Raw genomic sequence first — 144,179 nt, 5'->3', positions numbered from 1 at the left:
TGAGCAGTGAATTTGTATGATATCTTGATGAGTACTTAATTTGATTTGATAATATGTGCTTGTATGATATCTTGATTATGTGTTTTATCAAATGTGATATTGTTAGGATCTATTAGACTATGCATTATGTGAAGTCTACCTGTTTTAATGATGTCATTGATGATTTGAATATGTTTCACTTGTGATTGTGTCAAAATGTGTTTTTGTGTCAAAATATATTCTCAAATTGAAGAATTTTAAGAAGCTTTTGTTCAAAACAATTTTGATAAACCAGAGCAAGTTGTTTAATGGTGCTGAGACATGATAATACTATTCAGTGAATGTTCCAAGATAAATCTCTCCAAACGATAGGCGGAAAAGTGATTATCCAGTCATACACAAGCCCGTTGGTATTTGGTCTCCTAAATGAAATATTTACAAAAGAATGACAATGAACAAGTGCGAACTACCTTATTTCAAATATTTTGTCAATCAAAAGTTGATAAATGTTCACAATTTTTTATAAAGAAAATGCAAACATGAGGGTTAATTCTCGAACTACAAGGGTGGAGGCAATTATATAAGTCCTTTAAACATTCCGAATGAAAGGCCAGTAAGTCCGACTTGCGTGGCCTGTAAGTCCAACGTTCAAGCTCACATATGTTTGTTAAATTTGAAAAGAAATATCTAAATTTTTAAATGTTCTGTCATTAAAAGTTTTTAACCAAATCCAGGGGGTTAAAGTCAAGTTGGGGTGATCTGGAAAAAACTAAATAAGCCTTGAAACTTAATCATTTAACTTTATGCATATTAATTGAAACTTAATCATATCACCAAAGAGATGAAATTCATGCTAAGTCTAGACCTGCTGTTAACTTGTCTATGTTGTCATAATAATGCTGAGAATGAAGTATTGAGAAAGCTACTTAGTCAATATGACCCCATACTTGAGATCTTTTCAGCAAAAGAAAGAAACTGTTTTGAAAAGAAACATGACTGAAATTTGATCTCTTAATGCACCATTTGCTCTTAAACAATGATTTCTATTGATAAATATAACTGATATTGTGTTTAAGTCAAAATGTGTTGCATTTTACCCTCAAAAAAGGTGAATATGTATTTTCAGGTAAGGTTTGATGTTTTATAACCTTTCCGAGCAAACTTAGATGGTTTGTCTAAGTTTATTAATTTCGAGCATGCTTTGAAGTATTTAACATTTTTTGAGTAGAGTTCCCTATTTCACTTGAAATTTAACTTTCCGATCAAGCTTGATATTTGTTTATATATGAATATGATGATTACTAGCAAGTTTTTATATAGTTACGACTTTTGAGTATACTTTCGTGTTTTGTTTGAAAGTACATCTGTTTCTAGCAAACTAGTTGATATGATTGATTGTACTGTTCACTAGCAAGCTTTGTTGATTTCTAAACTTTCTAGCAAACTTAACTATTTTATAGGTTGTTTATGTCAGTCTAGCAAGCTTTGTGATTAGATGTGATATTCTAGCAAGCTATGTATTACTTGTGATTATGATTCTTTGAAATTACAAGTGTTTCGGGCAAACCTAGTTTCCCGAGCACACTTTATATTTCGGGCGCATATTGAAAATTTCAAATGTTCCCTTAATATACTTGGTAATTTCAAAACTTGACTTTCCGAGTACACTTTGTGTTTAGAATCCAGATCTAGCACACTTTGTATTCTTGTAGTCTTTCGAGCATACTTTACATAAAAGCATAATTTATTGAATACTTGTGAACTATTTTACATTTACGGGTAAAGTTTGTGATAAGTTGAGCTATTCGTGTAAGGTTTGTAATTAGAAGTATATCTGAGAAATTTATTTGGGTATCTTAATTGATTCCTAGCAAGGTTGCCTACTTGATATTTTATACTTGATTATCTGACTTGTGATTCAATTCTCGAGCAATCTTGTATTTCGAGAAAGCTTTCTTCATTTTACTTAGATCTATTTTTAATATTTTTAATTGTTGAAACAAGCAAGCTTTGAAAAAGTGGAAGGTTCCGAGAAAACCTTGCTAATCAAAAATGAACTTTTCCGAGCAAGGTTTGGTAAATGAACTTTATCGAGCAAGGTTTTATGGGTGAATATTTTAAATGGTTAATAGTACTGTTTGACAGCTATTAACTCACTACACGACAAAATGCATTTAAACCCCACTTTCGAAAGGTATAAGAGGAGATATTTTTCACACTTCACTTCTCTCTCTCCTCCCACTTTCCCTCTCGTTTCAGAAAACAAAACCGACTTATCGCCTTCATCTAATAAACCAAACCTTAATTTATCAGCCCACTTATTCCGACTCGGTAAGCTTCAACTAAATGTTTTCCGATGACGATTGAGTAATAATGGGCTTGGATTATTAATTTTTACTAAACTCTCTGTTTATTGTGTAGTTTATAAATTTGTCGAAGATCAGGTTCTTAATGAAATTTCTTCAAATTATAACTTGAAATTACTTAAAGCTGTGATCTTTAGGACTAATTTCTGCTTTGAATATGTTTGTTTGTGTGTTTAGATATGGCTAATCAAAAAATCTGAGATATCCATTTGAACAAAAGTACAACATGTGTGCCTTGTTGCAAATTACTCCTGATAATTCAGAAGTGGCTTTGATGATAAGGTGGCTGATTAGATCAAATATTCGTTTTGCCTTGACATAGTGTCCAGTCATTTATAGAAATCATTTGCTAGATTTCTGGCGCTCAGCTAGATTGTATGATGATGTGAACGATAGGCGGATAGAGGCTACCATGGCAAGGCATGAAATTCATATAACAAAACGACTGATCAGAAGATGCTTGCAACTACACGATGACGACCACAATCCAATCAACTTCAACACTAATCATTTTTCTGAGAATATTTGTGCAAACAATGGGATATCAAGGGACAGTGCATGAATGTCAATTTCAAAAGGGCATGTTCCCTAATTTATACAGATTTTTTATACATCATTTAATCCAGGGCTTTGCCACTGTTGCTATTGTCTATGATCTACCATTCAATTTCTACAAGATTATTTTTGATGGGATGGTAGGCATTTTGAAGAAGGCTGAAAAAGACGGATTCTTAGCTTATCCAAGATTTCTGCAAATAATTTTCAACAGTGAGCTACAAGATCTATCCACATTGGGTACAACTCATGTCCTGCAGATTCCCAACACCTACAAACGAATTGCTAATCTGGGAAGTACCAGCAGATTTAATCCAAACACTCCGTTTGAGATTTTGCCATGGTTAAAAAACCATGACTTGGAAATTATGCTTGTACCTGGGCTAAGCTCAGAGGAGGAGGATGATGAGATGGTGGATGATGAAAGTGATGATGATAATGATGGAGGAGATTCAAGAGATGACGATGAAGGAAGAGATGGAGGAGGTTTAATTGATGACGTACTCGTTCAGGGGGAGAACCAACCCATCCAAACACCACCATCCACACCTATAGCCACACAATCTCACTTACCACTCCTAACCCCAAACCATACCCCGCCTGATAACCTAAGCCTAAGCCCGTCCCACACCATCACCCAACCGCTAACCCAAACCCATGACCATGAACCATACATTCCTGAAAACACCCCCACAAACTTACAAAACCAAACCCATACCCAAACCTCACACCAACCCATTCAACCCGCATAAGAAAATATCATTAAAGACCTAAGCCCTCCCCCTAACCCAATCTCTCCACCCCAGACCCAAACCACATACCCTATACCAGAACCTTTTCCTACCACACCACCTACTACCCCACCCCATATTTCCAATCTTTACAGAAGAAACTTTTATTTAATAATAGAAGCTGTAAAGTTGAGGGGAGAAAATGCCGAGTTAAAACAGGAGAATGATGATTTGAAGGCTCAGTTGGCCCAAGCACTTTCAAGAATTCAATCCCTGGAGCAGGAGGTTGAGAAGACCTCAGCTGCCCCAAAACAGGCGGAGAATATTCCAACTGTTATGGCAACTGGTGCTGCTGATGAAGAAATGGTAGATACATGAGTGAAAGCAGTTGATGGCAATGGTTTGGAAAGTATATTAAATGCTTATGCTGATAGTGATGATGTGGAAGATAGCGGTGGAAGGATGATTTTTGATGAGGATTATGAAGGTGATAGATCTGAAGTTGATGAACAAAACTATGATGTAAACAATGAAATAATGAATACTGTTGAAAGAGATGTTGATGATAACTTGTTAACAAAGGAGAAAGATATGGAGGATGATGTGGAGAATTTGAATACTGATCAAGTGGCTACAACATATATTGCTACTGATGTTATAACAGATGTACCAACTGATGTTGTGACTGAAGCTATGACTGCTACTGATGTGCAGACGGATGCTGTGATGAATGAACGAGCTGCTACTGAGGAACTTGTACTTACAGAACCAGAAAAAATTGAAGTAAGTTCCAAGAGAGTAGAGCATGATGAGGAGAAGGATAATTGGGAGAAAGAAATTGATGAGTTTCCCTCAGAAACATAAAGTAATAAGAAGAGAAGATTAGCCAAAGGAAATGTTGTTGCTGATAGAGCTGATGTAGAGGATGAGCCTATAAGGGCAAGTGATGATGAAGAAGAGGAAGAAGATGAAAGTGTTGTTGCTGCCAAAAGGATGGAACAAGTTTTAAACGAAACAAGGGAGAGAGAATTTATTGCCCGAACCATGACTAGAGAAGAGCTGGCAGAACTGGAAACACTTATTAAGCAAACCAATATTGCAAAAATCTTCGATGAAGAAGGAGTTGATGATCAGGAGGTGATTGAGACCCTGATTAATATGAAAAAGGCTGAAGAAATTGATAATTCATTGGCTATAGTTGTGAGTATGTTCACTGAACCAGAGAATCAACCTAAAAAGGAACCTCAAAAGGAACCAGAGAGAGAAACTGGTGAAACAATTGATCAAATGAAGGAAAAACTCTCCAAGTTGCATGAGGAGTTTGCAGAAAAAGTCAACAGATTTGCAAAGATTTATATGAGAAAATGGAAGGCCAGTGAACAGGCTGAGAAAGAACAGTCTTCTAAGAAGGGAAAATGGGATGACAAGAATAAATACTTTGTTGAAACCCCAGAACAACAAGAAAGCCCTCTAAGGCCCATTCTAATTTAGATGGCTCGGCCTAAGGACGTACCAAATCCTGATGATGAAAAGATTGATGCTGTCAATGAGTCAATAGAAAAGGATGATACAACTGAAGATGACAATGATGATGATAACCAGGATAACACAGCTGAGAAGGTTGATGTTGTATCCCCACAAGTAGAAATGATAGAAGAACAAAGGGAAAAATTCAACAAAGCTTGACTCAGGCTAAAAGGAAAAATCCTTTGGTTATAAAGCTAATCAGTCATGGATTCAAATTTGAAGATCTTGCCTCACTAACTGAAGATGAGTTAAAGAGAAAACTGGATAGCGAGAGGGATACTATAAAGAGAATGATGGATAAGAAGAACATGGATAGTCTAAAGTTCATAGAATATCTAAGAAAACATAATTTTTCTGAAAAAGACCTAACCCATTTCAAATTTGAAGATCTTGAAAAATCCTACAATACAACAAGAGAAGATGTTGCAAGAAAAGAGAAAGACAAATTTGCAAGAGAAGCAGTTTTGGCTGAGAAGATTGAGGCTTTGAGAAAGAAATTTGCTGGGAAGTGTGGATATTTAGTGGATAGAGGTATGGCACCAGAATTGGTGAACAACTTGTCTAAAGTTGTTGTTGAATCTCACTATAACAGACTGCAAAATAAAGATAAATCAAAGAGAGATCGACCTGAACCTTCTGTTAGACAATCAAGGGAAGATCAACCTGAACCACCTACAAAGAAAAGAAGAATCATAACTTTGAGAGGGAAACAAAAGGCTGAAAATGATTCAAAAAGGGCTGAAACACAAGAAGTTCCTATCCCAGTGGAAGTGAAGCCAGAACTGGATGAACCCACTGATCCATGGGATAATGAGGAAATGATTCGGATTTTGAGAGATGTGATGATAAAACAGAAAGTGATGAATGAGAAAGTTTTTGACAATTTGGGTAAAGCACAATTGAAAGAATTATTCTATATGCAGAAAGCAGAATGGGAGAAAGTTCTGTTAGAAGGTGCGAACCCAAGAAGTTTTATTGGAGGTAGATTTGTTCCAACTGGATAGTTGAAGGATAAAAGGATTTTAGAGATGATTGCAAGATTACACAGAGATGCTTGTGAAAATCTGGCTGATCTTGTTAAATTTCCTGCTGAGTTGATTGATGCAATGTACAAAAAGACATTTGCAGTATCAGGGCCTACTAAACCTATGAAGTCAATTCCAACTAGGCCTTCTGCTTCAACGCAATACCCATCAACAACCAGGGGAGAGTCAAGTAGAGCAGGATCTCAAAAGGGAGAAAGGCCTCAAACTGATATTGATCTGCCTATGACACTCTACTCTGACTCAGTCTTTCAAACTCGGAAAGTAATCATGCAAAGTAGACAATTAAGGGAAATAATCTTCAAAGATGACTTTGCTGTATTCAAAAAAGAGCAGTTGGAGAAAATGGCCAGTCTTGAATTGTATGACTATCATGATACCAGAAAGTTGGCCGAGAGACAACATAATGAGTTGTCAAAATACCTAAAAGGTGAAGCTGAGAAGGGATTTCCTCTGCTGAATCAAAAGAAGAAATGGGAACTGACCAAGCATGAGAGGACCAGAAGATTGACACGTATGAGGAGGATAAGGGATGCAGAATATGGTTATCTTTCAAAAGTCAGAAACAATAATCCCTTGTCCAACATGAATACATGTATAAGTATGAGGAGGAGAATGACACGCCCAAACCATGAAGTCAAGAAGAATGGCCATATTGATGAAATTAAATACAAAGAAATTGATGGCCACTACATTCTTCGAAACTCAGATGGACTTATATTGGGAATAATTAGAAATGATGAAGACCTGACCTTTTTGCATAGAGAAGATGTGAGGGTTATAATGGAAATAACGATTCTTGAGAATCACCCTCATTATCGAATTCTATCTATCTTTCAGCAAAGGGCAGGAACTATACTAGTTGATCGAAGACAAGAGGCCTACAACGGAAGAAGAAGATGATTATTAGAATCGGGTTTGCTTTGCAATGTCTACGGACCGAATTTGAATATGTAATATGTTGACTTTTTTATTATGTAATTTGATTTTGATGTGATTTGTATCTTTACTAAGTGTATGTAACCTTAGAGGTGTTTTAGGACAGCTGAGGTGTTCCAATCTAGGGGGAGATTGTTGACTCAAAGATTTGACTTAAAATGACTTAAGAATGATTAAGGGAGATTGGAATCTTCTCAACACTCCCCAGAAATGGCTAACTATGGAATCCGAGCACACTTGGACTCCCGAGCAAGGTTTACTTATCCTAGCAAGGTATTTTGTCCTTCAGGCAGGGTTATCTTTTAGAAGTCTTCTTTGGTGTCAATCCGAGCAGGGTTCACTATGTCTAACAAGGTTGTTCTTCATAGCCTAGCAAGGTTTACTTCCGAGTAGGCTCTTGGTTCACCAAGCATTTGAAGCCAAGTATTTGGAAGATCTAGCAAGGTATTCTTTAATAAAACAGTGGTCCGAGCATGCTTGATGGAAGTTGATAAAGAATAATCCTAAGGACTTTGTCGGGTAAGGTTCAGCTCCGAGCAAGCTGCAGTGTTACCAACACATTTTGCTTTTGCTAATAAGTTATTCACTAGCAAAGAGTTGAAAGGATCTCTGAAGAACAAGTTTGCTCGTTAGATTATATCGGTCAAAGTTTGATATGATCAAGAAGATTGGAGTTTGCTAGGTGAGTACTTTCTTAGGAAAATACTCTAAGTAAAGTCTACTCGGAGAACTGTTCTCTAGCACAATTCAAGATTACAAGGTCTACTCGTAAAAGACTAAAGGCACAATGCCTACCCGGAGAAGACAACTGATACAAATTCTACCCAGAAGACCTGTTTTTATACTTAGTATAATTCTGAATATGTAATTTGATTATGTACCTATTATTAGGGTTTCTAGAAGATAGGACAGCTGTTAGGTGGTGGCAGGCCTATAACTAGAATAATTTAGGGCACGCCTACGAGGGATTTTAGCCTTTAAACTTTTTCATGCCTAATCGAATATTCTTGATTGAGTGTGACGGCTGTCCTAGGATTGTACGGATAAACTTTCCAAACAAGAAACCCTAATTGATTTTGCATTTGTATGAACCTTTATATAAATGGTAATCTTTTGAGTGATTTTTTGTGTTTGTTACATTTAAGATCCTCAAGCAACAACTCTGTTTGTTTCTGATTCCACCGTTTACAAACAGATAATCTTACTAAAAATAGCAACGTCACCAACCTTCTTGTCGACACATTTATTGTGTGGTTTGTGACATTTACTGTGAGTTTGTGCGATTATTCGGGACCAACAAATATGATCAAATATTTAGAAATTGTGAAGGAATTAGCAAAATCTTTCGAATTGTTTAGTATCATACAGGTACAAAGAGAAGAAAATGCCCGGGCAGATGCCTTAGCAAACTTAGCATCACATTGAAGTTCCCAGATGATGTAAAGATACCTATCATTCATATATTGTCTCCAGCAATTGGAAAACATGAAGCTGTGGAGAAAACAGTAGATTGCACAAAAAAAGCTAAGGATCCTTTGTAGTTTCCCAGCCGGATTTACACAGGAGTATCTCATAACATGAGGGTGCGGAATCCCCACGTATACGATACGAGTGTTGAGATGATTAACAAGTAAATCACACGCAAAGAACACGAGTAAGTATGATAATACTTGTTATATTGCAAAGATAAACCAAGCACGTAACACTAAGGTGTTACAGAATAGCCGTCTAAAATCTGTCTACATATGCCGAAGTTATGATTTATATAACACGATAACTTCGCCCAACAGGCTAGGCGAAGTTATCATAACTTCGCTCAACAAGTTCGCTAAACATCAAGATAAACAAAACACGTTTAACAAGAACAAATTAACGATTACAGACACAAATAAACACGAGATACTGAACTACTGGCATCATGCACTAACAGACTCCCCCTTGGCAGTAGCTTCATATCTCTATCTTCTTTGTTGAGTCAAGATTTAACACAAAACTGATCAGATGGAAGATTGGAATCTTCTCAACCTCCTCAGAATTCGCTAAGTATGGATCCGGGTACACCTCAGACCTCCGAGCATCCTTTTACTTAGCCGGGTACAATATTTTGTCTCTCGGGCAGAGTTATCTTCACTAAGTCTCCTTTAGTGAATATCCGAGCAGGGTTTGCAAACTAGTGCATTACCGGGTATGGTTCACTAAGTATATGCAAGTCTGGGCAAGGATCACTTTATCAAGAAGGATTTTTCTTCTTAGCCAAGTAAAGTTCACTTCCGAGTAAGCTTTAGGCTAACCAAGCTCATGAAGCCAACAAAATTGGAAGACCGGGCAAGGTATTCATTAATAAGTATGGTCCAGGTAGACTTGATGATCTAATGATATATCTCAAGTATCATCGGGCAAGGTTCAACTTAAGCAAGGACTAGTGCAACCGAGCACACTTTGCTAATAAGTTATTTTCTAACAAAGGGCTGAAGGGACCATTGAAGAACAAGGTTGCTCGTAAGGTTTTGTCGGGAAAAGTCTGGCAAAGTCAAGAAGATTGAAGTCTACCCGGTGAGTATTTTACTTGGTAAAATACTCTTCAAGTAAAGTCTACCCGGAAACTGATCCCGAGCATACTTCTATGTTACCAAGTTATGAAGGATGGCCGAGCATACTCGGAAAGACAATATTGATGCAAAGCCTACCCGGAAAACTTGTTTTACACTTAGAAAATTTCTGAATATGTAAATTTGAATATGTATTTTCGGATAGGGTTTCTAGAAGGAATGACAGCTGTCCACAGGTGTCAGGCCTATAAATAGAATAATTTAGGGCACACCTAGAGGACACACAAAAAGGGAGACAATCACATTTAATAAGAAAGAAAATTATGTGTGGCGGCTGAAACCTTCCTTATCAAGAAACCCTAAAACGATTATCCACTTTGTATGATTCATTTATATAAATGAAAATCTTTTGAGTAAATCTTGTTTGTGTTGATTACCTTTGAATACTGTTTAAGCAACCATATGTTTGTTATTGATTCCGTCTTTAACAAACGGTGAACTTTCTAAATATAGCAACCCGTCATTAACTCCTTTGTCGACACATTTATTTGTGTGAGTTATGACTTGATTTGAGTGAGATCCAGCTGAAATCGGGGACTTGAAAAGTGGTATCAGAGCTGATTGCTGCTATTTTGGAAAGATTCTTGTTGCTGATTGAAGATTTGAAGAAAGATGACGTAGGCAGACCACTGTTTCATTGATTTGTGACGTCAGCAGCTCTGTTTCTCATTTTTCTTCCAGATCTACAATATACCGGTGTTTTCTCTTCCTTATTTCAATTAAAGCTTTAATCTTTATATCTAAATCTTGCTCTAATCATATCAGACACATCAGATCTGAACAACCTGTTTTCAGATCTGATTATGTTTGAAACTTTGATTTTTACTAAGAAACTGATTTTTTTTTTGTCTTTGAAAATGTCTGGATATGAGGAACAAGAGGTGTCTACTAACACCAAGATTGTATGAACAGGAAAACTTTACCAAGTGGAAAGTTCCTTTTGAAGCAACAGTGTGCTACAATGATGTTGATATGTGGAACTCCATCAAGAATGGTCCACAAGCTGCAGCTGAAGAAGGTGCAAATACAGCTGGAACTGCAGCTCTAAGAGAAAGAATGAGAAAGGTGGATGACAGAGCCTTAGCTATGATTAAGCTAGGACTGTCTTGGGAAATTTTAACCAAGGTGGCACATCACACAACTGCCAAGCAAATGTATGATGCCATCCTTGAGATGTATGAAGAAAATACTGAGCTGAAGAACATAAAGAAGCAAAGATTGAAGCAACAGTTGGAAAGGTTCAAGTATAAGGAAGGAGAAAGGTTGAAATAAATATTAGAACGCTTTCTAGGTATTGTGAATGAGTTGAGGACAATTGATTATGTCATGATGGATTTTGATTTAAACACAAAGTTACTCAATCAATGCCAAAAGAATGGTATACTGCTTGCAAGTTCATCCTTCAGAAGCATAATTTCAATGACTTGAAATTGGATGATGTGATATGCTTCCTTCAGGCTGCAGAACTGGAGATGATAGAGAATGAAATGATTAAAGAATAAAGACCCTGCTTCAATGTTTCAAATGCATTGATTGCATCCATGGGAAATTTGACTACCAAGAATCAACAACAAATTCCTATTATTGAAGAACCAGTTGAGCACAATGTTGATACTCCAAAGCCTTTTATTGGTGGTAGCACAAGTAATCAAGGAAATCAGCAGAGATTCAATGTGCAACTGATTGATGACACTGATCCTACCTCAATGGCAAGTGGGAATGTACCTCATTCTAGTGGTGGAAATGGTCAAAGCAATGAAACACATGAATTGTTGTCTATGTTTACTGATTCTTATAATGCATTTGTTACAAAGAATCTAATTCACACAAGTGTGGTACAAGATGATTTAGGGCAAATTGATGCAGATGATTTAGAAGACATGGATTTGAAGTGGCAAGCTGCCATGTTTGCTTTGAGAAGTAAGAGGTTGTATAATAGAACTGGTAGATCTCTGGTTTCTGGCCCTAATGAGAGGATTGGATTTGACAAGTCAAAGGCAATCTGCTACAATTGCCAACAGCCAGGACATTTTGCAAGAGAATGCAACTTGCCAAGGAATTATCAGATGAATCAATTCCAAAATCAACAACCAAGAGGACAGCAGCAATACCAGCAGAATCAACAAAGAAACAACAACCAAAACTCCAACAACAACTTCAATCCCAACAACAATTACAATCCCAACTTCAACAACTTTCAGCCTCAAATGAATAATCTTAATCAAGGGGTGCATCAGAATCAAGGTTTTCAAATGAACAATAATCAGAACCTTCAAGCAGTTCAAAATGTTCCAAACAACACTGTTCCAGCTAACCAAAATCAACCAAGAAACCAAGGAAATGTGTCAGTTACTACACAACATGAAGGTAACTTTGATTGGAGCAATCATGAAGAAGACATTGCAAATGATATCAAGAGAGAAAATGTGGCATTCATGGCTATAATTGAGAAAGAAACTACATCTTCATCTCAGGTACTATCTGCTCCTACTGTTGATTTAAATGTACTTATCAATAAATTGAAAACAAAAGTAGGAAAGCTGGAAAGTGAGTGTTTTAGGAAACAAAGTATCATCAATACATATGAGGCAAGTGAACTGATAAGTGAGGAAAGAATGAAAAGTTTGGAAGAGGACTGTATAAACAGCTACAGAGCTCAGAAAAGGTTCACAACTGAAATAGATGGATTGAAGAAAATGGTTATAGAAGAAAAGGTACAGAACACAAAACTACAAGCTGATAATGAATTTTTGAAGAACTTGATCTCCACTGGAAACATCTGTGGAATTTTAAATCAAGTTAAAGAAGAAGACAAGTACAAAGCAGTACCACCACCATTCAACAACAACTTTATGCCAAAAGTTGATAAAGAGAAAAAAAATGCATATCTACAACAATTCATAGATGTTTTTCAAGACAAAGAAGAACTTGTAGATTTGTATAAGAATGTTGAGGTGAGTGAAGAAGGAGAGTTTGTTGTGAAGAAAGAATTAAAAGAAGAAAAGTCAATTGGAGTTCAAGTCTCAGAAGATGACCTTGATTCAATTGATTTGGATCAAGATGACTTGAGTGATTTGAGTGAACAAATTACTGAAGAGGAAATCAAAACTGCTGAAAGAGGATAAACATACAAGAAACCAGAGTCTGTTGATCAACTTCCAAAATATCCACCAGTCCCATCAAGAATGAAGAAACAAAATGATAAGATGAAAAGAGAACAGGTATCTTTTGACATTTGTGAAAAGAAGAAGATAAGCTACAATGCAGTCAGGCTACCAAGCAAGGCTGTGTTAGAAAGGATAAAGCAAAACAAAAAGGGGAGAATAACTGAAGAAGTTGAATCAGAAAACTTTATCCCAGTTTATCCAGTCTTCTCTAGTCATGAAGTACTGGATGTTAGATAAGTAGAAACTATGGAAGAATATGAAAAGAGACAGTCAAGGGTTAGAGAAAACAGTAATGAAGAACCTATGATTATGGAAAAGGTTATCTTTGTCAAAAGCAAACTTGATAGACAGGATATCAAGATTGAGGAGTTTGTGCCTTTTTCAATTGATTTTGATGGTTTAAAGAATCAGAAGACTCTAGGAGTCAAGATACCTAAGCCAAGTGAAAGGTTCAAAAAACCAAAAGAACATGAAAAATTTAAAGGCAAGGTATGGTGCAAGAAGTGTGATGAATATGGTCATCACACAGACTCATGCAATGAGGGATTGAAATTTCAACCATTTCATGTCCCAGATGGAACAAAGTATGGTCAAGACTTTGTCCTGTACAAACAGAAGTATGATGTATATCTGGGAAAAGGAAAGTTGTGTGGAAATGAAACCATGAACAGAGAAGAAAAGAAATCTGAAAAGGAGACAAGGATTGAGAAGAAAGCTGAAGTAAAAACAAAGAAGCAAGTGACAGAATCAGCAAGGAGAAGTAAATCTCCTAAGAAGCATGAGAAATTGACCAAAAAGAACTATCAGCCATTGAAAATCAAATAAGATACTCAATCAGTCAAATCTGATGAATCTCAAGAATTATCAAGCAGTGAGAAGACAAGAAGAAAAGATGCATATTCTAGAAATAGACCAACAGAACTCACTGGTGATGAGAAGTTTTTGCTAAAACATGGATATGAACCAGATGGTTTCCTTTGGAAACCCAAGACTGAAACTAAAGTTGAGATAGTTACTGATGTGAGAGACTACTCTGAAAAGAAAGATTATGTGATCAAAGAGTATAACACTGACTCAGCTGAATTACAGACCTCAACTTCACTTGTTAAAACTCCAAGAGAGTGTGGTTATGAAAATGATAATTCAGACAACTTAGAAGTCACTCATGAAGGTCCAGAACCAACAACACTCACTTCCCAAGTTGTCAAAGAAACTGAAATTGATGAGTTGCAAGCTGTAGAAGCTTGCACTTCATCACTCAACTAATCAAACTCTTTCTTTTGTGCAGGAATATTCCACTCCTCTAAATGAAATATGGTATATGGATAGTGGTTGTTCTAGGCACATGACTTGTGACAAAAGATCACTTGTTAATTATGAAGAAAAGTATGAAGGACCTGTAGCATTTGGGAGTGATGAAAATGGTGGAAAGATTGTGGGGAAAGGAATCTTAACAAATGGAAAGGTTTCTTTTGATAATGTGTTTCATGTTGAAGGCTTCAGTATAATCTACTGAGTATATCGCAAATGTGTGATAAGGGATACAAAGTCAGTTTTGATGATTCTCACTGTTTCATCTTAAAACATGAGTTTGACATTCCACCTGAAATGATTATGATGATGGCACCAAGAAATGGCAACTTGTATGAACTGAATATGAAAGAAGCTGTTTCAAGAGGGGGTGCATGTTTTGTTTCCAAAGCCACTGAAAATGAGTCCAAATTGTGGCATAAGAAACTGTGTCATGTGAACTTAAAGAACATGAATAGACTTGTCAAAGGTGAGCATGTCATAGGCCTACCTACAAGTGAGTGCAAATTGAAAGATCATTGTAATTCATGTCAAAAGGGAAAAAAGCACAAATCTACTCATAAGCCTAAGCTCATCAATTCAATTGATCAAATACTTGAATTACTTCACATGGATCTTTTTGGTCCTGTGAGTGTGCCAAGTATAGGGAAGAAAAGATACTGTCTTGTGATCATTGATGACTATTCAAGATACACTTGGGTTTATTTCCCAAGTACCAAAGATGAGACTGCAGAGTTGATTAAGGGTTGTGTTACAATGATTGAGAACAAGTTGAATAAGAAGGTTAAAATGATGAGAAGTGACAGTGGTACTGAGTTTAAGAATGGAGTTATGCAAGAATTTTGTACAGAAAAGGGAATACTTCAACAATTCTCAGCTCCTAAAACTCCTGAACAAAATGGAGTTGCAGAAAGAAGAAATAGAACTTTAACTGAGGCTGCAAGAACCATGTTAGCAGATGCTAATCTGCCTGTTACCTTTTTGGCTAAAGCAATAAACACTGCTTGCTATGTTCAGAACAGGGTGCTTGTAAACAAAAGGCATAACAAGACTCCATATGAAATATTCCACAACAGAAAGTCTTATATCAAGTTTTTCAAGCCCTTTGGATGTAAATGTTTTCTTTAAAACACTAGAGATTATTTGAACAAGTTTCAAACAAAGTCTCTAGATTGTTTCTTTGTTGGATATTCTACACACTCAAAAGCTTACAGAGTATATGTGAAAGACCATTTGTGTGTCATAGAATCATCTGACATCATTTTTAATGAGAATCAATTCAATACAGTTGATGGTGCAGCATGGCTGTTTGATCATGAAAAGTTAATAAGGTCTTTCAAGATTTATCCTGAAGACTTTGATGATTCATTCTATAAGACCAGTGTAATTGAAGAGAAAAAGAAGAAACCACTGGACTTAGAAAAATTGTGGAAAAAGGTTGCTAGAAAAGAAAAGGAATATACCTTTGTGAAGAATTCCTCAAATGATATTGTTGAACAAGCTCAAGAAGATAATCAAGATGTTCAGAATGATCAAGTTCAAAATGAGGAAGACTCAAGCAACCAAGCAAGTGAAGAAGAAGCTGCATCTACAACAAGATTTCAGCATTTACTTGAAAGGTTAAATATTGGAAACAATGGTGCATCTACTTCAGGACAACATAATGATGAAGCACCAGAATTTCATGATGCAGAGACTGATTTGATCATTGAAGAACAGGAACTCAATGAGTCAAATCTTGACACAACTGTGTCTACAGATATGATTGTTCAAACTCCTTATGTGAAAAAGAATCATCCTTCTGAAAACATCATTGGAGATTTGCATGAAAGAGTTACAAGAATTCACTAAGAATTTGCAAACATCTGTCTTTACTCCTGTTTTCTATCCCAAATAGAACCTAAGAATATTGCTCAAGCACTGAAAGTCGATAGTTGGGTGGAAGCCATGCAGGAAGAATTGGCACAGTTTAGAGATCTACATGTGTGGGATCTTGTTGATAATCCATTTGACAGATATGCAATAGGAACCAAATGGGTTTTTAGGAACAAAAGGGATGAGAGGGGTTTAGTGATTAAGAACAAAGCTAGACTTGTGGCTCTGGGATGTCTTCAAGAGGAAGGAATAGACTTTTAGGAAGTCTTTGCTCCTGTAGCAAGACTTGAAGCTATCAGGATCTTTCTTGCATATGCTGCCTCAAAGAACATTAAGGTGTTCTAGCTTGATGTTAAGCCTGCATTCCTAAATGGAAAGATAGATGAAGAGGTGTATGTAACTCAACCTCCAGGTTTTGAGGATCCTTTGTATCTAAACAGGGTGTATCAGCTAAACAAATCCCTTTATGGATTGCATCAGGCTCCTAGAGCATGGTATGATGAGCTGTCGAATCATCTTATTGAAAATGGTTTCAAAAGAGGAGCCATTGACAAGACACTCTTCTACAAAGGAAAGGGATCAGACTTGCTTCTGTTACAAGTGTATGTTGATGATATCATCTTTGGTTCCACAAATGAACAAATGTGTATGGAGTTTGAAGGGGTAATGAAGTCCAAATACAGCATGAGTTCAATGGGAGAAATGAACTTCTTTCTAGGATTACAAGTTCAACAAAAGGCTGAAGGGATCTTAATTCATCAAAATATGTATGTGCAAGACATCTTGAACAAGTTCAACTGTCATGAGTACAAAACTGCCTCAACTCCAATAGATACCAAGGAAAAGATGATTTCAGATGAAAAGGGGGAGCCTGTAGATGAACATGAATACAGAGCAAAAATTGGATCTCTGATGTATCTGACTGCTACAAGACCAGATATCATGTTTGCTGTATGTGTGTGTGCAAGATTCCAGTCAAGTCCAAGAGTCTCCCACATGAATGTTGTTAAAAGAATATTCAGATATTTGAAGGGAAGACCAGATTTGGGAATTTGGTATCCAAAGAATCAATCATTTGATCTGATTGCCTACACAGACAGTGATTATGATGGCTGCAATATGAGCAGAAAGTCAACATCAGGAGGATGTCAATTCTTAGGAGAAAGGCTAGTGTCATAGCAATGCAAGAAGCAAACAACTGTCTCAATCTCAACTGCAGAAGCTGAATATGTTGCGGCATCTGCTTGCTGTGCACAAGTTCTATGTATTCAGAACCAGATGTTGGACTATGGTTTGAATTTTTTGAACACCCCTATTCTGTTGATAATACTGCTGCATATTTTACTATTAAGAATCCAGTTCAACATTCTAAGACTAAGCACATTGAAATCAGACATCATTTCATCAGAGATTGTAGTGAAAAAGGTTTGATTGAAATGCAAAGAGTTGATACAAGTGACAATTTGGCTGACCTATTCATTAAACCACTTGATAGAACCAGGTTCAACTTTCTTTTGAAAGCCCTGGGAATGATCAACTCTGATGAAATTTGATTAAGGATGTGTTCTTGGTTGTATACCTCTATGTGCTAATTGATTACTTTGTTTAGAGGTTTCACAAATTGAATGTTATGTGAATATGCATGAGTATGATACTGAGTATGCTACTGAATATGTTGACCGTTATGTGCCTTGACTGATTATGTGTGCAAAGAATGACATGATTGATTTGATTAATATGTTTGCATGTTTTTCAGTTAATGTGTGTTTGTGATGTTAAGATAAGTAGTCTTGTTATGAATTATCTGCTAAAATGCTTATCTGACATCACTGCTTAATTGGTTGAATATGTGCTTTATCTGATCCTCTAATGTTATTAAGATAGGATAGACATTGAATGGTATTGCTGTCTGCTTGTCTTGATGGTGTTATGTTTGATTAAGATTTGACTAAGTGCTGCAACTGTTTATGTCAAAATGTGTTTTATGTCAAAATTAAATGATAAAATGAATTTTCTAATGAATTTTGCATAAATACTCTATTTTGAATCAAAACATGAGCATGTTGTTAATGGTGTTGAGACATGATAAGATTATTCAGTTCAAGCTTTAAAGAAGCTTAAAAGAAGGATTTTTTTAATGAAAAGTCTCAGGTAGTTATCTTTGCTGAAAATTATGTCATTTGCCAAGTTGGAAGGACATACACGAATGTATGTTTGGTCCTGCAAAAAGAATGAAAGGATAGCCATTAACCCTAAAACTGAAAGCATTTGGGGCAATTGTAACTTGTTATCTATTCCTTCACTTAAAACTATGTCAATAGCTCTGACTTTGAAAGGACATATACTCACAATGTATGGTTGGTCCTGTTAACCACCTGTGGTCAAACAGAATAGCCATTTACCTGAAAATTAAGAGACATTGGGGTGATTGAATATTAAACTGAATATAATGGGAAATGATAGTACATTGACTACTTAGCCAATCATATGGATTTATTAGGCTAAAAGGGCTCTTAGTACAGTCATTGACATGTATGGTTGCTTTCTCATGATATGTAAAATCTAAGGTGATATAAACTTAAAGAAAATGCTAAAATTTATGTGGAGTTACATTGCTGTCTATGCATGTTCCTAAATAAATCTTTTCAAATGATAGGCAGAAAAGTGATTATCCAGTCATACACAAGCCTGTTGGTCTTTGGTTACCTTAAATGAATCATCTTTTAAAGGAATGACAAAGAACTAATGTGAACTACTTTTTCTGTCATTAAAGATTTTAACCAAAACCAGGGGGTCAAAGTCAAATTGGGGTGATATGGAGAAAGTCAAATAAGCCTTGAGGATAGATAAGGAACATCAGAAAACAATATGTGTTATCCGTTGAATTTTCTGCAAAATTAATTGAAAATAATCATATCACCAAAGAAATGAAAATCATGTTAATTCTAGACATGCTGTTGACCTGTCTTTGTAGTCATAATAATACTGAGAATGAAGTATTGAGAAAGCTACTTAGTCAATATGATCCCATTTCTGAGATCTTGTCAGTTTACAAAAGGAAATTGTTTTGAAATAAAACATAACTGAAATTTGATCTCTAAATGCACCATTTGTTCTTAAACTATGATCTTTAAAGATAAAATTGTTCTGACAAATCTGACAAATTTGACAAGTGGTTTAAGTCAAAAAGTGTTGCATTTTGCCTAAAATAGGTTGAATATGTTAATTCGGGTAAGGTTTGATGTTATTGGACCTTACCAAGCACAAACTGTTTGTTTATGTATTTTCGAGTAAGGTGTGATGTTCTCAAAACCTCTCCGAGTACAAAACAGTTGAATATGTTTGCATATGCATTTTCGGGTAAGGTTTGATGATTCATAGCCTTTCTGAGCAAGCTTTGTCATTTTTGACTAAGTTTATGATTTTCGAGCATGTTGTGAAGTGTTTACACTTTTTGGGTAAGGTACACCATTGTACAAATTTCCCGAGCAAGCTTGAAGTCTTGAGATGATTATGTGTTCAAGCTAGCCTATTAACAAGAGAAAATTTGTTTCGGGCAAGCTTTGCATTTTGTTTATGTTGATTGTTACTCCAAGCAAACTTTGTGAACTCCTTGAGTACACCAGATAAGCTTTGTATATGTGAATATGTTTTCTTTGAAATTACAAGTGTTTTTGGGTAAACCTTGTTTTCCGAACACACTTTATATTTCGGGTACACTTTGGTATATACTTGGTAATTTTCAAAATTTGATTTTCCGAGTACACTGTCTGCTAGAAGTCCTTTCCAAGCACACTTTGTACTCTAGGAAGATTACTCAGGTATACTTTGTATAAGAAGATTGTTCGGGCACACTAACATTGTGAAGGCTGCTCGGGCACACTATGTTTTCAAGTATGCTTGATTGAATATGTGTTTAGTATGATTGATTGAATATGATTCTTATTTTTGTTAGGATTTTTACTTGATTTAGATTTAATTTAAATTTGAGAAATTTAATATGGGCATCTTAATTGATTCCTTATAAGAATGTTTATTTGATATTTTATACTTGATTAATTATCTTGTGATTAATTTATCAAGAAATCTGGTTTTTCGGGTAAGCTTTCTTCATAGTGTCTTGACTTTAAATTACATAGCTTGATCAAGCAAGGTTTGTGATTAAAAGGGTTTATTATTACTCGGGTAAGATTTGTGTAAGAGGGAGTATACCGAGTAGACTTTGCAAAGGATTACTTTTTCGAGTAAGGTTTGCTAAGTCTAAAATGATAAAAATTATTTAAGTGGATAATGTTACTATTTGACAGCTAATAATTCACAAAACGACAAAAAATATTTAAAGCCCACTTTCAAAAGGTATATAAGAGGGAGTTTGGCAAAATTTTCAACATTATATTTCCCTCTCTCTCTCTCTCTCTCTCTCTCTCTCTCTCTTTCCACTGCAACTGCTTATTCGCAAAGAAACCAAACCGACCTATCGCATTCATTATTAATCCAAACCCTAACTTGAATCAGCCCTCTAATTCCGACTCGGTAAGCATTAATCATGTGTTTTCCGACTACGATTAGACTATAATGGGCTTTGATTATGTATTTGATTACTAGTATTTTGTTTATGTGTTTAGGTTATAAACTTGTCGAAGAACAGGTTCTTGTAGATTTTTTTTTCACTCTCTTCTTCATTTTTATAATTTGAAATTGGGTAAAGTTATAAACTTTTATGCTAATTTCACTTTGAATATGTTTGATTGTGATATTCAGATATGGCAGAACAGGATCAACCCAAGTATACTTTTGAAATGAAGCATAACATGTGTGCTCTACTGCAAGTCACACCTGACAACGAGCCGGTGGCACCAATGATTAACTGGATGGCTCGATCAAACATCAGTTTTGCTTTTACTGAATGCCCTGTCATCTACAGAAATCATTCACTGGATTTCTGGAGATCTGTGAATTCGTTGAAGATGTCAATGGAAAAGAATAGAGGCAACTGTGGCAAGACAAGAAATACATATAACCGAGAGGATGATAAGAAGATGCCTACAGTTGAATGATGATAACCATTATCATATAAACTTCAATACAACACACCTGATGAAAATATTTGAAGAGACAATGGGTTATCAGGGAACTGTACATGATGGACAGTTTCAAAAGGGATGTTTCCAATGATCTACAGATTCCTCATTCATCATGTGATACGGGGGTTTGCTCCAAGAAAGGGGTCATGGACTTTGATGAGTCATGACTTAGAAAATGCCACTGTTGGGATTATGTATGACCTTCCCTTCAACTTTTCAAAGATGATATTTGATGGACTGGTTGCAAACTTGAAGAACGCAGAGAAGGATAGATTCTTGCAATACCCAAGGTTCCTGCAGATAATCTTTAACAGAGAATTAAGAGATTTACCCACTATGGGAATTACACACCTACTGCAGAATCCTAATACATACAACAGAATAAAGAATCCTGGAGTTGCGAATAGATTCAATTCTGAAGTTCCATTTGAGATCTTGCCTTGGTTGTTGAACCATGATTTGAATGTGATGCCAGTGCCTGTGTTAAGCTCAGAGGAGGAAGGAGGAGATGATGTAGAGAGTGATGATGATGGCTCTGATGATGAAGATGATAATGTTGATGGAGATGAAGGAGGAGGTGGAGTGGCCATGAATGTTGATGCACCTAATGAGGGGGAGAAACTTGAAGATCAAGAACAACCCATTCCAACACCACCACTATCAGCACCAAACATTGACCAAACCATTATACCATCACCACCACAAACTCCACCACATCAACCCACTCATTCTCCACCCCAAACCCTAACCATTAGCCAACCTGAAACATCAACCCATATATCCCCAATACCACAAACACCACCAACATCCAGCCCTATACAATCAGATCCTTTCATCCCAAGCCCACATCATACACAATCACCACAACAATCCATTTTCCAAACTTACACCACAAACCATGAACAAACTGAGTATGAACCATTTTCTACATCACCACCTACAACACCACCCACTGACATTGACCTATTGACCCTGTTAAAAGAGAATGCTGAGTTGAAGAGAAGGAATGAGGAGGTCACTATGGAGAATGTCATGTTATTAGATCAATTGGTAAGGGCAAAAGTGAGAATTCAAACCCTGGAGCAGGAGGTTGAGAAGACCTTAGCTGCACCAAAACAGGGGGAGAATGAAATAATGCCAACTGACTCGTGTGTGAATGTTGAGACTGTAACTGTAACAGGTGTAGAGACTGTAGACAGTTTGAAACTGATCTTAAATGCTTATGATGATTGTGAGGAGGATAGTGAGAAGAGAAGAGTTGAAGATGATGAATATGAAGGTGACAAATCAGAGGTGGAAGAACAAGATTATGACTTTAATAATGAAATAATGCATGTTGAATGGAGTTAAGAGATTGATGAAGGGACAGGGGATGAGATTGAAAAGACAGATGTTAAGGAGAATGTAGCTGCTACTGACTTAGCTACTGATGTTTTCAATGCAACTGACATAGCTACTGATGTCTTGACTGATGTACAGACAGAAGTAGAGACTGAAGTAATGATTGATGAAAATGCTACTACTGAGGAGCTTATAAACACTGAACCAAAAACTGATCAACAAGCAAGTTCCAAGAGAGTAGAGCATGACCCGGAACTGGAAGCACTTGAGAAAGAAATAGATGACTTTGTACAGTCTGAAGATGAAGAGGATGAGAGAAGAAGAATTGAAAAAGGTAAAGCAAAAGTCTGTGAAGAAGAGCCTATTAAGGCATATCTATAGAAAGATGTGTTGTTTACAGATGATGAAATTGCTGCTGCTGCCTTAAGAGAACAAGAGAATATTCTAAGGAAGACAAGGGATAGGGAGATATTGGCTCAAACACTGACTCCAGAAGAAATGGCAGAGCAAGAAAATTTGATCAATCAAGCCAATCTTGCTAAAGAAATTTTTTGAAGAGGTGGCTGATCAAGAAGCAATTGAAACACTGATTATGATGAACAAAACTGAGGAAGCTGACAATTCCTTGGCTATGGTGGTTAGTATGTCTCAACCACAAAGCCAACCTGAAAAGGAATCTGAAAAGGCTTGTGAATCTGAAGAAATGCCACAAAAGGAACCTGAAAGGGAACATGAAAGGCCTACTGGTGAATCTGTTGAAGAAATGTTGGCTAATATCACCAGAATCAGGACGGAAAGAGCCAAAAGGTTTGAACAAGTGTATACAAGAAAGAGGAAGTTTGATGAACAGAAAAGAACTGATGAGAGGAGAACAAAGAGAGGAAAATGGGATGAAAAGAACAAATGCTATGTTGAGACTCCTGATGATGAGGGTGATAATGATAATAGTCTAATAAGAGCAATTCCACTGCAGACACTGCAACCTGGCCAACAGATTCCAGGTGTTCCTGATGTACCTGCTCAAAATGAATCAAACCCAGAGCATCCACCCTCTGATGAACCCTAGATTGATGCTATGAACAACCTAACTGAAGAGGAGGATGAATCCGAGGATTCAGATAATGATGATAATCCTGATGATGATCAAGGAAAAGGAGGTGAAGCTGTTAATGCTGAATCTCCACAGGTTGAAATGACTAATGAACAGAGAGCCAATATTGAGTCAAGTATGAGAGAAGCTAAGAGAAATCATCCATTGGTTGTAAAATTGAGGAGGTATGGCATAAGTTTTGAAACTTTGGCTGATCTTGATAATGATCAGTTGCAAAAGAGACTTGACAAAGAGAGAGATGGTTTCAAGAAAAGGATGGAACAAAAATTAGATATTGCCAGAAATACAGAGAATATCTCAGAAGGAATAATTTTTCAGAGAAAGATCAGTCTCACTTCACAGTTGACCAACTCCAAGACCTTTACAACAATGAAAGAGAAAAGGTTATTGAAAAATGTGTAAAAGAGAATGAGAAGACTAAGAAATTGGAAACTTTGAAGAAGAAATTTGGAGGTATGTGTGGTTACTTGCTTGAGAAAAGGTTAAAGCCTAAGATGATTGAGAACCTGTCTAGAGAATCAGTATTGGATCAGTACAACAAACTGAAAGAAAAGAAAAATTGAAGAGGGTCCAAACTGAGAGCTCTACCAAACATACTGAAACATCTGTTGAACCTCAAATAAAGAAAAGAAAGATAATTAGTCTGAGGGAGAAACAGAAGATACAGGGTGAAAAGGAAGTGTCTAAGGAAGTTCCTGTTGTTGAAACCCTACTCCACAAGAAGTGGATTCTGAATCTGAAGATGAACCTTGTATACCTTGGGAAAATGAAGAGATGATCAACATTCTAAGGAATATAATGATTACTCAAAGAGGAATGGATGAAGCCTCTTTCAAGGCTTTGGAAAAGGAGGATTTGAAATATCTCTTCCATATTCAAAAAGCTGATTGGGAGAAAGCTCTAAAAGAAGGTGAGAACCCTAGATACTATGCAGATGGAAGTTTTGTACCTGCTGGTTTGTCAAGAACTCCTGGTATGGAGAAAATGTTGCTAGTTCTTAGAGATGCAGGAGCAAATGTTGTTGAGCTTGCCAACCTTCCAACTGAAATGGTGGAAGCAGTCTACATCAAATTCTTCAATTTGGGGCCCAGAAAACCCAAGAAGTTTGTTCCTTTCAGACCATCAATTTCAAGAAGATATCCACAAGGTGGAAGACGTGAAGGTGGAAGAGTTGAAAGTGGAAGAGGAGAATCAAGTAGATATGCACAACAAAGAACAACAAGACCACAGTCAGATGTGGATCTTCCTAGAGAGATTTACTATGATTCTGTGTATGAATGCATAAGAGTGATTATGGAAAGTATACAACTAAAAGATAAAGATGTGAGAAGAGATTTCTATGAATACACTCAATAGAAATTAGATAGAATGACAACACTCACTTTGTATGTTTTAGAAACAGAAACAGAGTGGCTGGAAAATAGATGAATAATATTTCTAAATTCTTAAGTGATGAAGCAGACAGAGGATTCATATTCCTAAAAAAAAGAGAAACTGAAAGACTGCCCAACTTCACAGATCAAAGAGAACTGCAAAGTTAAGAAGGATGGACATAGCTGAAACAAACTATAAGATGAGTGTCAGAGACAAGCATCCACTGTCAAATATGAACACATGCATAATTCTTGAGAGAAGAATGATACGCCCCAACTACACAGTCCAAAGAAATGGCATCATTACTGATTTGGTATACAAAGAAAAAGATGACCATTACTTGCTGAGAAATTCTGATGGAAAAAAACTGGGGATTATCAAGAAGGATGAAGACTTGAATTGCTTACATGATGAAGATCTAATGGATATTAAGGACCGGGTCATACCTGAAGGTCATACTCATTACCAAGCCCTTGATATCTTCAGAATGAGAGCTGCATCAGTGATAACAAACAGAAGGCAAGCCGCTTACAGTGCATGGAAAAGACAAAATTCCTAGACTAGGCTTTTACTTTGTAATGTCTTATGACAGCCTTTTTGAATATGTAATTTTTGTTTATGTTAATTGAATATTTAATTTGACTTTTAATTTGATGTGTATTTTGACTAAGTGTAAGTAACCTTAGAAAGGTTTTAGGTCAGCTGAGGTATTCCAATCTAGGGGGAGATTGTTGAGTCAAGATTTAACACAAAACTGATCAGATGGAAGATTGGAATCTTCTCAACCTCCTCAGAATTCGCTAAGTATGGATCTGGGTACACCTCAGACCTCCGAGCATGCTTTTACTTAGCCGGGTACAATATTTTGTCTCTCGGGCAGACTTATCTTCACTAATTCTCCTTTAGTGAATATTCGAGCAGGGTTTGCAAACTAGTGCATTACCGGGTATGGTTCACTATATGAAAGTTCGGGTAAGGATCACTTTATCAAGCAGGATTGTTCTTCTTAGCCAAGTAAAGTTCACTTCCGAGTAAGCTTTAGGCTAACCAAGCTCATGAAGCCAAGAAATTGGAAGACCGGGCAAGGTATTCATTAATAAGTATGGTCCAGGTAGGCTTGATGATCTAATGATATATCTCAAGTATCATCGGGCAAGGTTAAACTTAAGCAAGGAACAGTGCAACCGAGCACACTTTGCTAATAAGTTATTTTCTAACAAAGGGCTGAAAAGACCATTGAAGAACAAGGTTGCTCGTAAGGGTTTGTCGGGCAAAGTCTGGCAAAGTCAAGAAGATTGAAGTATACCCGGTGAGTATTTTACTTGGTAAAATAATCTTCAAGTAAAGTCTACCCGGAAACCGATCCCGAGCACACTTCTATGTTACCAAGTTATGAAGGATGGCCGAGCATACTCGGAAAGACAATATTGATGCAAAGCCTACCCGGAAGACTTGTTTTACACTTAGAATATTTCTGAATATGTATTATCGGATAGGGTTTCTAGACGGAATGACAGCTGTCCACAGGTGTCAGGCCTATAAATAGAATAATTTAGGGCACACCTAGAGGACACAAAAAAAGGGAGACAGTCACATTTATTAAGAAAGAATATTATGTGTGACGGCTGAAACCTTCCTTATCAAGAAACCCTAAAACGATTATCCATTTTGTATAATTCATTTATATAAATGGAAATCTTTTGAGTAAATCTTGTTTGTGTTGATTACCTTTGAATATTGTTTAAGCAACCATATGTTTGTTATTGATTCCGGCTTTAACAAACGGTGAACTTTCTAAATATAGCAACCCGTCATTAACTCCCTTGTCGACACATTTATTTGAGTGAGTTATGACATGATTTGAATGAGATCCAGCTGAAATCAGGGACCTGACATTCTTTCTCGTATCTTGTAATCCAAAAATCACGTAGCCACCGTCTTCAAGCATGAATGCCATGTCTCACACAGACAGAAACCACCCTCTGGTACTTCTTTGCTTCATCCTTCCACGCAGGAATATAGAAAATCTTCTTTTCATTAAGTACCTGCAAATCAGCTTGAGATAAATTAACCAAGTGCATTGGATAATACACTTTCAGGATCTCCTGTTCATCCTCATCTTCCATCACGGCTTCAGCAGTCTGGCAGTCAAAATACCACCACTTGAGATCCTTCGACACATCCTTGGGCATCAGCTTCATCGGAACCTCCTTCAAACATCGAATCGACTTGTATTTCATCACCATCCAGGGCTTACAATCAGCCCTCATGCCTCGTTCCTTGTCTTCGACCAACTTCCCTTTCTGAGGTGTCAACATCTCAAACTTTTTCTCTTTCACACTTTCCTTCCACACAATCTTTCCTACCCATCTCGCAAAGTTGTCATCACTTCGATTAATCAATCTCAAGTGTGCCAAATCTTTCACCTCACACTCAGGCAAGGTGTTGAGCGATCTCAAAGCCTTCTTAAAGTGCTGAACCCCATCATATCGCTTTATCACAAACAATTTCAGCTGTTCATCATACAACCAACAGATAATACCTTTCTTTGATTCAGCATAGCCCTTGATATTGTAACTTTTCTTGAACATTGTTGGAACTGCAGGTTTCTTAGTCTTGAAGAACCATTGCGCACAGCCTTCTTTCCATCTTGGCTGTTCTTCCCACTCAGAATCACCCGACACATTTTCACCTCATCAACACTTGGAATATCATGCTCTACACCATCATCAACTATCTCTCCTTCTTCCAACTCACTATCAATCTCTATCTGTTCCCCAATCTTTTCAATCTCATTAGCCGTCAATACATCATCAACTAAATCATCATCATCATTTCCAATCACTTCCTCATCATCTACAACCACCACATTCTCACCACCTGTACTGCCTGACGGACCAGCAGACTCCCCCTGAGATGTGGAAGTCCTGAGATTTTGATCAGTTCTTGGCAACTCACCACCTGCATCTTTCGATGCATTGGGATCATCGTCTATGTCTTGCCTCTTCTTTGTCCTCAGCTCATCACCATTGCAACTATACTCCTCCTGAGATGCTAAGAACTCTTTCAGCTTGTCAAACAACTTACCATGTTCAACCGGAAGTGCAGTCTGAAGTTGATTCTGTGCCACCAAACGATTAATAGCTTGAGTCTGAATAACATTTACCCTCGATTGTTCTGCAACTACCCTTTCAAGAGACGCAATTCTCTCATAATCAGACAGGGTAGCATCAAAGTCAAACCGCATATGAGATATATCTTGAGCATAAGGCGGTGGAATCCCCAAACTAGCTGGAATATCTGATGTAGGCTGAATAGTAACCGTGGGTGGTATAGAGACGGGTAACCCAACAGTCGCTACCAGCGTCGACTCAACAAATCTAGCGACCACCTCTGATGGAGCAAGAGTAGGAGGCAGTAACGAAACAATCTCCGGTGCTGTAAACTGGAACATGGTTAGAGGAATACCAAAGGATGATGATGGTGGAGTAAAATGAACAACCCTTGAACTTTCACCAACTTTAGAACTTTCACAAACCTTTGCCTTCTTTGATCTTCATACCAAACGATACAAATCCTCCTCAAAATCTGATTCACTATCATCTGAGTCTTTCTTTCGTTTGCCATGAATTATTTCTTGTCTAGCAAGAATTTGCTGTGCTTCGACTATATCGTCAGTGGAGGAATCAGAGACAGTTCCCTTAGAATCCGCCCCAGATGTACCGACCATGGAAACATTTACACCAGACACCTCAACCACTGAGGTTTGAACTTCAGCAGCTGGATCAAGCCTTTCCATATCAAAGAACCGTTGCCCTCCAAAGGCATTTTCAAGATCTACTTGTTCTTCTGGAGCTGCCACAGGGTCAACAAGAGGTGCTTGTTGTACCACCGGAGGTTGACCGACAGGAGGTGGTGGTTGAGCTACAGGAGGTGGTTGAGGGGATATTTGCCTGTTGTGGTGCCGGATCAAGAAACTCATCTTCCGAAGGAGCAACATATGCAGGGTTAACTAAGTAACCAAACAAGGCAGTGAGCCTCGGACGTAGCTCTTCCCTGCTACGTGCGCTCGAAGATCGACATTGAGCAAAAATTCTATTAGAAACACTCTCCACATAAGAAATATGACGTCGTTGTGTCAGATTGGGAGCTACATGATTGAGGATCATCTGTAAGAATCTCGGGTACATCAAAAATATTTCCCGAGCCACCTCGCGTCTCTGACGATCGATCTCATAGAAAATCATATGACTAAAGATGTAAGGCTTGTTGTAAGTCAACGCAGTCATCGCCGATTGCATTGTTGCACGCATACCATTTGTACCCGCTTTACGACCGGACATGCACACAATCATTACGTGCATCAGAAATCTCCACTGATTTAACAGAAACCCTTCCTTCTTTGAGAATCCGCCAATGGGCCTGAATACCCCATATGAACAAAAGCACCATTTCGGAAAGTGGCCGAAAATTCAGTAGGGTCGTCAGTATTCTCAACCCCAAACTGTAAAGCTTCCCTGATCTGATTGGCGGAGAACTGTACGACCTAATTGTTAACAGTAGCACGCATCACAGGTGGATCAACACGACAGTCATACTCAACCGTGTTCCAGAAATCTTCAATGTTCGGTAGTGAAATCGGAAGAGTAGTGGTAATGGCATGAATAATACACGAGCGAATGAGAAACGTAATGATCTCACGGAAGTCATCAGTTCCACGACCATCCGGATCCAAAGTGATATACATGTTGTGACCCGGAAAAAACTGTCTCTTATCACCTCCGCCTTCGTCACCACCAGTTCCACCAGCACCTGCCACAGCTGCCATATCTACAAAACAAAAGAGCTAAGTCAGATCAGTATGGTACCAGGTTACAACTTTGCCGTGCATAGAATAGGAGAAGTTGTAGTTTTAGCGAAGTTATGTTAACTTCGCTGAAACCCTAACTTCGCCGAATAAACAGCGCAAAATCCACACCCAGTTATGGCTAAGAATGGCCGATCAGAGAGTATCTAAAAGAAAAGACTAATGCGATTAGAGTGTTGAATAACTTATAATCACCAAAAAGGGCCTTCAAATCGAACCGACATAGTGGGAATCGGGTTTGATAAACGAGATCAAAACAGATCATTTAGAAACCAGTTAACAATATTCAATATGGATTATGAGTTACAACAATCGGACCAACCTGGATTACGGATAAAAATTGATAAACAAGAGGTGTGATTCAACTGGTAAGTTCGCCGATGGTTTAACGGTGTAGAAGTTTGACTAATTTTGACCACTGGCCCCTGTTATATAGTTTTTGAAAAACCCAGGGGCGAAGTTAACCTAACTTCGCCCTTATCCAACTTCGCCCCTATCCAACTTCGCCCCTAAGTCAACCCATAGTCAACTTCGCTGTTCATCTAACTTTGCCGAAAGCGAAGTTAATTAAAAATTATTTTTAGAAATAAAACGATCAGAAACAAGTAACCAAAAATTTAATAAGGTAAACCATAAGATAAAATGCATAACAAGAGTTAAAAAACTAAATAAACGGGATCAAATTTCAGTCTTGCAGAAACCCAGCGTGTTTTTAGAAAAGCTCCTAACAGGAATCTTACTGATTAAGTGGCCGTCATACAGATCCATGTTCAGCAGTATTAAGACATAGAGAAACAGGTTGTAGGCAGGTATAAAACTTAGTATGGTTTTCATTGCTTCTGTGATATGGATTAGGTTCAATTAAGCTCCTATCTATTCTGAGAGATTGTGAGATTGTGATGCCTCCTATCTATTCTCAAGGTGTATTCACATGTCGACCTTCCAATTCGTCTTCCCGATCTTTCTTATACTTTGAAATATTCTTTCTTGCCCCTTTCTTGATATATGTAGTCAGATAATCTTCATAACGCTCAACGATGATAACGAAAGTAAATTTTTTTTTAACAATAATACAACTGCAAGTCTAGTACCACTGCAAGTCCCGAATCCGGATCACAGCAGATACATAACACTATCTTCGCAGGAATCAGAACACTTACGGGCTCGTGTATGACTGGGTAATCACTTTCCTGCCTATCATTCGGAGAGATGTATGTGGAGACATGCACAGCTTAAAATGACTCTCCACAGTAAATCGAGAAGATTTGGTTTGTATCACTTCTACTTTTACGCATCATAGAAAGCTACCATAACATACAATACTGATCTAGAGTCTTTTAGGCCTAATTACTTCACCGGTTAAGCACAAAAAATCAGTATATCTATCACTTTCCAAGGTTGGACCAATTTTCATTTTTAACACCAATAAAGAAACTTCTTGCGAAGTTATAGACTGAAAAATTATATCATTTCCCAAAAAAAAAATTAAAATTCAAACGCCCCGATCAAGTCAAAGTCTTTAGGTAAACGGCTATCTTGAAGATCCAGTGGATCAGCCGGACCGACCAAATACGAGTATGTGTCCCTCTGACTAAGTATGAACGACTAATTTTAAGCGAAAGAATAAAAACCCATCATAAACCACCCCGGTCGCTTTCAGTCATCTGGTTAATGGCTATCCTTATAATCTACACGTAGATGTAAGGACCAAACATATCCTTGGAATATGTCCTTCAAACTTGAGCAACCGACAAAATTTTAAGCGATAGTGATGTTTTTTTTATTTATTTTTATTTTTTTTAAGATAATACAGAAAACGCGGTTACTCGGGATTGATCATCCCATTAAGCTCAACAAGATTTTGAAAACGGGATCGGTCAAACGCTTTAGTAAAAATATCGGCAAAATTATCCAGTGAATCAACCTTTTCAAGCATAATTAATTTCTTCTCTGCACAATCCCGTATGAAATGATGACGAATGTTAATGTGTTTAGTTTTACTATGTTTAACGGGATTGTTAGTTACTGAGATAGCAGCAGTGTTATCAATGCAAATAGGAGTTTGAGTGAAATTCTGACCATAATCACGCATTTGCTGTTGTATCCATAAAACCTGGGAGCAGCAATTGGACGCTGCCATGTATTCTGCTTCGCAGGTGGAAATGGCTACAGAGGTCTACTTCTTGCACTGCCACGACACCAATCTTCCTCCGAGAAACTGACATCCACCGGTTGTTGACTTCCTGTTCTGATTGCAACCTCTATAGTCCCAACTTAAGCTTTCCTTTAAGATACCGCAAGATTCTTTTCACTCCCTTCATGTGTGATTCCTTCGGGTTTTCCTGAAAACGAGCACAAAGACAAACTGCAAACATAATGTCAGGTCTAGATGCAGTTAGATACATTAAAGAACCTATGATTGCCCGATATTGAGTGGGATCCACATCTTCCTCACTGTCGGAATCAGCAACCAGTTTGTGGTTGACGCAGATTGGAGTGTCAAATGGGGTACTATCATCCATTTTAAAGCGTTTAAGCACATCATGGACATACTTCGTTTGATGAATAAACATGCCATCTTTCTTCTGATCAACCTCCAATCCCAAAAAGAAAGTTAATTCGCCCATGGCGCTCATCTCAAACCTTTTCTTCATGACTGCTTCAAACTCCTGACACATAGTAACTCTTAAGGCAGCAAAGATGATATCGTCCACATAAACCTGAACGAGTAGAAAATCACTCCCTTTCCGTTTGATAAACAAGGTACTGTCGATCTTCCCTCTCTTAAACCCATTCTCTAGAAAGTAATCTGACAAAGTTGCATACCAGGCCCGAGGTGCCTGATGTAGCCCATATAATGCTTTGCTCAGTTTGTACACATGATCAGGAAAATCTGGGTCAGGAAAACCCGGAGGTTGTTCCACATATACCACCTCGTCGACTTTTACGTTAAGAAACGCACTCTTCACATCCAACTGGAACACTTTAATCTCTTTGTGTGCAGCAAATGCCAGAAACAGTCGAATTGCCTCTAGTCTTGCCACAGGATCAAACACTTCGTTGTAATCAGTTCCTTCCTGTTGATTAAACCCTTTAACTACCAATCATGAGTTGTTGCTAATGATTACCCCCTTCTCATCTCTCTTACACTTGAATACCCACTGTGTACCGATAGCGTTCACTTCTTGTGGTTTTTCAACTAATTACCATACTTCCATCTTTTCAAACTGTGCCAGTTCTTCCTTCATGGCTTCAACCCACGAGCTATCCTTCAGTTCCATTTGATAATTCTTTGGTTCTATCTGACTGATGAAGCAGGCGTACAAGCATTCATTTATAATACCTGTATCTTCAATGCTTGCATACACACATTTGTTTTCATCCAAACTTCTTCTAGTACGAACACCATCAGAAGGATTACCAATCACATTTTCCAAAGGGTGATTCTTGTAAATTTTGGTGGTCTGTACCGGACCGACTTCCAGATCATTCTTAAGATTTGAAGAGAGTTTATCAGAATGAGGTTGAGTGTGAAATGGATTGTAGAATTCATCTTCATTCGAGACAGCCGGAGTTTCAACCGCACTTGTCGAGGTTGGTTGATTTTCATTATATTGCGGATGTTGTACAATGGCTTCCTCTTCATCATACAGCATCTGTGAGGCCATTTTCTCATCAATGTCTGCAAAATCCAAGTAAGGAACATTAATGGATTTGAATAGCTTATCATAGTCGAAAGCCTCTACTGGTCCCATGCTAGGCCTTGGTGATTTGTAACTAGTAATGTCAGAGTTACAGACCACCTCAACCTTGCTGTTTGATAGATTAAAGACTCTTCTGTTGGGTGTCCCAACAACATAGCCAACTAAGATACCTTCATCAGCTTTCTCACCAAATTTAGAGTTATTCTTTAATATCGAACATGGGGACCCGAAAGGCTCAAGACCTTTCAAATTTGGCTTTCATAACAGGTTATATTTAATCTTTTAACAGTTAAAACACGATTAAGGATATAACAGGCTGTAGCAACAGCCTCAGCCCAGAACGCCACGGGAATTTTAGCATCTGCCAGCATGGTCCTGGCGCCTTCGATTAGAGTTCTATTCTTCCTTTCAGCTACTCCATTTTGTTGCGGAGTATATGGGGCGCTGTACTGATGTTCTATTCCTTTTAGCAAACAAAACATTTCCATCTGATAGTTCTTGAACTCTGTACCATTATCACTTCTGATGTACTTAACTTTTCTCCCAACAATATTTTCCACCTTGGTAATCAAGTTAGTTACCAACTGAACTGTTTCATCTTTTTCCTTCAGAAAATAGACCCAAGAGTATCGTGAGTAGTCATCGGTTACCACCAACAGTACGAAGTTTCTCCTGGACTTTTTACATTCACAGGACCAAAGAGATCCATGTGAAGCAAGTCCAGGGTGCTGAAATTGAGTTAACCTTCTTGGAGTGATGAGGCTTCTTGTGTTGTTTTCCTTTCTTGCATGATAGACATTGGTCTTCAAAATTGAAGTTCTTCAAGGGGACCCTAAGTACCAGCCCATTCTTGACATTCTAATTCATCTTGCGAAGATGAATATGACCCATTCTTCGGTGCCACAACTCTGACTCAAATTCTGTTGCTTTTGAAAGAAGACATGACTCTTATGTTGCCATCTTGGTTGATCTCATATCCATCACATACGTATTCTTTTCTCTTGGAGCCTTCATCACGACACAGGTCTCTGGTATCTTGAAACCAGGATAAAGTACGAGTGCCTCATCTTTAGTAAAATGGACAGTGTATTCTTTGTCACAGATCTAAGAGACACTCAACAGGTTGTGCTTAAACTCTTCTACAAAATTCACTTTTTCCAACTTTATTCTTCCATTCGTCATAGTCCCAATACCAGTAATTCTTCCTTTACTTTCTCCTGCAAAACTAACCCTTCCACCTTGAACAGGCTTCCAATCACGTAAGAATTTCTTGTTACCAGTAATGTGCCGGGAACAACCACTGTCAACAACCCACATATTGTTTAAAGCCCTGTTCGACTGTTCCTGCACAATTAAAGAAATATATTAAAATCTGGGGACCCAAGACCTTCTGGTCTTGGGTTGATTAAACCTGTTCTCCGGCATCCAGCACCTTAGTTGCCCAAAGTTAGTTTGAGGAGAGTTTCTATAAGTCCTGAAAGGAAAAATTTTAGATGACTGGCTATGAGGCCATCCAAACCTTCGAGAATTTCTAGCATTAATGGAATTATAACTGTTTGTTTGGTGATTTACTGGGAAAAAACGAGACTGGTTTCTTTGAAATCTTGGATTAGTCCAATGATTGAAAGATGATGTGTTAGCATTCTTACCAACAGCATATTTAGTATTCGTTTTATTCTCAGTTTCTGTTGGCCTTATATTTCTAGATTTCCTTTGTTTCAGAGAACAATCACTGACAAAGTGTCCTATCATGTTGCATCTAAAACAACTTCTGTTCGATTTATTCTTGTTGTTTTGAGCATTCGTCTCAGGATTTGCTGTAGATGATGAGGTTGTGTTACTATCAGTTTGCCTCACATACGGTGGAACAAACAGATTTAGGGAAGATTTCTTTTCATCAAACTTATAGTCCCCCCTTGTTTTGGTAACACAACCTCTTCCTTTTTCTCACCCGATTCAGACGATTTTTCCGAATTTAACGAGACAGGACTCGAGACAGAACTTGTGACATTAGAACTTGTCTTACTCGCTTCACTCTCACTAACTTCAGTTTCTTTAGCAGAGACTTTTGTTGGAACTGTCTGACTAATTACTAGGATTATAAGTATAGTTATTATTGTATGGTGGTGGGACTTCTGAGAATCCAATTCCCCCTTTGTTAACTGGGGAACGTTGAACCCTTATAATATGATCTAGCATCGCAGAAGAATTTCTAAATTGTCCAATTTTCCTGTTCAGTTCCACCACTTTTACCTGGTAATTAGCTATCTGTTTATCCTTTTCAGCGATTAGTTTGGTCTTTTCTTCTAATACTTCATAACTAAGATCAATCACTTGTATTTTTTCAGCTAGGGTGTCTTTAAGACTTCTGATATCTTTTTCACTAGCTTTTATTTTTACCGAGTAGCTATTTTCTTTAATTTTAGAATAGTGATGTTCTTATTTAAATTTTAAAATTGAGTGTCCAAACTGACAAACTGATCAGTTAATGCTTTCAATTGATCAGACAGTTTTTCACATTGTTCACAATGAGATTCAGAACATACTTCTAAGAGTTGATCGTTCACCTCTGCCATGTATGCTTTATCTTCCCCCGTCTCTTTGTCACTTCTTCCAGTTTAGATATTTACCAGATTTTCCTGTTCGAACATCTCCTCAACTTGTATATTCCAGTTGTATCCACCGTTTTGCTGAGATACCATAGCCTTGTTTTCACTTCTACTTCCATTCTATTGAGAAGGCTTGTTCTGACTTCGTTCAACTCTCTCATTTGTACACTCTTTAGCAAAGTGACCATCTTGTAGACAGTTATAACAACGAACCTTTGACTTGTCAAACCCCGGTCTTTCTCCAACAAACTTTCTACCAGTTTTCTTCATAAATCTCTTTACCCTTCTTACTATCATATCCATTTGCCACTACAGATTCATTTCTTCCAGATCATCAGCGTCCATCTGATCATAGTCCTCTACAACGCTGGAGGGTCGACTATTTTTACTTTGATGTAATTCTCATAGGAGGCAATGAAACAGGCATAGAGAGAAAACTGTTGTTCAGCTAATTTCACACTCATAGGCATCTGTGAGTAGTTCTTTCTAGAAGCATTGGTTGAGAAATTACCAGCTGTAGTTTGAGGTTTTGTGGAACTACTACCTCCTGCTACAAAACATACGTCACCATCCATATTAAGTACCACATGACCATCTGGAGTGGCGTTTGATTCCCCCTTTTAGTAGTAGGCAGTGGATTCCGGTTTTGAACTTGAGTTTGGAGTGACTTTAGCACCATTCATTCCCGGATCCTGAACCTGATCAGTAGGTGTCTCCTTTCGAACCATAATAAGTTCAAAATTACGTAACTTATTTACCACTGTCTCCAAGTCAATCTTCTCAAAATCATTATCTTCTCTCATCAGAACTGTGTACATCTACCATTTTTGTGGAAGAGCATCAAGGAGATTTTCTACTATCTCTTCTTCCTTGTATTCAATGGAGTAGTTATTCAGCTCGGTCATCAGATGATAATATCGCGTGATGATGTCATCAAGTGATTCATTTTCAGATACTTGAATACAGAGAATTGAGTTTTCAGTAGCTTTGTCTTGGAGGTACGTATCCCAACATTTCCTTCATATCGATTCTCTAGTGCTTCCCATAGTTCTCTAGCCGTTTTGTATTTTTTGAAGGTATGAAGAATCTCTTGTGGGAGTGCCATTGTTATGGCTGCATGTGCTTTACTTTCTGCCTCATACATCTTCTTTTCTTCATCCTCCACCTTACTGTACTTCTTTATCTGTTCACGACCTTCAAACATGGATGTTGGTGGAATGTACCCATCTTGAATGCAGACCCACATCTTTGCGTCTTGATACTTCACATACTATTCAAATCTATCTTTCCATGCAACAAAATCAATACCTTTAAGCAGTTTTGGAGATTTAGTTGCTGAACCAGCTTCAACCTCCATCTTTACCAGTTCAGTGATGTTTATCGAAGTCATACTTGAACGAAACGAGACTTAGAACATTAAAAGAAAACAAGATTCTGTGGAAGTAAGCAGCGAAGTTAATACAACTTCGCTTGACAACTTCGTTAAGGACAACTTCGCTGACTATAAACTTTGCTACTTAACATCTTCGCTTGCTACACAACTTCTCTAGTCACACAACTTCGCTAGTCACACAACTTCGCTGAAACCCTATATCTTCGCTAAAACCCTAGTTTGGGTGACGGCAACTTTGCCAGAAGAACCAAGGAGTTTTGCAGGTTATACAGGTCGATTTCGAAGGTTGCGAGGGTGATTGTAAGGTGTAATTGATGAGTGTTGAGGAGTGACTGACAAAAAAGAGGTATTTCAACGTAAAATAGTTTCACGAATTGTCTAACGAAACAATCTTAACACCCGTGTGATAATCCCGAACCACACAATCATGAGCAAAATGCTCTGCTACCAATTGTAGATTCCCAGCCGGATCTACACATGAGTATCTCATAACACGAGGGTGCGGAATCCCCACGTATACGATACGAGTGTTGAGACGATTAACAAGTAAATCACACGCAAATAACATGTTTAAGTAAGATAATAGTTGTTATATTGCAAAGATAAACCAAGCACGTAACACTAAGGTGTTACTGAACAGCCGTCCAAAATCTATCTGCATATGCCGAAGTTATGATTTATATAACACGATAACTTCGCCCAACGGGCTAGGCGAAGTTATCATAACATCGCTCAACAAGTTCGCTAAACATCAAGATAAACAAAAAACGTTTAACAAGAACAAATTAACGATTACAGACACAAATAAACACGAGATACTGAACTACTGACATCATGCACCAACATCCTTCATCCTCTCAAAAAGCAGGATCTTGGATCCTTCCAATTAAGATGTTCCTTCAAGATGTAGAAATCCCTACAGGGGAAAATCCTAAAGCTTTTAGATTGAAGGTATCAAAATTCATTATTTTACAAGATATTGTATATAGAAAATCTCTTGCAGGTCCATATTTAAGATGCATTGAGGATCCTGAAATACAAGAGGTACTCCAAGACTTCCACGAAAGCGATTGCGGCAACCACACAGGGGGAAGAGCATTATTCTCCAGGATACTTAGATTTGGTACTTCTGGCCAACAATGAAGAAGGATGCAATGGACTACTCAAAGAAATGTGATGTTTGTCAAAGGCATGCAAACATCCTTCATCAGCCAGCAGAAGGCCTTTTATGAAATGGGGAATATATATTGTTGGCAAGCTACCAAAGGCACCAGGTGGAAAGGTCTTTATGCTTGCTATGACAGACTACTTCTTTAAATTGATTGAGACAGAAGCATTCGTACAAGTCCAAGAAAGGGAAGTTATATCCTTCGTTAAAGGAAACATTATAACTAGATTTGGTATCCCATCTGAAATTGTTTGTGATAATGAATCAAAGTTTATTGGTAAAAGAACTACTAACTTTTGTGACAGTTGGGGCATCAAGATTATTACTTCCACACCGGTTCATCCTCAAGCTAACGGCCAAGCAGAGTCAAGCAGCAAGATCATCATCAACAACTTGAAAAAGAAGCTAAGATCCAAGAAAGGCAAGTGGGCTGAAGAGCTACCTTATGTCCTTTGGGCTGACCGGACGACACCCAAGAATGCAATAGGCCAAACACCCTTCTCATTGGTGTTTGGATCCAAAGCAGTAATTCCTACAGAGATGGTGATTCCTACAGCCAGAACAAGCATCCGTGATCCTGAAGCCAATAGTGGAATCCTTCGTGAATATTTAGACACTATTGAAGAACTCAGAGGTCTAGCTAATATCAGGATGGCGGCATATCAACAAAGGGTAGCTGGGGCATACAAAAAAAGTATAAGGATCAGAAGATTTCAAGAGGGAGATCTGGTCTTGAGGAAACCCTTCCAAAATAAAACAAATCCGGCAGATGGGAAGCTATCACCCAAATGGGAAGGTCCTTATCTGATTGAATCGGAAGCAGGAAAGTGGGCATATCATTTGCTCACTATGGAAGGCAACAGATTACCAAGAGCATGGAATGCTATCCACCTCAAGAAGTACTTTTTCTGACAAGGATCAAGTATCCTTTGAGGATTGAGTATCCTTATAGGATCAAGGATCTTAAAATTGGTAATATCTCTCTGATCACTTTTTCATTTAAGATTTTTATTAGTTTAAGGATAACATATTCTTAACATTTGTTTTTTCCAAGTATTAAGTAACTATGCAGGGTTCTAGTTAGAGGATTAATGTCTAAGAGGTTGGCCACCTCTCCTTCATGTTTGAAGGTACTTTACTATTTCCCTTGGCCTAGCCCACGATTAAGGTATGACCCCCGATGATCATATCTTCCAAGGTTTAAAGGTTTTCACCTTTCTTATAAATTAGAGTTTCTACACACTTTCCTGGAGCACACACTATCCAACGTATTGATCGGGGAAGCAGAACCAGTACACGCTTAGAGGCTAACAATTTGGTTGTTTTCGGCTATATGGAGGATCCTACGATTTATGGTAGACGTACCATACCACCGGTTTATAACATTTTCATGTTATCTCAAGACAAAGATTTCTAACATTTTCATGTTAGCTAAGGTTTTGGCGTTTTCACGTCACTCACGTATGGGCCAAATCCCGGTTTGGGCGAGTCCCCAGTTAACATCCGTATCTTTGGGCCAGTCCCCGGTTTTTGGGTTTTTCCCCAGTTTTTGGGGCTCTCCCATGTTGGGCTTGTCCCCAGTTTGGTCTTGTCCCCAGTTGCTTGGGCTTGTCCCCATATTATTTTATGGGCTTGTCCCTAGTTTATTGGATTTAATCCCGTTTAATATCAAAAGTTATTTGCATCAGGTATACTAAGTTTAATTATGAGGATTACATAAGTAACAACATTTGTGGATTCAAGGTCCTTAAGTTAAGCTTTACAAGGATCACAGAAGAATCAATACTTATGGTAACTTAGACTTGATTAGATCTTATGATATGACTTCTACTTATTGATTTACATTTATTTGGTTTAAATCCTCACAAGTTCTTTTATGAAAGGATCCAAGATCCTTATTCTGTTTATACAAGGACATTCTGTCCTTAAAACTTTTTATTCAAAGATATTTCTTAAAACATTCAACAAGACTAAAGCTATATCAAACAAACTTTCAAAATCACAAGTAACAAGTGAATAGTCAAAAGTTTTCAATTATTATTAATCATAAGCCGCCTGGATTAAACAAAAATCCTTAACTTGGATTTCACCATAGGAAAGATGGACCATCCAGCCGTGTTAAGCAGGTGTTACTAACCGTTCATGAAGTGCGGGAAAATAAAAACAGGGGCATCAAAGGCTTCATCCCCACAAACAGATGATCCATCCACCTTTGCTACCCTCAGAAATTGTCTTAAGGATCATGGATCCTTTTAAATACTACTGTCTGTTACAAACCATAATCATGTATCCATAAAAATATCATCAAAATAAAAAGAAAACGGGCTCGGGCCTTGTCTTCAATATCCTTCGTCACCCATTCAAGCACCTTCATCACCTTCTGCTGCTGCTTTTCCTTACTCAGCCTCGACCACCTCCTTCGCATGAATATTTGTCAAAAGCTGGATTATTAGCTTCACTCACCAGCTTTATTCTGGCCTGCAGAACTAACTTGGCAGCCCAAATCTTCGCCTCATTGGTAGCCCGGTTGATCTCATCCTGCATTTGGACTGCGAGTGTGGATGCGTGATCCTCGGCTTGTTTCTTTTCCTTGGTCAATTTGGAAAAGCTCTTCAACCTTTGCAGTGGCCATGGTCCTCATCCCAGCAAGAGTCTCCTCGTATTCTCCAACGATCTTCTCATGATAACTTCAAGATGAGTTGACAGACTGTACAAGAAAATGAGACAAGATTAGAAGAATACTTGATTTATTAGTAAAGGCTAAGCAGGATAAAGGATCCTTATGGCACTAAGCATCTCGAGGAGCTGTTTCTCAGTGTCGAAGGGGTTCTCAAGTTCGGAACTTTTCAACCTTTTTTCTCCTTACTTGGCTCGGGTTGTCACTGGACGACGTTCGGGTATGGGAGTGGACTTCGGAGTCTCTTTCTTCATGAACATGCAGTCGATATCTTCAAGAGAGAACTTGGATGCGGATTTTCCTGACTTCTGAGCACCTATAAACAAGGATCTACAGATAAGTTTACAATTATTTTTTAATCAATATTTAAATTAATTATAAGGATACTTACTTGACATGTTTGATTCTGAGTTTCATTCCCGGAAAGCTTCAACAAACTTAGCTTGAAAGGTTCTGATTGTAGGATCCAGTGCCAAGAATATTTTGACTCTCTCTTCAACTCCAGGAAGCTCGGACAACAAAGCAAAATTTTCAACTATACAAGGAAAGAAAAGTGTTAGTGAAAGAATCAAGTATCCTACCATTGCGACCTAAGGATCCTAGATCTACCCTTATGTATCCACCTTTTGGGTAGATCAGGTCCACCCGAAATGGAATCCCTTTTTACGAAGAAAAATTGATTCTCCCAGAGTGTATCATTCTGAGTAACCTTGGATATAGGGATCACTTGACGAGGTTTTGATTTAAAAACAAAACGTTTGGAACCATGAGTAACCAGGGTATACAGGTACGCTAACTATGACAAGCCAAAATCGACTCCTTCTTCCTTGATTATCCTTTCTACAGCACAAAGGACTCTCCATAACATAGGCATGGTCTGGATGTAAATAATTCTGGTCAGGGTGAAGAAACTTTGGGTAGAATTGGGAAACGGGTATTTGAAGCCTATTAAGAATGGTTGGGCTGGAAAACACACCCAGTTTTTCGATACACAGTCGCTGAGAGTTGTGGAATGGAAAGGTAGAAAAATGGTGTTAGTCGGAAACAAAGGACGAATGTTTTCGATCTCCGGATCTGTAAACTTACAGATCTCAAAGGATGTGGTCTCGAGAATACCTTGAGAATGGAGTTCTTCAGGGTTAAAACTGCCGGAAGAGGAGAAGAAACATAAACCATGGACAAGACCGAGAAAAAGAACATGAACAGAAAAGAAAGAAGGATACCTGATTGACGGATGGATTGTGTGGTTATAAGAGGGTTATGATAATCGCATATATAGGCGACGGATAACCATGAGTTTATTGATAATAACTGCCTGACACACGTCTAATCATTTATCTTTTGCAAGGATTTTGAATTTCCAAATGACAGCTGTATTGCATAAACACCCGCCATTTTGGGGGCTATTGTAAGAGCATAGAATTTATGCTGAGGATCCTCTATCCTTGAGTATTTTATGGATCACTTATCCTTGTGATATGATCTAGATTATAAAGAATCAAGGATCCTTGGTATTATCTGTTTACTAATAATTGTGTTTGAGTGGTGTTGTATTTGATAGATATAACGGCTGAAAGAGTTAGTCATCCTATTCTTGCGCTACTGGACGACTACCGCACATGGTCAAAAGTGAAGGAACGGCTAGTGGGAAGAGAGGAGGATTTATAGGGATAGTTGTTACTTATTATTTTTATTTATAATGAGGTTATGATCAACTAGGTTTCACACACTTGTTAGCTCACATCCGTAGACATCAGCTGAGAATTCTCTATAAACACATGTTAGTGCACAGTTTTGGTGTCCATAGCAATCGAATATGTTATATATAGTATAGTCTGGGTATTTAATGTATATTTATTGTAAATTGCGCTTTGGCCTATAAATAGGTAGATTATGCTCATAAGTTAGGGGTGTACATAGTCTAATTTATTTTCTCTCCATAAGTTATTATTCCACACCATAATGTATTTCTCCATATTTATCATTAATGTATGTATTCAACTTATTTATGATTCTCGTGTTTATCGTATAATCGATGTATCGACGCGGCTAGATCCGAGCCGGTTTAAACAATTGGTATCAGAGCAGACGGCTTCTCTCGGTGAATCGATTAAGGTATGAATCTGAGTTAATTCGTGTTCTTCGTGTTCATCGGGTTTTGATCAAATCTGGAGTAAATTATTGTGTTATTGGTGGAATTGATGGTAGATTCGTGTTTGTTGGGGTAATACGAATCTTCCTATGTAATTTGGTGTTAATTTATGGTGTATTGAGTGATTCACCATGGAAGAGTATGTTACTTTGTGATTCGGTTTATGATGATTAGTGATTGTTAAGTTAATTGGATGATGGATTTGTGTTTATTGATGGAATCGGCATGTTCCTGTGGATTTTGGTGTTAAGTTAGGTGTGTAATGTAGAATTCACCATGGAAGAGCATGGTTACGGTTAAGTTATTTGATGTTGAATCGATGATTGTTAAATTAAACTGATTATGGATTAGGAGTTGTGATGAAAATTTGAGTGTTCGATGTGATTTTCGTGGTTAAGTATGGTGTTTTGATGAATCTGCCATGGATGAAGCTTGAAATGCAGATTCCGGCTAGATCTATAATTTTCCAGCGAGATAACCACTTTTTTCGGCGAAAATCTTTTTTCCGGTGAACAGTTCAGATCCAACAACCTGATTCGTTAAGTTACTGTAGCTGATTCGTTATATTACTGTAGCTGATTCGTTATGGAAGTTTAACGAATCTACTGTAGCAATTCGTTATGGTAATTTAAACAAATTAAGGTAATTCGTTAAGGTAATTCGTTAAAGTAAATGTAACGAATTAAGTTAATTCGTCAAGGTAGTTCGTTAAGTTAAAGATAACGAATTAAGGCAATTCGCTAAGTTAATTCGTCATGGTAATTCGTTAAGTTAATGATAACGAATTAAGGAGATTCATTAAGTTAATTCATTAAGGTATTGGTAACGAATTAAGGTAATTTGTTATGTGTATGACGAAGTGGAAATCTTAACGAATGGGAGGCCATTCATGTAATTGTTATAACGAATTAAGAAGGGAGAGCATGAACTAAGTTAACGAGTTGGAGTTGTTGAAATAACGAATTGAGAGGCGGGAAAATTTTTCTTGCGCGAAGTGAGATTTGGAGCTGTTGAAATAACGAAGTGAGATTTCATTCATGAAAATTTTGGCGATAATATTTATTTTTCAAAAATTTTCAGTTAATTTTTGGAGGAAAAATCGGGAAAAATTTTCTTATTCAAAATAGAAAATTTTTCTGAGATGTTCCTAATGTATTAGGTACTCTTCTCTCAGATTTTGGTGACGTACTTTTCGGCAGACTTTTTACGCGTTTCAATTGGCCGAGGGGGAGCCCGCGAGTAATTTAAGGAGGAGTTTGTTTTGTGAACTTTGAAGATTATTCAAGACCTTGCTGAATTTGTCAAAAAAAAGGGGGAGATAAAACATTCATTTGAGTTTATTTAGCATGCATCTTCCTACGTTTGCAAGGTTTCTTGAAAAATTACTGCAATTCGGGTGGTAATTCAAGCTTGCTAAGCTACGTTTGACTGAGTTCAAGATGCAATTGGTCTTCGATTGGTGATTGGTTTGTTCGATATTGAAACATGACTATGTGGGATATGAGTGTCTGTCTGTTAATTCTTTCTAAGGGACTTTGATCCTGACAATGTTGGCTACAAGTAAATGGCGGATTACTTTTGTTGAGGGGGCCGATTCTCGAACGAGTTGATCTTATTGAAGAATATACGAGTCTTGTCATTGGATTGAAGAATTTTATCATTTGGGGTTTATTAATGGAGGTTGGAACTTTGAATTATATGCCCAAACATTAGTGCGTCTTTGCAAATGAGATGTGGAAGAGCTTCAAAGAGTATATTTGGGATACCCGTTATCAAGAGAGGGAAAATCAAAGTGAAAAATGTTGAATGATCGGGTTTTTCATGAAGATGTGTGATGAGTTTAAACATAAAGATATGTTCTCTTTACCGGTGTTGACGGATAGCTTATGACTTATTGCTGATCGTTGAAAGATTGAACCATATCATACGCCTATGGATGATCTGGATGATCTCCAAGAGTTTCTCACTCTGAGGGGGTGATCTAATATGAGAGGCTACAAGTTGTTGGTTTGCAGAAAATATTTAAAGATTGTCTGTCTCCACAATCCCGAAAATCACTAGTCAAGGGGGTGTCTGTTAGTGCACGGTTTGTGACTGGTGATTTGCAGTTAAAGTATTCAAGATTAAAGTATTCGCTAGCTACGGAAAAGGGGGTGTCTGTTAGTACACGGTTTTGGTGTCCGTAGCAATCGAATAAGTTATATATAGTATAGTCTGGGTATTTAATGTATATTTATTGTAAATTGGGCTTTGGCCTATTAATAGTTAGATTATGCTCATAAGTTTGGGGTGTACATAGTTTAAGTTATTTTCACTTGACGAAGCAACTTGATGACGTGTTTGAATGCCCACATCAAGTTCTCCAATGATGTTTTCCTGAGGATGATAATTATGATTCCGAAGGGTGGGATTCTCAGGAACAACAACATTTACAAATAAGTTAGTGTAATGTTCTCCAAGCTCAGGAGATGAAACATCACTATCAAGTTCAATAATTTGATCATCATCTTGATTATCATCAGAAGAAGTAGAAACATTATCAAGAGTAGCTGGAGAACCATCACATGGTTCTTCAATTGGAGCAATATTTGGAGCTTCAACATCATTAGAACTTGGAAATCTTGGAATGGCTAAATAATCATCAATGTATGCACGAACCAGGTCTTCATCTGGTTGCTTAGTTGATGGAGTAAACGAATTAAATAAGCCATCATAATCAAATATCCACTCGGTACCTTTCCCTTGAGGAGGTGTGGTGTACTTTTGACAGTCCACATGATACCATTCCTCAACACAACCAGAAGTGAGATTAAATACCCTTTTCTTTGGAGAAGCATACCCAACGAAATATCCTTCAATGGCCTTTTCTTCAAACTTTCCCACATCCTTCTTCAACATCGTACAAACGGTTCCAAGTACTTTAAGTTAGGATTTCGATTGTTAAAAAGTTCATAACTTGTCTTCTTGAGTCGTTTAATAGTTAGAACCCGATTAAGCGTATAACAAGCTGTATTCACCGCTTCATTCCAGAATTGGACGAGAAGCTTAGAATCAGCAAACATAGTTCTTGCAGCTTCAATCAGAATTCTATTCTTCCTTTCAGCAACAACGTTCTATTGTGGTACATAAGGTGCACTATATTCTCGGTGAATTCCCTTTTGAACGCAAAAGAAATCCAATATAGTATTCTTAAATTCAGTACCGTTATCACTTCTAATTTTCCTCACTTTTTGCTTGTATAGTGATTCGATCTTAGTGATTAGGTTTTATACCAGAACAGGTGTTTGATCTTTTGAACTCATAAATAAAACCCAAGAGTATCTTGAACTATCATCGGTAACTACAAGACAGTAAAAATCCCCAGAGATACTAGCACGATTCACGGGACCAAAAAGATCCATATGAAGTCGTTCAAGAGGAGTATCAATGGAATTCAATAACTTAGATGGATGTGACTTTTTCTTTTGCTTGCCTTTCTTGCACGCAACACAATGGTCAGATAATTTAAAGTTAGTGAAACTCCAGAAACTAAGTCATTTGCCATTAAATAATTCATCTTACGAACATGAATGTGACCCATTCTACGATGCCATAGAATAGAGTCCTTGATGTGCGAAAATATATATATAAATATAAAACACAAGTCACAAATAAGCTTTAAAAACCAAACAATCTATCCTAGTTCACACAAACGGCAAGTGTACCGGTCGCGTATAGCACAGATAAGGAAAGTCTGGATATCGAACTCGAAGACACGTGAAAACGTTTATAATTACGAAACTCTAACCAAAACTCACCAAAATATTTAATTAATTTATTTTAGAATTTATTTAACTACTTAACTTAACTGAAAGAAAACTTTTGACAAAACTTTGAAAACTTTGGTTTAAATTCAATGAATAAAGACGTCTACCTAGGAATGAATCATGTTGACAGAAATAACAAGACAATGGATTGAAAATATTCACGACACCGGTTATAAAAGATGACACAACTAAAACTTGTTTAAGAAAGTTAAATTACCTCTCAGTCTCTTTAACAAACTCTAACTTATTTTAGTTGATTTTAAAGAATAAACCGGAAAAACAATTATTAACGTGTTCAAATGACGACTCTCCTCTCGGTCTCACCGACACACTATCCTAATGGAAACGAATACTACGCAACCAAGGATAGAGGAACAATTTAACTTAACCCAAATTAAACCAACTAATTGCACATAAACACTCAAACTTGACAAGACAAAAACCCGCTCTCGCGCGGTCTTAATTCTAACAAGTAAAAGCAACGAGACAATATTACTTCTTATCACCTCTCGGTCTCAAAGAAGGTGTATTTTAACTGATTTTAGATTATTTATATTACCCACTTATCCCTACGGTTGTACACCCCGCAAATAAACCCGAAACACCAAGTTAAGAGTCTAACAAGCAATCAATTAATCAAAACCAATTCAATTAACTAATGCAAGAGGATTATAAGTAATAACAAATAAAACACAGCCATCACACACAATCTAATTTATGGTTTAGCTAAACTTTACATCAATAATTCAAGTCTTGAACATTAACAATCCATTAAACAAATCTAAACTATGCAACAATCATCTATCCTAGGTAGAACAAACAAGTTTAGCCTAACATAGATTTTGGCCAGCCATGCATACTCAAGAAAAACATCACAAACATCAACTTAAACATGATTAAATTCATCCAAGATCCAAACAATATCAATAACAAGACAAACTATCAATCAATTGCAAAACAATTCAAAACAAAAGACCAAATCAATAAAGTTAGGGTTCTTGAAAAATAAATAAAGTTTATGAGTGTTTTACTATCATGTATGGCTGAGATCTATGATGTATAAGGTCCCTAGTAGCTGCCCAAGATCACCCCGAGCCTCCTTCTTCTTCCTCTAGCCTCCACAGCCGTCACAGCCGTCGTTTCTTCTTTTTTCTTCCCTGCTACAGTGGCCGCGATAGGCCAGTAGGGTTTTAGGGTTTTATTTTTTGATTTTCGGGTTTCTTGAATGATTAATTGCTGGAAAATTTTGTTATTAACTTAATATAATATTATAAAAGGCTTTTAAGATGTGGGCTTGGGTCGGGCCTTGACTTGTAAGTTTGAAAGTTGAACAATTAAGCCCCTAAACTCTTCAATTTAACTCTTTTTTCCACCAAACTTCATAACCTACAAGAAAACAATCATCTTTGTAATATTAAGCATAAACAAACCATAAAACTTAATAATTAAACTAAAAAGCAATTAAAACATGATAAAAATGATACGGAAAGAAAGTGTGTTTCACTACACATCAAACATCCCCACACTTAAACCTTTTTCGTCCCTGAAAAAGTCTAATGCAGTTGGATCAGAATCGGAAAATCAAAGTTAAATCAAACATATAGGTTATATTTTAAAGCTCAGAAAAATGCAAAAACCGCAATCATCGATATTGTTGTCCACCTAAACCCATGCCTTAATCTTTACCGGGACAAATAAGATCCGACAATAATATTACTTAGTGGTTTACACAATTAAGACCCGCTTATTTTCTGCTTTTACCGGACCAGACCACCCCAACTTGACTTAAACCTCAAAATTAGCAGAATTAAAACTTTGTTGCTCAATATTTATGAATAGTTAAGACGATCAAGGGTATTGTTTATCCACCTAAGCTTAAGCATCAAAGTCTACCAAGCATCCATTAGATATGATTAAGGTTCAATTATTTATAGCTAGTGTTCCCCACATCATGACATACCCCCGTTATCAAGCAATACCCCAAATCCATCACCATAGGTGAATATGCAAAATTTCATCTATAGGGCTTACATGTAGCGTGTCCCTTGTGGTCCGTTTCTTAATGGTAATGAGACGCGAGCAAGGGGACCCCACATGACTAACAGCGTGGATGATCAAGTATGTAGTGTATTTGTACTTTCGTACTTTTTGTGATCATGTTTATAGACTTATAAGGGTTTGCTCTTTGGCTTTATTTTAAATATCCACAACCCCACTTAGGAATTGCGAATACCCAGCTAAATAGATTGCATACAGACCCATGGTCTTCGGACCCAAAGCATCCCATCAATACAGGATTTAAGTTTATAAAACCATACGCCGATGAGGTGTTAAACACTAACTAGCATTTTAAGATTTATATCACAGGCTACACGGCATACTCTAACGTTAAACCTACCCAAGCATCATATGATAACGTATTCAGATTTTTAAAAACTCATGATATTTCCATTTTTTCATACCAAAATTTGAGGCTTGAGTATGGCCCGACCTTTCATTGCTTATTTTTCCACGGACAAAACGCTTTACCCACAAAAGATTTCCGTTTAACCGTTTTATCAAATTTGCCCTTTCATTTTCAAGGCTGAGCCTACCGACACATCCCAAGTTAAGTGCGTTTTCTTTTATTTATCTCATATTATTATTAGTTTGAAAAACTGATTTCCAATAAATATCATCATCTCCCACTTTAATGCAACAGAAGCTAAAAACAAGGGACATTTTTTTTTATTCAAACATTTTATCAAACTTGAACAACGTACGAAAACGAAAAACAAGTGAAAACTTTTATTTTATTTTTTTTTTAATTTTAATTTTTTATTTTTTAAATTTTTTCTACAACTAAGTAAAATAAATTCCCATCCCCACACTTAGAACGAAATCGTCCTCGATGAGAACAAGGAAAAGAAATAAAATAAAAATAAAACGTAAAGCATAAAATTACAACTTTAAAGAACAGAGATTAAAATAGAGAACAGGTTACTCCCCTGGTTTAGATGCAAATTCTTTATCAGCTGTATATGACTCAAACGAACAACCGTATAGTGTTTCATTCGCGGCCGCAACCTCGGGTGAACCAGTTCCAAAACGCCATCAGAGCTACCATGCGCATAATAATACCTGTAACAACTCAAACTCGCTCGCATGTAGCGGCGTACAAAATAGAAAACAAAAACATATGAAATAAACATATTTTTGTGTTTTTGAATTTTTTTGAATTTTTTTTTTAGATTTTTATTAAATATTTATTTATTTATTTATTTTTGTTTATTTTATGTTTTTATAAATAGAAATAAAACAAATAAAAACAGAAAGTAAATGGAATCATAATACAAACTCTACAACTCGGGCTGTCTCCCGAGTGATGCATCCATCACGACTATTCCTCGGTGAATGAGTCAAGGTAGAACACCTCGACTGTCTGATCCGTTATCGGCTCTCCAATGTAGTGCTTCAATCTATGGCCGTTCACCTTAAGCTTCCCGCTTTGATCTTGTATCTCAATCGTGCCATACGGGAAAACCTCAGTGACCGTGAACGGTCCCAACCATCGGGATTTCAACTTTCCCGGGAATAACCTCAACCGTGAGTTATACAGTAAAACCTTATCCCCACACTTGAACTTCTTATTAACCTTCAATTTCCTGTCATGCAGTTCCTTCGTATGCTCCTTATACCGAAATGATTGTGCATATGCGTGATCCCGGAGCTCCTCTAATTCATGTAATTGATGGAAACGATTACCCTCTGTGGCGGGTAAATCCAGATTAACCCTTTGAAGGGCCCATGAAGCGCGGTGTTCCAATTCAACAGGGAGATGACAGGCCTTCCCATAAATCATCCGAAACGGTGTGGAAACAGTCGGTTTCTTGTAGGCTGTACGGAAGGCCCACAGAGCGTCATCTAATTTGTCGGACCAATCCCGACGATTTGAACCAACCGTTTTCTCTAGAATACGTTTGTTCCCCGATTACTGACTTCCACTTGCCCACTAGTCTGTGGGTGGTAGGCGATCGCAAGCCGATGGGTGACCCCATAATGCTTCAACGCCTTATCCATCTGCGAGTTGCAAAAGTGAGTACCTCGATCACTGATCAAGGCTTTCGGGACTCCAAAACGAGCAAATAGACTTTTTAGAAAGCGGACTACCACTCGGGCATCATTGGTGGGTAGAGCTTTGGCCTCAACCCACTTAGACACGTAGTCGACGGCCACGAGTATCTATTTGTTTCCACGCGAAGATGGAAACGATCCCATGAAATCAATACCCCAAATATCAAAAACCTCACAAACTTGAATGGCATTCCAGGGCATTTCGTTTCGCGAAGAAATTTTGCCGACACGATGGCAACGATCGCAACTCTTAACGAACAGGTGATCATCCTTAAAGATAGACGGCCAGTAAAAACCAGAATCAAAGACTTTCTTTGCCGTAGAACTCACACCGTGGTGGCCTCCAGTCGGTCCCACATGACAATGGCTCAAAATTTGCCATCCTTCCTTGACATCCACACACCTTCTAACAAGCTGATCAGCACCAATGCGGAAAAGATATGGATCGTCCCAAAGGTAAAATTTGATGTCAGCAAAGAATTTCTTCTTTTGCTGGTAAGGCATCTTTGGGAGGTTTCCGTCAGCGAGATAGTTCGCGAAATCAGCAAACCATGGAAAACCTTCCTCTTGTGCTGTAACGAACATCAGACTCTCCGTCGCAAAACGATCTTCGATCCTAACTCCTGAATCTCCTAAATCAACTCCCTCTAGTCGTGAAAGATGATCAGCCGCCACATTCTCGGCCCCCTTTTTATCACGGATCTATATATCGAACTCTTGAAGTAACAGGATCCATCGGATTAGACGAGGCTTAGCATCCTGCTTGCTGAAAAGATATCTAATAGCGGCATGATCTGTATAAACAATCGTTTTGGACAAAACTAGATAGGACCTAAATTTGTCAAAAGCGAACACCACAGCTAAAAGATCTTTTTGGTGGTGGTATAGCTTTCCTGTGCGCCATTTAAGTTCTGGCTCGCATAATAGATCGGATGGAAATGTTTATCCTTCCGTTGTCCAAGAACCGCTCCGACTGCGAAGTTGCTCGCGTCACACATCAACTCGAATGGTAACGACCGGTCGGGAGCAACCATGATCGGGGCGTTAACTAGTTTGTCTTTTAGAAGATCAAACGCCTCGATACACTGCTCAGAAAAAACAAATGGAGCGTCCTTCTCCAAAAGTTTGGTCATGGGTCTCGCGATTTTAGAAAAATCTTTGATGAACCGGCGGTAGAACCCGGCATGACCTAGAAAGCTACGAATTGATCTCACAGAAGTAGGCGGGGGAAGATTAGAAATGGTCTCGACCTTTGCCCGGTCAACCTCTATCCCCGCACTTGAGATTCGATGACCTAGAACAATGCCCTCGCGAACCATGAAATGACATTTCTCCAAGTTAAGGACTAGGTTGGTGTCAACGCAGCGGGACATCATCCTCTCGAGATTTGATAAACAATGATCGAAGGAACTCCCAAATACGGAAAAATCGTCCATGAACACCTCCATGGAGTCCTCGATCATATCATGGAAAATGGCCACCATACACCTCTGGAATGTGGGCGGAGCGTTACAAAGTCCGAACGGGATAAGTTTGTAAGCAAACGTACCGTAAGGGCATGTGAAAGTGGTTTTCTCCTGGTCGTCGGGAGCTATCAGAACCTGGAAATACCCGGAGAAACCATCTAGGAAGCAGTAGTACTGCTGACCTGCTAAACGCTCTAACATCTGATCAATGAATGGGAGAGGAAAGTGGTCTTTCCTGGTGGTATCATTCAATCGGCGATAGTCAAAGCAGACTAGCCATCCCGTCACAGTCCTCGTGGGAATAAGCTCGTTCCTCTCGTTGGTGACGACAGTCATGCCACCCTTTTTAGGAACTACTTGGACTGGACTCACCCAAGCACTATCAGAAATGGGGAAAATGATCCCCGCATCAAGGAGTTTAATGATCTCCTTCTTTACGACCTCTTACATTTTCGGATTAAGCCGCCGTTGCGGCTTGACGACAGTTTTGAAATTTTCTTCCATGAGGATTTTATGAGTGCAGAACGAAGGGTTGATACCCTTGATGTCGAAAATCATCCAAGCAATAGCCTCCTTGTGCTCTCGTAGCACCCTCAACAACTTCTCCTTCTCGACCTCGGTCAACGCAGATGCAATGATAACCGGAAGCTTCCTCTCTTCATCTAAAATGGCATACTCAAGGTGGGAAGGTAAATCCTTGAGCTCTAAAGAAAGAGGAGGACTCTCGACTGAAGGTCGGTCCATCGGATCGTCTCGTATGATCTCAGCAGACAAGCCATCGTATGATCTCAGCAGACAAGCCAGATTCAGGGGTATGCGACTCGGTGTCGTCATTTAAGTACTGATTGGTTACGGCAACCATTTTAATCTCCGGAATCTCCCTATCGAGAATCTGGGTGTCGGAGGCAGATCCTCCACAAATTTCGCTGAAAAACTCCCCGACATGTTCCATGATGGTATCAATGAAGTATAAGGAGTCATCAGCAGACTTGGGGTGTTTCAGTGACTGTCGAACGTCAAAGGTGACGTTCTCATCCCCAACTCTTAAGATTAATTTACTCTCGCAGACATCGATCAATGCCTGTGCAGTGGCATGGAATGGCCGACCCATGATGAGTGGGACACTATCGTCATCGTTCATGTCCAGGATGACAAAGTCCACCGGGAAGATGAACCTGTCGACACGAACAAGCATGTTCTCGACCACCCTTGGGGGTATTTCACAGAACGATCTGCAAGCTGGATACTCATACGGGTAGGCATCGGTTCGCCTAGACCCAACTTGCGATACACGGAATACGGCATGAGATTAATACTGGCACCAAGATCTGCCAGCGCATGGACGACCGTATTATCACTCAAGATGCAGGGAATTGTGAAACTCCCAGGATCGGACATCTTTTCTGGTAACTTTCTCTGCAAGACTGCAGAGCAACCAGCACTCAGAGGAATGGAAGAGACTTCGGCTAACTTCTCTTTGTTTGAAAGAATATCCTTGAGAAACTTCGCGTATTTAGGCATTTGCGTAAGTGCCTCAAGGAAAGGAATATTAAGATGAAGTTGCTTCAGAAGATCAAGAAATTTGGAGTTTTGCTCCTCGTCTCTATCCCTAAGGACTATCCCGGGAAATGGGAGTCTAGGTTTGTAGACTCTCGGTGGTGTGCTAGGTGATGGTTGGTTCTCGGCCTGTGCTGAACTTCCTGGGCTGTGCCTTTGATGCACCCTGGCCGGTGGAGACTCCAACTGAATCTCCTCGTCTACCTGCTCCTCTACATCTACCGCAGGCTCGTTAACGACTCCTCTCGTTGCTTCTTGAATCACGGGCTCGCTACGTGCCCCCGCACCGCTCCTTGTCGTCACAGCCTTCGCGAACGCCTTCGGATTTTGTTTAGTGTTACTTGGAAGTGTACCTGGCGACCTCTCATTTAGACGACTTGCTATCTCTCCCATCTGATGCTCAAGATTTTGATTTGATGCTCCTTGATTTCTCATGAATGACTCGTGCTCCCGGAATTTCTCCAGAGTTTCTTTGTGACGGGAGTCCTCTCGAGTCATGAGTTGCGACAACATCTGTGTCTGCTGTGCCATCATCTCCTCTAACATGGGCTTCTTCTCCCCACTACTCGGTCCCTCACCGGAATCCTGGAATAGGCTCTGACGTTGCTGGAAGCCGGACTGATTTCCTTTCCTCCAGTTAGAATTTTGGTTACCTCTCCACCCCGAATTATAAGAATTGAAAGAATGTTGATTTCGGTTTGGATTATTAACGAAGTCGACTGCCTCCTCCTGAAAACCTACGGGGCACTGAACAGTATCATGCCCCCCTCTACAGATCTCGCATAACTTACTTTTCACCTGCAAGTCCTTCACGATCATTGCTAACGCTTCAACTTGTGCCGCAAGTGCGGTGCTCTTGTCAACCGAATGCATGCCGCGTGATAGGGAATCAACGGTTTTGGTACTCTTAACTGGTGGTCGCTGGTATCCACTCATGGCTAAACCGTTAAACAAGGCAATGCACTCATCCGTATCTTTCGTTGTCAGTAGGTTACCTCCTGCAGCTGTGTCGAGCATACTCTGAGTTGCGTACGTCACTCCGTTGTAGAACTTCTCAACAACCGCCCAGTCTTGTAGGCCGTGGTTCGGACATAAAGCAAGTAGATTTTTGAACATTTCCCACACCTCGTAGAAGCTCTCGGTGTCCTCCATCTGGAAAGAATTAATCTGGTTACGCAAACGAGCGGCCTTAGCCGGAGGATCGTATTTTTCAAGAAATTGGGTCTGCATGGCAGCCCAAGTAGCAATGGGGGAGAGACTCAAGCCACAGACTCGCATGATCAACGAGTGAGAACGGAAAGATTCGGAGTTTTATGGCGTCTTCAAATACGCCGGCAAGATGAAACGTGTCGCAGATACGTGTAATACGAGTGAGATGAGAATGCGGGTTCTTGTGGAGCAACCTGTGAAATTGAGCAGAATGAGCAATCGTGTTCAGAACATTAGATGGAATCTGCCAAGTCGTTTGAACTCCTATAGCTGGTGGAGCAATGCTGGATCTCGCGCCAGCATCGACCGGACGGGCCGGTCTGCAACTGTCCTCCTCGGTGGTGGATTCGCGTCGCCCATAATCCTATCCCTAATGACGGGTTCAGAAAAAGTAGGAGAAGAGAACGTATTACCGACAGATGTAGATGAACGTATTACGACGTCTCTCAAGAAGCCCTCTCTTTGGTTCGGGAAATCCTTCAACTTCTGGTGGTCCTAGAGATCGAGTACGTCGCATACAACTATTAAAATAAATAAAAGAAATTATAATTAGCTAAACTATTTTAAACTAACAAACAAAACAAATAAGAAAGACAAGTAGTAAACAAGGCAAGTCCTAACTCGAGCCGTTCTTAATACGCCTCAAACCGTGTCCCCGGCAATGACGTCAAAAACTTGATGTGCGAAAATATATATAAATATAAAACACAAGTCGCAAATAAGCTTTAAAAACCAAACAATCTATCCTAGTTCACACAAACGGCAAGTGTACCGGTCGCGTATAGCACAGATAAGGAAAGTCCGGATATCGTACTCGAAGACATGTGAAAACGTTTATAATTACGAAACTCTAACCAAGACTCACCAAAATATTTAATTAATTTATTTTAGAATTTATTTAACTACTTAACTTAACTGAAAGAAAACTTTTGACAAAACTTTGAAAACTTTGTTTTAAATTCAATGAATAAAGACGTCTACCTAGGAATGAATCATGTTGACAGAAATAACAAAACAATGGATTGAAAATATTCACGACACCGGTTATAAAAGATGACACAACTAAAACTTGTTTAAGAAAGTCAAATTACCTCTTAGTCTCTCTAACAAACTCTAACTTATTTTAGTTGATTTTAAAGAATAAACCGGAAAAAACAATTATTAACGTGTTCAAATGACGACTCTCCTCTCGGTCTCACCGACACAGTATCCTAATGGAAACGAATACTACGCATCCAAGGATAGAGAAACAATTTAACTTAACCCAAATTAAACCAACTAATTGCACATAAACACTCAAACTTGACAAGACCAAACCCGCTCTCGCGCGGTCTTAATTCTAACAAGTAAAAGCAACGAGACAATATTACTTCTTATCACCTCTCGGTCTCAAAGAAGGTGTATTTTAACTGATTTTAGATGATTTATATTACCCACTTATCCCTACGGTTGTACAGCCCGCAAATAAACCCGAAACACCAAGTTAAGAGTCTAACAAGCAATCAATTAATCGAAACCAATTCAATTAACTAATGCAAGAGGATTATAAGTAATAACAAATAAAACAAAGCCATCACACACAATCTAATTTATGGTTTAGTTAAACTTTACATCAATAATTCAAGTCTTGAACATTAACAATCCATTAAACAAGTCTAAACTATGCAACAATCATCTATCCTAGGTAGAACAAACAAGTTTAGCCTAACGTAGATTTTGGCCAGCCATGCATACTCAAGAAAACATCACAAACATCAACTTAAACATGATTAAATTCATTCCAGATCCAAACAATATCAATAACAAGACAAACTATCAATCAATTGCAAAACAATTCAAAACAAAAGACCAAATCAATAAAGTTAGGGTTCTTGAAAAATAAATAAAGTTTATGAGTGTTTTTCTATCAAGTATGGATGAGATCTATGATGTATAAGGTCCCTAGTAGCTGCCCAAGATCACCCCGAGCCTCCTTCTTCTTCCTCTAGCCTCCACAGCCGTCACAGCCGTCGTTTCTTCTTTTTTTCTTCCCTGCTACAGTGGCCGCGATCGGCCAGTAGGGTTTTAGGGTTTTATTTTTGATTTTCGGGTTTCTTGAATGATTAATGGCTGGAAACTTTTGTTATTAAGTTAATATAATATTATAAAAGGCTTTTAAGATGTGGGCTTGGGTCGGGCCTTGACTTGTAAGTTTGAAAGTTGAACAATTAAGCCCCTAAACTCTTCAATTTAACTCTTTTTTCCACCAAACTTCATAACCTACAAGAAAACAATCATCTTTGTAATATTAAGCATAAACAAACCATAAAACTTAATAATTAAACTAAAAAGCAATTAAAACATGATAAAAATGATACGGAAAGTAAGTGTGTTTTACTACACATCAGTCCTTCTCGGTTGCTTTTGAGAAAAAAAAACATGTTTCGATACACGTTAATACTTTAGAACTCATATTTAAGACATATCATTTGATCGAGGTGATCGCATGACAACCATGTCATCGGGAATCACGTATCTCTGTTTCAAAATCAGACACTCTTTATCAGTAAATACTGTTGTGTACTTCTTGTCACATATTTGTGACACACTCAATAAATTATGGTCCACTTTGTCACAGTAATTGACCTTTTCAAATGTAATGTGACCATTTGAAACTTCACTCTCTTGTGTTATCATGCCCCCAAAATTCGCAGCTAACGCCACATAACCCCCTTGAATATTTCTCACATTTGTTAAGAGGTCGATATTTCTAGTGATATGATGAGAACATCCACTATCCATTATCCATTTTTCACCGGACACGGTCTTGGATGTACCCTACACACAAAGTAAAAGTGATTGAGTTTCTCTTGGAACATTAACTTGATCAGAATTCAACTGTTGTTCAACAAATTGAGAATAAGTTACCGGCTTCTTAAACTTTCGTCTTAGATAAACAGCTTGAACAACATTTGAGTTCACGTTCTTGCAGATAGGTTCAGTTGGAACAAACTTTGGTTTCACTTGACCATGCGCTTCGTTCACTTGAATTACCTTACGTGGATTCACGTTTGAAATCATGATGTGAGTATCAGCATCACACGACACAGGTCATTTCAGAATCTCCTTAATCACACGAACCGGTTTCGATTGGTCCTTGACAAATGGATGGAGGTTCTGAGATTTGTTCTTGCCACAATTTATCACCACAATTTCTGTGAGTCATCAACCTTCTTCGCATGTCCACACGATCATGTTGAGATTTGGCAAAAACAGATGCAACAGAAGGTTGATGACTCACATTTTTAGTGAAACTCTTGGCCAAATCATCAGACGATACAGACTTCTTTTTCATATAAAAGTCAAGGTTAGAACAGTTGGAAAAACTTTGCAATGTATCAGTTCCGGATGATTTCACAAAATGAACCTTTTTAGCATGTTTTAACAATTTTTTGCTTTTTTAAAAGGGTCTGATGAGTTTGATGTTTTGGCACAAGCACATTGACGTTCAAGATCTTGTATCTTGTTAGTTTCATTGTAAAAGACACTTTCGATCAGATCAGGTTTGATAATACTAATCGGAATGTCTTTTTCAGTGAACATCGTGTTCATTACATTTAACTTAAAAACACGAGCAGATGATGGCTTAGACACAATAGGATTGATGAAACGCTTCAAGTCCTCATCAGAAATTTTTGGCTTTTCTGATTTCCTTGTCTATGCAGGTTTAACTTTCACTTGTTCTTCCTTTTTCACATGAGACTTGTATGAACCATACACAACTTCTTCAAATTCATGAGGCTCACAAAGAATGTGATTTGAACTTCGAATGTTCTCATTTTTGTGTATAACCTCAGGTTCAAATACATCTTCAATAATCACTTTATCAATATTTTCAACAAAGACTTTGTAGCTTTCTACATGAGGTTTTTGAGTTGTAGGTTGGGCTTTTACAGTTTCAGGTTTAACTGGTTTAGATTTTTCTGAAATCACAAGTTATTTAACAATCACATCTTCTTCTCTTTTAGCAAAAAGATTTACTTTATAATCATTGTGAAAAGGTGGTGGAATTTTAACAAAACCTATACCTTTTTTCGAATCTTTTTGCTTGCCAGATACTTCGATTATTTTTGTTTAGCAAAAAAGGAAGATTTTCGAAATTTTCCCAACTTGTTCTTTAACTCAAGAATCTCATTCTCAAGCTAGGTTATCTTTGAACGATGTTTCAAAATTTCTTGAAACTTTTGATCATTGATTGTCATTTTAACAGATAACTCAGCCTTGAGATCATGATTACTTTTCGACAAAGCTTCAATCTTCTCTCGAGATCTCATTTGAGATTCAAGAGATTTTCGATAAGTATCCTTTAGTGAAACAATTTCTCTCACTAAATTATCATTATGATTCTTTAAAGACTCTAACTTAGGTTTGTTAGTCTCACATTCAACACATGTTACTTTAGCAGATAAAGTAGCAGAGATAGAAGGACTAACCTCATTGATCTTAGCCATGCAAGCAACGTGGTTGGAATATTAACACATGAATCATCAGAGTCCGATTCAGTGTCATTATCAGAAGATAGCTCACTTCCGCTTGCATCTTGAAATATATCATTTGTCTGTAACATGACCTAATTGGCTTGATTGTTATTACACAGTAGTCGTAGTGACCAATTAGTCCATATCTAACATTTATTGTGACCCAGAAGTAGACGGTTTCTTTTTAGCATCAATACCTCGTGGTGTAGAAGAGCCTTGGTTTTGACTACGAGGACCAGTATATTCCTTTTTTGGCCTATCATATTCTTTTGCAAAATGCAAAAATTCCTGGCAATTATAACATTTGACCTTCAGTTTATGAAAACCCAACTTCTTGTTTAACGCGGGAAGATCTTTGCCGGTCCTTTGCATAAACCTTTTAACCTTACGAACAATCATTGCCATGTTCCATTTCAAGTCCATAATCTCTAAGTCATCCAGATCAATCTGATCATAGTCTTCATCAGTCAAATCACGTGTAGCTATCTTACTACTCACCAAATTCTCATAAGAAGACATGAAAGCGGATAACAAAGCAAAGTTTTGTTCAGCTTCCTTCATGTTGACAGTCGGTGGGGGTGAGAATTGATTTGTAGTGGATGAATTTCCAGATCCACCAGAAGCACCAGGTGATCCAGAATTTCTAGCATTTTAGAAACATGCTCTTGGATCACTATAGATAGTTGTCGCATTCTCACTTGCATTTTGTGTAAGAAATGCAGTGATTGGAGAAATGGTTGAACTCAAGGGCATACTTCCACCATAGAAAGCAGGATCTTGACTGTCCTTTGAAGATTTTGACATTTTAGATCGTATTCTCTTGCTTCAATCTTTTGCATGAATTCAGATTCTGTTAAGTCTTCATTGTTGAAGTAATTGTTCTCTTTCAAAACCATTATAAACGTAGAATAAGAACTTTGTAAAGCACTATTGATGGTATCAATCTTATCAACTTCAGAAGTTTCCAACTTCATTTTATCCATCTTGGCTATCAAATGATTAAACCTTGTTGTCATCTCCTCGATAGTCTCACCCTTAAGTAAATTAAAGTTTCTAAATTGAAACTTTAGCATGACTTTCTTGCTTTCAGTGGTGTTACCCATACTCCTCATAAGAATGTGTTGGAATATGAAAGCACAAATCTTTATGCTACCAACTTGGTGAAAGACGTTTTCAGGTAAAGCCATTGTAAGAGTAGAGTAGGCTTTTGTTTCAATTTCCAACGCTTTCTTCTCTTCTTGAGAGTATTGAGAAATGGCTTTAGGTGTGAAGACGATAGTCTCATCTCCAATCATAGGAACGATATATACCTCATCCCGGCAATACGAAAAATCGGGTTGAACCGATCCTAGATGAGCACGGAAACAGGGTTCCCACTTAGCAAAATCGCTAAATTTCATTAAATGTGGACACTTTGAATGTGAACCAATCTCGGTGTCCAGTTTCAACATGTGTTGCATTAACATATTTTGGGACGCTAAAGCATACATACCAGCCATTTTGACAAATGACAAGACACTCAAAATTCAAGGGTCAAATTTGAAAATTTCTTAACGAACTGTGAATAGTAATTTTAACGAACTGTAAACAGTAATTGACGAATCACAATTCACGAATTAAAAGTTGTCCAGGTAACGAATCAGGAATAGAATTAACGAATATGAAATGTTAACGAATCTAGAAGTTTAACGAATCTGGTCAAAGAATTAAGTCATAATTAGATTTGACGAAATAGGTTAACGAATTAGATGGTTCTCTTAACGAATCAGTAAGGGAAAGCTTAGCCAATTAGAATAACGAACTAGTGAGTTTCCTTAACGAATCACTAAAGAAATTCTGACGAATTAGGTGACGAATTAAAGTAACGAATCAGCTACAGTTGATGACGAATCAACTATAGCGAATGAGGTTGTTACAACTGTTGTAACAAACTCTGACACCTATTATTTAAAGTTAACGAACTAAATATGTGTCACACGAAGTGAATAACAGGAATTAGAATAGGATAACGAATTGAGTAACGAATCACACACGAATTAGCAAATAACAATAACGAATTGGCTTGAGATTTGACGAACTTCAAACACAGATGAAGATCTTCAAATCTTCAACCTTCTTTTCCAGATTTCTGGAAATATATGAACACCAAACCAAAAACCCAAATCGGTAATACTCAATCAATTCAAGACCAAATTGCATAAGTTACCTATTAAACTACTCGTAAACACACCACGAATCAGACTTAAACCATCTCGTAACCCAATATACCTTAAACCGTAATCGATTTGACCGAAACAAATCCTCTGTATTCGGCCAAAACCAGATCTAATCAAACACTAACAAAAACCAATCCAAATTCCAATTACAAACCACAAATCTGTCCAAATACCTTACCAAATCACAAATCCATTCCAATCAGTCCATATCCAATCAAATTCACACTGAATTCGATCAAAAATCAAACCGAAATCAAATAATACCAAAATAACACTTAATAGTTCTTAATTAATGATTAATCAATTAAATCAAGACCAATCGAACAAACCGAAAGCTCTAATACCACTTGTGAAACCCTGAATGGATCTCAGATCTAGGATTACTTAAACAATTATACAGATCTAGTTCATGATGCTCGTAATCGATTTATATGTTATATATTAGTATTAGTATTAATTGTATATATGTGTATGTATAATATTAAGATTGAATACGCTAATGAAGCTTGAGAGAGATCTGGACAGAGGTTCGATAATATAATTCTCTAAACTAAACTTAAATAATGGACACACCACTTGTTAGTGAATGAATTTTATGCTGAGGATCCATTATCCTTGACTATCTTGTGGATAGATTATCCTTAAATAATGGACACACCACTTGTTAGGGAATGAATTTTACTAATGATTGCATTCTTAATGGTGAAGTGTTAGCCAGGTATAACAACTTTATGACGTAGTCTACCATATATCTTTCTTAACAAGGCATCTGCAGCGCGTGTTCAAGACATAAGACTAACTAGTGGAGAAGTGGCGGATTAACATGAGGTCTTGTTGTGTTACCAGTTGCTGAGTACTGAGGTTAGGGTATGTTATTCTCAAAGACATGCTTGGATGAATTATCTTTCTTAAGAACTCTCTAGCTAAGTCTGGATCCAAGATCCTTAATCAACATTGCTATTAATGGATGATTTTCGTATGAAGACTAACATTTAATAACAATAACGGCTCCTAGACTTAGTCTACCACTTATTTCGTCACTGAGCTTCTATGAGCACATGGTCAAAGGGCACGATGGAGAAGAGTGGAAGACTAGCGGGTTTATAGGACCTATTTGTTAGTTAGTTATTATTACTTTTCTTTATATACTGAGTTGTGATCAACATTAGACACATATTCACACATACTTTAGCAACTAAGTTATCTGTAATCACACACACATAGTATTCATTGTATTCGTTGATCAATAACCCCACCCATTGTAACCATTTTTTGATAATAATAAACCGGTGATCGACGAGTTGTCATCACCCGGGGTTTTTTTCTTTTTATCTGAACAAGGTTAGAAGGTTTTTCCTCGCAAAAAATCACTGTGTTCACTCCATTTCCGTTCATATAATTTTTATTGTTATCGTAGCACTAGACCTCACATTAACAGATTTGGATACATTATCTTTAGCTGATTTTTATCCTAAACATTTGGCGCCCACCATGGGGCAATTGGTGCTATAATCCATATTACTGCTATCAATTTTCGATTTTTCCATACCCATATCACTATCAATGGCCTCTCAGTCAACCTCTGCTTCATCAACCATGCCGTCATCGGTTCCTCTCTCATCAAGGACTTTGCCACCGATACCTCCGCCAATCACGGGAGCACAATGACCTGCTGGTATAGGAAGCAAGACGCAATTACCAGTCTTCCAGAGCTCGAAAACCACTGTTGCTGCGCCGGTGGTTAATACTGACAGTGATGTTTCATCTATGTTTTCACAGGTTAAAGCATACATGGAGCATCAGAACAAGACCAACCAGAGGATCCTTCATGAGATAGAAGATCTCAAGAAGACTAAGAGGCCAGCGGAGGATCACACTACCCTAATGCCCAAGATGCTGGATTTCACCAGTCCAGGATCCATGGCTCAGTTCACACAAGGATCATATATCCTTCAACAGGGGTCCGTGACTCAACAGGCTTAAGGATCCTCGTTGTTTCAGCCAGGATCATCTATCCTTCAACAGGGGTCCATGGCTCAACATGATCAAGGATCCTCGTTGTTTCAGCCAGGATCATCTATCCTTCAAAAGGGTCCATGGGTCAACAGGCTCAAGGATCCTCGTTATTTAAGCCAGGATAATCTATCCTTCAACAGGTGTCCATGGGTCAATAGACTCAAGGATTCTCGTTGGTTCAGCCAGGATCATCTATCCATCAACAAGGGCTCCTGGGTCAGCAAACTAAAGGATCCTCATACTTCCCACAAGGATCATCCATCCTTCAACCAGGATCCTCTGGGTTATATCACCAAGGATCCTACAATTCCCAACCTCAAGGATCCTTCTTTCCGAATCAAGGATCCTCAGGAATCCAACATCAACGATCCTCCGAAGTCCATGAAGGAGATATAATCCCCATACAGACCATAGCTTCTGGAGGACCAACTCCTATCGCAGATTCTTCTTATCCCAACTACTCATCCGGGATGCCGACCTTCACCCAGCAAAGAGGTAACTTGTATGTTCCTATATCCTTAGATACTAACCGTGGTTCTATGCCGGATACATGTATCAACCATGCTATGGCCAAGGAGCTACAGAAGCTCAAGGATATGATATCCATTGTTCCCGGGGTGATACATCCAATTCCTGAGATACCGGAGGGAAGCCATTCCATATTTGCTCCACCTATCTGTGACACTGAAATCCCGAAGCGATTACAAACCCCCAACATGAAGACTTATGACGGAACCACTGATCCTGAAGAGCATGTGGCACAATACCGAGAAAGAATGGAGATCAATCCCATTCCTGAGAGACTCAAGGAAGCTTGTTTGTGCAAAGGCTTCGGATCCACAATGACAGGATCAACATTAAAATGACTGCTAAGTCTTCCTCCCTTCTCAGTTACTTCTTTTTCACATTTAGTTAACTTGTTCAACAATCAATTTTCCTGTAGAAAGAAATTTGAGAAGTTAACTAGTGATTTATACCGAGTTATCCAACCAAGTGATGAATCCCTTAGGGATTTTGTTACGAGGTTCGGAAGGGAAGCTCTAGAAATCCCTAATCTTGACATGGCTACTGTTGTTGAAGCCTTCAAGATGGGACTTCAGAGGGGCTCCCCCTTTTATGATGATCTTGTGATGACTCCTTGCAGGTCTCTAGATGAAGTAAGGAACAGAGCACTAAGGTTTATATGGCTGGAAGATGATAAAAGGATCCATGAAATATTGGAGGCTCAGACAAAACAGGAATCCCTTGACTAGAATAAAGGATCCTCATATAGGAATAACAACTCAAAGCCATACAACAAGTTTAAAAAAAAACGTGCGAGCAGTTGAAGAAGGGGATGATGATGAAGACTATCCCTGCATCTCTGAGTATTGTTTCTTCATAGATACCCATGGCTTGATATGTGCCATGAAGGATCTATGGGATAAAGCAAAGTGGCCCCAATAGAACGAGAAAACAACCACCTTCAAAGACAAGTCTAAGTGGTGTGCCTTCCACGAAGATTTTGGCCACATGATAGACGAATGCATTTGATTAAGGAGGGAAATTGGATACCTCCTGAGCAAGTGCCACTTCAAAGAGCTCTTAGGAAGGAAGAAATACAAGATCCAGGATCCTGAAGATCTTACACAAAAAGCAACACCACCACCACAAGATGCTCACGTGATCAACTTCGTCTCTAGAGACTACGACATATCTCAAACTTCTTGTTCTGCAGAAGAACAACCTGTAGAAGAGTTCAAGCTGGACGATGAAAGAAGACTACTCATCCCCACTACTCGAATAACTGATGAGAGAATCTTCTTCGATTCGAGTATCCAGGATCCTCACCAGGATGAACTGGATGTGCGAATGGTAAATTTCATCTCTGGAGGATCCGACATATGTGGAACTTCCTTCTCCACAGCAAGAAGGTTTGCCAAAGAGATAAAGTTGGATAGCGGAGACCGACCAATAGTATCCACCACTTTAACGACATTGTAGGTTCCCTGGATGGATCACACGAGATATCCCGATATACACAGGTGAGGAATCCCTATGTAGATCGTTACGGACGTAGAATACAATCACACGAACACACGAACACGATACGAACAAACACACGTTATATTAATAACTCAAACCGTGTTACTTACAGCCTCTCGACCTCACGTCACTTGACTCACTGAATTACACGTAAATTAACCAACTCGATCAACCTCTAAACAGAAACCCGTAACCTATATAAATACACGACAACTTCGCCTCAGGCGAAGTTGTCCATAACTTCGCTCGTTCAACAAGTTCGCCTAGGCGAACTTGTCAACAACTTCGCTTGGTTAACAAGTTCGCCTAAGCGAACTTGTCAACAACTTCGCTTTAACAAACAAATACACAAACAATATTACAGACTCGATTACAGACATTAGACATATGAACTACTGACATATATGCACCAACAGACTCCCCCTTGGCAGTAGCTTCATATCTTGATCTTTCAGCTCTTGTCTCGTAATCCTGTATCTTCACGCGTGCACTCCTTCTCTAACACATACCGTGACTACTAGCTGATATTTCCTTGCTTCATCCTTCCAAGCAGGAATATAGAATATCTTCTTTTCATTCAACACTTGCAGATCAGCTTTCGATAAGTTAACAAGATGCATCGGATCATACACCCTCAGCACTTCTTGTTCGTCTTCGTCTTCCATCACGGCTTCAGCAGTCTGGCAATCAACGTACCACCATTTTAGATTCTTCAACACATCTTGAGGCATAATCTTCATTGGAACCTCCTTGATGCATCAGATCGGTTTGTACTTCATCACCATCCATGGCTTACCATCTGCTCTCAATCCCCTTTCTGTATCCTCCACGAGCTTTCCCTTCTGTGGCTTTAATAATTCAAACTTCTTTTCTTTTATGCTTTCTTTCCACACGATCTTCTCAATCACTCTTGCCATGTTGTTGTCACTTCTATTTATCAGGCCCAACCTGGCCAAATCCTTCACCTCACATTCCGGCAACGTATTGAGAGCTCTCAACATTCTTTTGAAGTATTGAATACCATCATAACGCTTCACCACAAACAACTTCATCTGTTCATCATATATCCAACAGATAATTCCCTTCTTCGACTCAGCATAGCCTTTGATGTTATAACTCTTCTTGAACATGGCTGGAACAGCAGGCTTCTTGGTCTTAATAAACCAATGAGCACAGCCTTCCTTCCACCTAGGCTGCTCCTCCCACTCAGTCTCATCCATCTCAGTATCCATGTCGGCTTTCTCAACATCAGGGATCTCGTGTTCAACGTCTTCTTCTACTATCTCCCCCTCTTCTATACCATCTTCAATCACAATCTGCTCACCGATCTTCTCAATCACATCACTCGGAAGCACATCTTCATCAAACAACACATCATCGCTGAACATGTCATCGTCAAGTTCCTTTAACGCATCAATCACGTCATGCTCCACCAACACCACATCATCACCACCAGCCGCGTCGGTAGACTCCCCCTCAGCTGTGGAAGTACCAAGAGCTTAAGAAGTTCTTGGCAGCTCACCACCTGCATCTTTCGATGCATTGGGATCATCGTCTCGGTCATTTCTTCTTTAAGTCCTGAGCTCGTCGCCCTTACAGCTCATCTCCCCCTGAGATGCCAAGAACTCCTTCAAGGCATCTATAACTTTCCCATGCTCAACCAGGAGGGATGCCTGTAGTTGATTTGCTTCCACTACGCTTTGAATAGTCTTAGATTGCTCTGCCACGATCCGCTCTAGTGAAGCTATTCTCTCTGAGTCTGAAGTAGGCGTAGGCGAGACACCAGAAGCAGGCGTAACCGCAGGTGGTACCATACTTGATAACCCTGCAGTAGTAACGACCGTTGACTCTACAAATCGTGCAGCTACCACCGACTGAGTAAGCGTTGGAGGCGGTAGAGACACGATCTCCGGAGTCGACGTCTGGATAGCAGTGATGGATGGAATCCCAGCAGCTGATGTAGCCACCACGGGAACATCCGCAGCGCTTGTACTTGTAACCTGTACAGAAGAAGGAACAATAGACTTACCAGACAGTGCGGCCGGAGCAAAACGTACTATCCTTGAAGTCTCTCCAGCTCCCATGCCAGCACCTGTCCTTTCCCGTCTTGATTTTCTAATCAGCTTATGCATATCTTCTTCCTCTTCTGACTCTTCATCATCCTCCGTTCTCTTTCTCTTCCCAAACGTTCTCTCTCGAGACACCATCAACCGTCTCCCCTCATTCATAATCTCATCCAAATCGGAGTCAGCCATCGATGTAGCTGCTCTAGTAGCACTCACACCCGAACCCTGTGCAGTCGAGACCTGCACCTCTTCAACTTGATCCATATCAAAATAACCTTGACCTCCAAAAACAGCGTCAAGATCTATATCCTCTGCAGCCGACACAACAGGTACAGCAGGAGCAGGAACAGCTTGAGTTGCTCTTGCCTGTCGCGGTTGAGGATCTCTGAACTCGTCCCCACCAGCAGGAACATACTCTGGGTTAATTAAAAACCCAAACAGTGGAGTATGCCTAGGACGACGTTCAGGGTTGCTCCTCGCACTTGAAGTGCGGCATTGAGCAAAGATACGTTTGGTCACAGATTCTACGTATCTGATTGGGCGTCCCTGAGGTAGATTCGGAGCCACATGGTTCAATATCATCTGGATAAACCGTGGATACATAATGAACCGCTCCCGAGACATCGCCCTTCTTTGCCTGTCAATCTCGTAAAAGACCATCTGACTGAAACTAAAGCGTTTATTGTAAGTCAGTGCAGTCATTGCAGACTGCATGGTCGCACCCATACCGTCAGTGCCCGCCTTCCTCCCAGACATGCAAACTATCATAACGTGCATGAGGAAGCGCCACTGATCTAGAAGGAAACCCTTCCTCCTCTGGGTATCACCTAATGGACCAGAGTAGCCCATTCGGAGAAACGCTCCATCACGGAACGGAGCTACGAACTCAGTTGGGTCGTCCCCCGTCTCTTCTCCAAATCGTAATGCCACCCGAATCTGTTCAGAATTGAACTGAACTTGTTGATTGTTCACAGTCGCTCTCATGACCGGGGGCTCAACACGACAGTCGTATTCGACCGTCTGCCAGAAGTCTTCGATATTTGGTAGAGATATCGGCAGAGTGTTTGTGATGGCATGAAAAATCCTCGAGCGTAGGAGGAAAGTTATGATCTCGCGGTAATCGTCCACACCGCTCGCCTCCGGGTCTAAAGTGATGTACATATTGTGACCCGGGAAAATTTGACGTTGGTTATCACCATCGTCTCCTCCTGCACCAGCTACCGCAGCCATATCTGCAACAAACTAACCAAGTTAGATAAACGTTAATGAATAACACAAGTTCGCTGGTTACCATGAGCGAAGTTGTGATAAACTCTGTATAGGCGAAGTTAAAGTTGAGGCGAAGTTAAAGTTGAGGCGAAGTTGGGAACAACTTCGCTTCAGCTTTAAGTTCGTCTAATTAATATTAAGTAAAAATGATCTAGGCGAAGTTAATGTTAACTTCGCCTCATCACAACATCGCCTCAGGCGAATTTAAGTTTCAGGCGAAGTTACGGATAACTTCGCCTCAGGCGAACTTAAGCTTTGGGCGAAGTTACGGATAACTTCGCCTCAGGCGAACTTAAGTTTCAGGCGAAGTTGTTGATAACTTCGCCTAAACCCAAACTTCGCCAGAATCTGAATCGGCGACAGTGAGGATTATGGAACAACGTGCAGTCGATGTTTTCGTGATTAAGGAATCCGGAAAACATGAATGAACATGAAATATATGATAATTCGACATCTCGAACCTTGAACTTAATGAAATCTGGGAAAAAATAACACGTAATCGGTTTAAATAACAAGTTCGCCGGAGAATAGGTAAGTTCGCCGGATAAGTTCGCTGGATATTTGAAAAGTGATGAACAGTTTACCTGTTGAACATCCTTATATAGGGTCTGGGTTATACAGGCGAAGTTACGGATAACTTCGCCTAGGCGAAGTTATTCACAACTTCGCCTGTTTAGCAACATCGCCTATATTAGGCGAAGTTATCCGTAACTTCGCCTGTTTAACAACATCGCCTATATTTACAAAATCAAACCTTATAATTTGAACATTTTTCAATTAACTCTTTAAAACTTCCCTTTAAGGAATAAATGACATGATCAATTCTAAGTAACCAGTTAAAAAACATAAAACTATCTAAGTACAAAAACTTAAAAAAAATTAAAGTATAAGGGATCAAATTTCAGTCTCGATAGGGACTGCTACGTTTTAGAAAAGATCCGAACAGGAATCATAATAAGTATGTGACTGTCACATAGATCCGTGTTTGGCTGTATTATGACATAAAGAGACAGGTTGTAAGCAGGTAAATAACTTAAGATGGTTTTCATCGTTTCTGTAATACGAGTTATATTCAATTAAGCTTGATAAATTTAAGTGGGCAACAACTCTGAAATATTGATGCCTCCTATCTATCCTCAAAGCGTATTTGACTTTCCCCAAGTCACCCCGAATTGACTTCGACCCATAGTGTCTGATTAAGTTGTAAGTACTCTTCATCTGTTTCCCGTTCTTCTTCTAACTCTAAGATTGAGAAATCTTGATTTTATCATCACTAATATGTTTCAATAACTCCAATTTTTTTTTTTATAAATAAACATAGACTTCAAAGTAGAAATTAACTGCAAGTCCTGAATCTGGATCACTGCAGTATCTTGAGACACTATCTTCACGGGAATCAGAACACACATGGGCTCGTGTATGACTGGGTAATCGCTTTTCTGCCTATCATTCGGAAAGATATATCTGAAGACATGCAAAACTCTTAAGGAGTTTCCACGTAAAATCAAGTAAATTTAGTTTGTATCACGTCTACTTTTACGCACCATAAAAAGTTACTATGACATACAATGACTGTCCTAAAGCCTTTTAAGCCTAATAACTTCACTAGTTAAGCACACAGAATTAGTATATCTATCATTTTCCACAGTTGGATCAATTTTCTGTTAAACATAGCTAACGAACTTCTTACGAAGTAACAGACTTGAAAGATAATTTCATTTCCCTTTCTTTCAAAATTTTAACATTAATCGCCCCGACCAAAACAATGTCTTCATATAAACGCCTATCCCGAAGATCCAATGGATCAGCTGGACCGACCACATACTAGTATGTGTCCTTCTAACTAAGTATGATCGACTAATTTTAAGTGAAAGAAAGAAAAAAAAACTCATCGTAAACCGCCCCGGTCACTATCATTAATCTGGTTAATGGCTATCCTCAAAATCTACAAGTAGAAAATGAGGACCAAAACATATCCGAAGACAAGTCCTTCAAACTGATGTAACCGACATATTTTTAAGCGATTAGTGACGTTTTTTTTTTTTTTTTTTTTTTTTTTAAATACGACAAGAAAAGCATGGTTACTCGGGATTGATCATCCCATTCAGTTCAATAAGGTTTTGAAATCTGGATTTGTCAAACGCTTTAGTGTATAAATCAGCGAAATTATCAAGCGTATCCACCTTTTCAAGCATTATCAGTTTCTTCTCAGCACAATCCCGTATGAAATGATGACGTATGTCAATGTGTTTAGTTTTACTATGTTTCACGGGATTGTTAGTTACTGAGATAGCAGCTGTGTTATCAATGCAAATAGGAGTAAGTAAGAAATTTAGACCATAGTCGCGCAACTGTTGTTGAATCCAAAGAACCTGAGAGCAGCAGTTGGATGCTGCCATGTAGTCTGCCTCACAGGTTGAAATTGCGACTGAAGTCTGCTTCTTGCATTGCCACGACACCAATCTGCCACCAAGAAACTGACATCCTCCAGTTGTTGACTTCCGACTCTGATTGCACCCTCCATAATCAGAATTTGTGTAAGCGACCAGCTCCAAGTCTCCTCCTCTCGGGTACCACAACCCCAGCTTCGGCTTGCCCTTGAGATACCGCAGTATCCTCTTTGCACCTTTCAAATGAGATTCTTTTGGATTTGCCTGAAAACGTGCACAAAGACAAACAGCAAACATTATATCAGGCCTAGATGCAGTTAAGTACATTAAAGAACCTATTATTGCCCGATATTGAGTTGGGTCCACATCTGCATCACCGTCTACTTCAGCACCCAATTTGTGATTGACGCAGATTGGAGTATCATATGGAGAACTGTCCTCCATCTTGAAGCGCTTGAGCACATCATGAACATACTTCGTCTGATGAATGAACATCCCGTCCTTCTTCTGATCAACCTGCAATCCTAGAAAGAAAGTTAGTTCACCCATAGCACTCATTTCAAACCTTTTCTTCATTACGGCTTCAAACTCCTGACACATGGAGACTTTTGATGCAGCAAATATAATGTCATCCACGTAGACTTGTACCAGCAGGAAGTCGCTTCCATCTCTTTTGAAGAACAACGTGCTATCAATTTTCCCTCTTTCAAAACCATTCTCGAGCAAGTAATCCGATAAAGTTGCATACCAGGCACGAGGTGCCTGATGTAATCTATACAACGCCTTGCTCAACCTGTACACGTGATCTGGAAAGTCTGGGTCAGGAAAACCCGGAGGTTGCTAAACATCACAACCTCATCAACTTTCCCATTCAAAAACGCACTCTTCACATCTAGCTGAAACACCTTCATCTTTTCATAAGCAGCAAACGCCAAAAACAATCTTATGGCTTCCAACCTGGCGACAGGAGCGAACACTTCGTTATAATCAATCCCCTCTTGTTGATTAAAACCTTTAACGACTAGCCTTGCCTTGTTTCTGATAATAATCCCCTAATCATCTCTCTTGCACTTGAACACCCATTTTGTGCCTATAGCATGCACATTCTTTGGTTTTTCAACCAAAGTCCAAACTTCCATCTTCTCGAATTGAGCCAACTCTTCTTGCATGGCCTCGACCCACGAGCTGTCCTTTAATGCCATTTGATAATTCTTCGGTTCAATCTGGCTTATAAAGCAGGTATACAGGCATTCATTGATTATTCCCGCCTCCTTAATGCTTGTATAAACACAGGTATGTTCATTCAAGCTACTTCTCGTTTGTACACCTGAGGACACATTACCAATCACATTATCCAAAGGGTGATCTTTATGAATTCTCGTGGTCGGAACAGAACCGACATGCAAATTATCTTCCAAACTAGAAGAGATCTCGTCAATGGTTGTTTCATGCTGAGAGTGAAAAGGATTGATAAATTCTTCTTCAGCAGAGGCAGCAGGGGTACCGATAGTGTTTGATGAGGAAGGTTGACATTTATCAATAAGCTGTCTTTGCGATAGATTTTCTTCCTCATCAAGTATCATCTTCGTCGCAGCTCTTTCTTCTTCTTCAGAAATTTCCAAATCCGGTATGTTAAACGACTTAAAAGGCTTAACATAGTCGAAAAGCTCAGCAGGTCCATTGCTAGGTTTTGGCGGTTGGTAACTTGTGATGTCGGAGTTACACACCACCTCCACCTTGCAAGTCGAAGTATTGAAGACACGTCTGTTGGGAGTACCAACAACATAACCGACTAAGATTCCTTCATCGGCTACTTCGCCAAATTTAGAATTTGTCTTCAAGATCGAACAAGGGGACCCGAATGGTTCAAGACCACTCAAGTTGGGCTTCCTCCCATGCATAAGCTCGTAACAAGTTTTACCAAGTCTCTTAACGGTTAACACTCTATTCAGAACATAGCAGGCTGTAGCAACTGCTTCAGCCCAGAACATCACAGGAAGCTTCGAATCTGCCAGCATAGTTCTGGCTCCTTCAATTAAAGTTCGGTTCTTCCTTTCAGCCACTCCATTCTGTTGCGGAGTATACGGAGCGCTGTATTGGTGTTCGATTCCTTTCTGAAGACAGAAGATCTCCATCTCAAAATTCTTGAACTCCGTTCCATTGTCACTCCTGATGAACTTAACTGTTTTACCCATGACGTTCTCAACTTTGGTAATCAAATTCTTCACCATTTGAGCCGTCTCATCTTTCGATTTCAGAAAATATACCCACGAATATCGCGAGTAGTCATCAGTGATCACCAAGCAGTAAGAAGTACCTCCTAGACTTTTTACATTCACGGGACCGAAGAGATCCATGTGAAGCAGTTCTAGAGTACTGGCAATAGAGTTGACCTTCTTGGTGAGATGGGATTTCTTGTGTTGCTTTCCCTTCTTGCATGCTATACATTTGTCTTCAAAGTTAAAACTTTTCAAGGGAACGCCCATCACAAGTCCATTCCTGACAATGTGGTTCATCTTCCGAAGATGAATGTGCCCCATCCTCCTGTGCCATAGTTCGGATTCCGATTCGCTTGCTTTCGTCATTAAACATGATTCTCCCGTGGCCATTTCAGTAGACCTCATATCCATCACATAAGTATTTGTATCACGTGGAGCTTTCATCACTATCCACTCGTCTGGTATCTGAAAACCAGGCTTCAACACGATCGCCTCATTCTTCGTGAAATGAACAGTGTAATCCTTATCACAAATCTGCGACACACTCAGCAGATTGTACTTCAACTCTTCTACAAAGTTAACATTTTCAAGAGTTATTTTCCCATTGGACACCGTTCCTTTTCCAGTAATTCTTCCTCCACTTTCACCAGCAAAGCTAACTCTCGCTCCTTGAACAGGTTTTAAGTCGTGCAACAAATATTTGTTACCCGTCATGTGCCGGGAACAGCCGCTATCTACAATCCAAAGACTGTGGGCTGCCCTGTTCAACTGTTCCTGCACAATAAAGCAAAGGATTAGAATCTAGGGACCCAAGACCAATTGGTCTTGGATCTATACATCCCGTACTTCTGCTTTCCAAAGTTAGCATTTGGATAATTCCTGTCAGTCCTATTAGGAAATCTTTTTGGAAATTGAGTGTGAGGCCTTCCAAACCTATGTGTATTGAAAGTATTATATCTAGCGGTTTGGTTATTAGCATTGTTAAACTGAGGTTTGTTTTATGTGAAAACCTGAATTAGTTACATTTCGGAACTTTGAAAGGTTTTCATTTTTAGCAGTATTAAAATTACCATTAGACTTATGCTCAGTTTTAATAGGCCTCACGCCTCTGAATTTCGGCGTCAGAGGGCAATCTGCAACAAGATGTCCTAACTTATTACACCTAAAACAACACCTATGCTCCATTTTCTTTTCAAAGGTTGTTTTGGATGTAGAGGCTGTGTTACCGGCCGTTCGTCTCACATAAGGTGGGACGTACGGGTTGAGTGGAGTATTCTTTTTAGAAGTTTTATCTTTTTCTCCACCAGTGGGTAACATTACCTTCTCTTTTGTCTTACCCGATTCGGACAACTTATCCGAATCTGATGAGACTGGACTCGTAACAGAAATTTTCTCACTTGAAACAGGCGAACTCGTTTCGCCACTACTAACACTTGGTTCTTTACTCGTAACCTTGATTGAAGCTGTCTGAGGAACTTCAAAATCAACAGATTTCTGAACACTAGGGTTAAAAGTGTAATTGTGGTTATAAGGTGGTGGAACCTCGTGATAACCAATTCCTCCCCTCTTCGCAGAGGTACCTTGATCACTAACAAGGTGATCAAGAATAGCTGAGGAATTTCTGAACTGTTCAAGTTTTCGGTTCAGTTCCACCACTTTCACCTGGTGGTCAGCAATATGCTTTTCTCGTTCAGCAATCAGTTTAGTCTTTTCTTCTAAAACCTCATAACTTAGATCAATTACTTCAATTTTTTCAGCAAGTTTTGTTTTTAAGCTTTTAACATATTTTTCACACGCTTTTATTTTAACTTTGTAACTGTTTTCTCTTGCTGTCATAAAGTGATGATCTTCTTTAAGAGTTTTAAATTCAGCATCTAAACGAACATACTGATCAGTAATGGTAGCAAGTTGCTCAGACAAATTCTCACATTTAGTACAAAAAGATTTAGAACTTACCTCGGAGAGTTGATCATTGTTATCTGCCATGAAAGCTTTTTCCTTACCAGTAGCTTTCTCTTCTCTGGTAATCTTCTCACATTCTTCATTCTCAACCTTAGCCATATTTGCTTGTTCACTAGTTTCATTCAAATGCAGGTTCCAGTTGTATTCACCTGCTTCTCTGGACATCATGGCATTGACTTCTTTATTACTCCCAGTGTGCTGTGCAGACCGGCCCTGACCACGTTCAACTCGCTCGTTTCTGCACTCTTTGGCAAAGTGCCAGTTTTGTTGACAGTTATAGCACCTCACCTTAGACTTGTCGAACCCTGGCCTGCCACCAACAAACTTTCTCCCCGTCTTTCTCATAAACTTTTTCACTCTCCTCACTATTATGGCCATCTGCCATTGTAAATCCATTTCCTCCAGATCATCAGCATCGATCTGGTCATAGTCTTCATCCAGCATCGCTGGATCAACAACCTTTCCTTGAATATAGTTTTCATATGAAGCAATAAACGAAGCATAGAGGCCAAACTGCTCTTCAGCAGATTTGACGCTCATTGGCATCTTAGAGTAATTATTGCTTGAGGAACTTGAAGATCCACTAATCTTGCTTGCTGTCTGTTGAGTACCACTTGATCCACCGGCTACAGAGCAAACATCCCCATTTGAGTTTACTGACACATGCCCCTCCTGTGAAGACTTGTCACAAGACTCGCCCTTCGAGTAGTATGTGGCAGAATCAGTCTTTGAACTTGAATTTGAGTTTACTTTAGCACCGTACATGCCTGGATCTTGAACCTGATCCATAGATGTTTCTTTTCTTACCATATTAAGCTCAAAAGTTCTGAGCTTGTTGACAGTGGTTTCAAGATCATAAGTAGGGAAGTCCTTGTCTTCCCTCATCAGTACAGTATACATCTCCCATTTTGGTGGGAGGGCATCGAGAAGCTTTTCCACAATCTCTTCTTCTCGGTAGGAAATGGAGTAGTTACTCAATTCAGTCATTAGATGATAATATCGAGTGATAATGTCATCCAGAGATTCGTTCTTTAAGTACTTAAAGACTGAAAATTGAGTCTTGAGCAACTTTATCTTTGAAGCCCGAATACCTACATTCCCTTCAAATCTGCTCTCAAGAGCTTCCCAAAGCTCTCTAGCTGATGTATACTTTCTGAACATATGGAGGATCTCCTGTGGAAGAGCCATTGTGATTGCAGCATGAGCCTTGCTCTCGGCTTCATACATCTTTTTCTCCTCCTCTTCCATTTTACTGTATTTCTTGATTTGGTCTCGACCCTCATACTCTATGATTGGTGGAATATATCCATCTTGGATGCATACCCACATTTTCGCATCCTGGTACTTAACGTATTGTATGAACCGATCCTTCCACGCGACAAAATCGGTTCCCTTCAGCAACCTTGGGGCCTCTGTAGCTGACCCCGCTTCAACTTCCATCTTTACAAGCTCTGAAATGTTGATCGACGACATCCTTCTTGAAGACTAAGAAACCCGAAAAATTCTGAAAATGGCGAAGTTAAAAAAATTTCTTCTGAACAGTACTGTAGGCGAAGTTAAGGATAACTTCGCTTAAGTAATAACTTCGCTGGATCTTTCTTAAATTCGCGTGACTGGGCGAAGTTGAGAATAACTTCGCTTAGGGTAAGCGAACTTAGAAAGTAGGCGAACTTGATTAGAACTTCGCTGAGCTAGGCGAACTTGATTAGAACTTCGTTGAGCTAGGCGAACTTGATGAGAACTTCGCTGAGTTAGGCGAAGTTGAGGAGGTAGGCGAAGTTGTAAATAACTTCGCTTCTCCTTATATCTTCGCTGAAACCCTACGTATCCTGACGGCAACTTCGCCTGATGAACAGCAACTTCGCCTGACGAACTTAAACTTTCTGCAGATCTGAAAATCGGATTTTAACGACGTTTTTGACGGTTTAAAGGCTTGAACACACTGGTAGGAGGCTAGAATGAGCAAAAACACCAAAAACTCGTCCCGTGAATACCCGAAATGAGACGAATTCTACACCCGCGTGAATATCCCGAACCACACAATCGAGCAAATGCTCTGATACCAATTGTAGGTTCCCTGGACGGATCACACGAGATATCCCGATATACACAGGTGCGGAATCCCTGTGTAGATCGTTACGGACGTAGAATACAATCATACGAACACACGAACACGATACGAACAAACACACGTTATATTAATAACTCGAACCGTGTTACTTACAGCCTCTCGACCTCACGTCACTTGACTCACTGAATTACACGTAAATTAACCAACTCGATCAACCTCTAAACAGAAACCCGTAACCTATATAAATACACGACAACTTCGCCTCAGGTGAAGTTGTCCATAACTTCGCTCGTTCAACAAGTTCGCCTAGGCGAACTTGTCAACAACTTCTCTTGGTTAACAAATTCGCCTAAGTGAACTTGTCAACAACTTCGCTATAACAAACAAATACACAAACAATATTACAGACTCGATTACAGACATTAGACATATGAACTACTGACATCTATGCACCAACAGACAGACAAAAGGATCTTCTTCGACGAGGAAGACAAACTAAACATCCAGGATCCTCACCATGACGGTTTGATTATTACTTTTTTTTATCTCTAACCATTATGTACGCAGGATCCTATTTGATGGTGGGAGCTCGGTCAACATCATCCAGCACGATGTCCTTAAGAAGATGAACATTCCAGATTCCGAGATCGTCCCTAGAACATCAGTGCTAGTCGGTTTCAGTGGAGAAACCAAGAAGACATTGGGGGACATCAACCTTCCAATCTATATTGAAGGGTTAAATTCATATAAAAAATTTTATGTTATTGATAACCTTTCTTGTTGCAATGTTATTCTAGGCAGGCCCTGGCTGCATGGAATGAAGGAGGTGGCCTCAACTTATCACCAATTCATCAAACTACCTAAACCATGGGGAGTTGTGAAGATAATGGGTGATCAGGCGAAGGCCAATAACTATTATTCTTCATCAATGAAGCCAACAGCCAATCAAACTATAGCATAGCAACCACAGCAACATCCTAGGGACGTACAGGAAGCTCGGGAGAAAGACATTAATAAAGTATCCTTGGACCCGGAGGATCCAGATGTAAAGGTGTTCCTAGGATCCAACATTCCTGACAAGATCGAGGAGGATTTGGTATCCTTCTTAGGCGAAGAAAATCTACCTTTGCCTTTAAACATTCAGACAGGACATGTATTTCAAAGGAAGTAATCACTCATGAATTAGGCCTCGATTTATCTGTTAAACCCGTCCATCAGAAGCGAAGAAAATTCGCTCCTGAGAGGAACAAGATCATACAAGAAGTTGAAAAACTTCTTAAGGCCGGTATGATCAGATAGATTCAATATCCTCGATGGCTGGCTAATGTGGTTGTTGTTTCAAAAAAGAATGGAAAGTGGAGGGTGTGTGTCGATTTTACAGATTTAAACAAGGCATGCCCCAAGGATCCTTTCCCGTTACCACATATAGACTCCATGATGGATGCAACGGTAGGACATGAAATGCTTACCTTTATGGATGCTTCCTCTGGATTTCAACAAATTCATATGGAACCATCTGATCAAGAGGATACAGCCTTCATGACTCCTACTGGCATATATTGTTATATTGCTATGCCATTTGGACTAAGAAATGCAGGGGCAACATACCAAAGACTAGTATACATAGAAGACATGGTGGTAAAGTTAAGGAAAGCTGAGGATCATCTTAGAGACCATGAAGAAGCATTTAATATCCTAGACCAATATAACATGAAACTGAATCCGTCAAAATGCCATTTGGGTGTTAAGGCTGGAAAGTTTCTAGGATATATGGAAAGTTTCTAGGCTGGAAACCATTATCAACCTGAAGTCGCCTGCAAATTCCAAGGATGTCCAAAGGCTCACGGGAAGAATAGCTGCTCTCAATAGGTTCATCTCAAGATCCTCCGAGAAGTGCAAAGATTTCTACGACATTCTCAGAAAGAATAAGAAGTTTGAATGGACGGAAAAACATGAGACTGTGCTCAAAGCCTTGAAGGATTACTTATCCTCAACTCCAGCTCTGATGAACCTTATGGATGGAGAATCCTTATATCTATATCTAGCGGTTTCAGGTAATGCAGTAAGTGTCGTCCTCGTCAAGGATCATGAAGGTGAACAACACCCCGTGTATTATGTAAGTAAGAGTCTTTTAGACGCAGAAGCCAGGTATTCTCATTTAGAAAAATTAATCCTTGCTTTAATTATGGCTTCTACTAAATTAAGACATTATTTTGAGACTCATACTATTATTTTGAGAACTAACTACCCTATTAAGAATGTTCTTAGAAAGCCAGAAGTGTCAGGTAGGATGGCTAAGTGGGCTGTAAAACTGAGTGCATATGACATTCAGTATGAGCCTAGAACAGCTATCAAATCACTGGCACTCGCAGACTTTATGGCAGATTTCAGCAGTGACATGCAGAAAGAAGCCGACTTGGAGGTTGAGCGACTAGATGCAACCAAGGATCCTTGGATCCTCTTCACAGATGGAGCATCCAACGTAAGATGAATGGGATTGGGCATACTACTGAAATCGCCACAGGGGACATAATACCCCAGTCCATTGCATGTGAGTTTCAAGCTACCAACAATGAGGCAGAGTGCGAAGCACTCATCGCAGGTTTACTTTTAGCCAAAAGCATGAGGATCAGACATCTTCAAGTTCATTTGGATTCTTTACTTATAACTAACCACTTTAACGGCTCTTATACTGTAAAAGGTGAGAATATGATCAAAAAGTTTAGAAATTGTGAAGGAATTGGCAAAATCCTTCGAAATGTTTAGCATAGTACAGGTACCAAGAGAGGAAAATGCTGGGGCAGAAGCCTTAGTGAATTTAGGCTCATCCTTGAAAATTCCAGAAGATACGAAGATCCCAATAGTCCACATACTCTCGCCAGCAATAGGAGAACAAGAAGTTGGGGAGATAACAAGTGACTAACAGATTGTACTTTGGGATCCATTATCCTCAGATAGCCAAGGATCCTGGATCCTCCCAATCAAGAAGTACATTCAAACTGTCCCAGCTACGGAGAATCCGAAATCCTTCAAACTCAAGTATCACAATATATTTATTAGATGATATGCTATACAGAAAATCTCTGACAGGTCCATACTTAAGGTGCATAGGGGATCCTGAGGTCCAAGAAGTACTTAAAGACTTTCACGAAGGAGATTGCAGCAACCACACAGGTGGAAAAGCATTATTCTCCAAGATACTTAGTACTGGTTATTTTGGCCGACGATGAAGAAGGATGCAATGGAATATTCGAAAAAGTGAGTTGCTTGCCAAAGGCATGCAAATATCCTTCACCAGCCAGCTGAACCAATGTATCTTATATCCTCTTCATGGCCTTTATGAAGTGGGGAATGGACATTGTTGGTAAGCTACAAAAGACACCAGGTGGAAAAGTCTTTATGCTTGCCATGGCGGACTACTTCACTAAATGGATTGAGGAAGAAGCATTCGTACAAGTCCGAGAAAGGGAAGTTATATCTTTTATTAAAAGGAATATTATAACTAGATTTGGTATTCCTTCTAAAATTATTTGTGATAATGGTTTCCAATTCATTGGGAAAAGAACCACTAACTTTTGTGACAGTTGGGGCATAAAGATGATTACCTCAACTCCAGTGCATCCTCAAGCTAATGGTCAAGCGGAGTCTAGCAACAAAATCGTCATCAACAATTTAAAGAAGATGTTAGGAACCAAGAAGGGTAAATGAGCTGAAAAACTGCCATATGTTCTTTGGGCCGACATGACAACACCCAAGAATGCAAGGGGCCAGACACCCTTCTCACTGGTGTTTGGATCAGAAGCAGTTATTCCTACAGAAATGGTGGTTCTCACAGCTAGGACAACAATCCGTGATCCTAAGGCCAATAGAGAAATCCTTCTTGAAGACTTGGATACTATTAAAGAACTTAGAGACATGGCAAAGATCAGAATGGCAACTTATCAACAAAGAGTAGCTGGGGCATACAACAAGAACATCAGGATTAGAAGATTTCAAGAGGGAGATTTTAGTTTTGAGGAAAGCCTTCCAAAATACAACCAATCCGGCTGATGGGAAGTTAGCACCCAAATGGGAAGGTCCTTATCTGATCGAGTCGGAGGCAGGAAATGGGGCATATCATTTTCTTACTATGGAAGGCAACAGGTTACCAAGAGCATGGAATGCTATCCACCTCAAGAAATATTTTTTCTGATCAGGATCAAGTATCCTCTGAGGATTGAATATCCTTAAAGCATCAAGGATCCCCAAATCTGGTAATATCTATCTAATCATTTATCCTTTTGAATTTCTTAGTACTTATTTAAGAATAACGTATTTTTAACATTTTTGTTTCTTCCAAGTTTTAAGTATCAATGCAGGATATTAATAAGATGTTTATTAGTCCAGAGGTTGGCCACCTCTCCTTTACATTTAAGGTACTAAGCTATTTCCCTTGGCCTAGCCCACGATTGGGTATGACCCCCGATGGTCAATTTCCTAAGGTTTAAAGATTTTCACCTTTCTTATAAATTAGAGTTTCTACACTCTCGCCTGGAGTGCACGCTATCCAACGTATAGTCCGAGGCAGCGGGACCAATACATATGGAGGATCCTACGATTTATGGTAGACTTACCATACCACCGGTTTATAACGTTTTCACGTTATTTTACGTTTGGGCTAAATCCCGGTTTGGGCGATCCCCGGTTAACATCCGTATTTGGGCTTATCCCCAGTTTTGGGCTTGTCCCTAGTTCACGGGCTTGTCCCCATTTCACGGACTTGTCCCCAGTTGCAAGGGCTTGTCCCCAGTTTATTATTTGGGCTTGTCCCCAGCCTAATGGGTTTGATCCCAATTAACGTTATAAGTTGTTTGCAACAGATTCTCTAAGTTCGTCACGAAGACAAAGTCATATGGATTCAAAATCCTAAGATTACTTCTTCAAGGATCATTGAAGGTTCAATATTTATGGAAAATAAAACAGGGGAATAAAAGGCTTCATCCCCACAAACAGAGGATCCATCCACCTTTGCTACCCTTGCGAATTGTCTTAAGGACCAAGGATCCATTACCCTAGCTACTACTGTCTATTACAAACCATATTTATTGTTCATAAAAACGTCATAAAGCAAAATAAAGAAAACGGGCTTGGGCCTTGTCTTCTGTATCCTTCATCAACCGTTTATGCAGCTGCTTCGACCTCCACCGCTGCTTCATTTCCTCCATCAGCTTTCCTTTGCTCCACTCGTACCTGCTCCACCTGCATCAGCCATCTCACCTTCTTCTTCGTCCTCACCTCCACCCAAGTCAGCCAAAGCTTGCTTCTACTGTCTTGATTCTGGCCTGAAGAACTGACTTTCCTGCCCAGATCTTTGCCTCATCGGTAGCCCGGTTGATCTCATCCTGCATTTGGACCACAAGTGTGGATTCATAATCCTCTGCCTACTTCTTCTCCTTGGTCATTTTGGAGAGGGCCTTGTCTTTAGCAGCATTCATGGACCCCATCGCAGAAAGAGTCTCTTCATACTCTCCAACGATCTTGTCATGATGGCTTCGAGCAGAGTTGATGGCCCATAAAACCAAACAGGATAAGCTTAGAAGACTACTTGGACAATAAATATTGAAAGAATAAACGATCCTTACATTCGAAAGCATTTCTAGAAGCTGTTTCTCGGTTTCAAAGGAGTTCTCTGGATCTGAACTCTTCTTCCTTTTAGCTCCTGGCTTGGCTCGGGTTGTGATTGGACGAGGCTCGGACGCTGGTGTTGGTTTCGGGGTCTCCTTCTTGGTGAACTGCAATCGATATCTTCAAGGGAGAACTTGGAAGCGGATTTTCCTGACTTTTGAGCACCTGTAAACAGTAATTCACATATAAGTTTTCAATTATTTCTCTTTTTGATATTAAAATTTATTATTCTTACTTGACATGTTTGACACTGAGTTTGTCTCCTAAAAAGCTTCGATAAACTTGGCTTGAAAGGTTCTAATTGTAGAATCCAGTGATAGGAATTTCTCAACTCTTTCTTCGACTCCAGGAAGCTCAGACAGTAAAGCAAAATTTTCAACTACATAAGAAAAGAAAAGTGATAATAGAAGAATAAAGTATCCTATTATTACAACCTAAGGATCCTAGATCTTACCCTTCTGGATCCACTTTTTGGGAAGATCGGCTCCACCCGGAATGGAATCCCTTTTTACAAAGAAAAATTGGTTCCTCCAGAGAGTACCATTCAGAGAAACCTTGGAGATAGGTATCACTTGTCGAGGTTTCGATTTATAGTCAAAACGTTTAGAGCCGTGGATAACCAGGTTGTACAGGTATGATAACTCCGCCAATCTGAACTCGATATCCTCCTCTTCGATTATCCACTCTATGGTATAAAGGAATCTCCACAACATCGGCATGGTTTGGATGTAGCTGATTCCCGTCAGGGTAGAGAATCTTTGGGTGAAACCAGGAAAGGGATACTTGAAGCCTCTGAGAAACGGTTGGGTTGGAAAGCAAACCCAGTTTGTTGATATACTATCACTGCGGGCTAGAGAATCGAAGGGTCTAAATACTGTATTGGCCGAAAAATATGGTCGGATTTCATCAATCTTCGGGTCTGTGAACTTACAGATCTCGAAGGAAGGGGCTTGAAGGATACCTTGCGAGTAGAGATCATCGGGCTCGGTACGATTGAAAGAAGAAGAATAGGATACAGAAATAGTCGACATATTGAAAGAAAAATAAAAAGGAGAAAGAAGGATACCTGGAAGACGGCTGGATGTGTGGTTATAAGAGGATCATATTCATCGCATATATAGGCGGCGTATAATTATGTTTATTAATAATATCCGCCTGACACACGTCTAATCATCTTCTTATTTGCAGGGATTTAAAATTTAAAATGACAGCTGTGTTACATAATCACCCGCCATTTTGGGGGCAATTGTTATTTCATGAATTTTATGTTGAGGATCCATTATCCTTGACTATCTTGTGGATATATTATCCTTAAGATATGTTTCAGGTTATGAAGGATCAACGATCCTCGGTACTATTTATTTACTAATGATTGCATTCTTAATGGTGATGTGTTAGCCATGTATAACGACTTTTATGACCCAGTCTACCATATATTTCGCTACAAGGCATCTGCAGCGCGTGTTCAAGACTGAAGACTAAGCTAGCGGAGAAGTGGCGGATTAATATGACTTCTTGTTGAGTTACCAATTGCTGAGTACTGAGGATAGGATATTTTATTCTCGAAGACATGCTTGGATCAATTATCCTTCTGAAGAACTCTCAAGCTAAGTCTGGATCCAAGATCCTTAATCAACATTGCTATTAATGGATGATTTTCATATGAAGACTAACGTTTAATAAAAGCAATGGCTCCTAGACTTAGTCTACATCTTATTTCGTCACTGAGCTTCTATGAGCACGTGTTCAAAGGGAACGATGGAGAAGAGTGGAAGACTAGCGGGTTTATAGGACCTATTTGTTAGTTAGTTATTATTTCTTTTCTTTATATACTGAGTTGTGATCAACATTAGACACACATTCACACATACTTTATCAGCTAAGTTATCTGTAATCACACACACATAGCATTCATTGTATTCGTTGATCAACAACTCCACCCATTGTAACCATTTTTTGATATTAATAAACCGGTGATCGATCGAGTTGTCATCACCCGAGATTTTTTTCTTTTGATCTGAACAAGGTCTAAAGGTTTTTCCTCGCAACAAATCACTGTGTTCACTCCATTTTCGTTCATATAATTGTTATTGTTATCGTAGCACTAGACCTCACATTAACATATTTGGATACATTATCCTTAGCTTATTTTTATCCAAAACACCACTATATATAGAGGATGGGTCAAGTTTGTTAACATTCCATAACGAACTAGACACCGGCTTCGTTACATTACATTAAACAAAATAACTTAACGAAACACCCCCTGATTTGTTAAACATCCTTAACGAATCAGGAGGGAACCTAACTTAAATCTAGTTCGTTAATCATCCTTAACGAACTAGATGACTTCCTTAAAGAACTAACTCAATATCTTAATAATTATTACATTGATTAAACGATTAATACATTAACGATAATTGCAAAGAATTGAGACGCAAAACCGTGTACTAACAGACACCCCTCATCTTGCGCTCTTTGTCTTTAAATTACTTGAAACTTCTTGTCTACCAATCTCTGCAGCTGTGAATACCATATTCATGACACACACAAACAACGCGTTGAAATTGCATTGCTCGGTCATAGTCTTCACGACTCTCAATCAATATCTTATTCTTGAACAACATGTCATTTTCGGTCTCCTTTAAATTCACAAGACACATCGGATCAATGATCTTTATCAGCTCGGTCTTTAATTGTTTTACCCAACACAATAACGGCCTCTCCAGTGAGGTTGTCGTAGTACCAGCGGTTGAAGGATAAATACATGTGTTGGCTCAATGTCTTCACCGGCACATGCTTCATGGTGTTTGGCAGCTTTACCTTAAGAACCAACTTTCTCTAACCTGTCCTTGGATCGATCTCATCAATATGCTTGCGGATTGGAATTTGTGGCTTAAAAAATTTAAAACCGTTGTTCACCTCGAACAACAAATGATGGTGAAACCAACTTGCTTGATGGTTCCCACCACGGTTAATAAACAGACGATACGCAAGAGTACGCACATCCCATCTTGGCAATGAGAGGACGTCAAGCATATTTTCATAGTACCGAACGCCCTTCTCCCATTTAATAATACATACTTTTAATTCAGAATCAAGAAGCCAAGAAATAATGTTACCTTGAACTTTAGACACGGCCTTGAAGGAGGTCATTTGATTTTCTTGAGCTCGGGCAACAGCTTCAACTTTCTGTTCTTGATCTACAAATCGGAATGCCTTAATAATCTTATGAGAATTCTTGTACCGATGAGCAAACCAACTCTGAATGTCAGCAACAGACGGATCGGGCTTTGAATCAAAACTTGTATCAACAACATTCTTGCCCTTGGAGGTCTTCTCCAGATGATCTTCTTTTGCTTTAACCATTTCCTTAGTAAATATTGGAGCACCCTGATCAACATTGGTGTGTTGAAATAGATCAGGGTATTCCTCAGCAGTCATGTCCTCGATCTCTACTTCCTTATCCTCATAAATAAATGCCGTATTCATCTCAACAGTCGGATCATTTAAGATCTCATCATTGTTCTCAACCTCCACGTCCTCCTCAGCCTCTAACACGGTTAACTCGCCATCATTCAAACCAAGCAAGATCGAAATCTGCTCTCGTGTTAGGGACCTTTTAATGAACTGTGCCGCAGTAATCTCATCTGCATTCACTATGCTTCTAACCACCCCGTTATCATCAACAAAGATGTCAGTATCAACCTTGATCATCTCAATGGGTGTTGCAGCTATAGTATCATGATAAGTGATGATCTGCTTTTCCGAATCACCAGCTGCACTCGTACCAGCACCAGAAGCCGAGCCGTGAGTTTGTTTAGGCTCACTTCCTCCAGTACCCGAAGCATCTGGATCTTCTTCATCATTCTTGAGCTTCTTTAGTTCATCATCTTTGCAAGTAAGCTGCAAGATAAGACTCAACAATCTCACGGAGGCCTTTGTCTCCTTCTGGCAGAAAGAGACATAACTTAACAGCTTTTTCTGATTCTCCATGAGACGTTCTTGATTCAGGCGAATAGCCGACATTTGATTTTCATATAGATGAAGTAAGCTCAAAAGCATATTCATCTCCTGATCCTAAGACATATCATGAAACGAAGGAGGAATAGGTTGAACTGGACCTTGAGGACAACTGAACCTCATAAATGTAATATCCGGTGGAGGCATTGTCATTTGGTGTTGGAGAAACCACCGATGTAGCAGTCGTAGGTCTTTGTATAGTTGATAAAATCGATTGAGGAATCATACCAAGCCTAGGATCCGATGAAATCGTAGTCGTCAATGTAGGCTCCGGGGTGCCAGTAGTAAGCGGAACCACAGGACGTTGAGGAATAGAAGGCCTTGGAGGTTGCACTCTAAATGAGATGCCAGCGCCGGCCGATACTCGACGCTTAGACGATCCTTCTTTCACCAACTCCTTCCCTTTCCTTTTCTGATGAGCAGTTGTAGCACCAGCTAAAGCACTTCAACCTAAGCAGGTTGTAAAATAGGAACATTACCAGCACCATCATTACCACCATCACCATCATCATCATCATCATCATCATCATCATCATCACCCTCATTCCCTCCTTCTACTTCCTCACGCTCGGAATCCGAATCATCTTGGATCCAATGATCATTGGGAGGACATTCATATTCTGGATTTGCCAGATGACCAACCAATCTTTTGAATCTAGGAGGAGGATCTTGACGGTACTGCTTCATTCTCCGCATAGTATCTGCATTAATGTGATCCAATATAAATTTATCCCCAACTTGTGTTGGATCGATCACCAAATCTCTGATTGCATTTTGAACAAACAGTTGGATGAAACAAGGATACATCAAGAACTTTACGCGTCGTTTCCCAAGAACACGATTTTCTTTGAGATGATCAAAGATCATTTCCGAGAAATTGTAAGGCTTATTCAACACTAACGCAACAAATGCTGATTGGAGCATGATACGACATTCGCCCAACCCTCCTTTTCGTCCACCAAGGCAGTGTATAAGAACATGAAGTAAATACTTGTATTGGGGACACAAGTATGCCTTGCTGTACATGGAGTCATCAAGGTTACCAGAATAAAATAAACGTCAAAATAACCCCATTATCAGATCTTTATGGTACTCGCTCGGGTCATCAATAGTGTCATCGAACCTCAACACCCTTCGAACGGTCTCAACAGAAACAACAAAAGGTCTATCATTAACCTCAGCAGCAATGTGGTTCTCTATTTCCACATATCGAGCAGTATTCCAGAATTGTTGAACAATGCTGAACCGAACATCAGGATTCGCGGTGACAGCGTAGTGAATACGAGAACGACGTATGAATGCTAACATAGCTCCAAAGACATCCTCATCAGGAAAATTCGTATAGATAAAAGCACAGACATTATCCATTGAACTGTATAATCAAAACTGAGAATTAGTGATGATAAATAATAATTAAACTCATAAAAATTAATATATAATTAAAATTTCAAAATAACCAATTTATAAAACTATTAATTTATAATAATTAAAATTTCATTCGTTAAAAAAATATGATTCGTTATAACGAATTGCAATTCATTATAACAAAACAGCTACTTCGCTATCAAGTAAATGGTTAACGAATTAGGACTAAGAATTATTATTAAAAGTTAACGAGTTAAAGTCAAATTCGTTATAAATAACGAATGCAAATCTAATTCATTATGATTATTAAGTCGTTATCCTGATTCGTGTGAATTGCGTAACGAATTAGACACGAATAAGTTCCAATTCGTTAAGCATAACGAATGGCCAATTTAGCTTAATGTTTGACTCAATTGGTCAAGGTTAAAATTACCAAAAACCTAAATGTTTTGGATAAAAATCTGCTAAGGATAATGTATCAAAATTCGTTTAGTGAGGATTAGTGCTATGGTGATGAAAACAAGTATGTATCGATTGCAAACTCAAACACACAGATTTGATACGGGGAAAAGCCCTTGATCTGGTTCGGATCGCCGGCACAAAAACCCCGGGTGATGACAATTGTCTATCACCACTTTATTCATATAAAAAATGAGGATACAAGGTTTGGAGAATATGATCAGTGTTACAATGAAAGCAATGTGTGTGTGTGTATGCTGCTGAATTCATAGTGAGCAGAGTGTCTTGCTGTGTATTGGGTGTTCTTTCCTAGCTGATCATAGACTCTATTTATACATAAAAGATAATAACTCAAAGTAGTTATGAATAATAAAGACTATTAAATAATAATCCCAAATAATCGTAACAGCCACTTTGACCACGTGTTCTATCACTCAGGCTGCGAAATAGGGGGTAGACCAGGTCTTGGAGCCGTTATACATGGTAAATATCAGCCTTCAAATAAGAAACAATAGTTAACAACACCAAATACCGAGGATCCATGATCCTGACATAGCTCTGGACCTCTTCAGAAGGATAATTGATCTAGACACGTCAATATCTTCTTGACTGCAAGTTAGTGGATAGACTGAGTCTTCTAACCGTTATACTTGCTAAATATAAGACTACACATGAGAACAACCATTAATTAGTAATAAGTACTGAGGATCCTTGATCCTGATACGATCCGAAATACATGCTAAGGATAACTGATCCATACATATGTTAGGATAACGTATCCACATGGTCAAATTTCTGTGCACTAACAATTGCCCCGAAAATGGTGGTTGTGATAAGATCACAGCTGTCATTTTGCCTTTGAATTCAAACTTCATGCAAAAATATATGAGATTTGACAAGCTGGATATAATCGTCACATATCAATGGAGTTTCCATAAGAACTTCCCTTCTGGCTGTATATCCTTCTTCCTGCAAATCATGAACAACTAGTAACACCTATTTAACCCGGGTGCATGGTCCTTATTTTGAATGGTGAAGTACGGGTTAAAATTGTAAGTAAGTATAATAAATGACATCTTTTGACTATTTGCTTGTTACTTGTTATTTTGAAAGTTTGTTTGATACAGCTTTAGCTTTATTGAAAGTTTTAAGAAATAATCTTGAGTAAAAAGTTTTAGGATAGAATATCCTTGCAAAAATAATTTAAAAATCTCAAATCCTTAAGTAAAAGGGTCTACAAAGATCTTAGCCCAATAAATGTAAATTGACAAGTAGAAATTATACCATAAGGTCTAATTAGACCTAGGTTACCATAAGTAATGATCCTTTCGTGATCCTTGTAGAAGTAAGTTATGGATTTTGGAACCATATGACTTTGTCTTCGTGATGAACTTAGTACATTTGTTGCAAACAACTTATAATATTGATCGGGATTAGACCCAACAAGCTGAGGACAAGCTCATAAAATAAACTGGGGACAAGCACGTGAACTGGGGACTAGCCCAAAACTGGGGACAAGCCCAAAACTGGTGTTAAACTGAGGACAAGCCCATATACTGGGGACAAGCCCAAACTGGGGACTCGCCCAAACCAGGATTTAGCCCAAACGTGAGATAATGTGAAAACATTATAAACCTTAGCTAACATGAAAATGTTAGAAACCTTTGTCTTAAGATAACGTGAAATCGTTATAAACCGGTGGTATGGTACGTCTACCGGAAATCGTAGGATCCTTCATATAGCCGAAGACAACGAAATTGTCAGCCACTAAGCGGGTACTGGTCCCGCTACCCAAGACTATATGTTGGATAGCGTGCGCTCCAAGCGAGAGTGTAGAAAATCTAATTTATAAGAAAGGTGAAAACCTTTAAACCTTGGAGGGTATGACCATCGGGGTTCATAACCAATCGTGGGCTAGGCTAATGAAAATAGGGATGTACCTTAAGCGTGAGGGAGAGGTGGCTAACCTCTTAGACATTGAACCTCTTATTGAAACCTGCATTGTTACTTAAAAATTTGGAAAGACACCCGTTAAAAATATATTATTCTTAAATTAATAAGAATCTTAAAAGGATAAGTGATCAGATAGATGTTACCGATTTTAGGATCCTAGATCATTTAGGATACTCAATCCTCTTAGAATACTTGATCCTGATCAGAAAAAGTACTTCTTGAGGTGGATAGCATTCCATGCTCTTGGTAACCTGTTGCCTTCCATAGTGAGCAAATGATATGCCCCCTTTCCTGCCTCTGACTCAATATGATAGGGAACTTCCCATGTGGGTGCTAACTTATCATCAACCGGATTGGTTGTATTTTGGAAGGCTTTCCTCAAAACTAAATCACCTTCTTGAAATTTTCTGATCCTTATATTTTTGTTGTATGCCCCAGCTACCCTTTGTTGATAAGCTGCCATTCTGATCTTGGCCAGGTCTCTAAGTTCTTCAAAAGTATCCAAGTCTTCAAGAAGGATTTCACTATTGGCCTCAGGATCACGGATGCTTGTTCTGGCAGTAGGAATCACCATTTCTGTAGGGATAACTGCTTCTGATCCAAACACCAGTGAGAAGGGTGTTGTTCTATCAGCCCAAAGAACATAAGGTAGCTCTTCGGCTCACTTGCCTTTCTTGGATCCAAGCTTCTTTTTCAGGTTGTTGATGATGATCTTGTTGCTTGACTCTGCTTGGCCATTAGCTTGAGGATGCACTGGAGTAGATGTAATCATCTTGATGCCCCAACTGTTACAATAGTTAGTAGTTCTTTTCCCGATAAACTGGGAACTATTGTCACAAATAATTTCAGATGGGATACCAAATCTAGTTATAATGTTTCTTTTAATAAAGTATATAACTTCCCTTTCTCGGACTTGACGAATGCTTCAGCTTTAATCCATTTGGAGAAGTAGTCTTTCATAGCAAGTATAAAGACCTTTCCACCTGGTGCCTTTGGTAGCTTGCCTACAATATCCATTCCCTGTTTCATGAAAGGCCATGAAGAGGATATAGGATACATAGGTTTTGCTGGCTAGTGAAGGATGTTTCCATGCCTTTGGCAAGCACCACACTTCTTCGAGTATTCCATTGCATCCCTCTTCATTGTTGGCCAGAAGTATCCAGTTCTCAGAATTCTAGAAAACAGAGCTCTACCTCCAGTGTGATTACCACAATCACCTTCGTGAAAATCTTTGAGAACCTCTTGAATTTCATGATGCTCGATGCACCTCAAGTATGGACCTACAAGAGATTTCCTATACAGCACATCATGTAATAAAATGTATTGTGATACCTTGAGTTTGAAAGACTTCGTATTCTCCGTGCCTGGAATTTCTCCATCTTGTATGTATTTTTTGATTGGGAGGATCCAGGAACCTTGGTTGTTTGAGGATGATGGATCCCAAAGTACGATTTTTTTGTCAGTTGTTATCTCCCCAACTTCTTGTTCTCCTATTGCTGGCGAGAGTATATGAATGATTGGGATCTTCGGGTCTTTTGGAATCTTCAAAGATGAGGCTAAATTTGCCAAGGCATTCTCTTCCCTTGGCACCTGTAGAATGCTAAACAATTCGAAGGATTTTGCTAATTCCTTCACAACATCTAGATATTTGATTAGTTTTTCTCCTTTAACAGCATATGAGCCATTAAAGTGATTAGCAATCAACAATGAATCTATATATACTTGAAGATACCTGATCCAAATGTACTTAGCTAATTGCAAAACCTACGATCAGAGCTTTATATTTTGCCTCATTGTTGGTGGCTTGAAATGCGCATGCAATGGACTGGGGTTTTATGTCCCCCTGTGGCGATTTCAGTAGTATGCATAATCACGTTCCTCTTACGTTGGATGCTTCATCTGTGAAGAGGATCCAAGGATCCATGGTTTCTTCTAGTTGCGGCACTTCTAAATCAGCATCCTTTTGCTTGTCACTGCTGAAATCAGCCACAAAGTCTGCAAGTACCTATGATTTGATAGTTGTTCTAGGCTCAAACTGATTTTCATATGCACTCAGCTTCACAGCCCACTTGGCCATCCTTCCGGATAATTCCGGTTTTCTAAGCACATTCTTAACAGGATAATTAGTTCTCAAAATAATAGTATGCGTTTCAAAGTAATGTCTTAATTAAGGAAGCCATAATCAAAGCAAGGAATAATTTTTCAAGGTGAGAATACCTGGCTTCTGCATCTAATAGACTTTTACTTACATAATATACCGGGTGCTGTTCAACTTCATGATCCTTAACGAGGACGACACATACTGCATTACCTGAAACTGCTAGATACAGATAAAAGGATTCTTCATCCACAGGCTTCATCATAGCTAGAGTTGAGGATAAGTAATCCTTCAAGGCTTTGAGTGCAGCCTCATGCTTTTCTGTCCATTCGAACTTCTTGTTTTCCCTAAGGATGTCATAGAAGTCTTTGCACTTCTCTGAGGATCCGGAAATGAATCTGTTGAGAGCAGCTATTCTCCCCCTAAATCTTTGGACATCCTTAGCATTCACAGGGGACTTCAAGTTGATGATGGCTTCGATTTGCTCCGAGCTTGCTTCAATTCCTCTTTTAGTCACCATGTATCCTAGGAACTTCCCAGCCTTGACACCAAAGTGGCATTTTGAAGGATTCAGCTTCATATTCTACTGATCCAGGATGTTGAAAGCTTATTCAAGATCTTTGAGGTGATCCTCGACTCTCTTTGACTTCACCACCATGTCATCTATGTAGACTTCCATGGTTTTGCCTAACTGATCCTTGAACACCATGTTGACTAATCCTTGATATGTTGCCCCTGCATTTCTTAGTCCGAATGGCATAACAATATAACAACATATGCTGGTAGGAGTCATGAATGTTGAATCCTCTTGATCAGATGGTTCCATCTGAATTTTTTGAAATCCAGATGAAGCATCCATAAAGGTGAGCATCTCATGTCCTGCCGTTGCATCCACCATGGATTCTATACGTGGTAATGGGAAAGGATCGTTGGGGCATGCCTTGTTTAAATCGGTAAAATCGACACACACCCTCCACTGTCCATTTTTTTTTAAACAACGACCACATTAGCTAGCCATCGAGGATACTGAACCTCTCTGATCATACCGGCCTTAAGAAGTTTTTCAACTTCTTCTTCTTGTATGATCTTGTTCCTCTAAGGAGCGAATTTTCTTCGCTTCTGATGCACGGGTTTAACAGATAAATCATGGCCTAGTTTATGAGTGATTACCTCTTTTGAAATACCTGTCATGTCTGAGTGCTTGAAGGCAAAGGTAGATCTGCTTCACCCTAAGAAGGATACTAAATCCTCCTCAATCTTACTGGAGATATTGGATCCTAGGAACACCTTTATCTCTGGATCCTTGGGGCCCAACGATACTTCTTTAAGGTCTTTCTCCCGAGCCTCAAGCACGTCTCTAGGATGTTGCTGTAGTTGCTATGCTATAGTTTGCTTGCCTGCTGGCTTTATTGATGAACAATAATAGTTCTTGGCGTTCGCTTGGTCACCAACTATCTTTACAACTCCCCAAGGGGTAGGCAGTTTGATGCATTGGTGATACGTTGAGGCTACTTCCTTCATTCCATACAGCCAGGGCCTACCTAAAATAACATTGCAACAAGAAAGGTTATCAATAACACAAAATTTCTGGTATGAATTTAACCCTTCGATATAAATTTGGAGGTTGATGTCCCCCAATGTCTTCTTGGTTTCACCACTAAAACCGACTAGCACTGATGTTCTAGGAATGATCTCTAAGTTCGGTATGTTCATCTCTTTAAGGAAATCATGCTGGATAATGTTGACTGAGCTTCCTCCGTCTACTAGGATCCTGCGTACATAATGGTTAGCGATAAATAAAGTAATGATCAAACCGTCATGATGAGGATCCTGGATGTTTAGTTTGTATTCCTCATCGAAGAAGATCCTTTTGTCTGTTGTTAAGGTAGTGGACACTATCGGTTGGTCTCCGTTATCCATCTTGACTTCTTTGGCAAGTCTTTTTGCTGCAGAGAAGGAAGTTCCACAAATGTCTGAACCCCCAGAGATGATATTCACCATTCGGACATCCAGCTCATCCTTCTGAGGATCCTGGATCTTTGAGTCGAAGATGACTCTCCGATCAATCACTCGAGTAGTGGGGATAAGATGTCTTCTTTCATCGTCCAACTCGAATTCTTTTGTGGGCCTTTCTTCTATGGCACACGAATCTTGAAACATTTCGTAGTCTCCAGAGACAAAGTTTATCACATGAGCATCTGGTGGTAGCGGCGTTGCTTTTTGTGGAAGACCTTCAGGATCCTGGATCCTGGATTTTTTCCTTCCCAAGAGTTCTTTAAATTGACCCTTGCTCAGGAGGTATCCAATTTCCCTCCTCAAGCCGATGCATTCGTCTGTTGTGTTGCCAAAGTCTTCGTGAAAGGCACACCACTTAGACTTATCTTTGAAGGTAGTTGTCTTCTCGTTCTTTTGGGGCCACCTTTCTATCTCTTTTAGATCCTTCATGGCACAATCAAGCCATGGGTATCTACAGAGAAACAATACTCGAAGACGCAAGGATAGTCTTCATCATCCTCTTCTTCGACTGCTCGTACGTTTTGATTGTTGAACTTGTTGTACGGCTTTGAGTTGTTGTTCCTGTATGAGGATCCTTTATTCTTGTTAGGGGATTCTTATTTTGTTTGATTCCCCGGACGTTCCGGGATCCTCTTGTCATCTTCCAACCTTATAAACCTGAGCACCTTGTTCCTTACTTCATATAGAGACATGCAAGTAGTCATCACAAGATCATCATAAAAGGGGGAGCCCCTCTGAACTCCCATCTCGAAGGCCTCAACAGCAGTAGCCATGTCAAGATTAGGGATTTCTAGAGCTTCTCTGCCGAACCTCGTAACAAAATCCCTAAGGGATTCATCACTAGGTTGGATAACTCGGTATAAATCACTAGTTAACTTCTCTAATTTCTTACTACCGGAAAAATGGCTGTTGAACAAGTTAACTAAATGTAAAAAAGAAGTAACTGAAAAGGGAGGAAGACTTAGCAGCCATTTTAATGCAGATCCTGTGAGTGTGGATCCGAATCCTTTGCATAAGCAGATTCTTTGAGTCTCTCAGGAATGGGATTGATTTCCATCCTTTCCCTATATTGTGCAACGTGCTCCTCAGGTTATGTGGTCCCATCATATGTCTTCATGTTTGGGATTTGGAACCGCTTTGGAATCTCAGCATCACAGATAGGTGGAGCAAATCTTGATAACTTGTGGCTTCCCTTAGGTATCTCGGGGATTGGTCGTATCACCTCGGGAACACTGGATATCATATCCTTAGGTATCTGTAGTTCTTTGGCCATAGCCTGGTTGATACCTGTATCTTGCATGGGACCACGGTTAGTATCTAAGAATATAGGTTCATACAAGTTACCTCTTTGTTGGGTGATGGTCGGAATCCCGGATGAGTAAATGGGATAACATGAGTCCGCGATAAGAGTTGGTCCTCCAGAGGCTATGGTCTGCATGGGGATTATATCTCCTTCATGGAATTCGGAGGATCGTTGATGTTTGACTCCTGAGGATCCTTGGTTCGGAAAGAAGGATGCTTGAGGTTGTGAATTATAGGATCCCTAGTGATATAACCCAGAAGATCCAGGTTGAAGGATGGATGATCCTTGTGGGAAAGTTGAGGATCCTTGAGCTAGTTGACCCATGGACCCCGATTGGAGGATAGATGATCCATGCTGGAAGTATGAGGATCATTGAGTTTGTTGACCCATGGATCCTTGTTGAAGGATAGATGATCCTGGCTGAAACAGTGAGGATCCTTGAATCTATTAACCCATGGACCCTTGTTGAAGGATAGATGATCATTGAGTAAACTGAGCCATGGATCCTGGACTAGTGAAATCCAGCATCCTAGGTATCAAGGGAGTGTGATCCTCCGCTGGCCTCTTATTCTTCTTGAGATCTTCTATCTCACGAAGGTATACTTTGACTGGTCTTGTTCTGCTGCTCCATATATGCTTTAACCTGCTAAAACATAGATGAAACATCATTATTAGTACTAACCACCGGGGTGGAAGCAGTGGTTTTTGAGCTCTGGAAGACTGGCAGCTGTGTTTTGCTTCCAGCAGCGGCATGCCGTGGTGCTCCCGTGATTGGCGGAGGCATCGGTGGCAGAGTCCTTGATGAGAGAGGAACCGATGACGGCATAGTTGATGAAGCAGAGGTTGATTGAGAGGCCATTGATAGTGATATGGGTATGAAGAGGTTGAAAACGTTAGGAATAATATGTATTATTGCACCAATTGCCCCACGGTGGGCGCCAAATTTTTTTGGATAAAAAACTGTTAAGAATAATGTATCCAAATTCGTTTAGTGAGGATTAGTGCTATGGTGATGAAAACAAGTATGTATCGATTGAAAACTCAAACACAAGAATTTGTTACGGGGAAAAGCCCTTGATCTGGTTCGGATCGCCGACACAAAAACCCTGGGTGATGACAATTGTCTATCACCACTTTATTCATATAAAAAATGAGGATACAAGGTTTGGAGAATATGATCAGTGTTACAACGAAAGCTATGTGTGTGTGTGTATATGCTGCTGAATTCGTAGTGAGCAGAGTGTGTTGCAATGTATTGGGTGTTCTTTCCTAGCTGATCATAGCCTCTATTTATACATAAAAGATAATAACTCAATGGAGTTATGAATAATAAAGACTATTAACTAATAATCCCTAAAAATCCGCCATTGCCTTCAATATAATCGTAACTGCCACTTTGACCACGTGCTCCATCACCCAGGCTACGAAATAGGGGGTAGACCAGGTCTTGGAGCCGTTAGACTTGACAAATATCAGCCTTCGTATAAGAAACAACCGTTAACAACACCAAATACTGAGGATCCATGATCCTGAAATAGATCTGGAACTCTTCAGAAGGATAATTGATCCAGACACGTCAATATCTTCTTGACTGCAAGTTAGTGGATAGAATGAGTCTTCTAACCATTATACCTGCTAAATATAAGACTACACATGAGAACAACCGTTAATTAGTAATAAGTACTGAGGATCCTTGATCCTGATACGATCTGGAATACATGCTAAGGATAACTGATCCAGACATATGTCAGGATAACGTATCCACAGTGTCAAATTTCTTTGCACTAACACTAAACAGTCAACTGTGCAATCGGAAATCGATACAAAGATAATCAACAACACAAGACCAAATCAATGATCACTATGGATCTCGGAATCGTATTACGACTACAATGATAATGATTTGGTGTTCCAAAGCCTGATAAAAAGAGGTTAAATTAAGGTTTACAACAACCTCCAAAACCCGGTAACATAATGACATAATTAACCCATCAAACCCTGATAACTTTTGACGTAAATCATGAAGGTATGATCGTCTATACCTTAGGATGACAAATATATAAACAAAACAACGAAATTCGAAGGTCAAAAATTCTGGAAAAAATTGAGCATAATAATGTTGTATATGGAGAAGATGAAATGGTGAATAGTGTGACGTAACACCCTCACAGTTCCCCATATAGTCTGACACTGCTCGCTTTCCAATGTAATGAATCATCCGATTCGTTTGAATTTTGAAATAATGAATCAGATGATTCGTTATATTAAATTGACACGTGGAATAACGAATTACAAAGTGATTCGTTAAAAATCTTAACGAATTAGTAGCCATTCATTATAGAGTGGCAGAAGCGAATTAATCTTAATGAATTAGAACTCAATTCATTGTAAATGGCCTTAATTCGTTATTTTAACGAATTAAAGTTAACGAATTACATTATTTAATTTTAACGAGTTACGAATTAATCTTAATGAATTAATCCTGATTGTTAGTGCACAGTTTGTGACAGGTGATTTGCAGTAAAAGTATTCAATATTAAAGTATTCGATACCTATGGAAAAGGGGGTGTCTGTTAGGGCACGGTTTCGGTGTCCGTAGCAATCGAATAAGTTATATATAGTATAGTCTGGGTATTTAATGTGTATTTATTGTAAATTGGGCTTTGGCCTATAAATAGGTAGATTATGCTCATAAGTTAGGGGTGCACATAGTCTAAGTTATTTTCTCTCAATAAGTTATTATTCCACACCATAATGTATTTCTCCATATTTATCATTAAAGTATGTATTTAACGTATTTATGATTCTCGTGTTTATCGTATACTCGATGTATCTACGCGGCTAGATCCGAGACGGTTTAAACAACACACACACTTAGTTTCTTTGTATTCGTTGATCATAAACTCCACCCATTGTAACCCGATTTTGATATTAATAAAGTGGTGATAGATGATTTGTCATCACCCGGGGTTTTTTTTCCTATATCTAACCAATATCAAGGGGTTTTTTCCTCACAACAAATCACGGTGTTCATCCTTATTTCGTTTACATAATTATTATTGTTATCGTAGCACTATACCTCACAATTAGAAATACAATGATTAGAAATACAATAATCCTATGTGTGTGAGTATCCTGCTAGAGTGAATTGTGAGTACTGCTCAAGTGTGCGAGGTGCAAGTGAATAACCTAGTTGATCACAATCTCGTTATACACAAAACTAAAATATCTATAACTAAAAGTTCTACTAATCCGCCACTTTCCCACTAGCTTCATCCACTCCTTTTGACCACGTGCTGAATTAGTCCAGTAGCGAGATATTTGGTAGACCAGGTGCTATAGCCGTTATGCCTATCAAATATTAACCTACACTTAAGAAACAACCGTAACTATAACAAGTACTAAGGATCTCTGATCCTGATAGTCTTCTTGAATTCCCATGAAGGATAATTGATCCTGACACGCCTTCAAGAATAACATATCCGTAGCACAGATTATCCATGACCAAACAATTGCCCCCATAATGGCGGTTGTTATTGGATAATAGCTGTCATTTTGAATTTCAAAATTCCTACAAAAACATATGATAGGACACAAATAGGGTTTAAAATGAAAATTGACTAGGGATTAAATATAAACCCTACTTCCTTTTTTATACTCTTCATCCCGAAAATCTTTCATCTACTCTCCACCATAGATCGGGTAATCCTTTCTCCTTTTCACTCTTTATTTTTTTTCCTATTTATCTAATGTCTACCGATAGATGTCTTTCAAACTTAGCCAGCCATATGGATGAGGAGATGAAGACCCAAAACCTATTACAAAAACCCTCATCAGAGATATGGAAATTTACCAATCGCAAAATAGATCAGCTCGTTTCCTTGTTTCCTTCCGCCACTGTATTCAGGCCATATGAATCTTCTACACCAAACGACTTATCATAAAAAATGTGGGTTTGTTTTCCAGCCTGCCCTTTCTTTCTTGGCTATTCATATCCATTCCTTGATTTTACCCAACGAGTTTTACCCTCACCGGCATCAGTTACATCCAAGCTATGCCAATGATTTGGCGCGCCTTACTGACCCTTGTAGAAATCATTGCAGACCACAACATAGACTTTGGACTTTCTAAGCTTTCTTACCTGTATTTTCTTTATACCCATGGTTCCAGCCAATTATTGCTTAAATCCAAATCTCATCAACCAATCCTGCTTCACAAAGTTACCCAAAATTGCTCTCTTTGGAGAAACCAATTTTTTTTGTTAGACGAGATTCGATTCCAAACGGGAATATACTTCAAACTAGGTGGATTGGGAGGGGTAGGACTATTGTATTCTTGTTTGCTTCTTGATAAATGTTGGTTTTTTAAAACTAATTTATTTTAGTTTTTTACAGTTGATAACTTCGCACAGTTGGCTGAACTTCCAGGAACCAAGAAGAGGGTGGCCGCTTTCCTTGCACTGAGTTCCACTAGTCGTACCTTTAAAATTTGGATCCTTGATTTTGATTCAGAAAACGATCAGTCAGACCTCTCCCTTCGCAGTAATATGTCAAGTAAGTAATATTGTAGAGATAAGTAGATTGATTTTGTAATAAAAAATGAAAAATTATCAGTTTTGTTGTTTTTGTAGGCATGCGTAAGTCTTCTAACATGCCTGCTACCCAGTTCTTGTTTGATGATATCGATCACTTGATTTCTCCAAGGTTAGTCAAAAAGGAAGTTTCCAAGTCTACTCAAACTCCTAGTCCTCATACCGTCACTACCAGAGCTAAGACTCAGTCCGTGAAGAAGAGGAAGTTACCCGAGCCCCAAGCAGAGGTTCATGAAGTCGAAAAGCAACTCCACGAGGCAGATGTATCTATTTCCCAAGTGGTTACCCAGGTAAGGATCCTTTATTCTGCTTACTATCCTTGCTAAACAATCGTTGTTGATCCCGGGCTTGTGGTTTGTAGGGTGTCCAAGGTCTCTGTTCCTACTATGGATCAATCATTAAGGACCTCGAGGACACTTTGTCAGGGTTGAGGACTCTTGCTGCTGCCAAGGATAAGTTGACTGTCAAGCTTACGAAAGAGAAGAAACAAGCAGACTCCCAACTTCTCTCCACGGATGTGAAGATGAAGGATGGGATTAAAGCGGCTACTGACGAAGCAAAGATGTATGCGGCCAAGCTGATCCTGCAAACAAGAATCTAGTTCGTGGCTGAAGCGAATGACCCCTGTTTTGACAAGGCCAACTGGGGTGTGGAGGAATGGAAGAAATCTTTGGCTAGGATTGGCGTGGTAGAGGAAGAGGATGATGCTTGAGAGGAGAATAAGGCTGCAGAAGAAGGTGAAGCTGGGACAAGTGGTGCAAAGGATGCGGGTGAGATGGATGAAGGAAAAGAAGCAACAGTTGATGAGGAAGCTGCTAAGGCGGGCAATGAAGGATAAGAAAGACAAGGCCCAAGCCCATTTTTTTAATTTGCTGATGTTTTTATGGATATTCTGGTTGTGTACTTAAGACAACCGTAATTAGGGTAAAGGATCTATGATCCTTAAGACAATTGTCAGGGGTAGCAAAGGTGGAGGGATCCTCTGTTTGTGGGGATGAAACCTTTGATGCCCCTGTCTTTATTTTCCTGCACTTTGATGAACAATTAGTAACACCTGCTTAACCCGGGTAGAAGGTTCATCATTTGAATGGTGTAGTCCGGGTTAAGGATTTTGGTAAGTCTAGGTGATTTATGATTAATAATAACTTAAAAATTTTGATTATTCACGTGTTATTTTCTATTCTGAAAGTATAATTGTTATAGTCTTAGATCTATTAAAAGTTTTGAGAAACGTTTCAAGGATAAATTATCCTTATATAAATATATTAAAAATTATGGATCCTTACATATATAAAGATATATATATTGAAACCGAATAAACGAAAAAATGATAAGTAGAGATCATACCATAAGGTCGGATTAGACCTAAATTACCACAAGTGTTGATATTTCCACGATCCTTGTAGTTAGACTTAGGATACCTGATGCATATTACTTATCATATTAACTGGGATCAAGCCCAAATAAACTGGGTACAAGCCTAAACAAACTAGGGACAAGCCTAAATAAACTGGGGATAAGACCTAATATACGGATGCTAAACTGGGGACTCGCCCGAACCGGGATTTAGCCTAAACGTGAGTGACGCGAAAACGTCAAAACCTTAGCTAACATGAATATGTTAGAAACCTTTGTCTTGAGAAAACATGAAAATGTTATAAACCGGGGGCATGGTACATCTACCATTATTCGTAGGATCCTCCATATAGCCGAAACAAAAAAAATTGTCAGCCACTAAGCATGTACTGGTCCCGCTGGCCCAAACATTACATTGGATAATGTGCGCTACAGGAGAGAGTGTAGAAACTCTAATTCATAAGAAAGGTGAAACCTTTAAAACTTGGAAGATATGACCATCGGGGGGTCACCCCTTAATCGTGGGCTAGGCCAAAGAAATAACAATGTACCTTAAGCGTGAGGGAGAGGTGGCCAACCTCTTAGTCATTGAACCTTTTATTAAAACCTGCTTTGTTACTTAAAACTAGGAAAAGATAAATGTTAAGGATATATTATCTTTAACTTAACGTAACTCAAAAATAATAAAATTACTGAATAAAATTTTACCAACTTAAGGATCCTCAATGTTTTAAGGATCCATGATCCTGGCTAGAAAAAATACTTCTTAAGATGGATGGCATTCCATGCCCTTGGGAGTCTGTCACCTTTCATGGTAATTAAATGATATGCCCCCTTTCCTGCTTCTGATTCGATCAAATAGGGGCCTTCCCACTTAGGTGCTAGCTTTCCATCTGCGGGATTAGTTGTATTTTGGAAGGCTTTCCTCAAGACTAGATCTCCTACTTGGAATCTTCTGACCCTTATATTTTTGTTGTATGCCCAAGCTACCCTTTGTTGATGTGCTACCATTCTGATCTTGGCTAGGTCTCTGAGCTCATCAACACTATCTAGATCATGGAGAAGAATTTCCTAATTGGCATTAGGATCACGGGTGCTTGTTCTTTCAATAGGAACCACCATTTCTGTAGGAGTTACAATTTCTGATCCAAACACCAATGAGAAAGGTGTTTGACTTGTTGCATTCTTTAGTGTTGTTCTATTAGCTCAAAGGACATAAGGAAGCTCCTCGGCCCACTTGCCTTTCTTGGATCCTAGTTTCTTTTTCAAGTTGTTGATGATAATCTTGTTGCTTGATTCTGCTTGGCTATTGGCTTGAGGGTGAACTGGTGTAGAAGTGATCATCTTAATGCTCCAACTGTCACGAAAGTTAGTGGTTCTTTTCCCGATAAACTGGGAACCACTGTCACAAATAATTTCTAAAGGAATACCAAATCTAGTACTAATGTTTCTTTTAATGAAGGATATCACCTCTTTTGCGGGGACTTGAACAAAAGCTTCTGCTTCTGTCCATTTTGAGGAGTAATCAGTCAAGGCAAGCATGAACACTTTCCTCCTGGCGCTTTTGGTAGCTTACTCGCAATATCAATGCCCCACTTCATGAAAGACCATGATGAGGATATAGGATACATAGGTTCTGCTGGTTGGTGCAAAATGTTGCCATGTATTTGACAAGCATCACAGTTCTTTGAATATTCCATGGCATCTTTCTTCATGGTTGGCCAGAGGTATCCTGTTCTTAGAATCCTAGAGAATAGGGCTCTACTTCCAGTGTAATTACCACAATAACCTTCGTGAAAGTCTTTGAGCACCTCTTGGATTTCAGGTTCCTCAATACACCTCAAGTATGGTCCTGCAAGAGATTTCCTATACATAATATCATATAATAAAATGTATTGTGATACCTTAAGTTTAAAGGTTTTAGGATTTTCTGTAGAGGGAATCTCTCAATCTTTAATGAATTCCTTGATCGGGAGGATCCAAGATCCTTGATTATTTGACGATAATGGATCCCAAAGCATAATTTCTTTGTTAGTTGTTATCTCCCCAACTTCTTGTTCTCCTATTGCTGGTTAGAGTATATGGATGATTGGAATTTTCGTAGCTTCCGGAACCTTCAAGGATGAAGCTAGATTTGCTAAGGAATCTGCCCCAGTATTCTCTTCCCTTGGTACCTGTATAATACTAAAAGAATCGAAGAACTTTGACAGTTCTTTTTACAATGTCTAGATATTTAATTAGTTTTTCTCCTTTAACAGCATATGAGCCATTAAAGTTAGTTGTAAACCTACAATTAAAGCTTCATATTACGCTTCATTATTTGTGGCTTGAAACTCACAGGCTATATACTCGAGTATTATGTCCCCCCTGTGGTGATTTTAGTAGAACACCTATACCTGGTCCTCTAAGGTTGGATGCTCCATCCTTGAATAAGAACCAAGGATCCTTGGTTTCTTTAGCTATTGGACCTCCAAGTCAGATTCCTTTTGTAAATCACTAATGAAATCAGCCATAAAGTCAGCTAATGCTTGAGACATTATAGCAGTCCTTGGCTCGTATTGGATATCGTATGCACTTAACTTTACAGCCCATTTAGCCATCCTACCTGACATCTCTAGTTTTCTAAGAACATTCTTGATAGGATAGTTAGTTTTCACAATTGTAGTATGAGTTTCAAAGTAATGCCTTAACTTAGTAGAAGCCATAATAAGTGAAAGAATTAATTTTTCTAAATGAGAATACCTGGCTTCAGCATCTAGAAGACTTTTACTTACATAATAAATAGTATGTTGTTCACGTTCATGATCCTTTACAAGGACAACACTTACAGCATTACCGGAGACAGCTAAGTACAAGGATAGGGTTCCCCATCTGTTGGCTTCATTAATGCTGTTGTTGAGGATAAGTAATCCTTCAAGGTTTTGAGTGCAGCCTCATGTTTCTCTGTCCACTTTAACTTTTATTCTTTCTAAGGATATCATAAAAATCCTTACACTTCTCCAAGTATTGGTAGATGAACCTATTCAAGGCTGCAATTCTTCAAGTCAACCTTTGCACATATTTTGCATTCACGGGTGACTTCAGGTTGATGATGGCCTTTATTTGTTCCGGGGTAGCCTCTATACCCCTCTTAGTGACCATATAACCAAGTAACTTACCCTCTTTAACACTAAAATGACATTTAGATGGGTTGAGTTTCATGTTATACTGGTCGAGGATATTGAAGGCTTCTTCCAAATCTTTAAGATGATCTTCAGCCTTCCTGGATTTGACTACCATGTCGTCTATATATACTTCCATGGTCTTCCCTATTTGATCTTTAAACATCATGTTGACTAAGCGTTGATAAGTTGCACCTGCATTTCTTAGTCCAAAAGGCATGGCAATATAGCAATGTATTCCAGTAGGAGTCATGAATGATGTGTGTTCCTGATCAGATTGTTTCATCTGAATTTGTTGAAATCCAGAGGAAGTATCCATAAAAGTAAGCATCTCATGTCCTGTTGTTGCATCCGCCATGGAGTCTATGCTAATGGGGAAGGATCCTTGGGACATGCCTTGTTTAAATCAGTGAAATCGACACATACCCTCCACTTTCCATTCTTTTTTGAAACAACCACAACATTAGCCAACAATCGAGTATACTTAACCTCTCTAATCATACCGGCCTTAAGAAGTTTTTCAAATTCTTCTTGTATAATTGCATTCCTCTCAAGAGCGAATTTCCTTCGCTTCTGGTGAATTGGTTTAATGGAAGTACCAAGGCCTAGTTTATGAGTAATTGCCTCTTTTGAAATACCTGTCATGTCGGAGTGCTTGAAGGCAAATGTGGATTTTCATTGCCTAAGGAAGGATATGATATCCTCTTCAATATTAGTTGGGATACTGGATCCTAGGAAAACCTTTACGTCTGGATCCACGAAGTTCAAGGATACTTCTTTCAGGTCTTATTCTCGAGCTTCCAGTACGTTCCTAGGATGTTGCTGTAGTTGTTATGCTACCGCTTGCTTATCCGCCAGCTTCATGGATGAGGAACAATAGTTCTTAGCATCCACTTGGTCGCCGTCTATTCTCACTACCCTCCAAGGAGTTGGTAGTTTTATACACTGGTGATAAGTAGACGCTACAAATTTTTATAAGAGTTGACTTGTCACAGCCCCCGAACCAATACCCCGGGAGGGGAGCCGTGAACGCGAGTGGTGGTATTGGTGTTTTATATTTTAGCAGCGGAAAAACTCATCAGGACCGTAGTTAGGAAAAATTATCAGAGTGTAAAACACCATGATTTTCATTTCATCTGGTTGGATAAAACCCATTTATTTCCTTACACATTTTTATAGGGATAAACCCTATTTTACAAAAAAACATGTTCCTTTATTCTGGTTATAAGCCACTTATTTAAGCTAGAAGGCCCGCAGGCACCATCCCTATATCTTTATCATCTCACCTGAAACATGTTTTAAAATATTTGATCAGCGGAAAATACTGGTGAGTACATTTATTTATAATGGCATATATACAATTACAGTATTAAGATGTTTTAACACCTGCCTGCTTACAAATTACCGAACGGTACTTGTCACTCAACCGTATCTATGACTATGGTCGTATTACTTATTGGCTAACATTTGTCCAATAAGTAACGTGTAATAGCCAGTAGGCAAGCTTTGTATACAAAACCCCATAATACCAGTAGTAACCATCCTGTAAGTCTACAGAGACTTAATAACTGTAATGCATTTAAAATACTTTAAAAATATATTTGAAACCATTTAGACCATCTATCATGAGTTTTATAGGTTTTGAAATCATCATGACAGTGTCGGAAAATCTTAAGTCTCACACAAATGTGAGTGGTACAAAAACTCTAATGTCTCACATTGCAAGTTTACGGTTTATGAGCTTCTAGGTATTAAGCACCTAGGTTAAAGACCATGAAGTATAGATAAGTTAATATAAACCCATAATCATAAAGATAATCACGAGATTAGAAACTTTACACGATGGCACAATGTCATACCTTGTTCAGGTAGAGCTTTTGGATTCGTATATAAAAAGCTTCTTTCGATCAGATAGGATATCGTTACGACACTCGGGTATTATACTATACTCTTAATATATATATATATATATGTGTGTGTGTGTGTGTGTGTGTGTGTGTGCGTGTGTGTGTGTGAAAATTTTGAGAGAAAGAAGATTCTGAAGAAGAAACGAAGGCTGATTCCGCCCCCTTTTATAGCTGATTTTTGGACCCATCTCGTATCGCGATGGGTTCAATAAGCGGGCATCACGTATCGGGATCGGTTGATGAGTCATCCCCATTTTTAACGCGTGTCAGGTGACGTGGCATGTCTGCATAACTTCCACGTCGAGTATCGTGACGGGTCACATTGGGAGTTCATCGCGTATCGCGATGGACAGGTAAGCTTCTGGATAAGCTACACGTCATCGCGTAACGCGATGAGGCTGACTAACCCCGTCGCGTATCGCGATGGGTGGATTTATAAAAGTTTTAATTTTCCACAAAAATACTAAGGCGGCCCTTAAGCGGCTCGCGGCGATGCGAGCGTGCGAAGTGCAAAGTGCGCCATCAAAGCCCCACATTGTGCCCATCGCACTTCGCCCGAGCCTGCTAGGACCATTTGAGAGTGACCTATCATATAAGAATATTATTATTGAAACTCATTTCTTTATACAGAGCTTCCATTTTCTTTCAAGTTTCCATGTGAGATCAAATTCCATTCCATATTTATACCCATGTGGAAATTCCATATTTTTCCATCTTTCAATGTGGGATGAACCCATCCTTTCATTTATTCAAAGTGAGGTATATCCATTTTCTTATTTTATATGTGGGATGAGCCCATCATTTGTTTTTGGAAATTTTTAGAAATGTTACATTCTCCCCACCTTGGAATAAATCTCATCCTGGAGATCCTTATGAGAGGTTATTCTAACTTTTCTGTAAATGTAATTGATGCAGTCACTTAATGATATAGAACATCATTAGTAATTGTAAATTTTTAAGCACATTGGCCTGTTGTGTTTAATTATTTACCTTACTTCTATATTCTAAACATTACTGATGTTAACTAGTGTATATATTCGATGCAGTCGTCTTTTGAACCATTCTTCTTGATTAACATTTCAGCTAATCATGCTTTATTTCTTATATCCTTTGTGCAATGATGACAACTTCCCTTGTTCCAGTAATTTCGTATATCAACTTTAGCTGATTAGCTACTGACCATATTCGTTTAATAGTTTGGAATGGTCCAATAAACATTAGATTCAACTTTCCTTTCTTTCTGAATTGACTTACTCCTTTCCATGGAGACCTTTTCGGTAATACTATCTCAATTCTTGAATTTCTATTGGCTTGCGTAGATGATCTACATAACTCTTATGATGATCCTTTGTTGTTTTTTCGTATTTGTAAATCTAAGCATCTGTTTCTCATATTTATGCTCAACACACTGGAATTTGACACTTTTTTCCATAAAGTGCTTTAAATGAGGTAGCATTAATGAATAAGTGATAACCATTTCTATTAGTGGCAAATGGTTATTCCAATTTCCATTATATTTATTGCACATGCTCTTAGCATGTAATCTAATATTTGTACGGTCCTTTCATTTTGACCATTAGTCTTTGTATGGTATGTTATGCTTAAGTTTATTCTTGTTTCCATAGCTATCTAGAAATTCATCCAAAATTGAGAAGTAAATCGATTATCTCGATCATACACTAAGAACTACATATAATTTAGCTAATTTTTCTATTAAAAGTTCTATTCATTGGTATACAATGAGTTTTCCTTGTTAATTTATTCATAATCACCTAGATTGTGCCATTACCTCTTCTTGCAATATGTAATTTTAGTAACAAATCCCAGTGTTATTAAATTCCTATTTCCATTTTAACAAATCTAATTATTGAAGTAATCCTAATAGCTTTTGATGTTCAGCTTTACACTTGCGAACAAGTTGAACATTTTGATACTTAATCTGCCAATAGATTTTCTTCCATCCTAATACATCTTTTTCCTTTTGGATGTATCGTATATTTGTTTCCTTGAGAATCCTTTCTCGTAGATTTCTTTGGGTAAGTATTCAGATTCTTCTTTTCCTGGAATTTCTCAAATTCCATTATTTTCTATTTCGATTTCTTTTAATCTTTTAGTATCATTAGTAGTACCTGCCTCATGAGTGTTTCTTAATTGCTCTTTAAAATCAATCTGCAGATTTAATTTAAAGAGCATACACTTGTTTTGATTTTCTCATGATGCTTACTGCTTTAAGAATTTTCCATCATTTAGGCTAATGATACTAAAATTTATACTTGCTAAGATTTTTCCATAAAGTGTACTTCGCCGCCTCCTTGGTAACTCAAGAAGCTGTGTGGATTAGAATGTTCATTGCCGATCAAGGGGTAGTCCGTACCATTCAGGACCTCTAGAAATCTTTTGTGACAACGAAGGTGCGATTGCTCAAATCAGGGAACCCCGTGCATAACAAAAGACAAGGCACATTGAGTGGAGATTCAACTAGATAAGGGATGAAGTTGAAAAGGGAAAGATATGTATTCACAAAGTTTACACTGATCAAAACATTGCGGATCCACTCACGAAGCTTCTAGAAATGCCAAAGCATAAGGGTCATACTTGTGCCCTAGGACTTTGATATTCTAGTGATTGGATTGGATCAAATTTGGTATTTGGATATCGGAACAATTATTATTTTAACACAATCATATGGTTTTGGTTATGATTATGTTTTTGAGTTATGTTACACTTTGCATGTTTAAGTCCGTGAATAAGTTAATTATTCTAAATGTCCGTAGTCGATCATATTTGTGGGAACAAATATAAAGGAAAGACTATTATGAACTTGGATTGGTAGATATTCATAAAGTATGAATATAGCAAGGGTTTGCTGCCAAGGTTCATAGGTATTTATGGGATAAATATTGAACTGAATATATATTTTAAACTTTTATTATCTGTGAATACCAAAAGTTTACTGTCATACTATAATGCCTCTAGATCTCTAGGCCAAAATTTATTGCTCCTAAATCTGGATCACGTATTGTATAATTTTCTTCATGTTTCTCCAGTTGTCTGGATGCGTAATAACATTTTCATGTTGCATTAGCAGATATTCCAATTCTCATTTGGAAGTATCACAACAAACAGTGAAATTTTCAATTCCTTATAGTAAGAAGAGTTTCAGGGTATCCGCTAATTTTTGCATTATAAGTTACAAATTTTTCTTAGTACCTGGTTCATTATTTGACATTCTTGCATGTTAACTTTGTTAACAAGACTTTTATTTGAGGAAGATTTTGAATGAAAAATCTATAATATTCTGGTAATATTTAGAAACTATGACTTATGTATGAGTTTTAGAAACTTCCCTTAGATTCTATTTTGTTAGGGTCCATATGAATATTTTCATTGTTAATCAAATGACCTAAAAATTGTACTTCAAAATTTACACTTTGAGAATTTAGCATAAAGCTTTTCTTTTCTTAATAGTGTCAAAATGTATGAAGATGTTTGACATAATCATAACTAGTTTTGGAATGAATAAGTTCATTGTCTATACAAACGATTACAAACTTTTCCAAATACAATTTACATATCTGATTAATCGATATTATTGTAAACTTCTAGTGACCATGTCTCGATCTATAAAGAGTCTTAAGAATATCTTGTTCTCTAATATCTCAAATACCTTCTTAATCTTTCTTTATTAGTCATCTATATTGCTGTTGGCTAGTTGTTTTAATCTTTAATTGCCGACACCGATTAATTTGGTTTAGGTTTCAAAATTTGCTTACTTGTTTGTGTTGTATAGATTTTCACTTGTCAAGGAATAACGTTACTAGAAGTCATTAATCTTTTTTTTTCCCTTAATTGATTGTATCCTGAACGTATATCGATTTTAGAAAATTATCGAGCTCCTTAAGGTTTGATCAAAATAGATCATCAGTTCTCGGTAAGGAATACCGATTCTTAATTGTGACCTTATTCAGTTTTCTATAATCGATACACATATTCATCGATTCAACTTTAACAGCACTGGTGCTTCTCATGGTGATGAACTTGATCTTATAAATCCTTTTTTCTAGCAATTCATCTAATTGCTTCTTTAATTCTAGCATTTCTGTTGGTGCTTAACGATAAGGTGCTTTAGCCACTGGCGCTATTTCTGGTATGACATAAATTCTAAATTTTAATTTCTCGATCTGGAGATTGTCCAGGTAAATCTCTTGGAAAGACATCAACATATTCGGACACATCAGCATATTCTGATGCTATGCCTTACTTTTTTAGGTAGTTTGTTGCTTTCTTGAACTTTATAGGTTTGGAAAGCTTGTCTCCTTGAAATTTTAATAATCTCTCAACATAATTCTTATTACATAGGATTTGATCATGATTGGCTACTAACGAATCCATTGAATCCGGTAAATTTGCTTAGAATCTAATAACCCTATCTTCTCTTATGAATATCATATTGGGATATAAACTTAAAATTGTTGATCATTGCGACTTTTACTTTATCTTACATTTTATATATTTTTACCTATACCAAAAAGCAAAATATAATAGTTATAATATGTTTTAGTGGTTCTTTTAGATGTATGATTTTCGATCTAAGTAAAGCTTTGCTTAATATCCATCAGTCGATTGCCTTTAGATATTTGTATTTGTATTGTTTGTAATCTTATATCTTGAGTCTTAGCCCCCACATGTTCCCTTAAGTATACCCACTAGAGATTAGTTATGTTTATTCCCACTTAAGAAGTGGGTTGTTTGGAGTTTAAGAGTTGACAAGGTACATAGGGATTTTATCATAATGTGGAACTGCCAATCATTTATTCATCATTCTTCTAACCGGCCTGAGTTGGATTGTTCGTCGGGAAAAATATCAACTTCTTGGTATTCAACTTTTTGATTGTGGGTTGGAAGGTTGATAGACGTCCCAACGTTGCTATTATTGATTGCCTATTGGAATATTTCACACTCATCTAGACATCTTCTTTGATATGGGTTTCTATGCTGCTCTATGTGGTTGTGAGTTGTGGTTATCGCTGTAGTTGTGTTACACAAATTTCTTGTCTCTTTCTCCTTTTTCTTTTCTTAGCTATTCCAAGAATTTTCTTTTTCTAAGGTTGGTTTTGAAGGTGTTTGATTTTGAAATACCATGGGTTCATTTGTATTTCTTTAATTTCTATAGTTGGGTTTACTATTTCCATACTCATTTTGGAATGCTTCTATTAACTCATTTATGTTATTAGTTAACACTAATAATGAAATCTAAAATAAACCATATAATATTTATGGCTAGAATCTTATCCATATAATTAAAACAGAAGTAAACAAGTTGATTTCCTAACTCTTATGTTTAAGAATATGTATTATCAAAATATCAATGTTACTTAAACTGGTGGCTCTGATACCACTTATGTCACAGCCCCCGAACCCATACCACGGGAGGGGAGCCGTGAACACGAGTGGTGGTATCGGTGCTTTATATTTTAGCAGCAGAAAAATTCATCAGGACCGTAGTTAGAAAAAATTATCGGAGTGTAAAACACCATGATTTTCATTTCATCTGGTTGGATAAAACCCATTTATATCCTTACAAATGTTTTATAGGAATAAACCCTATTTTACAAAAAAGAAAAACCTATTTCTTTATTCTGGTTATAAGCCACTTATTTAAGCTGGAAGGCCCACAGGCACCATCCCTTTATCTTTATCATCTCACCTGAAACATGTTTTAAAATATTTGATCAGCGGAAAATACTGGTGAGTACATTCATTTATAATGGCATATATACAATTACAGCATTAAGATGTTTTTACGCTTCTGTATTGTTTGATTCAAGTGCGAATAGAAGTTTTGTAGTTACGACATTTAGTAAGTTGGCAAAAATGAAATGTTTTCGTGTGCCTAAAACTTTTACCGTAGAAACCGCTAGTGAAACCACGGTTAGGATAATGAGAATGGTTATGGGTTATAAGATAGAGTTAAAGGTACGTGAGTTACCTGTTACCCTGTATATTATGACCTTAGTAGGGTTCGATGTAGTTTTGGGAATGGATTGGCTATCTGAGTTCGAAGACCAGATTGTGTTTAATAGTATGTTAATAAGGTTTAAATCCTTGGATGGTAGTACGGTGGCGGTTTATGGTGATAAAGAAAGTTCAGGGCTAAATGTCATTTCGATGATAAAAGCTGAAGGATTGTTAAGGAGAGCGTGCGGTGCCTACCTGGAGTATGTTGTCCAAGCTACGGCCGAGACGATAGAAGTGAAAGATGTTCATGTGGTGTGTGAATACTCAGAAGTGTTCCCTGAGGATCTTCCGGGGTTGCCACTAGAGCGAGAGATAGAATATCCTATAGACTTAATACCAGGAGCACAACTCGTCGCGAAAGCACCTTACCGCCTGGCGCCATCCGAGATGAATGAATTGATGTCCCAACTACAATAACTCCTCGACAAAGGTTTCTTTAGGCTGGGTGTTTCTCCGTAGGGCGCACCGGTGTTCTTTGTTAAGAAGAAGGATGGTAGTATGAGAATGTGCATAGACTATCGAGAGCTTAACAAGCTAACGGTAAAGAACAGATATCCATTGCCACTGATTGATGATTTGTATGATCAACTACAAGGTTCGAGTTGGTTCTCAGGAATAGACCTTAGATCAGGCTATCATCATTTGAAGGCGAAAGAGGCAGACATCCCTATGACCACGTTTCGGTGCGGTATAGACACTATCGGTTCCTCGGGATGTCATTCGGTCTAACGAATGATCCCGCAACATTTATGGACATGATGAATAAGGTATGTCGGCCGATGTTAGACAAATCAGTTATCGTGTTCACTGACGATATTTTGATTTATTCAAAGAGCGAGTCTGGCCACGTGTACGAGAAGTATTACCGATTCTAAAGAAGGAAAAGTTGTATGCTAAGTTTTCGAAATGCGCATTCTGGTAGCGTGAAGTGCGGTTTCTAGATCAGGTAATCAATCTTCAAGAGATTATTATGGACCTAGCTAAGATTGAGGCGATAACGAATTGGAAGACTCTGCAAAACCCGACTGATATACGTAGCTTCTTAGGGTTGGCTGGCTATTATAGGAGATTCATTGAAGGCTTCTCCGAGATAGCCGCACCGTTGATCGGAATGACCCCGAAGTCTGTAGTGTTTGGGGTAAGTTTCAAGAGGAGGCTTTTGAAGATTTAAAGAAAAGACTCACTCAAGCTCCAATCCTTTCTCTACCCGATGGTGACGAGGATTTGGTTGTTTGTAGCGATGCCTCGCTTCATAGGTTAGGTTGCGTTTTATTGCAACGAGGAAAGGTTATAGATTATGGATCCAATTAGTTGAAGTTTCATGAAAGTACGTACCCAACACATGATTTAGAGCTAGCATCAGTAGTGCATGTTCTCAAGATATGGAGACATTATTTGTACGGTACTAAGTGTACTATCTACACAGATCTAAGAGTTTAAAGCACTTTTTCGAGAAAAAAGAGCTAAAAATGAGACAGAGGAGATGGCTAGAGTTGATAAAAGACTACAACTGTGATATCAAATACTATAATGGAAAAGCTAATGCTGTTGCCGACAAGCTAAGAAGTAAGAATGAAGAAGTCATTGCAACTGTGAAGTCGTATATGTTGATCATTAACTCAGACCTATTTGAAGAGATCATCAAAGTACAGTCGGAGGTGCTTGTAGATAAAGGGCTAATGAAAAAGAGTGAATTTTTGGACAGCAAGACGAGCTGATGGATAACACTCATGGTGTGATGACTAGGTTTGAATGAATGTGGATTCCACACCATGGAAGTCTTAGAGGTCGTATCTTAGATGAAGCTCATAAGTCTAGGTATTCGATCCATCCAGTAAGTGCTTATCTTGCTTGCAAGTCAAAGCGGAACAACAGAAAACCTTATGGGAAGATGCAGCTGTTAGAGATGCCAGAAGAGAAATTGGAACACATCACCATGGATTTCATAACTAAGCTACCGCGTATAGCTAAACATAATGATACCATTTGGGAGATAGTAAACCGTTTGAAGAAAAGTGCTCACTTTCTTCCTATACGAGAGGCCATCTCGTAAGATAATTTAGCAAATGTATTCATAAAGAAAGTTGTGGCTAAACATGGAGTGCCATTATCAATCGTGTCTGATAGAGTTACTCGCTTTACTTCAATATTTTGTAAGAAGTTCCATGAAGCTATGGGAACAAGATTGAAAATCAGTACGACGTATCATCCTCAAACAGATGGGCAGTCTGAAAGGACTATCCAAACCCTTGAGGATACGCTACATGCTAGTGTTTTAGATTTTGGAGGATGTTGGGATGATCATCTGCATCTGGCAGAGTTCTCCTATAACAACAGCTACCATTCAAGTATTGGTATGCTACCGTTTGTGTGACATTCGTCAAATTCGGGTCACTTTTGTTATGTAAACCCGATCCGTTTGTAACCCGAACATTTCAAATATATAAAATATTGGTCTTTGTCATTTAAAATATATAATATATATAAAATATCGGATTTTTTATATTTGTTTTATTATGCATTGTTGACCATTTAAACCTACCCATTTTCATGCAAACCATAAAAGAACCTTTATACCTAACCCTTCACTCTTTCCCTATATAAACCAGCTAATCTCTTTCATTTCCACCTTGTTCATCTCTCATCTTTTCTCTCCCAAACAAAGAACACAACTTCATCCCTTCAAGGTTTCTTAATAATCAATCAAGAATCATTCTTTAATTTTGGTTTTGTTACTTAAGCTTATAGTTGAACAACATATATATAATATACACCCCTTGTTACCTTTGGTGGTCACTTTTCCGGTCTCGGCCGGTGAAGTGTTGGGCTTCGTAAGGCAAGGCTACATGGAGGACTTTCGTGGTCTTTGTTATATATTTTGCGCATCTAACCATCAAACTTTATTATATCTTACTAACCATGCTTAACTTATGCTCATCTTTCTTATTTATTAAGTTCCATTATAAGTCGGAAATCTGGATCACTACAATTATGATATCAATAAAAAAGTATTGGTGCGAAATACCAACACTTGGTGAATCTAGAACACAAGTAAAGTCAAGAACGTAACAACGTATATTAAGATACGTCGGGTGCTTAAGCACTTACAATACTTGCACGTCCAACAACTGGTAGACGGCCAAAACAATAATAATACTATGAATGAAAAACCTTTACCCTATACATTACATGACATATATATAGGGAAACCAAAACAACCAAGCCCAACCAATGCCCAAAAGCCTACCAACAACTCTAAAGAGTGCTCGGCTCACACACTAAACCCGTAGCCATATTATTCATATGTAGACCTAGTACAAACCATATAAACTAGGCCCAACAATCTCCCCCTTGGTTTGTAGCTTTGTCTTTAATCATGCTCCATGTAGTTTATATCAGCATCCTTTAATCCTCCTGCCCAGAACTTTAGCAGCCATTTCAAAAAATCGGATCAGCAATTATATGGAAAGTACTGAGGGTCTTGATGTCCCTTTCTCCCAACTTTAATAAGTCTCTTGGATCAACAAATATGTAGCGACGCTTTCCTTTCGCTAGCTTAATAACAACTGTGGCAGTGACACTATCATACATCCAAAATCTCATGTTATTCAATGTGCCATCTGGAATCGCTTCAGGAACAGAAATGTGAGTAGCCTTGTTCGTAGCTGGCCACATGACGTTGACCATAGTTTTTCCATTCTTTGGATCCTTGACTCCTTTGGCTTTCTTTCGAAAGGATTTCGCAGTTGTCATGTTTGGGAAACCTCTATCGACTTGACTTCTTAGAAAGTTCCAGAAGTCTATACTACGTTTATCATTCGTCGAGTTGGTGAAAGGAGAGTTAATCAGGTCACTAAGATCCACTTTTGTCCAGGAACCAAATTCTTTCATCTTTTTGTAATATTTAGTTGTTCCTGACTACCTCTTTACCCACCACATATTCTTGTCCGCATCAAAACCCCATGATAGAACTCCCAATCGATCACCGTATTTATCAGAGAACCCATTTTGAAAAGTAACGATGAACCTGTCTGGATGATTTGATGATTAAACATTCTGATTTGAGTTCTTAATCACCAGCTGTTTCTTCTGAACTCTATCGGACTATTCCTTGGATATTGATGGTGCGTCCATGTATTGTTTCAATGTCTCAGACTCATCAATGTTCTCTACAGGGCGAGTAGTAGATCAGCCACCTTGATTAACGTTGGGCATTTTGGAGGCCACATCATCACTGCCTTTAAACTCATCACCAAACTTCTGAAACAGCTTTTGTTGGAGGTCAAGATACAAAGCAGTTAACTCTCCCGTGTTGGACTGTAATTCTTTAATCTTGGCATCTTTATAAGAGTTACCTGCTTCTAGCTCTTGAATACGAACATCTTTAACAACTGAATCTTGTTCGAGTTCAAAAACTCGATGTTGGAGAGCCTGCACGTCAACCATAGCATCTTCTTCTAACACAATACCCAAGCCCTTTTTCTACATAAATCTTTCTTGCATGGCAAGAATCTCAACAATCTTATCAGTAACATTTGAACTTTACTGACCTTGAGTTTCTAGGCCTGATGAGCTGGAGGAAGCAACATTAAATGGCATGTTGGCCTCAGCAGTGTGTGAAATATATGTCTCAAAGTCATATTCACAAACAAAATCACTAGACAACAGATCTTGAAATAATGGCTCAGCAGTAGATGTATTCTGTTCAGCTTGTGTTTCTGGAGTATTTGACTCAGGTTGAGCAGTTTGTTGTTGTGGGCTGTTTTTTTAATCTGTTGTTGGTGTGATGGTTGTTTCGTGTTCACTCACCAGCACGACAGGCCTCGGATCTTTCTTCCTTCGTTTGTGTGGACCGAGATCTGCGGCTGGATCTTCAGCTTCATTTTCTTCAATGATTTCAGCAAATGTCTGAGGAGGCTTCAGAGCAGTTGACTGTAATAATGCTTTTATAGCTTCCAAAGCACTTAATTTCTCAGCACTTGGAGAGGTATCTGACTAACGGTGTTCAGTCTCATCTCTTTCGTCATCAGAAATTTCAAACGACGCAACACGTGGCTGGAGCCACATGTGTTGGGTTTTATGCAAGTTTATCAAAGTCTAAGTTAACCATATTTAACTAGAAAACGCAACGGAAGCTCGTGTTATAAAACTTGTTATGAACATACCATTATGTTAAAACTAAAAACCCGAAGCCAAGGATCAAAATTACAAGAACAAGATGCTCACAAAATGTGAATTGTACCTTCTTCTACCTTTAGAAGAACAAGTGGGTTGTTGAAGGGGATGGTGGATGAATGACAAGCCTCCAAAGAAGAAGACCTCAAGAGTATGATACCCCAAGCTATTTGTGACAACACCAAGTTGTTTTGCTAGGATTTATGAACACAAAACAAGCTCACCAAGCTCTCTTTTTTTCTGCTGCTGCTGCCGTGAGTTTATTAGAGAGGAAGAGAGAGATTTTTGAAGCTTGAATACACTTGAAAAGATTCAAAAACAAGACACAAATGCATGTGTTGTGAATGGAGGTTTATCAAGTGGTCAACTTAAGAAGACAAGGCTTTTGATTGGACCAAAAACCTCCACCCACATGGGGTGGACGGTTATTATTATTATTATTATTATTTTTTTTTGTTTTGTTTTAACCATTAAAACATCTCCATTCATTTTATAAAACTCATTTTTATAAAATGTACATACATTTATATAATTATTTAACCAATTAAATAATTAATTTATATAAACAAATTATCTAGATAATTTATTTAAATCCTCAAGTGTGTTTGTTTAGAAAACCAATTTTCTAAATACTTAGTGTTCGGTATTCGTTTAAATGATCAAATCATTAAAAGAATACATTTGGTGTTGTCTAGCTTGTTATTGGGTATGACCCGACTTGGATCAAACACAGTTAGCTACATTAATATAAGCATGTGTCTCGGGCATACGTATTTCAACAATCTCCCACTTGCACGAGATACATAGAAAATTAATGCAAGTGGTGAATACCGCCTAACAACAGTTCACCACCCCTAATGTGTTTGACGAAGTGCCATTCAATAACATCATCCCTTCAAGTCCCTTACTTGATATGATTTAGGTGAATCTATCATTATATCTCTTTGTTACTAGATGTCATGTTGGATCTAAGAGACATAGGCGATCATTCTCTTTACAATTCAACTTTATCAGGCCTTAGACATCTAAACTCTCAACACATAAGAGGAACAAATCCCATCTTGACTGTATACGCCTCTCACTATCACTTTATACTCCACCCGAGCTCATCCTTATGTACCATCTTTTACGAATAGCGAAGGGGAGAGTCAAAGTGTAATACTTGGTGAAAATCAAGACCCAGTATACATCTCAGGTCTAAGGATAATATGAAATTCTCCTTTACTCAAAATTACTAATGATCAGGTCCATCGACTCCATGTAGTAATATTGAGAGCGGGTCAGTCCAATATTTGTATCCCACAAATATCTATGAACCTTGGCAGCAAACCTATGCTCCATATTCATTCCTTATGAATATCCACCAATTCTAGTTCATAATAGTCTTGCTTCATATTTGTTCCCACAAATGTGATCGACTACGGACTTTTAAAATAAGATAACTTATTCATGGATTAAACATGCAAAATTAGAATTTAACTCAAGATTCCATAATCATATAAAAGAGTTAAATTACAAAAGTCTTTTAAACGTAAATACAAAATAGATCAAATCCAATTACTAGAATATCAAAGTCCTAAGCCACTCGCATGACGCTCATGTTTCGGTCTTTCTAGGAGCTTCGTGAATGGATCCGCAAGATTTTGATCAGTTCCAACTTTGCGAATACATATCTTTCCTTTTTCAACTTCATCCCTTATGTAGTTGAATCTCCGCTCTATGTGCCTTGTCTTTTGGTGCGAACGAGGTTCCTTGATTTGAGCAATCGCACCCTCGTTGTCACAAAAGATTTCTAGGGGGTCTTGAATGGTAGAGACCACCCCTAGATCAGTAATGAATTTTTTCAACCATGCAGCTTCCTGAGCTGCCAATGAAGCGGCGATGTATTCTGATTCTGTAGTGGATAATGCTACCACTTCCTGTTTTGAGCTCTTCCAAGAGACAGCTCCTCCATTAAGAGTGAACACATACCCAGATTGTGATCGAGAATCATCTCGATCAGTTTGAAAGCTCGCATCCGTGTAACCTTTTATAGCGAGTTCCTCCTCACCAGATCCATATATCAGAAACATATCCTTAGTTCTCCTAAGATATTTCAATATGTTCTTAACAGCCATCCAATGACTGTTTCCTGGATTCTGTTGGTATCTGCTTGTCATGCTCAAAGCGCATGACACATCCGGTCTAGTACATATCATCGCATACATGATGGATCCTATAGCAGAAGCATATGGGATTTGTTTCATTATCTCTTGCTCACCCTTTGAGCTTGGACATTGAGCTGAACTCAATATAGTCCCTCTTTGAATAGGTACCAAACCTTTCTTGGAGTTTTCCATCTTGAACCTTTTCAAGATTTTATCAATGTATGTACTTTGGTTCAAACCTATCAAGCGCCTTGACCTATCCCTATAGATCTTTATTCCCAAAATATAGGCAGCTTCACCAAGATCCTTGATGGAAAATCTACTTCCAAGCCAAGCCTTAACGCTTTCCATGGTTGGAACGTCATTTCCAAATAGTAGAATGTCATCGACATACAATACTAAGAAGGTTATTATACTCCCACTAGCTTTCTTATACACACAAGCCTCATCAGCGTTCTTGATGAATCCAAAATTTTTGATTTCTTCATCAAAACGATGATTCCAAGTTCTAGATGCTTGTTTCAATCCATAGATTGATTTCTTTAACTTGCATACTTTATTAGGATGTTTCGGATCGACAAAACCTTCAGGCTGAACCATATAGACATCTTCCTCAAGATATCCATTTAGGAAAGCAGTCTTGACATCCATTTGCCAAATTTCATAATCATAATGTGCAGCTATGGCAAATAATATCCTAATAGACTTTAGCATTGCCACAGGCGAAAAAGTTTCATCATAATCAACCCCTTGAGTTTGAGTGAAACCCTTAGCTACAAGTCTTGCTTTATAAGTATCCAAGTTTCCATGCATATCAGTTTTTCTTTTGAAAACCCACTTACTTCCAACAGCTTTGGAGTTGAGTGGTGGTTCAACCAATTCCCAAACTTGGTTGTCATACATGGATTGCATCTCAACGTTCATGGCTTCAAGCCATTTGTCACAATCATTCTTGGACATTGCATCACGGTATGTGGTTGGTTCATCCGAATCTACCACGTAGCAACCTTCTACAAAAAATCCATATCTTTCAGGTGGATTGCTAACTCTACCAGATCTGCGAACGTTTTGTGTGTTTTGATCAACCACTTGATCACTTTCAACAACCTCTTGTTGAGTGCTAGTATCAACCAATTCTGTATCATCTTGTGGTTCTTGATCCTCATCAAATTTCATTGTTCTATTATTAGTTCCTTCCTTAAGGAACTTAGTTTCCAAGAACTTACCCTTTCGAGCAATAATAACCTTTTGCTCACTAGGGTCGTAAAAGTAATATCCTAAATCATCTTTAGGATAACCTATAAAGATACACTTAGTGGATCGGACTTCTAATTTGTTTGGGGTGTATTGCTTTACATAAGCTTCACAACCCCAAACTTTTAAGAATGATAGCGATGGAACCCTTCCATGCCATATTTCAAAAGGTGTCTTCTCCACTTTCTTGGTTGGAGCCATATTCAATATGCGAACGGCGGAAAGTAAAGCATAGCCCCAAAATGATAGAGGTAAAGTGCTTCTAGCCATCATCGATCGAACCATATCTAATAGGGTACGATTTCTCCTTTCAGACACACCATTATGTTGTGGTGTTCCAGGTGGAGTAAGTTGTGAAATAATTCCACAACTCTTAAGATGATCTTGAAAAACACCACTTAGGTATTCACCTCCTCTATCACTACGAAGTACTTTGATTGTGGTCTTGAGTTGTCTTTCTACTTCAGTTTTGAAGTCTTTGAACATTTCAAAAGCTTCATCTTTATGTTTCATTAAGTACACATAACCATATCGACTATAATCGTCAATAAAGGTAATGAAGTATCTTTCACCATTCCTAGTCATTGGTCTAAAAGGACCACATACATCCGAATGTATGATACCCAATAATTCTTTTGACCTTTCAAAAGTTTTATTAAAGGGTTGCTTTGTCATTTTGCCTTGTAAACAAGATTCACATACATCAAATGAATCATACTCATTTGTTTCTAGAATACCATTCTTGCGAAGAGTTTGCATGCGATTCTTGCTTATATGTCCAAGGCGACAATGCCAAAGATAGGAATCACCCAAGTCCTTCTTGAGTTTCTTGGTGTTGACATTGTACATTGAACTACTATGTGACGCACCAATTTGATCTATTTCATATATACCATTCATGGGTATAGCTTTAAAATAAAATATGCCATTCATCAAAACATGAATATCATAATCTATAAATTTAAGATCAAAGCCACATTGTTTTAAAAGGGACACGGAAATAATGTTTCTTCTTAACTTAGGAGCATACAAAACATTCTTCAAAATTACTTCCAAACCACTTGGAAGCTTTAACATGAAGTCTCCTTGGGCTTGGACTTCAACTCTTGCTCCATTGCCCATAAAGAGACTAATGTCCCCTTTGTTGAGTTGTTTACTTCTTTTGAACCCCTGCAACAAATTGCAAATGTGAGTTCCACATCCGGTATCAAGTACCCATGTATTTGAAGAAATAACATTTAGTTCAATATGTATAGTAAAGATAATACCTGAGGTATGCCCCGCATCCCTCTTATCTTTTAACGCTTTGAGATAGGTCGGACAATCCCTTTTCCAATGACCTATCTCTCCACACTCAAAGCATGGATCTTGCGCCGCAACCTTTTGCTTCTTTTCCTTCGGTTTGGTGGGCGTTATGGCTTTCCTCTTTCCCTTTCCTCGGACGTGGCCCTTGCCCTTAGCAACACTTGCTTTGGGGTTGGAGTTATGTCCCCTTTTTCCTTCATCGATTGTTAGAACGGGTAAAGCCTTTTTACCCATTCCCGCTTCGGCCGTTCTTAGCATTGCGTGAAGCTCACCAATGCTTTTGTCCCACCCATTCATGTTATAATTCATGACAAAGGTTTCAAACCTTTTGGTCAAAGAGTTGAGGATCAAATCCGTAGCCAACTCATTAGACACGGGACAATTCAACCTACGAAGCTTTTCGATGTAGCTTTTCATCTTTAGGACATAAGAAGAGACGGTTTGGGTTTCCTCCATACGACATGCATGAAACGCTCGAACCGTTTCGAAACGTTCCGCTCTAGCTTGTTGAAGGAACATTTCCTTCAATTGAGTTATCATGTCGTATGCCCCATGATGCTCGAAATCCTTTTGGATTTCGGGAATCATAGTCCCTAACATGAGGCATGAGGCTTGCACCGAATCTTTGGTGTACTTGACCCAATCGTTATAAGCCTCCTCATTTTCCACGTCAGGCTCGTCGGGAATGGGATCGTCTAAGACATATGATATCTCTTCTTGCTTGAGAACTATTCTCAAGTTGCGATACCAATCCATAAAGTTATTATGGTTTAAACGATCCTTTTCAAGGATGGTTCTTAAGGATAGGTTACGGGTGTTATGGGTAGAGGTGTTTGCATTGTTAGCGGCCATCTACAAAATTTAACAAAGTTTTATTTTAGTATTATGAACAATTTAATTATTAATACCCTTTTATTCCAGATTTTAAAATAATAATTAAATTCTAGAATCCAACGATAAATCAAATTTCGGTTAGGTGACCTTTATCCCTTTATTTGATTTAACAAGGTAGTCAACCTTGACAATTGCAACCCTTTGCAACTTCTAGAGGTATGGGACCATTCGAAATCCTTATTTCGTGTTGGCATGTTTATCCCATCAACACCATTGGATCCCATGCTTAGGTGACCTTTATCACATGGTTTCCAATTCAAGTCGTCCTACTTGTATAAACATGTAAGATTAACATACAAGTGGTTAGGTGACCTTTATCCCACAAATATGTTAATATTACCCTAAGTATATTAGTTTGCTCAAAATGGTTAGGTGACCTTTATCCCATTAAAAGTTCCCTAATACGTTAAGTGTCATACAAAAGGATGGTGTTAGATTTGTTTCCTTGGTAATATGAAAAAGGGATTTTTAAATTTTCAAATATTCTAGTTGAAAAACATTATGCCATATCCTAACATGCATTTAGTAATATGGCGATTTTGAAAACCAATTTTCAAGGTTCTAGTTATAATAAAACCAATTTTATTATAAGTGAGTGATCGCTTAGTTTTAATAAACCCATTTAATTAAACTAATTGACGCGATATTACCAAATATATATTAGAACCCGTTTTATGCTTGTTGTCGTTCCTATGTGACGGTTTGGATATCCTAATATCTATCAACCACACATTACATAAGTAAAACAAACAACCAAGCATACACATGCAAAATATAGTCATAACCGAAAACCACTAAATTTGACCATACTTGTTAGCCGAAACAAGTGTAGGTCATAAGTCACACCTAAGGGACAAAACATGACACAAGGATGGAATGTTGACTCCCACTTGACCTTGCATCCAAATGCTTCAAGTATCCTCTCCAAGTTGTTGTGTTCTTATGGGCTTGTTAATGGGCTCCAAACTTCCAAAAGTCTTCTTGGACCCAAGAGTGAAATTTATGGGCCTAATGGGCTTGAATCCCATGATGGGCCGGTGAGGCCCAACAAGCCCAAATTTCGGCCCAACCAATTTCACCAAATCTTGCATCTTCTAATTTTTACAAAATGTATCCTAATACATATTTTTTTAAAAAAAAGAAAATGCAACTAATCTACTTATTACATACCATCTTATGAATAAATAAATTACATAAGCCTAAGATTATGAATTATTACAACCATATTGAATAATCAACATACACAAAACAACAATCAACACATCCAAGGTCTAGGTTTCGGTTATGACACATCCAAACATACCAAATGTTCTAAGCATGCAACCTAAGCAACCAATGCCCAAACATCACCAAAAAAAACGGCCCCCCCCCCCAAAAGAGGCTACGGCCCCCCCCCCCCCAAAATTTTACAATTTTGATATTTCAACATCCAAATGTTAAATGGTTTCCTAAGATCTTTCCATGCATGTCAAGATCTTACAAAACCATGAGGGGTAAAATCCACCAAATTTTTTTTTCGGACCTCCCTTTTCACCCATGAAAAATCCGAAATGTATGAACACAAAAGAAGCATAAGTCCTTGTAACCGGCTCTTGATGCCATTGTTGGGTTTTATGCAAGTTTATCAAAGTCTAAGTTAACCATATTTAACTAGAAAACGCAACGGAAGCTTGTGTTATAAAACTTGTTATGAACATACCATTATGTTAAAACTAAAAACCCGAAGCCAAGGATCAAAATTACAAGAACAAGATGCTCACAAAATGTAAATTGTACCTTCTTCTACCTTTAGAAGAACAAGTGGGTTGTTGAAGGGGATGGTGGATGAATGACAAGCCTCCAAAGAAGAAGACCTCAAGAGTATGATACCCCAAGCTATTTGTGACAACACCAAGTTGTTTTGCTAGGATTTATGAACACAAAACAAGCTCACCAAGCTCTCTTTTTTTCTGCTGCTGCTGCCGTGAGTTTATTAGAGAGGAAGAGAGAGATTTTTGAAGCTTGAATACACTTGAAAAGATTCAAAAACAAGACACAAATGCATGTGTTGTGAATGGAGGTTTATCAAGTGGTCAACTTAAGAAGACAAGGCTTTTGATTGGACCAAAAACCTCCACCCACATGGGGTGGACGGTTATTATTATTATTATTATTATTTTTTTTTTGTTTTGTTTTAACCATTAAAACATCTCCATTCATTTTATAAAACTCATTTTTATAAAATGTACATACATTTATATAATTATTTAACCAATTAAATAATTAATTTATATAAACAAATTATCTAGATAATTTATTTAAATCCTCAAGTGTGTTTGTTTAGAAAACCAATTTTCTAAATACTTAGTGTTCGGTATTCGTTTAAATGATCAAATCATTAAAAGAATACATTTGGTGTTGTCTAGCTTGTTATTGGGTATGACCCGACTTGGATCAAACACAGTTAGCTACATTAATATAAGCATGTGTCTCGGGCATACGTATTTCAACAACATGTTCATCAGCAACCTCAGCTATAACCGGCTCAGCTTCTGTTTCTGCAAATCGTACAAATTTAACCAGAGCATTGAGGCCCTGATATACAATCTTGGATCCTTTTCTATTTTGTTTCATCAACCAAAAGGTATTGGGTCCCATTGACTTCATATCCAAAGTATCAACATACTTGACAAGATCGATGTTGTGAGAATTGAAGATCATCTGCAGGAATCTTGGATACATAAGGAACATCTCCTTCTTCTTCCCTTTCAGATTGCTCATCATTTCATTGAAAAAGAACTTGGAATAGTTGTAATTCCAATCCATGATCAGAGCAGTGACAGCAGACATCTGAATATGACTAATCTTCAAAGAGGCCCCTTTCCTACCAGACACGCAAGTGAAAAACGTGTGAATCAAGAATCTCCAGTACGGGCGAAATAACTTCTTGATTGCTGGAGGGTAAGTGCCCTCGTAACCCATTCTGGTGAGAATCTCAGTAACATTAGCAGTGGAGTACTCACTCGGTTAATCAGGTTGATCACCAAACAACAACACCTCTCTCACAATAGCCTCAGTGATACTGACTGGCTTCTTTTGAACTTTAGAGTCTATAGACACAAAATTCCGTGATCATCTTCTTGCATATAACAGGATTTCTCGTAGTGCGTGAGAAATCCTGCATGTGTTGAGACCAACAGTCATAGACTTGAATTCTTTGTGAGTCAGTAGTGGATCATATAGATATCCAACCACATTATGTGTATCAACAAACTTTAATGGAACCTGATAAGCCATTTCTGCACCAAACGTATCAAGTTAGTCAATGTAAACTTATTTGTTAATGTTCAAAACCAGCCCATGATTTATAAGAAGTTTTGGGCCATAAAATTGAAAGCAGGACCAAATATTCATTAGATGGCCCAAAATAACAAAATTAGCTAAGCTTAATTGTCAGGTTGAAGTCAAGATGAGGAGATCTCCGTCAAAGGAGTATGTTCTCGGTCACCGGTCAACAGTCAATGAAATTCAACCGAGAACAGGAGTTCTCGGTCAATATTCAACCGAGAACAAGAGTTCTCGGTCAATATTTAACCGAGAACTGGAGTTCTCGGTCAAGTTTAGGTGATATCGGTCAACGAAAGTCAGCCGAGAACACCTTGACAACTATTGACAGAAAACCCTTTGGTTTCCATCTTGGAAACAGTGTCATCTTCTTCACAAAGCCGAGAACTCCATTAACCTGCAAAACTCCATTAATTTGTAATCTAAAACCTCCATTAAACCTCTATTAAACCCTAAGATATCAATTCGAAAAATCTAATCTCCCATAATTCCACTCAATTTATCAAACCATCAATTCATGAGAACATCAAACAATCACTGTAACTCCTTAGGTACCACAAGAACACCCAGTTTAAAAATCTTGCACATTACCTGTGAATCAGTCAAATGAACAGCAAATTATGATTATGGAGGTTAGTTTAGTAATCGGCTGGAAGACTTGAGAGAGGGAGAACATGTTGTGAATTTTGAAGATAATGAGGGTAAAAGATTGGTTTCAATGATTTTAATCTGCAACCAAGACAGGCCGAGAACACAAAGTGGGCTCGGAGTAGCCCAAAACCTTTTAACAGCCCATGTTGAAAAAAAGGAACCCAGTTAAAAAAAAAATAGTCCAAAATGATGAGCAGAGTAGTTTCGGGATAAGAAAGACAAAACAAAAATAGAATGAAGTAGGTTAAACAAAAAAACAAAAAAATAAAACCAAACAACGTACAAAAAAACTCCCTTGAATTTTGTACGATCGGGATCAAATTTCATTTTTAGTAAAATCGCCGCCCTTTTATTAAAAGATCCGAACATGGAATCATATCGTTCAAGAGGCTGTCACTAGGATTCATGTTCAATGTTATTATGACATAAGAAACAGGTGAAAGCAGGTATACCACACTTAGCATGATTTTTATTGCATCAGTGATATGATTAGGGTTCAGTTCGGCATAAAGCTTAGATGAACAACACTCATGGACCTGTGATGCCTCCTATCTCTTATCAAAGCGTATTTGGCTTTCCCCAGATCACCCCAGTTTGACTCCAACCCCCTAGTGCTTGATCAAAAGATTTTATAAAAAGCAAATTTAAGCTTTAAGGTTGAACGTTGGACTTACAAGCCAGTAAACTGACAAGCCTTTCATTCAAGACATGACAGGACTTACTTGTGTGCCCCCATCTCTTTAGTTCTAGTTTGACCCTTTAAGCTTTTTAAAACATTTTAATTTAATAAAATAAACTCAAATAACTCTTTTGTAGATTTTTTTTCGCAATTTAATAATGATAATAATAATTTTACAATACAATGTTTTTGGTGATTAAGACACTAACGGGCTCGTGTATGATTGGGTAATTGCTTTTCTGCCTATCATTCGGAGAGATGTATCTCGAGACATGCACATTTCTTCAAAATGACTCTCCACATTAAGATTAGCAAATTTAGTTTATATCACCTCAACTTTTATGCATCATGGAAAGCTACCATACAAATCAATGACTGTTCTAGAGCCTTTTAAGATTAATAACTTCACCCGTTAGGCACACAGAAACAATTTATCTATCACCTTCCAAAGGTTGGAACAATTTTCATTTGAAAATATTTTGAAGCTTCTAAAAAGCTGCTAACTGAATAATAATATCACTTCCCAAGAAGTTAAATAAAACACACGTATTAAGAGTTCGGTCACCCCGGCTCCTTTAAGCTTTTAGGTATATGGCTATCCATTGTGACCACAAGTGATTAAACAGACCAAACATGCATGAAAACACATGTCCTTCCAGCTCAGAGTTACCGACATAATTTTAAGTGAAAGAATATGAAACACAAAACACATCATGATCGCCCCGAGTGCTCTCAGTCGTTAGGTAAATGGCTATCTTATGAAACTACAAGTAGAACACCGGACCAACCATATACAAGTATATGTCCTTCAAACTTGGCCAACAGACATAATTTTAAGCGAGAATGAATCATGAAAAGCAATTTTTAAAATTTTTTTTTAATAAAGACAACGCACATACACACTATTTTTGACATTTTAATTTTGATAAATAGGAAAAACAATGCACACACACTATTTTTGTCTTTTTGATATTTCTCCCCCTAAATTTGTGCAAAAATAACAAGAATGTACAAATTTATACCCAAAAAGACTCAATCCTCGAAACAAAGCATTTTAAGAAAACCCACAAGCACATTAAATTTTGTTTTTCCGAACGGTTTTGTAAATAAGTCCGCCACATTGTTGTCAGTGTGGACTTGTTCAAGGTGAATCAGTTTTCGATCGAAAAAGTCACGAATAAAATGAATTTTAATATCGATGTGTTTGATTTTAGAGTGTTGAACTGGATTTTTCACAATTTCAATGGCCGCATTGTAAGTCCCCCCTGGGCGTCGCTGATCGATACGAGAACCGCACGAGGTCTAGGAGTGCGGAATCCTCCTAGACTCGTTTAATGGTGTAGAATACAAAGAACACGATTACACATAAACAAACACACGAACAAACACACGAATGAGATAAACAAATCTGCAGATCCTTTATATAATAACCATAACACGTTACGTACCGAACATAAACAAAAACATGGCCGACCCGTGGTGAGCTCTACCTTGGGTGTGCCCACACGATTCTCCCTCTCTCTTACTCTCTCTAAACAATGACAGCTACACAAATACTCTCACTTTTCTGGATTACTAAACCCTAAACAAGGCACACATATATATAGAAAAACCAACTTCGCGGGCTTGGGCTTGGGCCTGTAGGCGAAGTTGTCCTAACTTCGCCAATGGCGAAGTTGTTCTAACTTCGCCTATGGTGAAGTTGTTCTAACTTCACCACTTCATCTCCGCTGGTCAGAATTGCATAGCGACGGTCACAAAATGCACCAACACGCATCATTATCACAAAAAATAGGAGTGTCAAGAAATTCCAAACCGTAATCCAGCAGTTGGTTTTGCATCCATATAACCTGAGAGCAGCACACATATGCGGCAACATACTCCGCTTCAGCGGTCGAGGTGGACACTGTCTGTTGTTTCTTACACTGCCATGAAATAAGACGGTCTCCTAAGAACTGGCAACCAACAGACGTGGATTACTTGTCAATGTCATCTCCACCATAATTGCTATCACCAAAAGCATAAAGATTAAATTCTGATTGTTTGGGATACCAAAGACCTAACTTTGGTTGTCCCTTCAGATATCTAAAAATACGTTTAACAACAATTAAATGAGAGAGTTTAGCATTAGCCTGGAAACGAGCACATTAGCAGACTGCAAACATGATGTCAGGACGACTGGCTGTGAGATACATCAGAGACCCGATCATCGATCGATAGTACGTTTGATCTATGGGACTCCCTTCAGGGTCAGATGACAGTAGTGGCTTCTCTGCCATGGGAGTGTTGGCACTCTTGGAATCTTGATGTTCAAACTTTGCCAGCATATCTTCAACATACTTCCCTTGATGCAATAAAATTTCTGTCGAGCTTTGGCGAACCTGCAGCCCCAGAAATGTTGTCATTTCACCCGACGAACTCATCTCAAATCTCTTTTTCATTACACCTTCAAACTCTGTGCACAACTCAGCGCTGGTGGATCCAAAGATGATATCATCGACATAGATCTGGACGAGAATCAAATCTTTTCTGACAGTTTTCTGGAACAAGGTTTTGTCGTGTTTCACGGTTGTAGCCATGATCAAAAAGATGCGCGGTCAACGTAGTATACCACGCACGAGGAGCCTGATGTAACCCGTAAAATGCCTTGTCTAGCTTGTAGACGTGATTTGGTTTCTTAGAATCAACAAAACTCGGTGGCTGATCAACACAAATCTCCTCCTTGACTTCACCATACCGAAACGCGGTCTTAACATCCATCTGGTATACTGTAAACCCCATGTATGATGCATAGGCCAGAAAGATTCTAATGGCCTCAAGTCTGGCCACTGGAGCATAGACTTCAGTGTAGTCTAACCCCTCAACCTGGCGAAAACCACGAACTACCAATCGTACCTTATTTCGAACAATAACCCCGGTGTCATCTTGCTTGTTTCTGAAGACACATCTTGTATCAAGAGAGTTCTTTCCTTCAGGCAATTTAACCAATCTCCAAACCTTCAAATTTTCAAAATGATTCAATTCTTCATGCATAGCATCAACCCAACTGGGTTCCTGAAGAGCCATTTCAACAGTTTTTGGCTCAATTTGAGAGATGAAACAGGAAAACATACAACTGTTTATGTGTCCCGTCTGACTTCTGGTGCCCGCTTCAATGGGACCTATGACATTTTCAATTAGATGATTCTTCTAGATTCTTGATGGAATTAAGTGATCGGAAACATCATTGTTAGGTTGAAGATTTGTCACGTTCTCACTAAAATCAGCAAGGGAATTTTTCCAGCCAGATGTCGCCATACTATGTGAATACGATGTACCGACAACATATTCATATGGAATGGTATCGGTAAATGGTTTGCTCCCAAATATCTGACAGATGGAACTCTCCCCCTCAACAGTAGCAGCATCATCAGACGTGTTTGGCGAACACTCGGTTTCTGAGGTGTCCTTAAGTTGAGTGCCAGTTGCGGGTGAATCATTACTTAACTCAACAACATCATCATCAATTATTGGAGAAATGTGGGACACTTTCTGTGAGTTATCCTTTGCAGCTTCCACTGCGGGACCACATGAAGGTTCAGTGTTGATGACTGGAAACACATTGAATGGTTTGAAAAACTCGTTTTAGTCAAATAACCAACCGGGACCAACACGAGCGTCAGTCTCATTTTCTTCCAGCCAACGAACCTCATAGGACTCTAGAATCTTCTTGGTAGACTTGTTGTAGACCCTGTAAGATGTATTTGCCGCATACCTAACAAAGTAACAATCATCGGCTGTGGCCCCAAACATTGGAGTAGTTTCAAGATTTCGTAAGGTGCACGGACACCCAAACACTCTGAAATGTGCAACAGTGGGTTTATGACCGTAAACAATCTCATATGGTGTCTTCATCTTGGATTTGTTGATTATTACCCAATTTTAAACATAACAAGCCGTGTTAATAGCTTCTGCCCAGAAGAACAGTGGCAGTTTAGAGTCACACAACATTTTTCTTAAAGCTTCGATAAGAGTTATGTTTGTTCTTTAAGCCACACCATTTTGTTGAGGCGTCCGTGGGGCGCTGTACTGACGGAGTACCCCCTTTTTTGAATAGAAATGATTTAATGTTGCATTCTTGAATTCCGTTCCATTATCACAGCGGATTCCATTTAGCTTTAGGTTCAGTTGGTTCTCTGTTAGCACAACAAACTTCTTGATCAGCTCTGCAGTTTCACTTTTATTTGACAAGAAAAATACCCATGTAAAACGTGAGTAATCGTCAGTAATAACAAGACAATAAGAGCTATGAGATAAACTCAAAACATGGACAGGTCCTAAAAGATCCATATGGAGTAATTGAAAACTGACGATATGGTATTAATCAACTTTGACTTGTGAGATTTTCGACGATGTTTACCAAAAGCACAAGCCACACATTTTTCAATAATCACAAAATCCTTGATTGGTAAATCACGCACCAAATTTTTTTTAGCAAGACGATTCAAATTTTTACTATTAGCATGACCAAGCCGACGATGCCAAAGCATTGCATTATGTTCTGACACTTTTGAAAACAAGCAGGTTATTTCGTCATGAACATTTTTGTTCATGTCGATCACATAAGCATTATCTTTTCGTTGTGATCGAACAATAATCCAGTCTTCTGGTATAATTATACCAGGTTTTAAAATCAGACACTCTTTCTTAGTAAAGTGAGTTGAAAAATCTTTGTCACAAATTTGTGACACGCTCAACAAACTATGCTTCAATTATGGAACAACATTGACATTTTCAAACTTTAGAACACCGTTACTTACAGTACCCACCCTTCTGAGTGATCTTTCCTTTCTCTCCTCCCGCAAAAGACACATACCCACCGTTAAATGTTTGAATGTCATGTAGCTGGGTAATGTCCCTTGTCATGTACCTGGAACAACCACTATCAACATACCAAGTTCTGATGATATTCCTCCATAGCTGTCCCTGCACAAGATGCGGGATTAGTTAGTTTTTGGTACCCAGTCCATAGTTACACTGGGTGACCCTGACTCATCTACAGTTGTCACAGATTGCCATGACATATCCTTTTGATCGTCAAACATAGATTTTGTAGATGATTTTTCCGGAGGTTTGGGCGACCATTTGTGTTTGTATGACTTGGCTTTATAGGTACGAATGGTTTCGTAACCTCCGGTGATTTGGATGTGGAAAAAGACGAATCTGCCTTTTTCTCCTGTTTTGGTCTAGACTTAGTGTTCATGTTAGAATTCAAACTTAAAGCACCTTTTCTGGCCTATCTTTTAGACATGCCAGGTTTGGTCTGATGAGGACTAAACCTGCCAGATTTGTTTCGATTCCAATCATCGTCAAAGGAACTAGCCTGATAATGCCTGAATCTTTGCCTGTAAGTGTTATGAGGCATGTATGGCATATTCTTCTAATAAAATCCATATTAGGGAACGTATGGACGATGTGGACAATTTATGGCAATATGACCAGGAGTGCCACAATTAAAACAAGTTTGATGTTTTATGAAAAAGTCATTTTGGGCAACTCCTTGTTTAGACTGGTTGTATTGACCAGTCTGCTTAAATTTGCGAAAACCCCTGTTCTCATTTTTTAACTTATCACCTTCTTTGTCATTAGAGCATCCCTCTTTGACAAATTTAGGTGCCACGTATTTTTTAGATGTTTTTGAATTTTTTGTTTTATTAGAAACCACATTGTTAGAGTTTAAAATTTCAACCGAATCAACCACACAAGAATCCTTGCTCTTTAAAACAGAGCCCTCACAAACAGTCGAAATAACAGAATATAAAACAGGAAGTTTTAAAGAAACATCAGAAACAATGTCATTATCGAAATCAAAACTTGGGTCATCATCCTCATCAGTCCACTCCTTCACAATTACTTTTTCTGCACATGAAGTAGATATATTAGAATTTTTCATATTTGAAGTGGACGGACCAGCATTCACGAAGCTGGTCCCATCATCTTTGTCTTGTTTACCATACTTCATGTCCTATATCTTTTCTTCCTGTTCTTTGGTGACGGGGTAGGAACATAATTATGATTGTAAGGTGGGGGAACTTGACTGTATTTGTAACGATTCCGGCGAAATCAGGTATACCCTAACCGGTATATACTATTTATGTGTTATGTAATAATGAATATGTGAATTATAATGCGTTTATACGAGTATGTATGATTCATAGTACGAATTATACTCGATTATACAGTTAATCGCATTGGAAATACAATTAACCGATTAACGGTTATTGAAGCCCGAACGAATCGAGGATTACGTTATAGACGGGATATATGATATTTAGTGATGTTTACAAAGTATTAAAGCTTCGGGATAAGTGAATAAAGCACAGAAAAAGAATTTCGATTTAATGGTACGTCGGTACGTTAAACGAAAACTTTAATACCAAACCGAGCAAGAGACGATCGATCAAGCCGAAAAAGATGCACAATTATTAATAATATGATGTTTTAAGTTAATGAAAGTCATGGTTTAAGTTTTTGAAGTTTTTAAGTTGGTTTTATATAAATTTCATTTTTAAGCCGAAAAAACGACCGTTTTAGCCTCGTTTTATGCCGAATTAAACATTTAACCGAAAAACGAACTGAACCAGATTATCCAAAACATTATCTGGATTACGAGAATCTGAATATGTGGCTTAAAATGGAGATGTGGGTCCCACCCCACCCTCCAAATGATCCGATCGGACCACCACTCCCCAAACCTCACTTCATTTTCTTTTTTTCACAAACACATTCATCAATCTTTCTACTCTCTCTCCACCTATGAACTAAAAACCGGGTTTTGAAGCAAGAAAAACAAGGTAATGATCGTGTTATGTACGTGTTTATCTTCGTTTCTTGAGTGTTCTTGCAAAAAAATGAGGTTTCCAAGCAAAAAGGGTGAAAACCCGAGATGGAAACGATTCTTGTATGATCAAGTGATGTATACGGGTTATACAAGGGATCTTGGTCCAAGAAAGGAGTTAAACAAACCAAAAACGAATTTTTACGGTTAAATCTTTGTTTTTATATCATAACCGAAACCATGAAAGAAATGGCTTGATTGTGGGTGTAACTTGCTTGGTGTGGTGTTATTGTGCTTGTAGGTGTTGTATCTAGTTGATAGCAAAGGCTAGAAAGCGAGATTCTTGCGATTTGAAGCTAGAAACTCAAGGTAATTCGGTTTTTGTATAAGGGTTATGAATTGGACAGATTGTGTTTCGTGTAGAGTTAGGTTATAAAATTTTACAGGGATGATCTACACATGAAAATATGAGTTCTGTGAATTTTTGGTAATTTTTGGATAAATGATGAATATTTGGTGAATTTAGTGCTCGGTTTTGGCCAAAAATGGTGAAAAATAGCTAAATATCATGAAAAATTCTGGAAAATGGCAGATAAGCTTTTTATAACATGCATAAGTCACACACAAAATTTGAGGTCAGTTGGAGAAGTCTAAGTAGGCTTTTTGGTTAAACGAGTTCTAGGGTTTTCTAGCTTGGTTTTAGTGAAAATGGCATTTAAAAAGGGATTTTGGTTCTGGAAAAATTACAGGGGACTATGGAGATGGCAGGGGTCATCCAGGAAAATTTGGGATTTTTCTAAGATCGTTTGGTATTTACGACATATTTAGTGTTTAAATGGTGTTTAAAAATAGATAAATAAATTCTAAATATAAAAATTAATTCTGGAAATATTTTTATAAAATTCCCCACTGTCAAAAAGTGATTTGTGCAAAAAATCAAGATCCGGGATTAAACGAATAATTATTGGTGCAAAAATAAACTTTTAAAGCTTAAAACGCGTAAACCGGTAAAGTTCGCATAAGCGAGCTGACTGGTGTATAAAAACCCTAAAAATGAACTATTTTCATAGATGAGTTAAATAAGTAAAAATGAATCATCCGAAAATAATTCGGATGATTTGAGTAATTTTTACCCGATTTAACAGTTTCCGGTACGCTAAGGACGGAAACGGGTCCCGCGGTCAATCGGGGCATCTAAACCGAGCTCTAATTTCACATCTTTAATTAAATTACCAATCAACCACTATTTTCGGGTCGTGTGTGACCAAACTCATTTTTGAAACATAAAAACAGATAACCGTGCTAGGCACGCAAAACAGAGAAAACAAACCATTAGTAATTTTGACTAGGGAACTCTAAACGATATCACAATCTGAGTCCTAAGAAGAGTTTTTGGGTTAACATTGCCCCCGGAACGGTTACAGTACTGGGTTAACGGTGTCCCCAGATGTACCGGTTAACACGGTTAAAGTTATGTTAATAGTGATTGTGTAGTAACGAACTTAGGGATCGTATTACAGATCCGGACTAGTAGCTGGTGTACTGTGATACCTAACTGCCTACGATAAGGTGAGTTTCACGAGCCCCTTTTCCTGAATTGTTTTTAAATATTTTCCCGGGGCGGAAAGCATGTTACTAATAAAATGTTTAAGTACATACTGAACGCATGGATTTGCGTGTATTTATAAATACTTGATTATACGGGAATTGTACGGAATGGGTATAGTACTGGGTTTACAGTGTCCCCAGATGTCCCTAGAAGTGTTTCTGGGTTAACATTGTCCCCGGAATGAGTACTGTACTGGGTTAACAGTGTCCCCAGACAGAGGTTTCGCTTGTGGGCTCAGCATAATTACATCGATACTATTATATTATGATATGGATTTATCATGGTTTATTCAAATTGTGAAACTCACCAACTATTCGTAGTTGACCCGTTTTCTTTACAAGCTTTCTAGGTACACCCAAACTGGAATAAGTGCTACATGCTTGATGATGCGTGCTTTTGTGGAAGCTTAGTGATCATTTTGTATTAAATATGTTAATGTACTATTGGTAAAACTTATGTGCTGTCGCCTAGACGATAACTAAACTCGGGATGATGTAATATGATGTGAATTAATGTAGTGGTGTTTTCTTTATAAGCAATGCTGTTGATATCAGATGTGTCTGTTGCATCCCGTTTACGTTTCCGCTGCGGTTTCGGGGTGGTACAGAACTTGGTATCAGAGCCATTGGTTATAAAGAATTAGGATGTCTTTAAAAGATACCTAAAATATAACCAGTAGCTCAAGTATTATAGGATCTGAATATCAACTAATAATATATAGTGACGAGATCTGGATGAACTTGGATGGACAAGTGAGTTATTATGGTCCGGAACATAATAACAGACTTGTCCGCACGAGGGAATTCAATGGAAGTCACGGGGAACATTAATAGGTAAAATCGGCAACATATGTGTACGTATATGATAATATTTTTATGTGACAAGGTTGTATAAGTGTGTGTATATTAATTTAATTATGATTTACGTTATGGAAGAAACTATATGTTTGCTAACTTGTGTACAGGTAAGGATGTCGAGATCACAAAGTCTGACAGTGGAGGAGGACCCGGTGGAGACTAGTTCCGGGGACTCTAGGAGCTTACGCTTAGCTTCCAGCACTGAGCCTAGTGAGACTAGCCGTAGGAGTGCTAGCCTGTCCGTCCCTACTAGGGTTGCCAGATCCCCTACCCCACTCGCACCACAGGTCACCCCTACCCCTCCAAGACCCGGTCCCCGCCTCACGGCGCGGATCAGTGCCCCTTATGTCCCACCTACCTTTACCCCACCCAGACCCACTTACCACAGGGGCGAGTCCTCCCGCCCCCAGCCTGAGCCTGTGCCTCCACCCGTGTGGGGTACCCCTAGGCTGGAGAGGGATGAGCGTCCCTCCACCGAGGCTGCATGGCTCCGAGTGCTCACCGAGCAGATGAATGAGCACACCACCGCCTTGACGGTGGGTATCCAGAGGAGGAATCACTTGGCGGACTGCATACTGGACAGCCAGTATGCGATCGCTCAGCTAAGGAGGGAGGACGCATACTCCCAGTTGTTGATTGACCGGATGGAAACACGGATCCGGGGTTTGATGGCAGTGTTAGTGGTGATGGTGGCAGTGTTGGTATGGTTGGTATACCACCATTTTTAGATCATGTTAGGGTAGTAGTTAGGGTCCGCTTTTTGATATTCTGTGTAAGCAGTTAGTGGCGATGCTAACATAGAGTGAATCTTGGGTAGTTATAGTACAGCCACTAGCCCATAGGGGGTCTCTTTTAGGGAATACCATTGTAGATACTTTTGGTGTATCATTCAAGCACTGACCCATAGAGGGTTATGTCAAAATGATGCCGATGTAGGACTGATGTATGAAAACTAAATCTATGGGCTGATGTTTATGTAATGTGTACTAATGTTTATGTAATATGTACTGATGTTTATTAATGAATGGAATATGTGTTGTGTATCGAGATTGGAATTTGTATTAATTATATGTATTTTTCTTAATGTTGTGTAGAATGGCACCAAAACGATCAGCTCAAATGTCAGAAGTGGATGTGAGCCGTCTGATTGCTCGTTAGTTAGAGGCGGCGATACCGGATATAGTATCGCGCATCGCCGCCAGTATTAATAATACGACCAATCCAGCCCCTGCGAGCAATCAAACGACCACAAATAATGATGGGGAACAAAATGTGAACCCTCCACCGAATGGTAACCCGATTCCGAGTAATCACACACCGCCTAGGGTGGTCGTTACAGACAGTAATGGCCCTATACCCAGTGTAGAAACGAACCGCACTGAACCGACTCCTGCAACAAGGGGATGTTCAATTAAAGATTTTATGTTGTGCAAGCCCCTAGATTTTAGCGGGTCTGAGGGACCAAATGGGTTGGTTAAGTGGATTGAGAAAATAGAGTCGGTTGTGAACATCAGTAACTGCCCTGAGGATTATGTTGTTAAGTATGCTACCTACACGTTCACGGACCATGCCTTGACATGGTGGAACACAATAGTGCAGACTCGCGGTCAAGCAGCGACAAACCGCATGACCTGGGCAGAACTCAAGGCCCTTGTGCTGGAACATTTCTGCCCGAAAAACGAACTGCAGAAGTTAGAAAACGAATTGTGGAACCTGGAGATGCAGGGGGCAGACCACTTGGGTTATACGAACCGATTTAATGAATTGTCGCGATTGGTGCCATGGTTAGTCACCCCAGAGTCAAAGAGGGTTGAGCGTTATATATGGGGACTAACTCCAGTAGTAAGGAGTATAGTCAACGCTGGGGGACACCAGACGTTTGAGCGTGCGGTGACGCAAGTTGGTATCGTCACATACGATTTCGTGAGGAGTGGGTCACTGAAGGTGGCAGGAGAGTCTGCTGGGGGAAAGTGAGGTACGTATGACAATAGGATCCAGGAGAAGCAACAAAATAAACGTGCTCGGCCCGCTACCCAGAACTACGCCATGACTAGTTCAGGCGGAAGGCAGGAACCGCAGACAAGGACGTTTACTAGGTGTGGAAAATGCGGTTACCAGCATGGTGGCGAGTGCAGGGGGTAGTGTGCCATCGGTGTGGCAGGGAGGGGCACTACGCACCGAGATGTAGGGCAAACCTGAACAATCTGAACCGACAACCGCAACCTATCCGTGCGCAGCCATTTAGGACCCAACCAGCCCGACCACAAACCCCACAAGGAAACCAAATGATGACCACCAGCCGTGCTTGCTTTGAATGCGGCGGCACAGATCACTTCAGGAGATACTGCCCGAAACTGAACCAGGGAGGAAACGGGAGGCAAACCGTGGGTCAAGCATCGTCGTCCAATCCGGCGAGAGGCAGAGCATTCGTGATGGGGGCGAACGAAGCACGCCAGGACCCCAACGTAGTGACAGGTACATTCCTCGTCTCTGATCATTACGCTTCTGTATTATTTGATACGGGCGCCGATAGAAGTTTTGTCTCCATTAAGTTCCTATCGATATCAAACCTTCCAATTAGTGAAACCATAGAACCTTATACCGTAGAAGTCGCTAACGGTAAACCATGATAGTTAATCAGATAGTTCAGAATTGCCCTTTTATTCTGAACAATCAATCCTTCCTGATTGACTTATTACCGGTAGAACTAGGTAGTTTTGACGTAATAGTGGGAATGGATTGGTTAGCATGTAACAAAGTGGAAATAAACTGTGAAAAGAAAATCGTCAAGATCCGGGTGTCGGATGACGAAGAGGTGTTAGTGCAAGGGGAGATGTCGGGCACAATGATACCATTTATATCCCACCTCAAGGTGTTAAAATATATACGCCAGGGGTGCGTAGCGTATCTAGCAAGCTTGACGGCCACATATTCTGATGAGAAACGGGTGGATGATATCCCGGTGGTACGCGAGTTTCCACAAGTTTTCCCAGCAGAACTTCCTGGATTACCGCCAACACGACAAGTCGAATTGAGAATTGATTTATTACCTCAAGCTGGCCCTGTTGCTAAAGCGCCCTACCGACTTGCAACGTCCGAGATGCAAGAATTATCCAATCAGTTGCAAGAATTGTTGGATAAAGGATTTATACTTCCTAGTCATTCCCCATGGGGTGCGCCTGTATTATTCGTGAAAAAGAAGGACGGGAGCCTTAGAATGTGCATTAATTACAGGAAGTTGAACAAGTTAACAATCAAAAATAGGTACCCTCTTCCCCGAATTGATGACCTGTTTGACCAGCTGCAAGGTGCGAGCTATTTCTCAAAGATCGATCTTAGATCGGGTTACCATCAGGTTAGAATTCAGGAAGAAGATATTCCAAAAACCGCATTCCGGACTCGCTACGGCCATTACGAGTTCTTAGTTATGCCTTTCGGGCTAACAAATGTGCCAGCAGTGTTCATGGACCTCATGAATCGAGTCTGTAAACCCTATCTTGACAAATTCGTAATCGTGTTTATTGACGATATTCTGATTTACTCGAAAAGTAAAGAAGAGCACGAGCAACACTTAAGAATAATTTTAGAGCTGCTGAATCAGGAGAAGTTGTATGCAAAATTCTCCAAGTGTAACTTCTGGTTACAAGAAGTGCAATTCCTCGGTCACGTTGTAAACCATCAATGAATACACGTTGATCCGAGTAAGATTGAAGCAATTAAGAATTGGCAAGCGCCTAAAACGCCAAAGGAAATCCGCCAATTCTTAGGCTTAGCTGGATATTATCGTCGATTCATAGAGAACTTTTCCAGCATCGCCCAACCATTAACTCTCCTGACTCAAAAGGATCGAAAGTATTAATGGGGAGAAGAGCAGGAGATGGCGTTTCATACGTTAAAGCAAAAATTGTGCCAAGCGCCGATTTTAAGTCTCCCGATGGAAACGATGGTTTTGTCGCGTATTGCGACGCATCGCGTAGAGGGTTGGATGCGTGTTGATGCAGAATAATAAGGTTATAGCCTATGCTTCTCGACAGTTAAAAGTACACGAGAAGAATTACACTACTCACGACTTAGAACTGGGAGCGGTTATCTTCGCACTTAAAATCTGGAGACATTATCTCTACGGTACGAAGTGCACCATCCTCACCGATCATAAAAGTTTGCAGCACATATTCGATCAGAAAGAACTGAATATGAGGTAACGAAGATGGGTCGAGTTGTTAAGCGATTATGACTGTGACATCCGTTATCACCCCGACAAAGCTAACGTCGTAGCCGATGCCTTGAGTGGGAATGATCGAATTAAGCCATTGCGAGTGCGAGCACTGGGGATGATAGTCCAGTCAAACCTTTCGGACCTGATCCGAGTCGCTCAACGTGAGGCGTTGAAAGAGGAACAATTGGAGAAGGAGGGACTTTACGGCAATGAAAAGAATTTCGAACAGCGCGTGGACGAAATTCTCTATTTCAAAAATCGGATTTGGATCCCGACCCCCCATGACCTTCGTGAATTAATCATGGACGAAGCGCATAGATCGAAATATTCCATACATCCGGGATCGGATAAGATGTACAAGGATGTGAAGGAGTTCTACTGGTGGCCGGGTATGAAAAAGGATATAGCAACGTATGTCGGTAGGTGTACGACTTGTGCGAGGGTTAAGGCGGAGCACCAGAAACCCTCGGGGATGTTACAACAACCGGAAATTCCCGAATGGAAGTGGGAGCAAATCACGATGGATTTTGTGACACATCTCCCTATGACGTCCCGAGGACATGATGCAATTTGGGTAATCGTGGATCGATTAACCAAATCGGCACATTTTATCCCGATTAGGAATAATTCTAACACTGAGAGACTTGCGCAGATTTATATAAATGAAATTGTGTCTCGTCATGGGATACCCATCTCAATCATCTCCGATCGGGATAGCCATTTCACCTCCAATCTTTGGCAAGCTGTGCAAGAAGCGCTGGGAACGCGCATTGATCTAAGCACAGCTTACCACCCTCAGACCGATGGTCAGTCTGAGAGGACCATCCAAACCCTGGAGGATTTGCTTCGTGCA

The sequence above is a fragment of the Bidens hawaiensis genome, unplaced genomic scaffold (assembly GCF_021521415.1).
Source record: "Bidens hawaiensis isolate Kalapana, Puna unplaced genomic scaffold, B.hawaiensis_p1.1 tig00011409_1, whole genome shotgun sequence".
NCBI lineage: Eukaryota > Viridiplantae > Streptophyta > Magnoliopsida > Asterales > Asteraceae > Bidens > Bidens hawaiensis.
Note: the sequence above shows the minus strand (reverse complement) of the source record.